Here is a 144179-nt window from a genome sequence, read left to right as displayed (position 1 = left end):
ACTTTCTTCTTAGTTCAAGTAATTGAAATTCATATATATGTGTGTATATATTTATGAATATGTATACAAATATATATAATAAAATTCCCAAAATAATATTTGTGGTAATTGTAAAATCACAAATGTATTTGATTGTTATATAGATGTTAACTGAGTTCTTTTTCCTCTTGAATTGCTTTAAAATAATGAAGATATTTTAAACAATAACAAATATATGTGCAAAGAAGAATTGATCATATTCTGTATCAATGAAACATAAATCATTTTCTTTAAAATATCTGCTAAAAAGATGCAGCACTATGCAATAAACATTGTAACTAAATGACTTTCATCTACAAAGTTTCAAAATATTCAAATTATATTATATATCAAATTACAAGTATAATACAAATAAGAATTATACAGTAGTGCTGAGATAGAAACTTGAAAGGGCCACTTCTTAAATACATAATATTGTTTTACACTTTATAACAAAATAAACATCTGTAATTGACCCATTGTACTGTTACAGGGAGAAGAAGAAAATAAAATCTCTAATACTAAAACGGACAGCAAAGTAAACATGGATTAAATAGTTTGTAATATTTATAAGTTAACTGAGTATAGAATTCACTTCACAAGTGATTGAGTGCAAGTGCTCTAAAAATCTCAGGGAAATATTAAAATAACTGTTATTTGAAGCTTTTCTATCATTAGAGGAAAAAATACACTCAAAAGTAAAAATGAAAATAGATTTATTTTACTTTTCAGTGCATGAGTATGGTAATTGGAGGAGCAGAAGCAAATTCAACAATTTAAGTGAAGCTTGGGGAAAACGAAGTATTATTTAGATATTTCAAAACTCTTTTAGGAATATATATTATTTTCTCCTACAGACATTGTGTAGTCTAAAAGACATAATACTATGGGGTGTTCTCAGTATGAACAGGGCAAAATGGAAACATACTTTTCTCACATTTAAGACGCTCCTCACCTTTCCAAGTAATAAAGATACTTGTATTTATGTCTATATTCCCAATGTAATTATGAGGTTTTGGAGGACACGGAGGATATTTGCCCCCCCCTCAAGGCAAACATCAAGGCTTTCCTTATCAGATAGAATATATATAGTGACCTGATATTATAAACTATATGAACTGTTATCTTTAAAAAGCTGGAGGTTTAAATTTATATTGGGAATACCAGGAATCAAATTGGGAGGTATAAATTTATATTGGGAATACCAGGAATCAAAGCTTGTTTCTATAAGGCCAAATCTTATTACCTGTGCAGCTTCATGTTCTTTCATTATGAGGCACCATTTTTGTGAGATAAATTGGTTGATTAACATAAATGAGCTATCTAAAAATACTCTTTGAAGTATTTATAATGACTTATGGAATTATGATTGATTAAAATTACCTAGTTTACCTGATTCTTTTCACTAAATCCAAGCACAGGAAACCTTTAAAAATGATGAAAATGTGTAATTATGAATGAGGGCATAATTAAAACAATCTCCAGGAAAATCAAAATTGACCGCACAAAGAAAAATATGAAGAATAGGTAGGTAGGTATGTAGACAGGTAAGCAGGTAGATAGATGATTGATAGATAGATAGATAATATGCATATGGATGTATAGATGGGAGGGAGAGACAAAAAGAGAGAGAGAGAAAGACAAAGGGAGGCTGAATAACCTGGGAGCACAGAGATGTTGAATAAATACTGCATGTTTAGAGTCCTATTTAATTAAAGAAATTATCAGTCAGTGCTTTTTCACTGTGCCCTCTAACCCTATGTCCATATAGTCTTTTAGATCACACTTATATCAATCATTTAAAAAGTAAATAAATAAGTGTGTATATGTGTGTGTGCATGTGTTGGCAATTAGGCCATTGATTGGCATGATGACTTGCTTACAGTAGGAGCTCAGAAATATTTTTTGAGAAAAATGATAGGAAAATCCCCAAACATACTTAATAATTATACTAAAATTTCCAGCGTCCGTTTCCTAACAGCCTTACTGGGAATGTGGCTCTTCACTGAGGAAAGAACTTTCTCCCATTTACTAACACCACCTTTCGCTTGATATTTTCAACTCTATGTAAAACTCAAGTCAAGTCCTCTTTGTTACACACAATGATAAGAAATTAGAAAGTCCCACCATGAAACATAGTCCATTGATTGACTATCACCCCCTGACCCTTTCTCCACTGATTAACTCTACACTTAAATCTTTCCTCTACACCAACCCTGTCTCAGACTGCCAGAATGAACACATCCCGGAGTGTTAGTCATTCATAGCCCTGTCATTTCTCCAACTCGTGCCTGCTAACGCCTTGGGTCTCAGCGTGGCCATATTATCACCCATTACTTATCTACCTCTATAATTTTAATCACCAGTATTAAACTCTGATCATGACTTTATTTATTTATTATTATTTTTTTTACTTTTCCAACGTGTTCTTTAATTCCATTTAGATATCTACACTATGGTATTGCTATTTCCTTCCAGTATATCAGACCCACTTGAATGATTGCTGTGTAATTTCATACCACCTTAGATCCCATCCTTGGTCATCAGGTTGTTCTCTCATAAGTATCGTTTACTCTCTTTCACCTCTATCCTTCAACAAATGCATTTTCCAGAATTCCAAGCCAAAAACAATGTTACTACCTCTTCAACAAATATCTTACATTATCCACCTCCAATTTTATCTTTTGTTTGTTTGTTTGTTTGTCTGAGATGGAGTCTCGCTCTGTCACCCAGGCTGGAGTGCAGTGGCACGATCTCAGCTCACTGCAAGCTCCGCCTCCTGGGTTCACACCATCCTCTTGCCTCAGCCTCCTGAGTAGCTAGGACTACAGGTGCCCACCACCACGCCCTTCTATTTTTTTTGTATTTTTACTAGAGACGGGGTTTCACTGTGTTAGCCAGGATGGTCTCGATCTCCTGACCTCGTAATCTGCCCGCCTCGGCCTCCCAAAGTGCTGGGATTACAGACGTGAGCCACCATGCCTGGCCTCCAATTTTATCTTTCTAAAGCTAAGAATTGCTTCTGTTTTTTTTTTTTTTTTTGAAACATCACCAAGGTATGCTTCACTTCTGTCTTTTTTCTCTTTTCATAAAATGAAATCCCTACATCTTTTACCTCAATACGTCCTACTTGTCTCTTTAGACGCAAACCAACATTCACCTTGTGCTATGGACTGAATGTCCCTAGCACATTCCCTTCCAAAATTTGTATGCCAAAGCCCTAACCCACAATTTGAAGACAGGGCCTTTAAGGAAATAATGAAGGTAAGTTAAGGTCATATGGGTGAGGCCCTGATACAGTAAAATTACTGTTCTTCCTTTTTTTTTTTTCTCTTAAAATGGATATACCTTATTGTATATAAAGCATGTTTTTTCAATAAAGTTAAGTAACAAAATTCTGATCTGATGTTTTCTCTTTTTTACAACATGGGTTTATTTGGGCTTAATGATTAATAACAGTTGCATACTTCAAAGATTTCTAGATTGATAGTTATTTTCCCTCAACATTTAAAATACATTATTCTATTATCTACCTATTGTTGCTGAGAAGTCAGTCAGTTTCACTTTTTAAAAGATACCAGAAAGCTTGCTCTTACACTCTCTCTCTCTCTCTCTCCCTTCCTGCACACACAAAGAAGTGGCCTTGTGAGGACACAGTGAAATGGCAGCTGCTACAAGCCAAGAAGGGAATCCTCATGCTAGAAGCCAAGAAGAGAATCCTCATACCAGAAATCAATCATGCTAACACCTTGGCCTCAGACTTACAGCCTTAAGAATTGTGAGAAAATAAATGTCTGTTGTTTAAACAACCCAATCCTTGATATTTTGTTATGACAGCATGAACAAACTAAGATACCTTGTCCAGAAAGTCTCTCATGATCATATCTAAATGCTAAATATCTCTCATCTCTACATCCATAAATATCTTTATTATTACATTATCTTATTTGCATTCTCACAGAAGCAGATAAATAAGGATTCAAGCGTAGGCTTTTTATTTTGAAATTAACGCCCGGAACATGGTCACAGAGTGGGGAAGTGAGACACACAAAAATGGAGGCATTATGGGTTTATGAATTTTTACAGGTTACCACTGCAGGTGACTGAAGCTTAATTCTGCTTGGGTATTCTGAGAGTCAATATAGAAAATACTCATGGAAATCTTCAGCTCGCACTAATTATGAGCAGAGTGCTGCTAGGTGGAAGTTGTTAATTACCCAACACTTCTGACCTGTCCTTTTCCCAGGTGGAACAAACACCAGCAGCCAGAGAGAAACATTAGGTAGAAGCTGGAAGTTACTCCATGGAAGTTACGCAGTCACAGAAAAAAATGATAGACACTAAAGGAGATACGTGTGATGAATTAATGGTATCTGCTCAATGCATTTAGGATGATATATTTTAATTATTGTTGTGTGTGAGCATGTCCCCTAATAGATTATGAAGCTATTTGAAAAAATATATATGTATTAAACATATATATATACACGCACACACATATACATATACACACACATATGTTTTCCATCAGGAGACAAATATTTACTTATAGTGCCTAGTTAGGTAGTCATAAAATAAATATTTGTGAAGCAATTAAAAACAAAATGTCAACTTCTTAGGGCCTTCTAATGATGTTGGTACCAACAGGGCATTGAGTATGATGGGTCATTGTTACAAGAAATATTGTTAATTAGAAATGCTGTTATATAAGAAGCATAAATATACCTAAGTGATTGTACAAAAATAACTCTTGGAGACATTGAAAATTCACTTCTATATTTCAACAGGAAAACATATGTAAGACTTTGACATGTTTATATTTTAAAAAGGAATATTTGTTGCCTTCACATGTCACTTTGCTGCAAAACATACAAAAGTTTATAGTTAAAAGAGATTCATCTTAAGTTATTTTATTTGTGTAAAGTCTGTGGAGAAAGAAGCTTTGAGATTTTTTAATTCAAATAATATGAAGAAAATCTATACTCCAAAATATTGGTTGGTATATTATATATGAGTTAGTATATTGTATATTATAATTAAAATGAAAGGATGACATGTTTAGAATATGTAAATTTGAATTTCTTTATCAGCTTAACAATAAGGAGAACACGGAAAAGTGTTCATGTGGGATTCCAACAGTCAGGAGAAATGAAAATGCCTCTGCTGAATTTGTCATGATCGATCTCTATATCATATCAATCAACAAAGTTTAAAACTTTGTACATGTATATCAATTATCAAAATTGGAGAACAATTATGCTAGTATCGAACATTTCTGACATCCTGTCAGTCAGGCTCACTTTTATGCAGCAAACTCAAGTATCTAATTCAGCCTAATATGTAAATTACAAAACAAAAAAAATGTTTTCAGAGCAAGTGAAGAGATTGAGGACGGTAACCAAATATGCCAATTTGACTGAGTAGTGTTCCAGGCATTAATTTATTTGCACCTAACTATAGAATGTAAATATATATTGATTCATTCTAGGAATAAAAGTACTTTACATTTTGGAATGCTCGCTTATATTGGATCAGTGAATTATTTAAACAAATGAATGAGGTGTCAAAATAAGCTACTAAAGAATGCCAGATGGCCCAGACTTATCTTCTCCCAGTCAGTAACAAGCAAGATGATTTGAATAAAATAAATTACGGCCCTTAAAAGGGAAACTTATTCAACCTGAAAACTAAAGACAGATTCAGTGTTTATTGTATGCAAACAAATTTCCTGGCAAAGAAAAAATATTTTCATTCATGTACATAACCACAGTGGTAAGAGAGGCATATGCTTTTATTTAAATGTGTTGGTGGAAATTTTGTACTAAAATGTCTCATTCATTAGCACCAAATGTTAAAATATCCCAAGGAGGGGTTTTATGTCTTTTTTGATTTTTTATTAAAAATTTTTAAGGTTTCAACTGAAAATCATGTCGCTTTCCTAAAAATTTTAATTGGATCGATTCTTCGAATTTGCTTCAATGATATGAATGTGATCACTAATAAAAAGCAATAAAATCAGAGAGAACTCTATCTTTCCAAAATTGGTTTCAAAGGCTACATATCCACTAATAGCTAAGTGATTTTAAAAGAGGGTATGCCCTGTCAGATATTCCTAGATCACTGTAACAGAAATGAGTATTCAAAAATAGACCTGTGAATAAATACAAACTTTGACATGGTAAAGATGCCCTTATATGTCAGTGGTCCATGGTGCTGGGAAAACAGGCTGACTATATAAAACACGTAAAACTGAATTGCTAGCTAACGAAGATCCCTGATAAATTAAAGACCCAAATGTAAGCGAGAATCTGTAAAATCAGAGAAGGAAATTCACACCTATATCATTGTAAATTAGGGTAGAAAGAGAGTCTTTAATAGGATGCCAAAAGCGCTCAACAGAAGGCAAAATATTATATGTAAATTGCTTAGTAGTAATGGATGCGTAGAGAATACACTCAAATTATCTGACTTCAAAGATAGCCTTTAACTACTACATGATACTTGGTTTTGTGCCATTATATAGCTTGCATTACAGAAGTATAGAGTATAATCAGTTATAAATCAATAATCTTATCCAAGCTGCTAACCCAAGTGGGGAAGCACTTCCTTGGGGGAATTTCCTCTTCCACTGGCAAAGGGCTGTATTCTCAACTTTAATGTCCATTGTTCTTAATATCGATACTTTTTGCCACTATTCTGATAGGTATATACATATATATCTTACTGTTGTTTTTATTTACTTTAATTTGATAGTATAGTTATTTAATTTCAAATAAGGCTCAACAATAATTTGGGCTGTCTCTGCTTTGAAATTTCTAGTCATCATCCTTTGCCATTTTACAGTGATTTCTCAACATGTTCTTATTAATTTTTAGAAGTTTCTGATTTATTCTAGATGATAATGTCTCATTAGTTTTAATATTTTAAGTATCTTCTCCGAGACTGCCATCAGTTTGTTACCTGCATCTGTGGTTATCTTTCATTAAATAAAAAATATAATGTAGTCAATTAAGCAATTTTTTGCTTGTCATCAGACATGACATAGCAAAGTGTTCCTTGAACACTAACCCCTTCATGGGTCTACAGAGAAGTGAAAAAGGTATTTCTCTAAAGTGCTTGTAAAAGTTATTTCCATTAAACTTTGGGCTCAGGAATTTAGTTTTTTAGATTGTGTGAATGCCCCTTTCTATCTCTACAAAAGGTAATTCTACAGAGTGCAATATAAAGATCTCTTACCTAGGATTGATAAGACATGGTTTTTAAGCTTCACTCTGCAAGAGAAGCTATATATCCTTGGGCAGAACCTCAAATGTCCCAGAGTATTTCTTTTAAGTAAATATAAGTTAATAATTTTTGCCATGTCTAATTCATTCATTTGTTTGTATTATTAAATAAAGTGATTGATATAAAAATACTTTGGTTTATAAACAAAGAACACACAATTTTTAATACAGCCATTTTATAAACTCCATTGAAATATATAAAAAGGGAGCTGAATAACATATACCATGTTAATTTTTGCATTGATTAAATATAACAAAGATGTAGTTCTCCAAACACTAATCCATACATTCAAGGAAATCCCAATCAAGTTTAAATTGCTTTTTTTTTCTCATTTTGTCACAAAAGTTCATTAAAAGAAAATTCTATTATACTTTGAGTTCTGGGATACATGTGCAGAACATGCAGGTTTGTTACACAGGTATATATGTACCATGGCGGTTTGTTGCACCCATCAACCTGTCATCTACATTAGGTATTTCTCCTAATGCTATCCCTCTCCTTGCCCTCCAGCCCCCAACAGGCCCAGGTGTGTGATGTTCCCCTCCCTGTGCCCAAATGTTCTCATTATTCAGTTCCCACTCAGTTCCCACTTATGAGAGTAGTATTTACATACATTTTATGTGTCTCAGTTTCCCTTGAAAAATTAGGATAGTAATAAAATTTGCCTCATAAAATAATTTTTTAAATAAAGTGAGTTTATAGATGTAATGTATTTAGGAAAAAACAGATAGCATGTTATAAATAAAAATGAAAGTATAGACTAAGAAATATGAAAGAGTGTATCTATTAGGGTATACATATATCTATCAATGATTGTTAAAGCAGGAAGTTGGAAGTATCCTAGATGTCCATCATTAGGAGAATGAAAAAATAATATGTAGCTAGTGCATATCACAAAATATTAGTTAGTTGGTAGGACTGGTTATTTTGAGGGAAAAGAGTAGATCTTAAATATTTAAAGTAACTTTAGTTTAATCAAAAACAAATGCCAGACTTTTGATTTTAGATTAGACATGTAAAGACCTTCAAAGTTATTACTGTCATCCTTCTATTACCCACACAACAAGTGGGTTCAATTGTTTGACAAGTGACAGTCCAATAACCACAACCAAGGAAGATTTAACAAGGGGGCTTTATTACATGCAACAAATAAAGAGGGCACTGGGGATAACTCCCCAAACATTGGCTCCCTGAATGAGGGTGAAAACAGGGCTTATCTTAGGCTGGTTGGCTGAGTCATTGTGTGTAGAGGTGGATTAAAGGCAGTGCAGATGCAGTTGTTGATCATTCTTCTACATATGTCACATGTATAAAACATGGTGAATAAGCTCCTCCCTGGGTGGGGTTTTTGGTATATAGTCAGGAGAGGTTTCCAAGGCTCATCTCCAACTCAAGTGTTTCTGGATCCAACTGGTTTTTGTTTTGCAGGGATTGGGCTTCTTTCTGGAATCTTTTGGAACAAAACTAAAGGTGCAACATTTATAAGTGGGTACTTTTTCACATTGCATAGCCCCAAACCCAGGGATCCTGAGTTAAACTTACATCAATAATAAAAAACAACCTGAACAAACTACAAATTGAAAACTCTTCTGAGATCCACTAGAGTATTGAGATCACAAGGCATGCCTCTGCCCCCAAAACTTGACAGTGAGGCAGATAGTGAGAATCACAGATTACCAGGAGCACAACCCTCCATTGGAGACACTACTGGTAGACTATTATTTTAAATATGGAAAGAATGTTTAAAACTCAACAATATGGAAATAACCCAATTGAAGAGTGCATAAGAGATCTGAATGGTCATCTTACCAAAGAAGCTATACAAAAGGCAAATAAGCATATTAAAAATGCTCAACATCATATGTCATTAGGGAGTTACAAAGTAAAACAACAATAAGATACCACTAGATGTCTATTAGAATGGCCAAAATCCAAAACATTGACAACATCAAATGCTGGTGAGGAATTGGAACAACAGGAACACATTCATTGCTGGTGAGGGTCGTATAGCCCCTCTGGAAGACAATATGGCAGTTTCTTAAAAACCTAAGTGTACTCATTATTGGATCCAGCAATCATACTTCCTGGTATTTACTCAAATAAGTTAAGAGCTTACGTACACACAAAAATCTGCATGCAGATGTTTATAGCAGTTTTATTCATAATTGCCAAATCTTTGGAGCAATGCAGTTGTCTTTCAATAGATGGATGTATAAATAAATTGTGGTGCATCCATACACTAGAATATTATTCAGCAGTAAAAGCAGAACTACAAAGCCACTGAAATGCATGGAGTAAACTTAAATGCATATTGCTAAGTGAAATAAGCCAGCTTGGAAAGGCTACAATCAGTGTGATATGAAATATATGGCATTCTGGAAAAGACAAAAGTATAAGACAGTGAAAAGATCAGTGGTGGCCAGAGGTTGTGGGAAGAAAAGGGAAGGATACATAAGTAGAACACATGGGATTTTTAGGTTGGTGAAACTGGTTCTGGGTGATATTATGGTGATGTTTACCTGACATTATGTGCACTTGTTAAAACCCATAGAACTTTACAACCCAAGGAGTTAATCCTAATGTAAACTATAAACTTTAGTTAATAATAATGTGTTCATTATTTCTTCATTAATTATAATAAATATACCACATGATTGCAAGATAGTAATAATTAGGGGAAATGGGGTGGGGACCCCTTTCTCTTCTTTCTGTAAAATTTTTCTGTAAAACTAAAACTGCTCTAAAAAATAACTTCTAATAAAGATACTGATATAGTTTGTATCTGTGTCTCTGCCCAAATCTCATGTTGAACTGTGATCCCCAGTGTTGGAGGTGGGGCCTGGTGAGAGGTGATTGGATCATGGTGGTGGATCCCTCATGGCTTGATGCTTTCCTCATGATAATAAGTGAGTTCTCACAAGAGCTGGTTGTTTAAAAGTGTGTGGCACCTCCCCCACTCTTTTGCTCCCTCTCTAGTCATGTGACATGCTTGCTCCCACTTCACCTTCCACTATGAGTGGAAGCTCCCTGATACCTCCCCAGAAGCTGACAGATGCTGGTGCCATGCTTCCCGTACAGCCTGTAGAACTGTGATCCAATTAAATTTCTTTTTTTATTTAACTGCCCAGTCTCAGGTATTTCTTTAGAGTGACACAAGAATGGCCTAACACAAATACCAACAAAGGAACACATGATATATATAAAATATGTACTTTAGGAGGACACATATCAAACTTGTTAAACTGAGGACTATATTAATAGCTTACTCCTCTGCCTAAGAATTCACAAAGAAAAAATCTCCAAGGGTTACTTTTATAATATGGACAACTTGGGCATTAATTTCTTAAAAGCAAATTACATATAGCTTGGAAAGTACGTGGTGATATAAAGCAAAGCAAGAAGGCAGAGATGAGCAGATATGGAGGAAATAGGCCAAAATCTCCTGTCTCTACCTAAGGACTTTATCTTTGGTAAATGTGTTAAATTTACAGTCTTCTGTTAGCCATTGGTGTCATTTGGCTTCTAAGACCCCCTGTACTTCATTCATCTCATTTTTGTCCCAAGGTAAATTTACTGGCTTCTACCAATAGAGCAGTGGTTGCCACTGTTTACAAGCATCCTAGTCACTCAGCTGCCACCTGGATCTAGTTGTTCATAAAAGTAAGCCACTGTGTATGAGGCTATTATCGAGCCTTTGAGTTAGGCCACCCAAAGCCATCTCTTGTTTTTCAGCCACATAGAGGGTGAAAGGTTTTTCTAAGTTAGGGAATCCCAAAGCAGGGGCTGTTCCTAGCTCTTCTTTTGGGATTAAGAATGCCTGATGGCAGGTTGCATCCCAATTTAAAGGATCATGATCACTCCCTTTTAAAGCTTTAAAACTTTAGCAGTCAGCTGAGTAGCATGTGAGATGACACTCCACTGCTGCTAGTGGACATGATGCCTATAATTTTCTTTAAATCACTTCAATATTGATGGCAGGATACAATGCACATATCAATTACTCTCATCTTTGACGTCCAGTGGGAGTCAGTTGAGGTAATCAAAAGTACATAGTCCAGGGACACTCAGTTGTCCTGATATCAATAATGTACCTTCCAGGGAGGTCATCCAATATTGTCCAGGGCAGGATCATACTCCAGAGGTGGCTGATGCTAGCTTTTCTGAAATCCCTATGTTAACTAACAATTGATACTATATGCAAATTAACACATAATATTAAAAGTAACTATCATGATGAATGTTAAAAATTGGTTCCCATTAGTGAAATTAAAGGTATTCAAGATATGTGTATTAGCTTAAATAATGTGGAGATTCTCACCACCTATAACAAACTATGTATAAGTACCCTACAATTCAACTCAGGGTTGGCACCTAAACCTGTATCTCAAAATGCTTGTCTTGGGGTATTGTGTTCCATTGTTTACTGACATTGGCTTTTATTTTTGATTACATGTTTCTGATAATTAGGGTCCAGTATCTTGGCTCTGAAATGTTTGTGTCTACTTCATGAAGGTATAATCAGAGTACTTGAAGAGACAGAGAGCTCATGGTTATCTTTAGACAGTACAGGATATATGAACTGCTTTGTACCCAGTTTTCTTGTAAATGCTTCTTTAATATATATTTGTATGTATGGCAGAATTGGACCTGAGGCTTTGCTCATTACAACCACACATAGCATGGTTGTGAGGAAGTATCACATTGAGAAGGTGTAAGAGGACAATTGTGATAGAATACCCCCAAAATTTCAAGTATAGTGTAAATTTAGTGTTCTTTGGATATAGCCATAGGAGAAGAGAGACATCACAGAAGGAATTTCAGAGTTGTAGGAAACTAAAACCAAAGGCAAGAAAGTGACAACGAAAAGCAGTTATCCTTTTAGAAAGTATGATGCAAGGAGGTTTGCCCTTCCTGGGTGTTGGTGTAGATAAAGAGCTACCTGGGACACAGTAGCTCTCCCAGTGAAAAAGGCTACATCCAATTTCAGCTGCCTATAAAAGCAGAGATTTCCCCACTCAAGCAGAGGAAGTCCCATGTGCCCTTAAGGACTCCTTAAGGAGTGCTGAGCAGATGGCATTCCCACACAATGCCTATTAATAGACCATCATTCAAATCTACATATCTGATGCAATGCAGCTGATTTCTCTGCTGATGAGGTACTTTCTCCCATGTGATAAAGATCAATACAGGCCCATATACACTTCATGCTGGTATGATAGGAGAATGAGAGGCCCATGCTTTCTTTTTTCTTGTGACCTCTATCCATGTACATTTTTGCTTTCAAAATCAAAGCTATTCCTCACCTCAGACCATGCTGTGGAGTGGTTCCTGCAATCTGCTGCTCAACAGGTGACAACAGGGAAGTTTTAAGAGAATGGGTATAAGAGTATAATGTGAGTAGTGTAAGAGGAAACTTGAGTCAAAGGAAGTTTTATAGTTGAGAGTTGTTCGTTAGTAGTTTGAGAGGGTAAAATAGGTTTTAAAATATTTAAATGTTAATGGAAGGTAGCCAAGAAAGTAGAAAATGTTCAAAAGCACCGGAGGTAGAGAATAATCAATAGAGAAAAATCCTTAAGAAAGAAAAAGTTATGTTATCTAGGGCGCAAATGGGAAGAGACTCAGCAATCCTATGGAAATCACTCCTAATGCATCAAGAGGTGAACCTGGTTGCTGATGTCCTTGGTTTGTCTGTTTAATGATAAGAATTTAAGGAAGACCAGTTTTATTTTACATTCTCAACCTATCTCTGATGATTTCTAGTACTCTCTCTGATTGAGTCAAGTGCTTTCTGATTGAGTCGTGTGATTGAGTCATGTGCTTCCCTGAAATCTAATTATGTGGCCAAGGAACCTGCCACTCACTGTTGGTCTCAGGCCTGACTTCTGTAGCTATCTTCAAACCGATATTTCTGGCAAGGAGAATGGATGCACACTTGATGAAAAAACACAAACTTTTAAAAAAATCCTAAAAATACACTTAAAATTATTACTATAATATTATTACATACCACAGCTTTCTAAAAAGTAGAGATAATTTCAGACAAACAGTTGTATCCTAAAAAATTAAAAATAATTAGAAATCAATAATGATTTGTTGAAAACCTATTACATAAAAATGTCTTTGGTGCAATCTAGAGAAAGAAAAAGAAGGTTTATAGATAAATAAGTCTTCAGTAAGCTTTAGCTAAACTTGGGCTTAAAAAACATGTTAAAAAATTTTTTTAAATCACTACAGTGACAAAAACAGTATAAAACATACTTCTAATAAACCAAATATTGAAGCAAAAATGAGAGTGTGAACAGTAATTATACTGATCTAAATAAAGAAAAAAATTCCAGAAAAAAAAAATTGTTCAGTTGATTACCTTCAAAGAGTACTGAAGTGTGGTAAAAAGATATTTAGGTAAGAGTAAATTGATGATTAAATAGAATTTAATGTATTATCTAAGGTACAAATTAGCACTATTTAAAAAATCTTTATCGTATTGTCATTACATGATTATATGAAATTTAGAAATGAAATTAGAATATTTCTGACATTAAGAATTTAAGGGAAGCTGGGTGTGGTGGCTCACGCCTGTAATCCCAGCACTTTGGGAAGTTGAGGTGGGTGGCTCACCTGAGGTCAGGAGTTTGAGACCGCCTGACCAACATGATAAAACCCCATCTCTACTAAAAATACAAAAATTAGCCAGGCATAGTGACATGTGCCTATAATCCCAGCTACTCAGGAGGCTGAGGGAGGAGAATCGTTTGAACCCAGGAGGTGGAGGTTGCAATGAGCGAAGATCACACCACTGCACTCCAGTCTGAGCAACAGAGCGAGACTCTGTCAAAAAAAAAAAAAAAAAAGAAAGAAAAGGAAACAACTTAAATATTACATGATGCTTAATGTGTATATAAACATTAGTTCAACGATGAATAAGAGTAGTTTCAGTATCAATGACATCAGTAGGAATAATGCAAATTATTCCAGTGAGAGGGCACATTGACTTTAACCAGAATGTCATAGAGTAGGAGATATTTGAAACTAAGAAACAAGAAACAGCAGTAATAACAGTAATAATAATAACAATAAAAGAACATTCCCAACTGCCCTCAGCCCAGAAGAAAAGATTCATACTCCCTGAGAATAAAAATTCTACAGGACACCTATTATAGAGAATACCAAGGATTGCCAAAGTATTTTTCAAAAGGTTTCTATAAAGTGCAATCTAATACATAAAATTTACACCTACAATAAACCTTTTATACACAGATTTTTACAAATAAAATCCTTTAATAATGTAGCTAGAGCAGTATAAAAAGCAGCAAAGTATAACCTTTGAGCAATTGCAAACATAAGTTTTGATGATTACAATGAGTATATCAGCCTTGCTGTCACGGAGCTACCAATGCACTATAGGTACCCAAAAATGTATGGCAAGAGCTGGTAATCCAGAACCGAGAAGATAAAAGAGAAGCAGAACATGAGTTAATAAGAAAACACTTTAGCAACTCCTGGCAAATTGTTTGAAAATGTACCAGAAATAGACATCCAAAATATATTCATGCTAAACATTAATTATGGCATATATATTCTCTTCTGTCTTTGTCAAAATTAGTTTAACAATATAGCCTTACAAATTAACTTCTGTACTTGCTGAGAATTTTTTGTATTACACGTCAGTGTTCAATGACATTTTCAATGTGAATTCTCACATCATAAATTCTCTCCAATATTTAATAATTGATGTGGTTTTCCTTTTCTGAGGCATTGAAAAATATTTTTTTCCAGAAAATGCCAGTTTTTTTATCCTGATATCTACAAAATGTTAAGAATCATTTTTAATATATAGTTACTGTATTATCTCTACCATTACATCATCTTTAGCTTTTCCCAATATTCCCACTTTCTAGCCTCAATATTTGATTGCATGTGTATTTTTTTATTTGTTTACCTTCTATTTTTGTAAGCAATGAACAAATGCTCTTTTGCTAAGGTTAATTTGCAATTTGTATATATTTAATTTATAATTATTCAGTATTAAAAAATAAATCCCTTGTTTCTCTTCTAAAATCTTCCACTGGCAATCTTTCTCATTTCAGATCATGAAAACTTCATCCTACCAGCTATTCAAGCCAATAATCCTGTAGTTAACCTAGACTTACCCTTACCTCAGACATTAATCCAACAAATCATCAGTCATATCTTCAAAATATATCTAGCATCAAAATATATCCACCTTTACCAATCTTGACAAACCATTTATCATCTCTTGCTTGGAGCACTACAAAAGTCTTCTAAATTATTTGTTTCAAACCCTTGACCACTATATTTTATTATCAACAGTCTATTCTCACAATGAAAAACAGTAATTCTATTATAAACTCTGGTCATGTTTGTCCTCTGCACAAAACTCTCCAATATCTTCTCACCTCAATCAAAGTAAAGGTCAATATGCTAACAACAACTAGGTTACAATTCCCTGCAATATCTGGTCCTCTTTGAGTTTCCGACTTGATCTACCTTTCTTACCTTTACCATTCTGCCTCTAGACCTAGACTCACTGTATTGCTTGCTGTTTTTTTTTGTTTTTGTTTTTTGTTTTTTGTTTTTTTTTTTGAGACGGAGTCTTGCTCTGTCGCCCAGGCTGGAGTGCAATGGCCCAATCTTGGCTCACTGCAACCTTTGCCTCCCGGGTTCAAGCGATTATCCTGCCTCAGCCTCTCATGTAGCTGGGATTACAGGTGCCCGCCACCATGCCCGGCTAATTTTTGTATTTTTTAGAAGTGACGGGGTTTCACCATGTTGGCCAGGCTGCTCTCGAACTCCTGACCTCAGGTGATTGACCCGTCTAGGCCTCCCAAAGTACTGGGATTACAGGAATTAGCCACCGCCCCTGGCACGTGCTGCTTCTTAAACAAGGCACATCTGTTTATGTCTTAGTGTCCTTATATTTCCTGGCTTTTTTTTTTTTCTTTTTCTTTTTTTTTTTTAGGTGGAGTCTTGCACTGTCGCCTGGGCTGGAGTGCACGATCTCAGCTCATTGCAACCTCTGCCTCCCGGGTTCAAACGATTCTCCTGCCTCAGCCTCCTGAGTAGCTGGATTACAGGCGCCCCCCACCACGCCCAGCTAATTTTTTTGTATTTTTAGTAGAGACGGGGTGTCACCGTGTTGGCCAGGCTGGTCTCGAACTCCTGACCTTGTGATTCATCTACCTCGGCCTCCCAAAGTGCTGGGATTGCAGGCATGAGCCACTGCGCCCGGCCCCTGGCCTTTTCAACAAATGGATATACAATTATCCAAAGGGATTATAAAATTTTGCACTCCCATGGTTATTGTATGAGAGTTTCAGCTCCTCCACATCCTCCCCCACATTTGGTATACCAGTATTTTTTATTTTAGTCATTCTAGTAGGTATGTGGTGGTATATCATTGTGGTTTAATTTGCATTTCTGTTACCACTAGTGATGATGGTCATCTTTTTGTCTTTCGTATTTGCTTCACTGATATCTGTGTATCATCTTCGTGAAGTGTATGTTTAAATATCTTATCAATTTTCAAAAAATTGTATTGTATTTTTAAAGTGCTTTGTATATTAGGGATACAAGTTCTATATTATATATATGATGCACAAATAATTTCATGACAAGTATGAAAAAAGTTTTACTTTGTTCTTTTCAATCTGTATGCCTATTATTTTTATCTTTATTTATTTATTTTTATTTTTTTACCTGATTGCACCTGAGAGTTTTTGAAATAAATGGATATTGGATTTTGTCAAATGATTTTTCTGAGTTGATTGATGTAATCACAGTTCTTTGTCTAATGCCAATTGTCTTGAAAACACAATTGTTTGTTGTGTTGTGTTTGTTCTTTGGCTTTCTTTTTGGTTTATCTCGTTTGTTTGTTTTTTGTTTGTTCAGACAGGAGAGAAAATCTCATTCTTGTTATTCCATCTTTCCCAGAAGCATACATCTGATCTAATCTTTTTAATAATTTAAGAAACATGCCATTTCATTCTTCCGAATAAAACCCTCTAACTTGTCACTGTTTTCAGAATAAATTCAAGCACCTCACAATGGCCTTCAAGGCTCCAAATGGATAGTACACACCTATCTCTTCAACCTCATCTCTACTTACCTTCTAGATTGTTATATCTTATCACTTTTTTTTTCTTTCTGTCCCTGGGAAACACCAAAACTCCTACAGTGTCACAGCTTTTGCATTTATTCCTTCTGTCTTGAAAGACCACTTTTGAGTGGTGGCCCACTAACTTGAATCCTTCGGGTTTAGCTTAAATGTAATCTCATTCGAAGTGGCTCTTCTAAGTCACTATATCACATTACTTTTTTTCCCACCCTAATAGTATTTATCAATATCTGAAGCTAAATTTTTATTTGCTTAACTTTTTTTTTGGCTAAATCTTGTCTTTATTTTCTATGGAATACTTATTTTATAAGTATTTTTTCTGTTCACATTTCAAAGCCTAACATATAGAACTGTGCTGGACACCAGCAAGAAAATTAACAAATATTTATTAAATAAATTAAATAAATGACATGAAACTACTATTTTTACTTATCATCCTGACACTGACTATATCCATATTCTGTCATCACTTTAGTGAGAAACATTTAATTATTCTATTATTTTGTGTATGATTTGCAAGTTGGCGGCCTTCCTGAAAGACTGTAGACTATAGGATCTTCTGAGATTACAGGCCATTTTTGTTCCTGTTATCAGTCCCTTTATGTGCATTTCATATTATGTCATGTCACACTTTTTGCCTTATGCATTATGGATTAACAGAGAGAATATAGATATTGGGCTAGATAGCTTCCCCACTTCCTTAATATGTGTTCGTTTCATAAGTTAGCATTTGGCACCTCAGTTTTTCAATTTACTATGGGGGGTTAAAAATAACACATTACCTCCAGAGTCACTGTAAAAATTATTGCTGATTATATACATAAATAGCCCAGCATATAGCAAGAGTGCAGAATTTGTTCCTACTTCGTCTGTTATTTTAACCTTATTTCTAGATTTACTGTGTTTTATATGTGTGCTGGTATGATAATTTAGACTACTTGGTCTTCATCTCTGTAGAATTAGGCAAATGGGCATAATAAACTATGGTATGGAATAGAGTTGTGGAGAGAAAGCTGCAGTTGACAAAATCACTATCAATTCAATAATTTGGTATAAACAGTGAGTTGAGTCAATGCTTGTATGATACTAATTATTAACACAAAAATTATCTGAGTTTAGAAAAAGATACTTAATTTACAAATATTATTACTCAAGTGCTCCTGGTAAGAAAATATTTATCAAATATTCCCTCATTTTTAGAAAAGTAAGACTATGAATTTATTAAAGAAGTAGCTGTAAATAGATATCTATCCCTATTTTTCTCAGAATTAGGACAATAGGATTGTATTCTAGGATAGAAATCTAGTAAAACATAACTCTCATCTATTAGCATCTGTAATGCCCCACTTCTATTTTGTTAATGCTGATCTTAGTTGGGGGATATTAACTTTTATTAACAGAATAATTAAAATGACAAATTAAGGTGAGATTTTATATGACACCTTTGAACATCCATCCCTTAGATATTTATTAAATATTGCCAGTGACCAATGCACATTCTGGAGTTACCTGTGAAAATCTGGGAGAAAAAAACAACAGCAATGTTTTATTTTTCTGGTATCACCTCTAGTGAATTTATACAAGGTTTTTGCATTACATGATTCGAGAAACAAATACTTGGATGGAAGAAGAGTAATTTATTATTAATTTGTATTTTCAATGTTATCTAATTTATCTAGGTTTTGGAGGAAAATTCACGGTGCTCGGCATTGTGCCTCACACAAAAACAATATGCACTGTATGACAGGGAAAGCATGACATCGTGCTGTATAGACAGCTTCACCTAGAACAGAGGACTTATTTCTAAAATGTAATTTGTGTAATAATTTATGTAATTACTTTTTTCAGTGGTATTTGTAGATCATATTTCTTCTTGAATTTTTAAATTTCATTTTACCTAGTACCTTTCACTCAGTGTTTTGCAGACATACAAAAGAGTTTGTAGTTTAAAGATATAGATAATATATTTTAAAATAAAAAATAAACATTCAATAATTCAAATGACCACAATCTCATTTATTATACAGGTTTGCATTTGTATTTATAGTTTCTCATGTTCATCAATAACTATTTAGTAGGTAAGATTGTTTTGCCTATAGAACAAGTAAATGTTCCCTGTATTACTCACTCACTGAGAAATAACCTTAAAATCAATATTAGTTTCAATTATATAGATGAAATATATAATCTCTATTTTATATATTTAATATACACATTGTCTTTATTGGTATAACCTACTTTAGGAATTAATAATACCTTTACTTCTTTTAATTTTTTTGTTGCTGCTTTCTATATAAATCAAGTCTTTACCAGTAGGAGCAGATGAAGCATTTAAAGTGCTCCAGAGATAAGATATTTAGCATATTGCTAGGAGACCACATTCATATCCTCCATAATAACAGCAGTAATTACGTGCTTCCTGGTGCAGGGCATTAGAAACACTGTCAGTAATGTCTCAGCATGCCACAGAATTAACTCATACAATCTTGATCATCTATTTCAAGCAGCTCATCTGCCAAGCTGACCTATACTGTAATCAAACTAAATTGTATATTTTTGCTACATTTGCATTTTATTTTCAATTTTCATATTCACACTTCTCATTTATTCTCCAAAATAGCCTTGCTGTAAGTTTCAGTAAATGAATTTTCTCCCTTTAATATCCAGTTCAATAAAAAGTATTAAATATCTGAAAGGTAAAAGTCACAGTAAATGTATTTTATTTATTTCAGCAAAATATCATATCTTCATAATCTATGCTTCCTAAAGGCAGTTAATGAATCTTTTCCTTTATCATTTACATTGTTTAAAGGAACTAGTACATTTTCACTAATCAATGTTAAGTCCTCAAAATTTTTGAATAATTTAATATTAGAAAGTTAAACTCAATTTAGAATTTTGAGGCACTTAATGTCTTTTCAGTTTATGGGTAGGACTTTTTTTGCAGACATATTTCCATTTTACTTCATGAAAATATTCAAACCCTCTTTATCTTATTGACCTTATTTGTAAAATTAACATAATAACCACCTCCAAGAGTTATTAAAGGTGATAATTTGATAAATGTGAGAGAAGGACTTGGCATAGTGTTTAAAGAATGAAAACGGTCAATAAATGGTCATTATTACCATTCTATTTTTTTCTATTGAGAAACACCATATACATAAATAATCTCTACAACTCTCATCAGCTAGTGAATTTAAAATGAAATCCTGACTTTTGAAAATTTGTGTATGTGGGTATGTGTGAAAATTATACATGTATGTTGAATTTCAAAAAAGTCTATAGTTTATTCATAGCATATATTTCCTTATAGCTGACATGACATTGAGTTATTTAAGCATATCCTTTAAAATTTGTAAAAGTTTTGTAGAATAGTCCTGACATTCGTGCGTGAGATAAACTTCCTTTTTTGTGGCTGACTTTAATCACTCTAAACAGCATACTAGGCCCTATTGCCAGACAGGCTCGTAAAATGGCAGAAATGTTTCTTTTGTGTAATTTCTGGGACCAGCTCATCTGAGGTGAAAGGCCCTAAGGAAATAGTATGGCTATACTGTATGTGGTGCTTTTTTTTTTACCCTAACCGTGGTATTGCAGAGGCTGCTTGTCTGCTACAATATCTACCCTCCTTTCTGGTATTAGAATATTTGTTTTTTAGTCTATCTTGAAGTAATAACTGAAAATCCCAGCCTTCTATGAAGTTAGTGTGGCCTGGTGAAGTTCTGGCCATTGCCATGTAAATGAATGTACTGCCCTATATGTCAGCTTCTGTGACATTTTACAAAAGGTCATTTCCCTCTTATCCCCCTTCCTCCTACCTCCCTTGTGGAATGAAGAACCAATGAATGGAGCTTCATCCACCTCCTTGGGCATTGAACCATTGTTTTGAAGAGCAGAGCAGAGAGAAAAGAAGAATTAAGAAGACTAAATTTATGAGTCTTGTAGAGGCAGGATATACTCTTAGTCTACTTGATTCCTGACCTGTTTTTTTGTTGTTCCAAAATAAGTTTTTTTTTTTTTTTGCTTAAGCACTCCTTCATTGAGTTTTCTATAACACAGAGGCAAACCTGACACACCTCTTACTTAGAAATATCTTTATTTTTATTAGCATACTTTCCACAGGGAATACCAGTGATTTTTAAAATTTCAATTGCATAATATTCATTTTACTACTAAATAGGCAGGTTTTTAAACTTGATTTCATTATAAATTTTTCATGAGAGGATACAAGTTACTTTTTTAAAAAAATTGTAAAATAAACAATATTTTAAATCAGTATTGAAATAACCGGAAGCCATCTCTTTCCTACCATAATCTGATTATTGATACATAACTATTGATAATTAATTGTATAAAATTAGATTACACTCCTAGCATATTCTCCACAAAAGGAGTGGATTGCTTATCTTATAATATCAAGCTATATAAAGATAGTTTTTGAAAATATTTTAGACATTATTAATTGGTTGCATTTGTTGCATAGCAGAATTTGAGACCCTTGGATTACTTGGCATGTGTCAAATTATAGAAAAAGGCAAATGAATAACATTTATACTTTAGTGCTTTGTTAGTCATGTATTTTTATTCAATTACTTATAGTGTATCTGTGAATGCAGTTAACAACAAATTAAAGACTGAAGAAGTAACTGAAGCCATATCAATTCAAACAATCCAAAATGAAACAGGGATACAAAAAAGATGGCAGCAAATTGAGCATAACTTCAGTGAGCTGTGGGGAAAATTAAAGTAGGCAAGCATATGTGTAATTGGAGTCCCCCAAGGGTAAGAGAGAAAGAAGGAATACAAATGGAAGAAATATTGGTGAACATTTTTCCAAATTTGCTGAAAAATTTGCAACTACAAATTTATGCAGCCCAAGAAACATAAATGTAAACAACATTTTTAAAAAACATTACAATCAAATTACTTAAAACCAATAGTAAATAAAGCATCTTAAAAGAAGCCAGAGGAAAAAACCCCATTATACGTGGAAGAAAATAGGTAAGAATAATAGCAAATTCCTTACAGAAAACAGTGCAATCAAGACCTTGGCTTGATATTTGAAAACTACTAGAAAAACAAAAAATCGAACTCAGTTAACACAATATTCTAAGGAAATTGTGGAAACTCTGTATCTTTTAAAGAACCAAACTTTAACAAAAAACCTCCAGAACCAGATTATTTTAATAGTGATTTTGACAGACTGTTTCCAAAGTTCATTTGTAAATGGAATTCGCCTAACACAACCAAGACAACTCATAAATAGACAGAACATGTTAGAAGACAACCACTGCTGGTTCAAGCCTTATCTATCAAAATAAAATAGACAGATTAATGAAATACAATAGATTAGAAGGAAATCTATACATACATGAACAGCTAATTTTTTATAATTATGCAAAGAAAATTCATTACAGAGAAGAGAGGGTTTTCAATAAATGGTGCTAGAATGTTTGAGTTACCATATACAGAAATAATTAACATTATTGGAAATTTGGCTCACACTACATCACAGTCCTAAATGCAATATCTAAATCACTGAATCTGCTACAATTAAATTTAGGAGAAAATTTTGTGACTTTGTTTTATGCAAAGATGAAATTAATGAAAATGAGTAACGTGAATGAAAAGACGGACTTCAGATGAAGAGAAAATATTTTCAAATCATATATCTGATAAATAATTTACACACTGAATATATAGACATACATCTTATAACTTAACCCTACCACATTAACCACTTCATCACAAGAAATATATAGATAATAAATGAGCACATGAAAAAATGTTCAAAATCATCAGTCGTTACAGAACTGGGAGTTAAACGGCAACAAAACACCACTACGCAACTAACAGATGTCTAAAATTAAAAACACTTACCAATATGTTGGAGAGTATGAGGACCAACTGGAGAGCTTGTGAATTTATTTGGAGAATATAAAATTTTATAGCCATTTTGGAAAATAGTTTGTAACTTTCTTAAAATGGTAGACATACACCTGCCACATGATCCAGCCATGCCATTTGTAGGTATTTACCCCAAACAAATGAGAATGTAAGTCTATACAAAGACTTATATGAGAATTTTCACAGTAGATTTATTTGGAATGACCTAAAACTGGGAACAATCCAAATATTTATCAAGGCATAAATGGAGACACAAAATGTGGTATATCTAGTCTGCAATTGGGATGCAAAATGGGATACTAGTCTGCAATTAAAAGAATGGATTACTGATGCATGCAACATGGATCCTTAGGTTGATAGATCTGAAAATAATTTACTGAATGAAATAAGTCAGAAAATAGGTACGTTGTGTAGCTGTCTATAATTTTATTTACGTTAAGTTCTAGAAAGATGCAAACAAATTTATAATTATGAAGAGATCAGTCTAGGTGTGTGGGGCCTTTAATCCCAGCACTTTAGGAAGCCTAGGTGGGAGGATCACTTGAGGCCAGGAGATCCAGAACAGCCTCGGCAACTTAGGGAGACCCTATTAAAAAAAAAAAAATTAGCCAGCCATAGTGGTGCACGCCTGTGGTTCCAGCAGCTACTTGGAAAGTCAGAGCTGCAGTGAGCCGTGATGGCACCACTGCATTTCAGTATGGACAACAGGGACTTGATCACAAAAAAATAAATAAATAGCAGATTGGTGGTTGCTTCTGGACTGCGGGAATTGATGAGACATGAAAATGAGGATTACAAAGCAACATAAAGAAACTTTTGTGGTAAATGTATTTGTTTTCTTGATTTTATTGATGCTTTCACTAGTGTATATATTTGTTAAGATACATTAAGATGTATAATTTAAATGTGTGCAGTTTCTTAAATTTCAATTATATCTCAATAAAGTATTCTTTAAAAAGATGATTTTATTCACAAACATTATTAATAATAAGGGAAAATGTAAGGTAAGCAAATGAAATTCTACTTACTGATTAGAATGACTAAAATTAAAAAGACTGGCCCTACCAAGAGTTGGTAAGGATCTGGAATAAGCAAAACTCTCACATTTCTGCTGGTGGATGTAAAATATCACAAAACCACCTAGCTCTTGTCAACTTCCTCAAAAGTTAAACATATGCCTGTTATGTTTCAGCTCTTCCATTTCTCAGTTTTACCCCAAATAAATGAAAGAATAAATACACAAAATTAAAAGAATTAGTTCACAAATGTTCATAGCAACTTCATTTGTAGTAATGCTAAATTGGAAACAACCTAAGTATCCATCATCTAATGAATAGATAAATAAACTGTGATATACCCATTAAGTGGAATACTACTCAGTAATGTAAAGAAATGAGCTATTGATGTGAGTAAGAACATTGGTGAGTCTCAAAACGATAACGCTGAGTGAAAGAAAAAGGTAATAGATGCAGAATTATGTAATTCATATGAAATTCTAAAAAATGCAAACTACTGGATATTGGCATACTGCAGATCAGTCTTTTCCTCAGGACAGATAGGAAGGTATGTGAAAGACAGGGATTCCAAAGGGGTATGAGGAAATTTGGGGGGTAGAGATGCTCATCATCTTAATTTTAGTGACGGTTTGATGGTTATACACATATAGAATTGTTCACTTTATATATATATTGTGTGTCAGTTATAGCTCTATTATACTACAAAAAATAAGAATTCATTAGTGTACCCTTCCCTTTCCAGTAACATTAATAGTCACATGAAGACATTTGTTACCTAAAAATAAATACGTTACTTGTAAAAATGATCAAATGTTTTTATCTCTATCTAAAATTGTTTTTCTTCGACATCAGCTTTTTCTAGCTTTGAGAGAGCACTAATTAGGCTTTTGACATAGGGCTATTAACTTCCTGATAGCCAATAATTAACTCTCTGATATTTTTAAAAACTTTCCCATATTTTATATGTAGAGGGAAATGCAACAACGTGAACTCTGGGATCCTGTTAGTTCTCCAGACGTTTAATCTTCCTATCAATGTTTTCACTGATTGAAACATCTGAACATACAGAAGTATTCAATATGTGTGAAACCCAAACTGTTGCGTCCACATGGAATTATCATGTAGAGAGATTGCGGCCAATTTCAGGCCTCTGTTGTGGAAGTAACTACATGCAGCCTTTCAGGTAATAGTTTCATATGTTGCACAAGAGTCATGGGTTAAGAGAAAGCCAACTGCTAGCGATGTAGTTTATACTGACTATCTCATGTAATCTTTATGGCAGTGCTTTGAAATAGTTTTTTTTTTAATTTTAAGATTAGAAACTTTAATTAACTTGCGAGGTTTGAAACCATTCTCCTAAATTATACAGACTTAAAAAAAATACTTCTCTTTGTGGAAGAAACAAGGCCAGGGCATTGGGAAAGCAGCTCATAGCAGAATCATGGCCTCCTACATGCACTCACAACACTGACCAAGATAACAGAAAATGACAAAACTGTAGATTAACTGAATAAACTGTGGAAGATAGCTGTAACTCTTGTAAACCCTCTTACATTATTGAAAAGTGAAAGAATAGGCTCAATGATCCCCAATTTTCTTTTAGTTTCAAAATTATGTAATCCTGTTAGTGATGGACAAAGTGAATGTTAGGTGTGGTTGTGAAATCCACTGAAACAAAGAGTCAGAGACATCTACACAGGGAAGATATGCTGTCTCAGCAAAGGCAAACACTTAAGCCTCCTGAATGAATACATTGATGTGTGTGATCTCTGCTCTACAGTTAGGACTCCATTTGAAGGCATTGATATGTCCTGGACAATGTCTTCCATGGGTCAATGGTTGTGCTGCAGAATTTTTCCCCCAGTCATAGTACATGTTATTAACTTATTCATTTCATGATATAATTTTTCATACAAAAATGAGTACACTTCAGCCAGGCACAGTGGCTCTCGCCTGTAATCCTAGCACTTTAGGAGGCCGAGGCGGGAAGATCACCTGAGGTCAGTAGTTTCAGACCAGCCTGACCAACAAGGTGAAACCCTGTCTCGACTAAAAATACAAAAATTAGCCAGGCGTGGTGGCACATGCCTGTAATTCCAGCTACTCCAGAGGCTGAGGCGGGAGAATCGCTTAAACCCAGGAGGCGGAGGTTGCAGTGAGCAGAGATCATGCCATTGCACTCCAGCCTGGGGGATAGAGTGAGACTCAGTCTCAAAAAGAAAAAAAAAAAAAAGTACACTTCACAGTAGCTTTCGAGCATTTTTACAACAAGAGTTATTTTTAATTCGAGGTCATCTGTTGTAACTTAGGTTATTAATGCATTAGCCTTTGTAGATGGAAATCGGCTACAAATTAGCAGTCTACAAGTATAGAATATTCTTTACCATAGTATAAACTGCTCTAAGTATATTTATCAAAAATTAAAAATAACTGTTGGGTAAAAAGAGCATTTATACTTCTATTTATCAAATTCACAGACCATTATATGAAAACAATTCATATTTTATTTATAAAACAAAAAGAAATTAAAATTCTTTTGACATAAAATTATATTACTAATAGTCTTGCTAAAATTATGTATAAATTAGTTAATTAAAATGACTATTACTGGATTTGATTATGTACATTTATTACATTTAAATTTTATCATAAGGGATTTCCCTTGAAACAAATATTTAAGCTTTATCATGAAATTTGAAGGGTTTTAAGAAAATTGCCAGAGAAATCCTTTAATGCTTTCCAAAACAGAATGGGTTAGTGACACAGGAAGATTAAAATTTGGAACTCTAATCTCAACTTCATTCACCTTCTGGGATGATTCTGGGCAAGGCACTTAACCTCACTCATCCTTTGTAAATGTAGATTGGTGAAAACCAAGCTGTAAAAAACTGTAAATAAATATAAATAGCTATACAGAGAATAAATTTCAACCTTCACTGGGTAAAAATCAAAATAATCTAATTGCTATTGTTTAGCATGAAATAGCAACCCTGAAGCAAGCAGTTAACAGAACTACCATGAGCCATGGATCTCAGTGTGAGTGTTTGAAAGTCATTAATCTGACACAAAGCTGATGAACGAAATAAATATTACATTGATTAAAAACAGATCACAAAGAACAAGTGGAATTCAATATTAATATTGAACATAAATTTCCAAAACATCAAGAACACTGCACTCCATAAACCATATCTGTGCTTATGCTGATGCTCTAAATATGACTTGATGCTTTGTGTGCTTAGCTGGGCTGAGGCAAATTAATTTAGTATATAAAATACACGACACCATTCGCAATACGTGCCAACCTTATAGAAAAAATAAATTTAATCCTACTTCCCTGCAAAATAAACAAATGAAAAATATGTATTACTTTAAGATCACCCTTCATAATGAGTGTTGCACTCCCACCAGAATGGTGGGAATTTGGGGAGTAAAGAGAGATGCAATCCAATCCAATGTGTTTCTAAATAAAATGGCATAGCAGTGTCCACTTATTATAATCTTCTTCCCACTCATCGCAGGTGTTTGTACTGTTTGTGGGGAATCCTGAATCTGAATTAGGTATTTTCTAATAAATTTCAAAAACATGAAAGATTGTCTCAGAAAAAAAATGACTCTGTGTTTTTAGTGGTTTAAGTCATGACTTCAAATTTCAACCTGTTTATTTATTATGATTAGAATGTAACATTCTATGTACACAAACAATATAAAGAAACCACAGAATTTAGTTGTAAGGTAGCTATTAAAAGAAGAATAGGCATAGAAAGTCAATGCAGGCCTTCTTACGGTCTACACTCTTCAAAAAATTTCAGGAAATTATTGTTGTGTATCAGGAGAAAATTATCATTTCCCATAACTAAACATGTCAGAATTTATCCAACATGGTCTCAGTTTCCAAATGGTAAAATGCCTAACTCTCCTTATTTTCATAACATACTTTCTTGATCTGCACATTTATTGGAAAGATTCATTTTAGCCACAATATTGCTAATTATTAGTTAACAAGTGAGAGAGAGAGGTTGCACATGGATTATTAAAATTATATCAGCACTTGAGCCTCTGGAATGAACATTTCAACAGAACCTCTCTATTGCCATCCTTGGCAACGGAAACTGAAGTTCAGCTCTGTGGCATGAGCATTCACATATCACGTTAAAGACATAGTCAGGAGTGTATTGGAAATATGCCATGTTAAGTGTGTCTAAGTCTTCTTTTTTAGAATTATGCTTAATTCCAGACATTTAAAGGAATATAAAATTATTAGCCAAAGTAGGAATATCATTTAAGATGATTTCTTCAATGGAGTAATAAAAGAAACCATACCACAGCAATACAAAATCAACCAGAACAAAATATTATCTCATCTCAAATTCCATATGAGAAAGTTATAAAGCATAGTTGTTGACACAACAGATATTATTTCCTCTTTCTATTGCACTTGAGGTTATGAAAAAAACATGCTCATGCAACTCATCTCTTTGTTTTGGAATTATTTTGATTTATATTTATTGAACATCTATTTTTCTTATAGTTTTTTTTATTACTTTGTAAGTTGAGAAACAATTGTTATTAATCAATGTAGAAATTTAAAATACCATGAACATATAGCCTACTAACACAAATCTTAATGTAAAAATTCCCCACTGAAATTGTAATTACCATATTGATATACTTCAATTTTAAAATCACTTTAAAATCTGAAATATAACTTTTTTGATACATTATGCACTTTAAGGAAAAAAATCTGCATCAACTTTAGGCAAAACTCAATTCTTTTGATTGATTGTAATTACATGCCTGTCTATTATTTTCCAAAATAGCTTAAAATTCAATCTCTTGCCTGGGCGCGGTGGCTCACGCCTGTAATCCCAGCACTATGGGAGGCCGAGACGGACGGATCACGAGGTCAGGAGGTCAAGACCATCCTGGCTAACAGGGCGAAACCCCGTCTCTACTAAAAACGTAAAAAAGTAGCCAGGCACGGTGGCGGGCGCATGTAGTCCCAGCTGCTCGGGAGGCTGAGGCAGGAGAATGGCGTGAACCCGGAAGGCTGAGCTTGCAGTGAGCCGAGATCGCGCCACTGCACTCCAGCCTGGGCGACAGAGCGAGACTCCATCTCAAAAAAAAAAAATAAATAAATAAATAAAAAATAAAAAAAGCTTCAATCTCTTTATGGGGAAGAGGTTAATAATATAATTAGCCTAATGAATTATTTTTAATAAATTTTAAACCCCGTGAACATTAATCTCTATTTATTAGATAATATAGACAGGGGTTCTGGGGTTTGCTTGGAGGAGGGTTCAAATCTTATCCCCTCTCTATATTCTTAACAGTAATGTAGGACATCATGCTCAAACTAAAGGACTTCTGTGAGAATTCAACATAAAATATGAGGCATCTAGCCACGAATTAGTCACACTGAAGACACTGAATAAATATTAACTCATCTTTTTTACAGTTAATACATAACTAGATGCTTATTTAGTGAGTTTTGCTTTGGTCTTGAGTGGGCTTCTAAAGCAGAAGAGGACGTTCATACATGCAGGTGTGTACTTTCTGTGTCTCTAGTCGGTCCAGACACAGGTATTGTGTCTAATTGGAACTGGAAGTTCTTGAGAGACCCTGCAACCAAAGTCCATTTCCAGGAGCACTTTGGGTATTATCGTTTCCTATTATATGGAGAAAGTCTTTGGTAAAAAGATGATAAAGCTACCACAGAGAAAAGCAGATGCCTCTATGTGTGAATGTTTGTGTGTGTCTGAGTGAATAAAGGACAAAACATTGATTATCCTGAATTTTTAATCACTTTATCCCTGTCCTTCCAATAGCTTGATAATTCTTCATTTCTTACCATTTGTGAGACAACAAAAACCCCAATTTTTAACCTAAGTTAGTTCAAGTTGGGTTTCTGCCGCTTGCAAAGAAAACAAGCATATGTTTCCAATATATCTATGACATAGGAACTTGGAGAAGATTGACATAAAAGTAACAATTAAATATTTACCAGGTATCTAATATAGAAAAATCCACACTCTGTATTTCATGCCTGTATCTATAAATTGGAAATAGTTATATCATAATACTGGGATTAGTCACAGTCAGGCACTTTTACTGCCGTGATGTCTACTAATAATATTTTTAAATAACTCTCTTCCCTAGTTAGTTACATGCATATAGCCAGGGAACTATGGTTTACATGCAGGAAAGAAAATGGTAAATACTGAGTTAACAAAGCAAAGGCCGCTGAATGAATTCAAAGTGATGACTCAGGACCTCCTGGATTCAAACTTCGTCTTCATTATGTTTTTGTGAGATCGCAAGTAAATAATTCAATCTTTCTGTTTTCTCACAGAAGAGGAAAGCACATTATGATCAAAACATTGACATAAAATGATTCATGAGTGCCAAAATTGTTTGTTCATATTTATTATTTCTCTTGGCTAACTATAAAATAGTTCAAGAATATTAAATTTACTTTCAATCATTGCTCATGAAAATAATGTAAAACGCGTTCTCAGGTTTATTGTGGGATTTTTTTTCTCCCACATTCTCTCATATTATTGAGCTTTCTTATTTGTATGAATGAATGTCAAAACTTTTCAGCAATTCAAGTTAAAATTAGGTTATTTTAAAACACCATATCACCTTTGCTTGCAAATAACAAGCTACACTCTAGATTCATTTAGGTATTTCTACTGTTTCTCAAAATAACTATGAAGTATTTTCAGCCCTACCTTCCTAATGTAATTTGTATAGCTGGCTGCTACCAGGTAATTAATATGAAACTATTCTATTTAGGGTATCAAAAAAGAAACACATATTTGACAGCTTGCTTTTTCCAGTTCAGCTACTAATTATTTTTTTTTAAATGGAAAAGGAAAGGCTCAGCATTTAATTGAGGATAAATGTCATTTTTATACCTACACAATGTGCAAAATACATATACATATACTACACAACCTCACTATTATCAACTTGTTTCGGGATTAAGATTTTATGATACTATGGCTATTCTAGGGACAGAGCTTGGGAGAGAAAATAGACAATGGGCCATGATACCAAGTCCTGACCATAATATTCTATTTGGCAACTTTTAAAATGTAAGAGCCATCATTTAACTATCTGAACATGGCTTTCCTAATCTTTAAATCAAAAAAATTTCAGGCAAATTATTTTTAGTATCTCTTTAAGCAATATATTTTGAGCATTATTTTTAGGTATCTTTATTACATTATGCAAGATTTACATGTTTCCAAATATTAAATAGACAAAATATAGTAACCAGTACTTAACTTTTCAGAGCATAATCTAATATTTCAAGACTCAGAATTCCCCTAAGTCTTCAATTGTTGCTTTAAAGAACATTCTGAATATAATTGATCATAAAACTATGGAAAAAATATTGTTGGTCAATGAAGACAGTTGTGATTAATAAAAAAAAATTCTAAAGCTTTTATTTTGAATGTAGAGTTGCAGAATTGAAACTTTCTTACATGAACACAAATTTATGTTTTCTTTAATGAATGTTTATTTTCTAACTTTTCTTGACCTACAGCTTAATCTGTGTGCTTGACTAAAAGAAAAAGAATTTATTTATTCCTACTTAACCTTTTGCCGAGAGTCAACTGAAGAATAATCCTCTTATAGATGGTATTTACTCTAAGGGAGGCACAAACCCAAAAACTCCTGATAGGCATTGCGCACCACCTGTTTCTGCTAGCTGAGACCAAGCACTCAGATGAAAATAGTGATCCATTTACTTTTACACCTGTAGAAAAAAATGTGGATGATAAACTGGAAACTTATTGTACTTCACATTTTGCAGCATTTTAGCTTTTCTCCCCTCATCTGTACTAGTTCTGGAAAACACTTTAAAATACTCAGAAAAAAATAGGAGAAAATTTTTATGACATGGAGTTAGGGAATTCTTTCTAATAATAGCCACCAGAAATATAAACCATGAAGAAAATCAATGAAGAGTTATACTATATTAAACAAAACATTTCATATAAAATACATATTATTTTTTAAAAAGAAGTCAATAAATGAGTGACTAAAATAAGTACCTAGAATATATAATGATCTACTCCAAATCAATAAGGAATCAATAATAACTGCATCAATAAAAAGGAGAAAACATATCAATTGACATTTAACCAAACAGGGAAACTGAATGGGAAATAAAAACATAAAAAGATGTTTGGCCGCAACTAATAATTAAAAAAATAAAATAAAAAGTACCATGAGATTCTTTTTTACATTCATAACATTGTCAAAAAGCCAGAACTCTGAGACTATTAAGCATGGTAAACTGTGCCGAGCATCAGTACTTATGCCCTCTCACTCATAGTTAAAATGAATCAGAGATGAAAGAGGCAATAGTAAGGTTGATAACAACAAATGTCTTGGTACACATTGTAGAGAAACCCGATGGGTTTGCAAGGGAGAGGTGTTCAAGACTGTAAATTGCAGCATTATTTGTAAAAAAGAAGAAAGAAAATGGAAAAGGAAGAAATGGAAAAAGAGAAAGGAAGAAATTATAAACAATCAAAACTTTTATCACTTGCTGTATGTATATAAATTCATCTGTATAGTGAAAAACCATAAAAAGTGAACTTAACAAATCACAGAATTATGCAGTTGTGCAACAATGCAAATTGTAGAAAACTTTTTACATTATAATGGAATTTACAAGTAATTTATAAATAGACAAAACAACATTATGTAGCATATTTTATACATGCATATTAAGTAAAATATAACGTATACAGACAGGATAATGACCGGTATAAGGTTTGCTTCTGAGAATAGAGAATGCACAACTAGTGAGGGTGATGCCTCGGTTTCACTTTTATCCAAAATATTTACAATTTTAAGCTTTTTGGTGCCTACAGAGATCTTTGTTATGCTATTGGTGACATACATTACATGCCTGAAATGTATAAAGATGTTGGAAGAACATTTTAATTATATTTGTTAGATATTATATTATTAAGTTGTTAAGATACAAAACATATGTAAATATAAACACATATATACACATACATACTAATAACTAGTAAAAGCATACAATGGGAATTTTTTCACTTTAAAACATATATAATATCTATAAATAAAACATGAAATATGCACATCTACCTGAAGAAAATACTAAACTGAATGCATGAAATAACATAAAATATATCATTAGAGAGATGTGACTTAAATGAGAACATTCAATACTGTAAAGGAATCAATTATCCAAATTGGCTTTGCACATTTAATGCATTTGTAACTCAAACCACAAAGAAATTTTATTCAATTGAAATCATTTGAAATTTATCTCATAGAATAAATAAAACAAGATTTAAGACGTATAGAACAACGAAATAGGTTTCCATTGTATCTATGTATGTGACATTAGCTAGTATTAACAGACTAGAATATAAAACTCAGCACCAAATGTCTATGTATCTATCTCTCTATGAAATTACTACTAATAAGGTGGTCAGGAACAATTTTTTATTTATAATGAAAAGTAAAACAATTTAATCCTCTATTTCTATATCAATTATTATATTGAATGCTTTGAAGCTGTGAACTATTATTTATCCTAGAAATTATAAATATTAAGGGAAAGAAGAACATGGCTGATAATTTTACAACAAAAATTTCATAAAAATTAAAGATCAAAACTACAATGTTTTTGTGCACTTATTAGAAAATACAGTGCTATCAAGAATAAAGAATACAATCAATTTAAAAAGATTTATAAATCACTCAAATGTGAATAATTGTTCAACCAGCCTAATTTTTACAAATATATTAATTTATATAATAATTTTCCCTACATCAAATAGAAAAGAACAAACATTAAAATTTTATGAATGCAGAGCAATTCTCTACTGTGTGTTTTCTGGTGGCAGATTAATCAATACAGTACTGCTTAAGGAATGTTTTACTCAGTAATGTACCACTTATATCCTATAATTACAATCCCAGTATTTTATAATATTTTATATCCTATATAAAATATAAATAAAGATAAAGTATAAGAAAGAAAAATTCAGATTTATCACAACGTTTTATAGACAGCCTTGGTACATTCTGAAATAAGACAAAAATTCACAAGATTATAACTTTGAAGGATGTTTTTTCTCCCAATGCATCCCACTTCTCTCAAGATGCTAGCACTCTTTAAACTTTGTTTGCTTATTGTTATAGAAATTATCTGTTTGCCCATCTATCTTACAGCATATTTTCTGATCTTACAAAAGGGTTATAATGTATACTGTAATGCAATTTTGCATAATCAAATTTACTTCAAAAGTCTAAAGACTTAATAAAATCTCACAGTTGATTTAATAAGTCCCAATTTTTCTCAATGGTAGGCATTTTAAAGTTTCCCTTTGTATAATGTTATAAGCAAGCTACAATTACTTTTGGAGTATATACATCTATATCGACTTATTTATGAATACTTGTTATGTATTAGATTTCACAGTTTACAAGTAAAATTGCAGTTGATAATTTTGAATTATCAGCTGCTTGAAATGTTTTTCCCATTTTTATTACTAAACTCACATCAAAAATAATGTCATTATTACTTAGTAAATGATGTGATGTTTTTTCATAAAAACTTATTTTTAATGAAGTTACCTTAAAGACTGATGAATGAGAAGAGTGCCATGCATTTTATTATAAAAACTGCAATAGCAATAAATAGTAATTAACTAGAAATGAACCCACATGTTATGAGAAATACTGTACCAACATTTCCTTGATTTATTTAATAAGACTAATTTTAATTCAAAAGAAAGGGAAAGAAAAAAATCTCATTGTGGGGTGGTGGGGGGAGGGGGGAGGGATAGCATTGGGAGAGATACCTAATGCTAGATGACGAGTTAGTGGGTGCAGCGCACCAGCATGGCACATGTATACATATGTAACTAACCTGCACAATGTGCACATGTACCCTAAAACTTAAAGTATAATAATAAAAAAAAAGAAAAAAATCTAAACTTAAAACAAAATATTTTCAGAGGTCTTTTCCATGATGGAACTATAGAAAAACAGGATAAAATTCAGATGAAGTCATGTTTGTGATGTTTCTGATGAAAAGTATTAACATTTGAGCAGATTATATATTCCTTAAATTCCTTTGCAGAGGGAAAGTTTGTACATTCAGTAATTGAAAAAATTGATTTCCTTATTTTCTTTTCTTAATAAATGATTTTTGCTCAAAGAGCAGCTAAATGACATTGAAAAATAAACAAGATATTGACAAGCAAGGTATTTCTCTACTTTTATATCAAAGAGCTACTGGCTCAGTCAGGAAAATATTTGAAAATCTTTTGAATCTCTGTCAATATATACTCATTATGTACTGTCCCCATAAACAACTTTGTTTTTAACTGTCATAATTTCATTAAGAAAACAGCCACTCTTGGTGTCTGAGAGTGTGGGCTCTGACACTTGAATCAGAGTTCTAGCTGTTGTTCATGGGCCAATGATTGGCTCTTCAAGCTTTCCTTACTTCATAGGCAAATTATGAGTATTTAAAATGTGTTTAAAAATACATTGCATAGATGATATATGATCATGCATGTATAGCATTTAGCACAGTTCCTGTCATAATAAAATACCTAATAAAACATTATTATAATTGCATTTCTCTATATCATTCAATTCACATAAATGCATTATAAATATAAAGCAAATTATTTCCAAAATAAATATTCACAAAAATGTGCATACAACGTAAGGGTTCCATGTAACTTCCACTATGTGTTCACTTTCCAAGTATTGATTACTTAAGTAATGAGAGGGTGGTAAGAATTGCAGAGTATTTAGAATATATGTCATAGAGAGTAATTCCTATTCACTTTATATTGGAGAGATATAATTTATCAAAGAGCTCAAGATTATGTTCTTTGAAAAGTTCCAAAATGCTGTGTTCTCATTTTTTATTAAAGATGATAAGGTTATGCACTTTATGTGTCAACTAAAACAGAAGTTGTATTGAAATTCTGATGAAATTGAAAATCACATGTACCTGAATAGAAAACCACCTTACCTCTCTTTAGAAATAAGCTGAGGAAATAATCATAGACAGGAACCTTTGCAAACACTCAATAAATCCTTGTTCACTAGCATCAGTAGCATCCACATTCTGGTTGACAACAAGTGTTTAAAGAAAATTGATTGATGCTCAATGTTAGGCTGAATGAAGATGTTTTGGGGCATGCCAAAGAACTCTAATTTGGCCCTGTCTATTTGAATCAAAAATAATTTTGTCACCTTTGCTGAGGGCACAAATATAGTAGAAATAGCCGCTATGTGACTTACTGAATCTGAATTTTTTTTAATCATAGGATGAAAAGTCTTCAAATATGATTATTTGTTAATATTTAAGATACGTAAAAATGAAGTCCTATAACCAGACGTTAAATAATTAACTAGATGCATAAGGAGAACATTTGTCTTTACAGTATTCTTATATGAATTGTGTTTGCCTGCAAATTCATCAGGAGTCATGGATACCGGCTGCTACAAAGTCTAATGCCGTTTTTTGGCTATTGTAACAGAAGTGTAATACAAAGTTCAAGGATACAGTGAGAGTTTATCACTGAGTTCTGCACCATTTTGTTTGATTCAGAACAGCGTATTTTAAGACACACACTGGCAAGTTATCAATGTCTGAAACATATGCAGAGATTGATGAAAGTTCTATAGCTATGTCATCTGAGTAGCACTTGAAGTAATAATGAGATTGACACCACAATCAGAGCTCTTGGAGGAAACTCAGTCCGGTAAGCCAGGAACATTACTTGAGAATGGTAAAACACAGAGTAGAAAATCAGTCAGGTAAGTAGTCTTTATGGCAACAATCCATCATCATAAAAAAGGCAACTGCCTTCAAGCCAAAGACAGTGGGGCTGTCAAGAGAAGACAAAGTCTCATCTCTACAGAGACTGGTTTTCAGAATGGTCAATAGTTTTCTAAGGCAGATGCTCAGGCACAGTGAACAAAACAGACCCTGACAAAGACTGTGGAATAAGCTGAATATTTAAGACTAGGTAGAAGCCTACAATTTAAAACTGAGGTACAAGATAGAGCTAGAGCAATAGATGAGCTACTTATATCATTTTTGCTTAAGCTTAGATAAGGATTTATATCTTTTATGGTAAATATGTGACAACTGAATCACAAATCCACTCTCCTGCATCTTTAGCAGAAATTATCATATACTCATTACACTCACTGAAGAGACTGGTGTCCTCAGAATCATTTTTATTTGCAAATAAAACTTCAAAATGTTTTCACACAGTATGAAACCTGGGTACTGGGTAGATTGGGATCAATGAAGACAACAAAGTTTTGAAACAAGGTAGAAGTGTGAACAGGTGGGGAATCCATACAGCATTTTCTTATTCTGGAAGGGAGCTCGAATACAGCATTCATGAAAATGTTTTCCTTCTCTAAGATGATAGAGTTAGAACTAAAAGTCAGAGTAAATAGGCTGGTGAAGAGCCTCGATTCTGCAACTGAGTAAAATCCTGGCTCAATTACTACCTGTATGAATTTAGTACATTGTGCAGTCTCTCTATTCCATGCATTATCTGTAAAATAATGTAGAGATGCTGTGAGAAGTAAGGGCTCAAACTATTTGAATCACTGTTAACAGTGCCTGGCACAAACTAAAAGCTCTGGAAATATCAGCTGTTATCATTATACATTTTTAAATATATTTTAACACAATTCTATGCAAAGCGGGGTAGTAAAATATCACATGGCTAGCATGAGATTAATCTGGATTTGTGTTCTGGCTCTGACATTTATCAGTGCAGGAATTTTAGCTGATTCAAGCTATAGTCTTTTCATTTATAAAAGGGGAATAATTCTACATACCTCTTAATTTGTCATTCACTTTAAACACAACAATTGCACATACAAACACACATACATATACAGAATTTATAGGAAAAAATGGAAATAATGTAGAATATTGATAATAAAAGCTGTTATAATCATTGATGTTATTATAAGTTAGGAACTTCAGTCAGCTCAGAATTTCATGGTTACGTAGTGAATGCACTATACTCCTGATAAAATAAAAATCAAGTTAATTTCATTTGAAGTTGAATTCCTTGCCATATTTTCAAGGATACAAAACTATTGGCTTTGTCAACAGTAATTTTCATGTACTTTACTCTTCATTCAAGGACCAGAAAATCAAGTCTGAAAAATCGTAGCTCCAAATTCATATATATGTAGTGTCAGTCAACGATAATTGCATTTCAAAATGTCCAGACGGCAGTTTCAAAGAAATAATTACAGAAAGTCTGTTATTATTTAGGAATGTCTCTTCAGATGTATCTAAAACTTTGAGCTTTTTATAAATTTTCTGTTGTAATATCCAAAGCTAAAAGTAAGTGAATAATACATGATCAAAGGAGTACTTTTAATTGCATTGCTTTGACTTTAATAACTTGAAGCACAGAAGTTAATAACCTCAAGCACTGGAGAAGTCTATCAAAATGTCAATGAAATGCCTATTAAAACAGAGATAAACAAAGCACAGATACCATACCAGGTATAGCCTTATTCTGATAAGCAGTGATACAATTTAACTAGGTATATTTATATTGAATTTTACCTAAAAATCTTGGCAACTTTTATAAACATAAGTTTAGCTTCAAGTCATTATTTTGAGGATGTCTTGAAAGAATCAGGGTTTCTTTTTTTCTGAACATATGTGAAGTAAGAATAATCTACTTATACATCAAACATGTTGATTGGAAAGAAATAAAGGCTAGACAAATTCAGAAATTATCAAAGGGAATAATTTTGCCGAAGATAGAATTTTGCCTGAAGATTTTTAGAGAAGATCCTGAATTGTACACCAGTTTTCTCAGAAGGTAAAGATATGCTTTTACTTATAACTGCTATTGAAATGATTACAAAAAATTTGTTGTGGCTTACTTGACATATGGACTTGAGGACTGTAAAGCCACTTTGAGTCCCTTTGGAACAATAGTTGTGTGACATTCATATAAAAATTGCAGGGATTTTCCTCTTTGTGTTGTGAATGTTTGCTCTACCCTCTCCCTCTTCTATAACTCTTCCTCTGCCATCGCAAAATATGCTTTTTATGCATTCTTTAATGCACTGCAAAATGCATTAAACACATCCTTTTCTCTGCAAAGTTCTGCTGCTGCCTCGCGCATGCACAGCTAGATGATAATATAAATGAAACCTGATTTTAGTAATGACCCCTGACTTCATTTTTCAGAAAATTGGTTTTTATCATGCATGTTTTTATTATCATAGGTAACCTTTGGTAAATTTCTTTAATTTCAGTTATTTTTGTGAAATGGAGAGAATGAATTAAATGTTTCTTGGATTCTAGCCTAATTATTGGTCTTTCAATAAGCAGATACTAATGCACAAGAACATGCAAATGTCTGACTTCCTGACTTAATGGTCATCCAAGGGAAAAAAAAAATGAATGATTTTCAGATGATATATAATATTGGTGTAACAAATTTTAACTGGTAAGAAAAGCTTTTTATGAGAAATATTGTCTTATGTTCCTTATATAATACTTATCGAATAATTGTCTAGAAATCCATTTCCATTTTTCTATTTGCATTAGCAGAATAGGCTACATTTTGCTACAATAAGATTCCGGCTCATCTTCAGCAACAAAAGTTTATTTCTTATTTACTCTACAGGCAGTGTGAGTTGACAGGGAAGGCCTCTGCTCATTGTTATAACTTATGAAACAAGGCTGTTCGCAGACCACATTCTGACACACGCTTCACAAATACTTCAGTATGGAAAGAATGGGCCAGATAATTGACTAGCAAAGATAAAATAGCTGACTCAGAAGTGACACATTACAGCCCAGAAAGTATCACATGGCCATGTAGAATCTCAGTGGAGAGGAAAGCATGCTTTTACCCAGAATATCAGCTAAAATTAACAAGTTATTTATACAACATTTATCCAATTCTGCATCAATCTATTCATCTGTCTTTGCATAGTGCATTGCATTGGATATTTTTTTTCCCTTAATATCGCTGGCAACATTGATAGTATTTTCTAAACCTGGGCTTAACCAACACATGAGTGATTGAAACATCAAAATGCATTACAGGGATCATTAAACAAAGGAGAACTTTGAATATCAAAGTGGTGTTTCATTATAGAAACATTAGAAGTTGCCAATGAAGTAAGGACCCTGGAGTGCTATAACTCACAATCCATTCCCTAGAATTTCATGCTTATTGAACCAGAACTTAACAATAAAAGTAGGTCTAATTGCTCACACTAGAGATGTTTTCTAATTCTTAAGATCAGTCATTCATGAGCTGAGGTTTATTTAAACACTCCCTTGGTATGACAGAGTCTACGCTCCTTCCTAAATATAAGATCCTATATCTCAAAAACAAAAATTGAAATGAGACATTCCTCATCTTCTCAAAATTAACACAAAAGCAACAGAAAAAGAAAGTTCATACTTCTACTTTATAATTAAATTTCAAGTTTATAAGATTAAATCTTAACAGGTTATTAAAATTGGGCTTCCTTTTTCATTTAAATATTATTTTAAAGAAGATTGTAATGAATAGACATTAATTTTTTACTGTGTGGCTGAGTCATAGGCTACAAAGCAAACCCATGTCCTTGATATTGCAGTTTTAAACACAGGACATACAGATGTGATTTATTTTGCCACAATAGCAACCCACACTAAACATACTATCCTGAGAGAAGAACTACCTCATAACACTTCAGGGAATCTATCATGCTTCAAAACACAGATGGAAGTATTCCAGAAATGGAAAGAAAATCTTCAAAATAGTCATCTGTTACTTTCAGGAGAAGCAATATTTATTTTAGTTAGGTGCATAAGTCCTAGTTTATAGACAGATATTGTTATAAAAATTTTATTCATAGGTCTGTTAGTTGGGATTCTAAACTTGTTTTCCCAAAGGTGCAATGCAATGTTATGTTTAGTAATTGCTTCCCACAAAATTCCATCTAACCCATATTGTATCTGAACTAAATTACTGACATAGCTCCTGTGAATCCTTGGTCTGATTTTAAATTTACCAAAAGGTTCATCAGGGAGGAAAGAGAAATGGAATCTCTGACTATCAAAATAAGAAATGTTTGTCTTCAGCTTATTCTCACATAATTTCTCCCACTCCTCTCCAAACCCCATGTGTTCCCAGCCATGCTCCAGACACCTGGTATCCCTTGGCCTTCTAGAATAGATCATAATAAGTATATTTAGCAGAAATATGATTTTCTCACCTGTCCATAATCCGAGTAACTTTCCACATTGCCTCTGAACTTAGACTTCATGAAAATAAAGATATATTTAAAATAATCTCCAGTAGCATAAATATAATCCATAGACTTAACATATCTCAATAAAGGACTTTATAGACAGTTCTAAAATAAGAAACAGAGTTCCAAGTTCTGTCTAGAGATATATTTGTGTCGATGTACATAACATTCCCTGCGATTCTCTTGGAAGTTTGTACTTTTCCTCAGTTTGACCCATTCATTGAAGCTCTTAATAACTTTATTATTTCATCTGCATATTAATCTATAAAACCTCCAACATCTATATATATGTGAAAATTATAAATTTATTTTAGGAATTACATTTATAGCCCTCATATTATAAGTTAATAATGTAGAATTGAAATACTGTTTTGATAAACACACCAAAAATTTTAATTGGAGGTTTACGGATGCTTATAAATTTTAACATTAAGTTTATTTTTATCATTTACTTGGTATTGTGACTGGCAAAGAGAATTAAAGCAAATGGCAAAATGTTCCTGTTTTAAGAATTCATTATGGAAAAGAGTATGCCGACGCTTAAAGAAATTAAAAATAGAATTACCTCATGAGCCAAGTAGCCCTCCTTTGAATATATATATTCAAAGGAAGTGAAATCATCACCTTATAAAGATATATGTACCCCCATGCTCCTTGCAGCAATATTTACAATAGTCAAAATATGGAAACAACCTAGAAGTCTATCAATGGATGAATGTATAAATAAACTACAATGTATGTGTACATGTATCTATATCTATGTTTAATAAAATATTATTTGGCCTTACGAAAGGGGAGGGGGAGTTCCTGCCATTTGCCACAAAATGGATAGACCTAGAAGACATTATGCCAAATGAAATAAGCCAGACACAGAAATAAAAATATTGCATGATCTCACTTATATTTGGAATCTGAAAGAAAACAAAAAAGAGGTCAAATATATAGAGATAGACACCAAAACAGTAATTACCAGGGTCTAGGTAGGAGAGAGAAAATGGGGAGATGTAGGGCAAAAGATACAACATAGCAAATACATCGGATGAACTAGTCAAAAAATGTAATGTACAACATAAGGACTGTAGTTAAAAATGATGTATTATATTCAGGAGTTTTGCTAAATGAGTGGATTATAGCTGATCTTGCCACAAAGAGGGAAATGGGTAACTATGTGAGATGATAGATATTTTCATTTACTACAGTAACCATTTTACTATGTATATGTATATTGTAACATCATTGTATATATTATGTATACAACAATATAATTATTTTAATATTTTTAAATTATCTTTTAAACTTGATACATTTACAATTTATTAATAAACTTTAAAAAATAGAAAATCTGAATTTACAAATTGAGCCTTATGCAATTTCTAATATTACCTAAAAGTCCATATCATATTTATAATTTCAAAAAGTACCCTAAATTTAAAAAAAGCACTAAAATTCTAAGTAGTATCATATAATGGTGATGGCATGTATTGCCCTTTTCTGCTGAACCATAAGCCAGGAGGAATATGTACCCAGTACAGACTCCAACACATGCTCCTGACATTAACCAAGCATGAAACCTGTGTGCTATAGAAGTATAATCATATATGCAGTTTACTATGAGTGGAAATGTTCATGCTTGATGTAGTAAATGGATGTATATGCAGAAACATGTGAATAAAGAAAGCAGGAGAAGCATTACAAAGTCTAAAAATATAATTTACCTAGCTCCAGAAGTTAAATTTTAGTCATCGTCTCTTATTATTATGTGCTATTTACATAAAGCATTATTTTGAAATTTTGACACTTTTAAAACTAAAGCATATTAAAAACTAAAATGCAGATCTATCCCATTTTGTAATTTCCCAGGACACATTTAGAAGTCACTGCTTTAACTTATTCCTATTTTAACTTACCTTCCACTTTCTTTCCTGGGTTGGATATTTTTATTACATTCAATTCTTCTATTAGATATACTTAATTTTTTAAAAATGTGAACACCTCTCTTTCTTCTCTTACTTACATACAATACAATATTTGGAATCCACATTAAATAAGATAAAAACACTAGTGCAACTAAATTACTCATCATCTTTTCTTTCTACACCTCCTAAATCTCAGATGATATTTTCAGCTTCATTATTGCTTATACACTTTCATTCAAAATATGGTGCTATAAACCCTTTTGTTTCTTATGCAATTTCTAATTAACATTTCTCCTTGTTGAGAGAAAATAGAATCCCCTTTCAATAATATTTTATTAATAGTGGTTAAATGCATCAACTTGAATTTACTTGTTTTAGATTTAATTTTAATCCTTAGGTGTTTTTCCCATTATACTCAGGTTGCACTATTTGATTTCTCTTGTTTTTTTTTGTTTTTTGTTTTTATGTAGAGAAAGGGTCTTACTGTCACCCTAACTAGTGTACAGTGGTGTGATCATAGCTCACTGTAACTTCCACCCCCTGGGGTCAAGCAATCTTCTCACCTCAGCCTCCTGAGTAGTTAGAACTGCAGGTGTATGCTACCACACTCTGCTAATTTTATTATTTATTTTATTTATTTATTTATTTCTGTATAGACAGGGGTCTCACTTTGTTGACCAGCTGGTCTTGAACTCTTGGCCTTAAGCTATACTCCACCTCAGCCTCCCAAAGTGCTGGGACTACTGATATGAGCCACTGTGGTAGGCCCTTGTTCATTTTTTTACTCATATGTTTTATTCTTTTTTCTTTTCATTATGCTCAAGCGCACCCACCAGCAAATTTTTCAGAAAATGTCATGGTGTTATTCCACATGCCTGACATATATCTGCTTTGCCTTCATACATATTTGATAATTTCATTTGGCATTACAATTAGTTGCAAAATAATTGAGTTCAGAATTCTAAAAGGTTTGCTTATATTCATGATTTGCTATAGAAACACCAGATTGAATTATTTTTGTTATGTAACTTATACATATTGAGAAGCAAAAAGAGAACTTTAATGAAGACATATATTATATTCCTGAATGGAAGATCTAATATTTTTAAAAGCTTATCTTCAAATGAATATATTGTCTTAATGCAATTGTAAACAAAATCTTAAAGGTTTGTGTTGCAGTGGTGGTGGTTTGTTTTTTGTATATTTTTTAAAAATTTGATTAAGATACATATACTAAAGTCCACCTCCAGTTGGTGGGGAAACACTTATCAAGAAGACTCCAAAAGAAAATGGGAATAAAATACAAAATCTCAAAAAAGATATTGACAACACGTGAGTGACAAGGGATGGTATCAAGAATTAATAAAGAACCATTTTAATAAGAAAACTTATAAAGAAATACTACGAATAAATGCAGACAAAATCAAGGACCATAAATAACACAAAATAATTACTTTAGTTTTTAAAATACACTGGGAAACTTCTAAGGCTTTGAACTATAAAAATGAAATCATTTTTTCTATAACTTTAGTCTATTTCGATTTGGCAAGTATGGCCTTTTTTCCCCAAAGGACATTTTCTAGGTAGTTTCCTGATCTATCAGGACTGAGTGTTCTTCACTGCCTAATGCACTAACATAAACAGCAAATGTCTGTAAGATCAAACAAGCAGTAGTCAGGAAGAGCTTTTATACCCTGAGGTCAAAATGTGTAAAAGAAGTAGGGAGGTAAGGAGGCTAGGTTAGTAAGACAGACCATAGCTCAATACTAAGAAAGTATTGGCTAGGCCAATAAAGAGTCCTCTAGTCAAAGCCCTCTGTTACAGGAATCCCACATCCTATAGGAATGGGCCTGCACAGTCATCAGCCAAAAACTACTAAGGAAAGTATGACTTTAGGATAACCATCATGGTAGATCCAGGAAGGGTAGTCGTGGGAGCTGTCAGTGAACTGTGCTGTAGGAAATCTGAAGAGTATATTTTCAAGGCTACCACAACCAGTACTATGAGTTAATATTTACCTATAAGCTCAATATATACCTAAAATAACTAACAGAGCTGTTTATTCAATTAACTACTAACATAATTATTTTATGATGTCTTTGATGAAGGAAAAGATGCATTCATTATATTACTGCTTTTTTCTTGAATGAGCGTAATTGACTAAATAAAACAAATTATAGATCCAAAATATTTGTAGTTTCTGATAGCAGAAATTATATTTAATTTAGTTAAAATTGAAAGAAGTGATATTTTGGGGGATGAAGCAAGAATTTACTATAGAATAGACAATGATTTGACAGAATTTTAAAATACATTTATGATTTGGAATAATTATAGCAAAATCAGGACCATAAAATATTTAAAATTGTATTTAAGGAGGTTTCTATGTAGACATTAATTGGTAAAAATATAGATCACAATGTAATTAGAAATCCCTAATTATAAAAATATGAAGCTTTAAACTGGTCATGGTTTATTCAAGCTGAACTCATAAGATGATATTTAAAATAAGTGAATCTTCACGTGAAAATTACTTTTGAGTTCTTGGAGTTTTGAAGATGTAAAGTGGATTATCAGCTCCCTCAGGCACTACAGGTTTAAGTGGATGCTTCCAAGCCTCTTCACCAATCTATCGTTTCTAAATAAAGTATATTTCAGCAGCAGAAGGGTTTTGAAAATTACCAAAATCCTTTGGAAACAGATTTGGCAATGACTGAATAAATGAACAAAATAAGAAAGTGACAAGAAAATGTTACCATAGAAATACAGGTCAAAATGCATTTTTACTTCCTGAATTTAACTGTCTGAAAACATAGTAAACCTACCTTCAAATATCTAAAGTCCTTGTCCCTTTAATTACATTATTTTCCATAAACAGTGGCATTCCATTAAGGACTGAGACCATGATTCAGCCAACCCTCACAGGTTTGGTTCCTGAAGCAGATTCTGAAACAGATTAAAACACAGGAATTTATGAGGGAATGCCCTTCAATCAACATATATGGAAGGGTAGGAAGACAAAAATATTTGAGCACAGAGAGAAGCTGTCTGAATGGTAGAAAACGATGGTCGAAATGTTTGTGTTCCCTCAAAATGGATATGCTGAAATTCTAGCCCCAAAGATGATAATATTGGAAAGAAGGGGCCTTCGGGAGGCAATTAGGTCAAGAGGGCAGAGCCCTTTTATAAGGGATTCACCCTTTAAAAAGAGACCCTCGAGAGCTAGCTAGCCCACTTCCACCACGTGTGAACCCAGCAAGAGGACCTGCCATCCATGAACCAGAAAATGGGCCCCAGCAGACAATGAATCTGACAGCACCTTGATATTGGATTTGACAGCATCCAGAACTATGATAAATAAATTTCTGTTTTCTATAATCTACTCAGTCTATGGTCTCTCATTACGGCAGCCTAAATTAAAGCACATTTCCATGCCTTCTCAGCAAAAGCCTTAACCATGGCCTCAGGGATCTTTAAGTCATCAGGCCCCTCATCATTATCTTGAGTTGGGCAAAACTGACTGCTTTCTTATTACCACTGTGTTAATCATTCTTTGGATGTGGGTTACCTCAGAAAAAGCTCAGGTCCATGTGCAAAGCTGCTGAGTACAACCCCAAAAAAGGCTGACAGCTGAAGGTTCTCTACCAGCAACACTCCAAGCAGCTTTAAAAATAAATCCTTTCATTCCGAAAAGGTAACTGAAGTCCTGTCACAGCCTTTGTTATATCTGCAAAAGAAATTTTTAACAAAGACTACAAGACTACAAAGAAATACACATCCACATAAACAAAATAAACTGATTTTTGATGAAGAATCAAAGGAAATACAATGGAACAAAAATATTCTTTTCAACAAATGATGCTGGAAAAACTGGACATCCTCATGCAAAAAAAAAAATAAAAATCTACCCATGGACCTTGCACCCTTTACAAAAATGAACTCAAAATAGATTACAGACATAATTATAAAATGCAAAACTGTAAAACTCCTATAAGATAATGTAGGAGAAAATCTAGATGACCTTAGGTTTAGTGATGACCTTTTAGATACATCACTAAAGGCACAAATCATGATGAAATAATTGATAAGCTGCATTTCATTAAAATTAATAACTTTTCTGTGAAAGGCACTAAAATGAGAATGAGAAGACAAGCCACAGACTGGGAGAAACTATTTGCAAAACACATGAAGGCATACTTTGTTTTATTGGATTAGATCTCACTGTGCTTCACATATATTGTACCTTTTACAATTGGAAGATTTGCAGCAACCCTTTGTCCAGCAAGTCTATCAGTGCCATTTTTCCAACAGCATGAGCTCACTTCATGTCTCCATGTCACATTTTGGTAATTCTCACAATATTTCAAACTTGTTCACTATTATTATACCTGTATGGTAATCTGTGATCAGTGATCTTTGATGTTACTGTTGTAATTGTTTTGTTATGTCACAATCCATGTCCATACAAGATGAAGAATTTAATTGACACATGTTGTGTGTGTTCTGACTGTTTCATTGAAAAACATTCTTCCATCTGTATCCCTCTCTTTGGGTTTTCCTATTTCCTGAGACCAGTGATATAGAAATTAGGCCAATTAATAATTCTATAATGGCCTCTAACTATGTCTCTCACTTTTAGTCAAAAGCTGGTCATGATTAAGCTCAATGAGGAAGACATGTCACAAGCTGAGATAAGCCCAAAGCTAGGTTCCTTGCACAAAATATCTAGCCAAGTTGTGAATGCATAGGAAAAGTTCTTAACAAAAATTAAAAGTGCTGTTCTAGTAAATACACAAATGATAAGAAAGCAAAGCAGGCTTATTGCTGATAGGGAAGAAGTTTTAACGGTGTGGATAGAAGATCAAACCAGCCATAATATTCCCTTAAGCCCAAGCCTATTCCGGAGCAAGGCCCTGCCTCTCTTCAATTCTGTGAAAGCTGAGAGAAGTGAGGAAGCTGCAGAAGAAAAATTGATAACTAGAAGTGGCTGGCTCATAAAGTTTAAGAAAACAGCCATCTCCATAACAAAACAAGGCAAAGTGAAGCAGTAAGTGCTGATGGACAAGCTGCAGCAAGTTATCCAGAAAATCTACATGAGATCGTTAATGAAGGCATCTGTCAGGTGGATCAGAGAGATACAATCATGGGGGTCAGGTGTGGTATCAGGAATAATGCGGGAGGCCGGATTGAAGTCCGGGCCAGGAACAATGGTAATTGTGGGACTTAACAAAGAGTGAGTACAGCTGAAGGAGCCAGGGAGCAGAATGTATATGCATCAGGTATGAGGAAGAAAATAGATTTTGGAAGTAATGAGAAATGTAGAGAGTGAGTTGAGCATAGTTTGTGATTTTTAGGGCCTCTAAAAGTATTAAAGCAGCGGTAGCCACTGCACACAGACATGAGGGCTAGGCTAAAACAGTAAGGTCAAGTTGTTTGGACAGAAAGGCTACAGGGTGCGGTCCTGGCTCTTGTGTAAGAATTCTGACCACAGTAACCATGCATAGGAAGGAAAGGAGTTGTTGTTTTGTAAGGGATTGAGGTTTGGGAGATTAATCGGACACGATCAGCAGGGAGAGCATGTGTGTTTTTATGAGAATTATGCCGAGATAGGTAACAGCTGAGGATGAAATTTGGGCTTGACTGAAGTAATGGGAGCTGTCTGTGAAGCTTTGCGGCAGTACAGCCCAGGTAATTTGCTGAGCCTAATGGGTGTCAGGGTCAGTCTAAGTGAAAGCAAAGAGAGGCTGGGATGAAGGGTGCAAAGGAATAGTAAAGAAAGCATGTTTGAGATCCAGAACAGAATAATGGGTTGTGGAGGGAGGTATTGAGGATAGGAGAGTATAGGAGTTTGGCACCACGGGGTGGATAGGCAAAACAATTTGGTTGATAAGGCGCAGATTCTGAACTAACCTGTAAGCCTTGTCTGGTTTTAGGACAGGTAAAATGGGGGAATGGTAAGAAGAGTTTATAGGCTTTAAAAGGCCATGCTGTAACAGGCGAGTGATAACAGGATTTAATCCTTTCAAAGCATGCTGTGGGATGGGATATTGGCATTGATCGGGGTAAGAGTGATTAGGTTTTAATGGGATGGTAAGGGGTGCATGATCGGTCACTAAAGAGGGAGTAGAGGTGTCTTATACTTGTGGGTTAAGGTGGGGAGATACAATGGGAGGATGTGAAGGAGGCTTTGAACTGGGGGAAAAGGCGGCAATGAAGTGTGGCTGTAGCCCAGGAATAGTCAGGGAAGCAGATAATTTAGTTAAAGTGTCGCGGCCTAATAAGGGAACTGGGCAGGTGGGGATAACTAAAAAGGAGTGCTTAAAAGAGTATTGTTTAAGTTGGCACCAGAGTTGGGGAGTTTTAAGAGGTTTAGAAGCCTGGCCGTCAATATGAACAACGGTTATGGAAGCAAGGGAAACAGGCCTTTGAAAAGAAGGTAATGTGGAGTGGGTAGCCTCCATATTGATTAAGAAGGGGACGGACTTACTTTCCACTGTGAGAGTTACTCAAAGCTTGGTTTCCGTGATGGTCTAGGGGGCTTCCCAGGTGATCAGGCAGTGTCAGTCTTCAGCCACTAAGTCGAGAAGATCTGGGAAGGAGTCAGTCAGAGAGCCTTGGGCCAGAGTTCCAGGGGCTCTGGGAGTGGCTACCAGGTGAGTTGAACAGTCTGATTTTCAGTGGGGTCCCACACAGATGGGATAAGGCTTAGGAGGAATCCTGGGCTGTGGGCATTCCTTGGCCCAGTGGCCAGATTTCCGGCACTTGTAGCAAGCTCCTGGGGGAGGAGGTTCTGGAGGAACCACTGGGAGCTGTGGTTCAGGCGTTTGGAGTTCTTCTGTGCTGGAGATGTGGCTGGGGTTTGTCTCACAGTGGAGGCAAGGAATTGCAACTCAGAAATACATTGCTACTTGGCTGCTTCTACTCTATTATTGTACATCTTGAAGGTGAGGTTAATTAAGTCCTGTTGTGGGGTTTGAGGGCTGGAATTTAATTTTTGTAGTTTTGTTTAATGTCAGGAGCAGATTGGGTAATAAAATGGATATTGAGAATAAGATGGCCTTTTGATCTTTTAGGGTCTAGGGCTGTAAAGCGTCTCAGGGTTGCTGCCGAATGAGCCATGAACTGGGCTGGGTTTTTCATATTTGATGAAAGAGCCTAAATGCTCACTGATTTGGGAGAGGTCTGATAAAGAAAAAGGAGCATTAACCTTGACTATGCCTTTAGCTTCAGCCATCTTTTTAAGAGGAAATTGCTGGGCAGGTGGGGAAGGGCTACTCACGGAATGAAACTGTAAACCGGACCAGGTGTAAGGAGGGGAGGTGATAAAAAGATTACCCGGTGGAGGAGCGGAGGCTGAGGAAGAATTCGGCCCTAGCTTGGCCTGGCAAGGAGCAGCCTGGGGAGGAGGGGAGAGGTCAGATGGGTCTGTAGAAAAGGAAGATTAGAAAGACTCAGCGATGCTTGGGGTTGGGACTGAGGGGACAGGCGGGATGGAAAGAAGGAAGATTTGGGATGAGTTGCACTGGGCACAGAGACTAGGGAGGGACCAATGTGTAAAAGAATGCCTGGACATCAGGCACCTCAGACCATTTGCCTATTTTATGACAAGAATTATTTAGATCTTGCAGGATGGAAAAATTGAAAGTGCCATTTTCTGGCTATTTGGAACCACTGTCAATTTTGTATTGAGGTCAAGCAGCATTGCAGAAGAAAATAAGGCATTTAGGTTTTAGGTCAGGTGTGAGTTGAAGAGGTTTTAAGTTCTTGAGACCACAGGCTAAGGGAGACGGAGGAATGGAGGGTGGAAGTTTGCCTATAGTGAAGGAGGCAAGCCCAGAGAAAAGAGAGAGTAGAGACACGGAGGGAAGGGGTTCGGGGGTTCTTACCCTCCAGAAAAGTGGGAAAGGGGTTGGGGCATGGAAATAAGGGGTTGGGGATTCTTGCCCCCTAGAAAAGTGGGACTTGCCGCTAAGGGTGAAGGAGAAGGGGTTGAGGGGTTCTTGTCCCTCCCCCAGAAAAGCAGAGAAGGGGTAGAGACATGGAGAGAAGAGGTTGGGGTACTTCCCCCTCCCCCAGAAAAGCGGGACTTGCCACTAAGGGTGAAGGATCAAGGCAGGCGTCCTTGCATGGTCTGACACCTCTGAAACGTGAGTGAATAATCAGAGAGGCATCCCTGAAATGATTAAACACCAAGGGAAGGCTGCCTTCCCAGTCCGTGACTGGTGCCAGAGTTTTGGGTCCATGGATAAAACGTGTCTCCTTTGTCTCTACCAGAAAATGAAAGGAATTGAAATTAAGAGAAGGGAGAGATTGAAGTGTGGCACCAAGATTGAAAGGAGAAAGAGGTTGAGGGATAATGAGGGAGGTTGGAGAAGAGAGTAAAAGTAGGCCGCTTACTGGATTTGAAATTGGTGAGATATTTCTTGGGCTGGTTGGTCTGAGGACCTGAGGTCATAGGTGGATCTTTCTCACAGAGCAAAGAACAGGAGGACAGGGGATTGATCTCTTAAGGGAGGTCCTCCGATCCGAGTCACGGCACCAAATTTCATGTGTGTCTGTGTGAAGAGACTACCAAACAGGCTTTGTATAAGCAATAAAGCTTTAAATCACCTGGGTGCAGGCGGGCTGAGTCCGAAAAGAGACTCAGCGAAGGGAGATAAGGGTGGGGCTGTTTTATAGAATTTGGGTAGATAAAGGAAAATTACAGTAAGGGGGGTTGTTCTCTGGCAGGCAGAGTGGGGGTCACAAGGTGCTCAGTAGGGGAGCTTTTGAGCCAGGATGAGCCAGGAGAAGGAATTTCACAAGACAATGTCATCCGTTAAGGCTACCATCCTATTAAAACCTAATCACTCTTACCCTGCTCAATGCCAATATCTTATCCTATAGCATGCTTTGAAAGGATTAAAGCCTGTTATCATTCACCTGTTACAGCATGGCCTTTTAAAGCCTCTAAACTCTTCTTGACATTCACCTAATTTCCCCATATTTCCTTCTTTCCTCTTCCTCACCCTGATCATGTTTGATTTATTGATGGCACTTCCACCAGGCCTAATTGCCACACCAGCAAAGGCAAGCTATGCTATAGTACAAGCCACTATCCCACCTCTTAGAACCTCTCATTTCCTTTCCATCGTGGAAATCTATCCTCAAGGAAATAACTTCTCAGTGTTCCATCTGCTATTCTACTACTCCTCAGGGATTTTCCAGGCCCCCTTCCTTCCCTACACATCAAGCTCAAGGATTTGCCCCCACCCAGGACTGGCAAATTAGCTTTACTCAACATGTCCCGAGTCAGATAACTAAAATACCTCTTAGTCTAGGTAGACACTTTCACTGGATAGGTAGAGGCCTTTCCTACAGGGTCTGAGAAGGCCACTGCAGTCATTTCTTCCTTTCTGTCAGACATAATTCCTCAGTTTAGCCTTCCCACCTCTATACAGTCTGATAACAGAATAGCTTTTATTAGTCAAATCAGCCAAGCAGTTTTTCAGGCTCTTAGTATTCAGTGAAACCTTTATATCCCTTACGGTCCTCCATCTTCAAGAAAAGTAGAACGGACTAAAGGTCTTTTAAAAACACACCTCACCAAGCTCAGCCACCAACTTTAAAAGGACTGGACAATACTTTTACCACTTTCCCTTCTCAGAAGTCAGACCTGTCCTCAGAATGCTACAGGGTACAGCCCATTTGAGCTCCTGTATAGATGCTCCTTTTTATTAGGCCCCAGTCTCATTCCAGACACCAGACCAACTTAGACTGTGCCCCAGAAAAACTTGTCATCCCTACTGTCTTCTATCTAGTCATACTCTTATTCACCATTCTCAACTACTCATACATGCCCTACCCTTGTTTACTCTGCCAGTTTACATTATTTCTCCAAGCCATCACAGCTGATATCTCCTGGTGCTATCCCCAAACTGCCACTCTTAACTCCTGAAGTAAATAAATAATCTTTGCTGGCAAGACTATGCTGAATCTCTTTAGGCACTCTCTAATCAGATGTCCTAGGTCCTCCCAATTCTTAAGACCTTTTATACCTGTTTTTCTCCTTCTCTTATTCCATTTAGTTTTTCAATTCATACAAAACCGTATCCAGGCCATCACCAATAATTCTACACCACAAATATTTCTTCTAACAACCCCACAATATCACCCCTTACCACAAAATCTTCCTTCAGCTTAATCTCTCCCACTCTATGTTCCCACGCCGCCCCTAATCCTGCTCGAAGCAGCCCTGAGAAGCATCGTCCATTATCTCTCCATACCACCTCCAAAAATTTTCACCATCCCAACACTTTACCACTATTTCATTTTATTTTTCTTATTAATATAAGAAGACAGGAATGTCAGGCCTCTGAGCCCAAGCTAAGCCATCATACCCCCTGTGACCTGCATGTACACATCCAGAAGGCCAGTTCCTGCCTTAACTGATGACATTGCACCACAAAAGAAGTGAAAATGGCCTGTTCCTGCCTTAACTGATGACATTGTCTTGTGAAATTCCTTCTCCTGGCTCATCCTGGCTCAAAAGCTCCCCTACTGAGCACCTTGTGACCCCCCACTCTGCCCGCCAGAGAACAACCCCCCTTTGACTGTAATTTTCCTTTATCTCCCCAAATCCTATAAAACAGCTCCACCCTTATCTCCCTTCGCTGAGTCTCGGACTCAGCCCGCCTGCACCTGGGTGATTAAAAGCTTCATTGCTCACACAAAGCCTGTTTGGTGGTCTCCTCACATGGAGGTGCATGAAAGCGTCTACAGTAAAAAACAGGTTTTCCATGGAGGTCAAACAACCTTATATTGGAAGAAGATGCCATCTAGGACTAAAGGGAAGCAGCTAAAGAGAAGCAAATGCCCGGCTTTAAAATTTCAAAGGAGACGCAAACTCTCTTGTTAGTAGCTAATGTGGCTGGTGACTTTAAATTGAAACCAAAGCTTATGTGCCATTCCAAAAATTCTAAGACCCTTAAAAGTATACTAAATTGACTCTGCCTGTGCTCTGTAAATAGAATGACAAATCTTTTAATATAGCACATTTGTTTACAGCATAGTTTACTGATTACATTAAGCCCACCATCAAGACCTACTGCTCGGCAAAATAGATTCTTTTCAAAATATTATTGCACATTGACAATGCACCTGGTCATCCCAGAACTCTGATGGAGATGTTTAAAGAAATTAATGTGTTTTCATGTCTGCTAAGAAAATATCCATTCTGATCCATTTGCCCATGGATCATTGATTTTCGCTTCCAAGTATTCTTACTTAAGAAATGCATTTCAGACCAGGCGCCGTGGCTTTCACTCGTAATCCCAGAGTTCGAGACCAGCCTGGCCAACATGATGAAACCTCATCTCTTCTAAAAATACAAAAATTAGCCAGGCATGGTGGTATGCACCTGCAATCCTAGCTACTAGGGAGGCTGAAGCAGGAGAATCACTTGAACCCAGGAGGTGGAGGTTGCAGTGAGCTCTCACACCACTGCACTCTAGCCTGGAAACAGAGCAAGACTCTGTCTCAAAAATAAATAAACTAAATAAATAAATAAATACATTTCAGACGGATAAAACTGCCATAAGGAGTGAGTCCTCTGATTGATCTGGGCAAAGTAAATTGAAAACTTTCTGGGGAAAAAAAAATCAACACTCTAGATGTCATTAAGAACCTTTGTGATTCATGAGAGGAGGTGAAAATATTAACACTTACAGGAGCATGGAAGAAGTTGAGTCCGGCCCTCCTGAATAACTTCAAGGAGTTAAGAACTTCACTGGAAAAAGTCATTGCAGATGTGGTAGAAAGAACAAGAAAATTAGAGCTAGAAGTGAAACCTGAAGGTGTGACTAAATTGTTTCAATTTCATGATAAAACTTGAATAGGTGATGAGTGACTTCTAATGGATGAGCAAAGAAAGTAGTTTGTTGAGATAAAATCTACTCCTAGTGATGATGCTGTGAACATTGTTGAAATGACAATAAAGGATTTAGACTATTACATAAATGTATTTGATAAAGCACTGGTAATGTTTGAGGAGATTGACTCCAATATTGAAAGAAGTTCTACTGTGGGTAAAATCCTATCAAACAGCATTTCATATAGCAGATAAGTCTTTTGTAAAAGGAAGAGTCAACAAAAGCAGCAAACTTTGTTGTTGCCTCATTTTCAGAAATTGCCGCAACCACCCAACCTTCAGCAACAACATCCTGATCAGTCAGCAGCCATCAACATCAAGGTAAGCCCCTCTATCAGCTAAAGGATTATGACATGCTGAAGGCTCAAATGATTGTTAGCATTTTTAATCAATGTAGTATTTTATTTAAAGTAGGTTCATTTTAAGACATAATGCTATTACACACTTAATGGACTACAGTATATTGTAAACATAACTTTTTATGCACTGGGGAACCAAAAAAAAATGTTTGTGACTAGCTTTATTGAGATATTCACTTTATTATGGTAATATGAAACCAAATCAGCAATGTCTTTGAGGTATGCCTGTATCTGAAAAATGACTGTTCTCCAAAATGTTACAAAGAACTCTTAAAAATCAGCTTTAAAATAATGAACAGCCTGATTTTAAGATGGACAAAAAATCTTGCACCAACACCTCATCAAAGATATACAGGTGGCAAAAAAGTAAGAAAAGATGCTTGAAATCAAATATCATTGGGGATTTTTCAATTACTACAACAATGAGATACTACTATACACCTTCTACACACCTATTGGTCAAAACCCAAAATACTGATAACACCAAAGGCTGGTGAGAATATGGAGGAACAGGAACTCTCATTTATTGATGGTAGAAACAAAAAAATGGTACAGCCATTCTTAAAGACTGGCAATTTTTTACAAAACTAGACATACTCTTATCATCTAATACAGCATTCACACTCCTTGGTATTTACTCAAAAGATTTAAAAACATATTTCCATATAAAAACCTACACACAGATATTTATAGCAGCTTTACTCTAATTGCCTAAACTTGGTAGCAGCCAAAATGTCCTTCAATAGGTAAATAGATAAACTATGGCATATCCAGGCAATACAGTATTATTTATCTCTAAAAATAAATGAGCTATTAAACCATAAAAAGCATAGAGAAAACTTAAAATGTGTATTACTAAATGAAAGAAGCAAATAGGAAGATACTAAATATTATACGATTCCAGCTATAAGACATTCTGAAAACAGCAAAAGTATGGAGACAATAAAAGTGTCAGTGATTTCCAAGGGTTAGGTGGTAAGTAGAGATGAACAGATGCAGCTCAGGATTGTTAGGACAGTGAAACTATTCTGCAGGGCACTATCACAGTGGGTGCATGCCATTACATATTTGTCAAAAGTCACAGAACATGTAACCCCAAAGGTGAGCCCTAATGTAAACTATGAACTTTAGCTGATAAAGATGTATCACTCTAGGTTCACAAACTATAACAAATATACTACTTTGCTACGAGGTGTTGACAGTGGGAAAGTCTGTGCATGTGGGGGAAGACAGTATACTGGAAATCTCTGTATCTTCTGCTCAATTTTGCTGTGAACCTAAAAATGCCTTAAAAATAAAGTCTAATTTTTCAAAAGGAAAGAAATCTTCAGAAATAAATGAAGTATTCTTTGGGATGGGGCTTGAATTAGGGGAGGGGTAGTGTTTTAGGAAGTCTAACTGATTTTCTAGTTACATCCATACCAGGGGATATTTTGTGGAAATGATCTTTTTCTGGGATCTGTTTCTCAAAGGTATTGTCTGAAACTCAATCTTATCCATGTCCACAAATTAATGGAGTGCTGTAAATTATTTGCAAGCCTAATAGGTAGATATCTGTAAGTGGATCTTTCATAAAGACCAAAATGTCTCATTGATTTGAAGAGGGCATTGACTACTTGTAGGCAAACTGTCTAAGAAGTCAAATTATCCAAAAACATTCTTGATGAGTATGGAATACAAACCAGAAAAGTCATATGGCATCCATTCTTTTCTTCACAACGTGAAACAGAGGCAGACACGTATTCACATTTTCTATTACATCTACCTATTGTCAGGATAAACATTGCTAAAGCTTTCTCTGGTGATGTCGTGTCTTTTCTTCTGAGAGTGACCTGGTACACTTCTGAATGACTCTTATTCAATTCATACGTTAATATCTCCAATCATTTACAATAAAGAATCTTGTAGAACTAGATTATTCTGTCTCTTGAAGCCAGTTTTATACCTTCTAGTTCTGATCAATTTTATGTTGAGATTTCCCATTTTACTTCTCTAAAGCCAGCAACAGTTCACTTCTGGGAGAATTGCTATTGCTTGCATTTATCACATATGCATATTAACTTCATATATATATACATATGTTTGTAAACACACACACACACATATATGTGTGTGTATAAATATATATATATACACCTTGTGGCTATTAGTAACTCACTTTGTTTATTGTTGAGCATGTTATGTAGTAGAATCTTAAGTATAGATAAAGCAAAATAGTTCTATATGTTTTTTGTTTTGTTTTGTTTTGTTTTTTGAGATAGAGTCTTGCTCTGTCACCCAGGCTGGAGTGCAGTGGCTCGATCTTGGCTCACTGCTCACTGCAACCTCCACCTCCCAGGTTCAAGTGATTCTCCTGCCTCAGTCTCCTGAGTAGCTGGGTTTACAGGCACATACAACCACACCTGGCTAATTTTTGTATTTTTAGTAGAGACTAGGTTTCCCCATGTTGGCCAGGCTGGTCTTGAACTCCCGACCTCAGGTGGTCTGCCCACCTCAGCCTCTCAAAGTGCTGGGATTACAGGCGTGAGCCACTGTGCCCTACCAAGGTAGTTCTATTTGATCAGTTGCTTGATCTACCAGATATGTTCACCAATTCAGTGTGTTTTTACTGAGCAGGTACACAGTTCGAAAAACTGCTAGACTGTAGGGAAATAATATCAAACACAAACTGATGCTATTCTTCATAGAAAGCATTCTTGGTGAGCTATTTATCACTTATTTTGTTATAAAAGGAAATTAAATCTGTACAACAGTTCCTACTTCTTTATAAAAGAAGCTTTATAACATCACAACTAATGATGACTCAGGCTTTATTAACTATTCTAATGAATTTTTTAAAACTAGGTAATTTGCACTGCAGCATCAATGGCAAGATTCATCTCTTTTAACCTCATTTATTTGAAAGATGAATAATTGCATGAGTTAGCTTAATTGTTACTTTAATTTGTGTCATAGTTTTAGTTTGGTTCTTATTTGTGGAATAAATTAATTAGCATTTGTATTAAGAAATCCAGCCTGTTCTTTTTCTAGTTTATTTGTTATAACAAAAAGTATTGTAGTGATACTGATAATTGATTTGAAAGATGATTTTTCTGTCACTCTCTGTATATCGTAACCATTTGATCCAACAAACTTATTACCTGGAAATTTCTAAATTACAAAATTTTACTAAAACAATTTAAAATCCAAAATATACTATTCAAATTGTTGATCTGAGGATGTTATTTAGCCTTTCATAAGTTATATTAGCTTTGCATGCATCATCATCATTACTACATGGTTCAGATTTTAAGCCTGAAACATAAACAAAAGAGTAAAGAGTTATTGCAAAATGTAGATACACACTTAAGTTAGAATTTATCATTCAAAAGTATATCAGTTGGGAAATCACTGATAAACAGTTTTATTCAGTAACAAATAATTTGTCAAATTAATTCAGTTAATCTTCTGTTCATAGTAAGCAGATTTATTTGCTGAACAATTTCTCTGAAAAATTATTATACTGATGTGCAATTCAATTTTCCAGGGAAAATTTTAGTCCACATACATGTTTTCTCAATTATTATTATCTTTGTTGTTTCTTTTCTCCAGGTTGTTAAAAAAAAGCCATTTGATGCATTTTAGAAGCAACATTCTTTAAATACAGTCAACTAATAATGCTATACATTTAATTTGTTCTGGCTTATTTTTAAAACAATTTCAGAATTTAAAATATAACTGTAATTATATTTAAATAATGGAAGATATAGGTATGAAATTTGTTCCTAACTTGCTGTTCTCACTGTTTGGGAAACAAGCAATATAAAACCGGGCATTGCACCAAAAAGAGAACCCATGGCATTTTGTACATAATTAAAGACCATAAAAAATATCTGGGCTGCCTAAGGTTTGAGCGAATAATATAATAAACAAAAACAGGTGTGAATAAATCAGAAAGAGGACAGAAATATACAAATAAACAAGGTTGGGGGAAATGGTTGAAGTCAGTATGTGTGGCAAAGACAATCTGAACGCAGTAAAAGCAGTTAGGAAGTTCTGTGTATAAGTAAAATAAAATAAAATAAATTGATTGGGATATGGACAGACAAGGACCCAAAATTCGTCAAAAGCTGATATGTAAGTTGTACAAGTAAGGCATGTGATCTAATACAAACAACTGAGTTACAAAGTCTTCCTGACCACCCCTATAGGTATTACAGTGATAATGATTGCAGGATATATGAAGGGCTACAGTAAGACTTGTCTCTCTTAACCATCTCTAAATATATAGAAAAAAAATTTTAAATTATAATAACTTGCAATAAGATTGAGTAAGCAATCATTTCCTGATAAATGCTATTCTTGTTATGGAATTACTGAAATATTTATCATGTTGGAAGTTATAGTTATTTGCATATATGAACACTCTTAATTTCATTTGCATATATGTCATAATTATCTAACTTGCATATAAATTGAAAGATTGGATTATATTATTTGAGTGCTTCAGAGGAATTGCAAAATTATGAGAGCATTTCGCAGAAAACTACATTTTAACCTGCAAATGCATAACCAAATGTTCCTTTAAAATTTATTATAAAATAGATCCTATTCAGTAACCCATGTACATAGGGAACATTTCAAATAAAAAAAAATGAATCATAGAATAAAAACCCTTGATGCAGTACACAGATTGACAAACAAAATATTACTGTTATCTTTGATGTCCTCAAAGTAGCTCTATCCAAATGCATCTATATTCCTCCAAACAGTGTCAACCATTAACTTGGATTTTTTATTTAATTTAATTGTGGAATAATACACACTTAGAGAAAAGTAAATAAAACAAAAATCTACATCTCAATAATTTATCAAAAGGCAAACCCTGTGTAATATCCAAATAGGAAAAGAAACAGAACATTATGAGCACAACAGAAGTTTCTTTTGTGTCCCATCTCAGGCATCAAACACTGCCAAAGTGAACAGAGTGCTGACTTTTGTGCTTTCTTTTAGAGTTTTACTATTTCAGCATCATTGGTTTAATTTTGCTATGATTTTAATGCTTTCTTTTGGAGGTTTACTAGTTCCACAGGTATTGGCTTAATTTTGGTAATTTTTGAATTTTATATAAATAGAATCAATGTAATAAGTGCTTTTCTGGATCTGGATCTTTTTGTTCAGTATATGCTTCTTACATTTTTCCATGTTATTATGTGTAGCTGTATTTTGCTTATTGCAGTAAAGGATGTTACTGTATGATGATATCACAATTTATCCATCCTAAGTATACATTTTGAATGTTATGAGTTTTTTATTATTATTAAGTAATTCATCTATGGCTGTTCTTGTACAAATTATTTAAAAGCACATATGTAATAAGTTCTTCTGTCTGTACCTGGGTATGAAGTGGCCAGGTCATACGGCATTTTATGCCCGTACTAGCATAGAAGTTTATTTTCTAAAGTCGTTGTACGATTTATCACCAAACAGATAAAAGAACCCTTAGGAGCATACAATATTTCTTATATCCATCCTTATCAACTCTTCATCTGTGCTTTGAAATTATTTTATTTAATAAATTGTTTGGTTAGATAGTAATATATCATGGTTTTAATTACATTTTTCATCTGCAATTTTTAATTAATTTTTTTTGTTTTTTAAAATGAACTTTTAAAGTGTCTTATGCATAGAAATAAGAATACAGTGCAATGAATTTTGATAAACTAACACACCTGCGAAGCAAAAGTCATATGGACTTTTCGAACAGATTATTATCAACATCTCAGAAGTATTCTGTGCCCCTTCCAGGCACTTCTACTGAAAACCATTATATTAATATCTAACTCCATAGGTTTATTTTACCTGAAGGCATCAATGTGTCACTTCTCCATGTATGCACATTCTTATCTGGTAAATTTTCAGTATCCTCCCACTCTAACTTTGAGCTTGACCATAGGACTTGCTTTGGTCAATAGGATGGTAACAAAAGTAAATTAAGCAGAGACTTGAAAAGGACTTGCCTGATTGGGATTACCTTTGTTTTTGTTCTTAGCTATTGACATGATAAATTATCCACAAATTATATTACACATTATATTATATTATCCACAAATCCACAAATATACATTATATTATCCACAAATTATATTATTACATTATAAATAAAAACACAAATTATCCTGCTAGAGGATCAGAGATACCTGAGGAAGAGCAGAGCCACCTAGGTATTCCAGCTGAGATCATCCTAGTTCAGCTCACAATCAACTTTCCATTAGATATTCAGAGATCAAAAGAATAAGATAGGTAAAGTTAGTCTTACTGCCTATCCAATGACTAAAGAAATAAATAAAGCATTATTGTTTTAAGACACTAATATCTGTGTGTGTTTTTCCTTTTCCTTTTTCTATTTTCTTCAGCACAGCATTATGTTATTAGTAGCATTGTATAACTGATAACATCATCTTTATTTTGTTATCAATGTCTAGAGAAAGTTTTCAAAATATCACCAAGTCTGATGTTTACTGCAAGATTTGTTTTAACATCCTTAGTCATATTAAGGAAATTCTTTTCTATTGCTAGTTAGCTGTTTTTCTCTCGTAAATGGCTACTAAATTTTGTCAAATGCATTTTCTGCATGTGTAAAGATAATGATGATTATCATTAGATTTTCTTATACAGGTTGGAAATTGTGCCCTCTTTTTGTATTCTTTGAAAAGTTTATGGAAAACTCTTATTTGTTGTTTTAATGTTGGAGAAATTCACCAATGAAGCAATCATGTCTCTGAGATTTTTTATTGAGAGGTTTTCAGTAATAGATTCAATTATTTTTTAAGATACAGGAATATTCAGTGCTTTTTGAAAATCTATTGGTGTCAGTGTTGATAAATTGTTGTTTTTGCATAACTCAAGTCATCTCAATTGTAATTTACTGTCATAATGTTGTTAGTAATTCTTTACAATGTCTCTCGATCTATAGTGATGTTCTCATTTAAGTTATTGATATCAGCAATTTGCTACATCTTTCTTTCCTCCTTCCCTTTATCTCTGCCTTTCTGTCTGTACTCTGACTAGGGTTTTATTATTTTATCAAGTTTTTATTATAGTAAACTTTCATCTAGTTGGTATTCTTTATTGTATATTTGTTTTGTATTTCACTGATATCTGATTGTTTTGTTACTCACTTTTTCTACATTTTTTGTGTTTAATTTGTCTTCTTTTTCTTGGTTCTTGAGATGGATGCTTAGATCAATCTTTTTCACTTCTTCTTTAGTAGTGTGTGCACTTTAGAAACCAAGTATTCATCTAATTAATACTGAGGTGCACCCTTCAGGTGTTGATATGTCATCACTTAATATTAATTAATTTCATTTCTTTAAATTTCCCTTGTTACATTTTTACTTAACTCATAAACTATTCAGAAATGCATACCTTAATTTCCCAGTAGTTAAGGGCTTTCCATTTCTCATTATTTTTTTATTGGTTTCTACTTAATTTCACTCTAAGAAAATTCTTGGGATAATTTAAATTTATTGGAATTGAGGTAAGGTTTATTTTATGATCCACCATAAGGAAGTCATTTGTTTTTCGTTTTGCGCTTATCTGAAAAAATACGTATATTCTATTATTGTCCAATATAATGTTGTATAATTTCTCATAGGTTTTCTCCTTAAATGTTGTTTTTCATTAAGTCTGTCTATTTCACTTAATTTTTCCTGTCAGCTATGTAGTGAAATATATTACTGTTTTTTTCTACAATTGTGGATTTTTTATTTCATTCTTTAGTCCAGTAAGTTTTTATTTATTTTGAATGTATGTTATTGGATGCATATAAATTTAAAACTGTGATATTATGCTAGTATATTTACAAGTTCATTGACATTATTAGTACAATTATCCTTTATATTTTCCTATTATTTTTATCTTAAAAATTATACTATTATTAACTGAGTTGCACCAAATTTCTTTTATAGTTTGTATGATGTTTTTACATTATTTAAACTTTAATCATACGTTTAAAATTGGACTTGTATTTAAGATGTGTTTCATGTTGGTAGCATGTAGTTGGGTTTATCTACATTTAAAAAAATTTTTTTGTATCCATTTTGTGTCTACTTTTAACTTTTAAAGTTAAGGAATTCACTCAACTTACATTTAATGGAATTACAGGCATGAGATAAAATTAAACATTTCTGAACCCATGTATTATGGTATGGACATCTATCTTGCTTTGATCAATGAAATGAGTGGAAATTGAATGTGTTGTTTTCAGGCAGAGACACTAAATTACCAGTTGAGATATCATATAACTCTTTTCCCCTTGCCACACCAATCTTGGAAGCACAGAAATAGAATTTTCATAAGCCTTGATCCCTATGACAGGATGATGTAGAGAAAAACCACAATTCCAACAAGCCATGATGGAAAGGTGCCATGAGCATAAAGTGAATATTTGATCTGTTAAAGCTCTGAAATTTTGAGTAATTTGGGCCTAGCCTATTTACGGTAGTATATGAAGTTTTAAAATACGGATTCAATTTAATATACAATTATTGAAGTTTTCTATTTTATCTTAACTTATTGTTGTTTTATTTTTCTAACAGTCTTTCCATTTTACTTATTTATCTAACTGGCACAAAATTATGTAGTACATACTCTCATGATCTTTGTAATATTTACAGACTCTGTAGTGATGATCCTTTTGTATTCATAATTCATTTTGTGCCTACTCTTTTTCATTAACTGATTAGTCTTTCAAAGTGTTCATCAATTATTAATCTAAAAGAACTAACAATTGTCTGGGTTTTTTTTTCTGTTGTTTGTATTATACAACATTAATTTCTGCTGTTGTATTTTTTTTTCATCTACATTCTCTGGGTTTAGATTGCTTCTTTTAAAATTTCTTGAAATAGCCTTAGTTTTATAGACTTTTAATTTTTATATTACATAACTTTATATATATATATATATATATATATATATATATATATTTATTTATTTATTTCTTGAGACTGAGTCTCACACTGTTGCCTGGGCTGGCGTTCAGCGACACAATCTCGGCTCACTGCAACCTACGTCTCCCAGGTTCAAGCGATTCTCCTGCCTCAGCCTCCCAAGCAGCTGGGATTACAGGCATCTGCCACCACGCCCAGCTAATTTTTTGTATTTTCAGTAGAGGCGGGGTTTCACAATGTTGACCAGGCTGGTCGCAAACTCCTGACCTTGAGATCTGCCACCTCGTCCTCCCAAAGTGCTGGGATTACAGGCGTGAGCCACCGGGCCTTGTCGCTATATTTTCTTTAAGCAGAAACTTGTTAGTCTTCTGGCTCTGGATATTTTCATCATGCTTCGGTACAATGTATTTTCTAATTTCACTATAAATTGACTTTCTGATGAGTCGTATTTATAGAAATATTTATGATAATTCCTGCATTGGTTCCTATTCTTGTTGTTTATTTCTTACTAGATTTTACTGTGGTAAATATACATAATCTACATGATTCAATTATTTGAAACTTGGAGTCTTCCATGAAAAATTGTAACTAAAAGTATGACCTCATGTGATTGATTTCAAGCTTAAACCTGTGCTACCTTTGTGGCCTAAGACATTCCAAATGGAGAATTTGATTTCAACTGGTTCTTTGTTGTTAATGCCCCTTCACGTCTGGTAGAAAAAGATGTTAATCCTCTATGACCAGAAAGAATTTTCAATAAATTCTTTTCAAGAAAAATAAGCAGTCAATAGGCAACCACACACATTATTTTATGGAACTAGGTGCTTGGGTTTAGAAACAGCAAAAACAGCAACACAATAGAAAGCATGAAGAAGCCCTTTAAGACTTTACACACTGTAATTTTTAGATAGGAAATGTTAAATAACTGAGTTAATGTATTTAAAACAATGAACAAAAACTTTCTTTTTGCTTTTTGAAAACACATTTAATTTTAGTATGATCTCATATAAAAGCAATGAAACAAAAAAGAAAAAAGTGTACTTATAGAGAACTCTTAAATGACAAAAACGTCTATGAATCTTAAACATTTGTGGTATGCAAATACAGTTGATACAGCAAGATATAGTAACCATATAGGTGTCACCAACATGTCATGTTGATATGCTTTTTATATTTATAATATTTTATATTTATATTTATTTATAAATAAATATAAATTTTTATTTTATATTGATAATATATATAAATATAAACATTTTCTGCTTCCTATCTTAATAGCATATAAAAGTTAAATATGTTTAAAATGTTTATTTCAAAGCATTTTAGTAAATCTTATATCTCAATTTGAAGGGCAAATTTAATCCTATAGCATCTATGTGTTAGAAAATGCTTATTCACATATACAGACACATTAATAAATGTTCAGTTAGAAAATAAGAAAGTATAAATAATTGCCAGGATACCTTTCAATTTTCAGAATAACTATAGCTAAAAAAACTTAATAATAGACCTCAATACTTTTATCCATAATCCAGTTCAGACAGACAAATAAAAGGAGAGTATAGAAGACATGGAAAACACTGTGGGAGGTCACAAGTATATCTACTTACATCTAGAGAAATAAAACAGAATAGAAAAGAGACAACATGTGAAGAGAATAAAACCAATAGTCATCAAATCTAATTTTGGAAAAAGGTCTCGAGTTAAAATACTGGACAATATGAACACAGGTTGGTTAGAATTCTTCATTTTGAACAAGAGAAGGATAAATAATGCCTGTAAAACAGCTAGGGTTCCACTAAATACTTAGACAGTATGTTATATTCAAATAATTGGAAGTATACAAAGCCACTTTATATAACACAAATCAAGAAAAAACTTGGCTAGATCTGCAGCCATTAAAAAATGTAATCAAATTATAAAAAGAAAAGTAAGTCTAGGTACAAGATCTGTTCACTAGTGTTGTCTAACAAATAGTCTGTAAGTTCTTTTCAATAATAAACTTAAAATCAGAGAGACAGATTGAGAGAACATTCCCAGATTCATTAGATGAGACTTATATAACCATGGTATCAAACCCTGAGAAACCAAATGACACAATTTAGTATGGATTCAAAAATCAATTATTAGTGAATCAGACTCAAAGTTATTTCTTTATCGATATGCTATTATTAACTTAGGTCCTAAACTTGGAAGTGTGTTTAAGTTTAGAAAATGTAATTATGCAATTCAATAAATTAATTGAAGGAGAAATATCACATAAGTATCTCAATATCTGAAAGAGAGTTTTTTACAAAGACATTTTGATTATAGTAATTGTTTAAATGATTATATTAAAATCTTTGATTATGTTAAAACTTTTGATTGTAGTAATTAAGAAAACAATTCTAAGAGAATAACGAAAGAAAACTTCTTAACTTGGTAATGATTATATGTCAACATCCTAAAGCAAATGTAGTATCATACTTAATGTTGAAACTTAAGATGATTGCCTTTTGAAATCAGCAAGAAATTTGCCTACTAGATATTTCCACTATTTAACATAGTCCTGGCATGCCTGGTAGATGGAATCAAGTAATGCAAAAATAAAAAGATGTAACAATTATAATTAAATAAATTAAGTTATTGTTAAATTACCAAGGAAAAAGCATAGTTTATCAGAACTTATACAAAGTTGTCAATTACAAGTGTTTTCTATACATCAGTGATTACTAGGTAATGCAACTGAACTTAAGATACCATTCACGTACTAAAACACATTACAGACAAATGAGTCTAGACATAAACTAAGATCACATAAGTCAACTCTGCTTGAAAAGAGGAATTTTAGAGACCAATTAAGACAAAGTACTTTATCTAAATTAAAAGAATAATATTCTAAGGTGCAGAGTAGGAGATTCTCACCTTCATTCCCCAAGAAAAACTGACAATTTGAATCTATCCACACACACAGTAGCCCTCACAGTACTCCAGAGTCCAAATAAGAACCTGGAGCAACACAGTGGAGTATTACTGGAGAGATTCCCATACCTGAGATGTCTGGAGACAGCTAGGAGCAAAGGCGAGGGGCAGGGCTGTCAGTATCAGCCACGCAACAGATGTCACCACAGTCCCCAGTGGCTAACTTTGTACTCCAGCAGCCTTTGCCAATGAGCTATTCAATAGGTCCTGTAGTAGGCAAGAACTCCCAAACATTTTCACACTAGAGGTCCCCTTATTGTTCATTAGCATAGACCCTCACTTCCTGCTATATAGAGGAGAACTGCAGCTTTCACCATTAAGGTAACCAACAGCCATCACTGCTATGGACCCAATGGAAAAGAAAAGGCTGCTGGGCACTTTCACCCAAGGAGGAGCCTTTGTTATGCCACCCAGGACTGGGATTGTTACCCTCCCAAGCCTGCACATGTTCTAGACCTCAGAACCTTGGCTGCTCAGCGTTTACCTCTGCTCCAGACCATGGCTCCACAGTCGCATGAATGTCCATGCCTCAGACATCACATACACCATCACTGTGGGCTAGCCAGAGCCCTGAATTTGGAGCCATGGTTGCTCTTCATGCACCTGCACTTTCGACCCTGGCTCCAGGCATACTATGAGGGCCCATTTCTTAGACATCAGGTCTACTTCACAAAGGAAGCTCCTGAACCCCAGACCCTGGAGCTGTTGTAGCTCTGCAGGTGTCTATACTCTGAACCTCAGCTGCTTCGATGCTCCACAGCACCGAAAAGTTGCACACTGTTGCCCACACTGAAAGAAGAATAAGAATTGTAGTATTCTCACCACACACACACAAAAGGTAACCATGAGAGATGATAGGCATGTTAATTAGCTTGACTGTGGTAATCATTCCATAGATGTATAGTATATCAAAACCCATGTTTTACCCCCTCAATTATATAGAATGCTTGTCAATAATAGCTCAATAAAGCTAAATAAGGAAATAATATTTTATAATCTTTCATAGGGTATTTTAAAGTTTAAAGATATAAAACATCCCCAAGTTAACCAATAAACTATTTATTTTATAAGCCCATTTTATATACATTAGAATGACTAAAATAAAGGGAAAAAAGACTAGCAGTGTTAAGTCTTGCTAAGGATGTAAAACAAATGGAATACTTATAAAATCTTATAAAGTTATATATATTTACCCTATGACCCAGAAATTTTACTCCTATTTAACCAGGAAAGACTTGCTCAAGAATGTTTTTAATATTATATTTTCCTAATAGCCCCAACCAAACAATTCAAATGTCCTTTGACAGAAAATTGGATTAAGAAAAGTGTTTGTTTAGTTATACATTAAACTCTTTAGAATGGTTTGCTGTGGACATTCAGTGTAAAGCAAATGGAGAATAGAGAGAAAAGAATGGGAGGGAGGGAGGAAGAAAACAAAGAAGATAAGGTGCAGGTTAGGAACAGTGATAATAGGTTATTAATAAATATCATTCTGAAATCCCAAATACCTAATGTGCAAAAAGTATACATGAATGAAAAAGTAAGTTTTGTGGGAATAAATGATCTATAAAGTTTTTCATATTTCTCTAAGGCCAAGGCTTTCTAAGCTTAAATTACTGGCAATGTTGTTATAAATAAATGTTAGAGGTGGCAAATTTATTAGGAGAGATTTACAGAAATATGGCCTCTAAACCCATTCATTAATATTCTAAAAAATAATGAGCCTAGAAAACTAGAGATTTGTTTTGTTTTTATTAAAGGATAAATTTCTGTTTCTCCAGAAAGGAGGCACAGCTGTGCATGCTGCTATATATAAGCTCTGGGAGTTATAATTTCAGGTTTCCTCTCCTATAGTACAGATGTCCCTGGATCTGTAGGGTGACATTTGCTTTTATCATTTTGCCCCAAGGGGGAAATTAGACAGAGGGAACCAGTGTTAAAAGAGTCTGAAAGTGAATAATTGGTGTATCTCTGACCCCCAAACTCGATCCCTTATCATGTTTATTACCTTTAATAAATGTTTAAAATTGCTTATGCCTTGAATGATTTTATACTAAGGTAAAATATTTGCCAGATATTTCAATGAACAGAGTATGGTGCTCAGGAAACAGTATTACACGATTAAAAATGTTGGAAAGTGTAGGAAATAAGGAGAAGAACAAAATTCAAAGGTGGATGAATTTTATCTCTAAACAAAATATTGCTGTGCATCAGCAGCATCTTCATCACATGGGAGCTTGTTAGAAATGCACAATCACAGGCTACACCTCAAATAATGGATCCATATATGTTATTTGTATGTATACTAAAGTCTGAGAGGCATACAAAATAGAGAACAAATTAAACCCAAATGAAAAATATTACAGTTAAATAAAAATAAAGAGATACAACCCCAAAACTAAACTGGAGGAAACTTGGGTTCCATTGATATTTAATTGAATATAAAAGATCTCAGAGAGCAAGCTGGAATTATTACCCTAACAGAAGTTCAGATCAAGGATCCTACTTGAGATCCAAGAAAAGCATGCTCTGAAAGATGCAGATAAAATGTCAATGAGACTAACATGGAATCCTTTTCTTGATGGACAGAACTACAAAGTGACTACAGGTACCAGAGACTCCGATGAGAAAGAGCTGATAAAAATCTATCAGAAACTAATAATTTTCAAGTAGACCCAGTGATTATAGGTGGGAAAACGGATCAATGGTTTCTTTGAGGGAGCAAATATATGAAGTTTCATAGTATTTGTAATTAAGAAAACTACTTCAGAGATGAAACACGCTAATATAATACCAGGTGGGATGTTAATTAATTAATTTCTGTCAACATAAAAAACAGAGACAAATCTCTAAGTAAAAAGGTTTTCTTTCAGAATAGTATTAAAGAACTAGGATTGCAATCTGGGACATACATCTAGACCAGGGTGGCCTTCAGAATGTCAGGGGAACAAAGGAAAAGTTAGGTTTATTGAGGAAGGAGGAGGTTACACAAATTGTTTTGAAAGAAAGCTTATTGGTGCTGGCAGCATCTTAGAAATGCTGGTGAGTCTAACTGGGAAGTGTCAGCAGTTGCTAGGTAGGATTTGTAATCTTAGAATTACAGTTAGGCCCTTGTAGTTTTCAGCTGGGCTCTTGAGATAGATTTTGAACAGGCAAATATTCTTATACATTCGGCTAGTTGTTCCTGAGCTGTTAGCTGCCCTTGTGTGACTCATGTAGTAAGCTGTGGTATGGAAAAATTTCTTGTTATAGTTCCCATTATCAGGCAAGCTATGCATAACAGCCTTCTGTTCGTGGCCTTCTCTAGTTTCACTTGCCAGGATTCAGCCCAAGTGACTCTATTTTGAATCTTACAACTTTCACACTTCAGATTTCCTTAGTTACCAGACTGATGTTTGGAAGACATGCTATCAATGGAAGTGAAGGTGGGTTATATTTGTTTGGAAAAAAAAAGATGCTTTGTAGAGCCATAGATAACTTAGTTCTTATCTCTCACTGCAGTGCACTTCACCAAGAAAAATATATAGTAATACATTAAACTACATGCATATGAAGAATAAAAGCATTCGGAAAGTGAAGTTTCTTGACCAAAATTTCCAACAATAAACTATTTTACAATAAAAATGGAAACATAGAAGATATCATAATCATGATCATCATCATCATTGTTGTTGTCATATTTAACCAAAGCTGCACATTTTCCGGAATTCTCCCTGACGTGTACTTGTCTACTATCACATCAGTGCCCTACTCATGTGTGCTGCTTTCTGCTACCCCCTTATCCTCACCTCTGTCACTTTTCTGTGGCTGTTGTAACACACTACCACAAATTGGGTGGCTTAAAACAGCAGAATTTTTTCCCTCACACAGTTCTGCAGTCTAGAATTCCAAAAGCAGGGTATCAGCAAGGCCACATTCCTTTTGGAGGTTCTAGGGAATAATCTTTCCTTGCCTTTTTTAGCTCCTGGTATCTGCCAGCATTCCTTGATTTTCTTGATTTGTAGCCACATTACTCCACTCTCTGCCTTCATCTTCACATTGCCTTTTCCTCTCTGCATCTTCTCCTCTTCTGTCTCACATAAAGACACATGTCATTAGAGTTAGGGCCCACCTAGGTAACCCAGAATTATTTCATCTTAAGATCCTTGATAGTTACATCTATAAATACCTATTTGTTTCTAAAAAGGTTAATATTCATAGGTCCCGGGAATGAGAACACAAACATATATATTTGGGGATTGTCATTCGACTCACTACATCACCTTTCTTCTGTGAACTCCATGGGGATGGAAAAAGGAGTTTAAAAAGTTAAGAAAACCTTAAAGTGAACATAAAATACCTTCTTGTCATCTATTAATTTGGTATCTGTAGAGATACAATGAAGGATGAATCAACATACTATCCCAAAATATTGTTATAATGTACCAGAGGCATTTCCAATTAATCTCTGTTCTTCTATGCATCCCTGATCCCAGTCAGTTTATTTATCTCCTAAACTTGAAGGGCTTCTCTGACCCGTAAGAGAGAGTATCAGTAAAGTATGACTTTAAAAATATTAACTGTCAACTATACATCATAAAAATTACTCCCAAATTCTAAGAGGCATTGTCAATCACGCTGAGTTTTCAGTGCTGAGAGATTTTATGTTTGATATTTTATTCACCAGTACTTTGGTGGGAAATGAGAGGCCACACCAGGAGCTATTCACTAGAAGCTACTTTAAATGAGATCACTGACTCTAACCTTCATAACTAGAAGGATGGGGCATTTTTGTTTATTATTTATGCTTTCTACTGTATCTTCAATAATTTTAGATAACAAAAACATCATTCAGAAAACGTAATAGTTAACAATAAAAAAGAAACAGTTAAAAATTTAAGTTACTCTTCAAGGTTAGTTTTATGTCTTTTAAAAAATATAAATTCAAAATTTAAATTATTCTAGATTCTTTTACAGATTCTCCTATAATTATAAATATTCAGTAATGTCCTCATTTGATTAAGCAATTTTCCTGGAAACCATGGATTATATCTAAGTATGAATGCATCAACAGTGTAACAGTTTACTTCAATTATCATTAAGCATTTTTCTTCCCCCCAGTACAGCGTGTATAATTTCTTTGCCGTGAGTATAATGCTTAGTAAAGTAAGATAAAATATATTTTTCTTTTATTGTCTAATTTTTGAAATAAACATGGCTGATGTCCCTGGGTTTTGAATACATTCTTTTTTTCTAATACTTTCCCTAGGTCATAAAGTTGATTAAGATATATCATATGATCAAAAGAGAGCAGGCATAAAGTCATGCAGAGCTGAATACTGCCCATCTTTAGTGCTTTGATGCCATTTTATGACAACATCTTTATTAATATTTTAGATGTATTATATTGAGAATGTAACTGCATATTCTAATACATCAAGTTTATGATCAGCTTAGCTCTATCAAAATGTTTCTATGCTTGCTGGCATTAGATATTCATTCTTTATTTTTAAACTGCTTAAGAATGGATCATTAAGTAAATAATAGAGTTTTCCAAAATTATTTTTTGTGCACATTTAGGACATAATCTGAAATTGTTCTTTGAGACTTTGCTTTTTATAGTGCTCACGGCTGCCATGGGAGTGTTTCTGATAGCTATAATGCTACCATAAAAATACAAAGAGAATTTGACTAAAACTGCATTCAAATGAGTTAAGCTATCTGATTTATTTCCATAGACATAAAGAAAAAAATTCAGGTTATAGTGTTTCACAACATTGAGTGATACATACCAACAATCTCTCAATACGGTGACTGAATAAGTAAAGAAAATCACATTTCCACAAAACACGTGGTTCCAGAGGTGTTAAAAGCAGCTCCAAACACACAAGGAAATTCCTGGGAAAATGCAGACAGTGCTATAAATTTGATTCTTATTGTTCCCATAGCAAACATCATGGCAGTCTGACATTCCCAGTTCTGCTGCCTCATCACTGCTGCATGAAAAGCCAGGGATCCCCAGTTATCATTTTGTCCCTGGTAACAAGTTAGGTACTTTGAGTTTCTGATATTATGCAGTTCAAGAAATAGAACTCTAGGGTCATGAAAGAGCCAATGTATCTCCAAGCAGTCTGTAACTTACTCCCCAAAGTGTATTTGGTGTTCTGGAAAAGTCTACCTCAATATTCATCAAATGCCATGGACCATATTAACTTTTGCTATATGTCATAAAGATTTCATTAAAGGATGCTAATACTTTGCTAACACCAAGCTGGAAGTAATAAAATGGCTTTATGAATATAAAATTTTCTATTCAAATTTCTCATTCCCTTTTCTGCCCCTCCCTGATTATATCTCCTCTAATTCAAAGTTGTCCAAGTCACCATATAAGGTTGAGGAGGCTGTGCCTTGCGCCAGAACAACCAGTAGAGAGGCCTATGAGAGCTAAAATCCACCGGAGACACTTGGCATGGGGCCGCATCAGCTTGGAAGAAATCCATGTGTTATATATCCTAAAACATATCAAAAAAGAATTTCTGCCAATAGAAGTCCGTTATTTAAAAAGTTTGCATTTATATTATGAAAACATGTTTACAGTTTTACTTACATGCTTGACTTGGAATATGATCTCATGCCACTCCATAATATCAACTAAGTTTTGATAAATAAAAGAAAGCTCCATACTAGGTATATGTATAGGCCTGTGCTAAGCTCTAAAAGAAATATCAAGGAAGCAATGCACATTTTTCTCCCCTTAAGAAGCTGGAGAATATAGCTTTAAAATGGTCTTGTTCTTCTGTTTTAATAGGACTCGTTTAAAATGTCCTCGGATTTCCTTTTTAGTCAACTAATTTAAGATTAATTATTACATTTAAAAGAGAAGGCACTGACTTCACTGCTACATGAAAAGCAAGGTCTCCCCCACATCAAGGTGTCCCTGATAGCAACTTAGGTACTTTGAGTTTCTAATATTATCCAGTTCGAGGTCATGTAAGAGTCATGAAAGAGTCATGTAGGGTCATGAAAGAGCCAATGTATCTGTTGGTGGAGGGAACATCTCAAAATCTCAGTGGTTTAACAGCACATAATTTGATGTGATTGATGGCAGATTCTGCCTAATAATCTCTGAGAATACTTCCATCTTGAGCTTTGACCCTCCTCTAACTTTTTGGATTCCTTTGCCTCTTTTCTCAAGGTGATGCAGGCTCAAGTTTTATAAATGTTCTTAACACTTCTCTTTATTCTTCTTAAGTGACCCATTCAATTAAAATTTGCATGTTTTGATTCTCATTGGCCTTTTCATCTCATTTTATAGTAATTGTAAAATTTTCTTGCATTTTAATTGTGAAATTAAATTTGTGTTAAATTTTCTTGCATTTTTAATGAAATTATATGTTTATAACAAATTATTTTAAAAATTTGAGTACAATGTTCTTACAAATCTTATTAATTGTTAAATATTTTTATTTTATTTTTTGGATCTACATTATAACCAGCATTTTGTAAGTAGATTTTTTGTAGGTTCTACTTTTTAAAAAATCAAAAATATTTTTTAGTGATTTTTCATTTGATTAGGTTATATAGTTCAAGAAAAAAATGCATAGGAGTGCACAGTTAAAAGTTTTTTCTCTTATTTTTGTCTCTTCTGTTTTTATTTCCAGCCTCAACCATTCACTAAAAACGTAAGAATTACTGGTATTTTCTTATCTGGATTTGCTCATTTTTTTAAAAGCACAAACAAGAAAATACTAATGTAGGTGCATGTTTCCTTCAATTTTATACAACATTTGGTATATTATGTACATTGCACTTTATGTTTGCTAACTATCTCATGTATCATAGATACAGATCTGTATGTAGATACAGAGACATATATCATACTAAACATTATCTCATATATCATAGAGAGCTACCTCATTCTTTTGACAGCTATATAATATTCTTTTGAAAAATATACCAAAATTCAGGACCAAAGTAGCCCCAATTGATGAACATTTGAAAATATAGAAATCTATACTTTCTCCAGGAATTTAGGAGTTCCTGCGTTCTGTCAATCTCATAAACCAAGAGTGTTATTAAAATTTTGGTTGTGGCTAGGTGGAAAATACTATCTCAGTATGCATTTGTTGCCAAACACAAGGAGTTCAACCTAGGTCTGGTTGCTCATCCCACAGAAAGCCGGTCACTGAGAAAATGAGTATTGCCAGGGAAGAAAGGCTTTATTGCAAGTGACGTCATCTGGGAGATAGGAGACAAGTGTCAAATCTATCTTCCTAACTTACTAAAGGTAGGGGTTTATATAGGAGTTGGTCAACAGACAGCAGATGGTGAGATGAGGGATCTGGTGTCTCATTGTCTGGATGTGATGATCTGGAAAGTTTCAGTTCCTTGATACTATCTGGGAGGAATATGGGCAGATGTCACTTTGTTCATTATGATTGTAGTGGCTCATCTTTTCCTGGGTATAGAGTATTGTATTTTATTTTCTGAGAATTATGCATATATATCTTTGTCCATCTTTTTTCTGTTATATTATTGGTCTTTACCACTTGTTATAAACCAAATGTTTGTCTACCCTCAAAATCTATGTGTTGAAGCCAAACCCCCAGTGTGATGCTGGAAATAAGGCCGTGGGAGGTAATTAGGGTGAGATGAGGTTATGCGGGTGGGACCTTCAATGGGATATATGTCCTGCTGAAAAGGAGAAGTGAGAGCTTGCTCTCTCTCTATGTGCACTCACCAAGAAAATGTCATTGAGTACATAGCAAGAAAGTAGCCATCTGCAAGGCAGGAAGAGAACCAGAAACCAAGCCTTGTCAGATCTTGATCTTAAACTTTCTGGCCTCCAGAACTATGAGAAAATAAGTTTATGTTGTTTGAGCCATCCATTCTATGGTATTTCGTTATGTCAGCCTGAGCTGACACCACTCTTGAGAAGTTCTGTACCTCAGGGATATTAGTCCTTTGTCTATGAAATAAATATTTCTCACCAGTACAGCACTTACATTTTGTTCTTCTCATGGTACTTTTTAAATTTTTTATTTAATTTTTGTATGCACAGAGTGCTGATGCTTATGTAGTTGAATTGTTAATATTTATTTAGGTTTTAGGATTTTGAATTATAGTTACAAAGGCCTTTCCTTAAATGTTCCTCTTTTAGGGCAGGGTTTCTCTTATGAAGCGAGTGCCTCCTAATTTTTCAGGACTTCCTCAGTTCAGAGTTCAGTTACTTGTGTGCAGTGTAACATTTCTTTTTGTGACAGTATAAAAATACTACTTACCAATAGCATAACTTCAACTTTTAATTTATTTTGTCCAGCTTGATTGAAGATAAGTCAACAAAAAATTGTGTGTATTTAAGGTGTGCAATGTGATGTTTTGATATACATGTACATTATGAAATATTTACCACTATTAAGCTCATTGACATATCCACCACCTCACATACACCACTTTTATTTTTCTGGGATAAGAACATTTAGAGTCTAAACTCATCAAATTTCAAGTATACAATAGATTATTATTAACTATAGTCACCATGCTATAAATTAGTTCCCAGAACTTATTCATTTATCCTGCATAATTAAAATTTTGTATCCTTTGACTAATATCTCCCTATTTCCTTCATACTCCAGACCCTGGCAACTACCATTCTCTCTCCTTCTATAAGATTGAGTAACTACAATTTTATATGGTTTAATTTTGAGCCACACATTTTGTTTTATGTGGGTTTACTGGATTAACTAAATCTTGTCTCTACGTTCCCCTAACAACCAAGCAAAACACCACTTGTGAGGTTAGATAGAGTACTGCTCTGTGAGTTGCTTTTTTTGGTGAAATAATCATGATAGAAAAACTTTCATGTCCACGGAAATGTGATATGGAAGGAAAGCAGACATTGCAAGACAACTGAGGGCTGATTATTGGGTGGAACTAGTGCTTGAGAGTTTTTGTGTGGAAGTAGCACAGCCAAATCAAGGGCCAGGAGCAGGAATTACTACATCATCCATTGTTAACCATATCCATCCTGAGTGGAACCCTGAGGGCACCCTCCTCTGGGATGACATGTGAAGGGTAGGAATTCAAGACTCTGCTTCACATCCCTATGCAAGTATCATGCTCACTTTCACCATGTCAACCTCTTCCACAATTTTATCATATTGCTTCTGTCTCTGAAAGTAATGGCAAAATTGCAATAACTTTTGCATGAACATAATAACATAGCCTTTCTTTACCATTCCTTTTTTTTAAGTTCCTGGTTATGAGTTCTTAATTTTAATTGTCTTATATGTATAAGTTAGGACACTGTAAGTTTTTTCTCTAATTCTGGATCTTCTTTTTATAATAATTTATTCGAGTCATATATTTGCTTCTCTTACTTGACTGAAACTCCACAGAGTGGGTAGTGGCTTACTACCATCCCACCCTTCCATCTTACTTAGTGGTATGGTTTAAATGTGTCCCCTCCAAATTTCCGGTGTTGAAACTTAATGGCTAATTGTGTTAGTATTTAGAGGTGAGACCTTTAAAAGGTGATTAGGCTTGAAAGCTCATCCGTTGTGAATGGAATTAAGGCTCTTATAAAAGAGGCCTCACACAGTGTTTGGTAGCTTGCCCTTCCACTTTCTGTCATGTGAGGGCACAGTGTTCCTCCCCTCTGGAAGATGCAGCTATTACCAGACAACTGAACTTGTTGGCACCATGATCTTAAACTTCCCATCTTCCAGAACTGTGATAAATGCATTTCTTTTATTATAAACTATCAAGTCTGTTGTATTCCAACTGCACAAAATGGGGTAGGACAGTTACTGAGCCCCCAGTATAATCCCTCTCTTAGACATTTCATAACTTCTGTCTTTTCTCAAGCTTTGTTTTTTTCTTTACAAAATAAAACTAAAAGCAATCAGGAAGCTGAGGTCGCAGGGAAGTCATTCATTGGAAATCTATGTAGAGACAAAGATAAAAGAACTTGACTACTTACCTGCCTGAGGAAGACACTGGATGATGCCATTCACACTGGTAAGAATAATTCCACTAAACTTTTTAACAAATTGTTAACAGCTACATATGGCCTAGCTTGAGTATATGAAACACTTAGGAACCACTAATACAAGGGAATCTATAACTGTTCACAGGCTCTTCTCCAAACAACCCACCAAATACTCATAAGAAGAATGGAGGGAAAGTAAAATATAGGAGAAAGCTTCCCTGGGAGTGTAGCATTGTCCAGGGGAACAGCAGCCACTGTGAAAAAGGCAGAAAGCCTTATTTGGATCTTTCCCTGCTATCTCTCCTACAGCGAGAAAGCCTTAAGCCACTGGGGAAACGACAGAAAACTGTAGCACTCTCAGGGCGTAGGTGAGAATACATTGCATGTAGAGGAAGAAAAAAGGTAAAATAAAAAGATTTGCCTGAGAGTTTTTTTAAGGAAAATGTCCCAGGACCATTATAGTACCCCTAGCATGGGGTAGAAGGGATATAAGATCTCTGAGAAGGCCCTTCCCTTGAGACCCAGCAGCATAGCATCTTTCTAAGATATTAATAGAACAGAACAGGAACAGAAGATAACACTTGTTTCCTGCCTTCTTCCCCACACCAACGGGTTGACAAGTCTTAAGAAACAACAACAATCTACTGATGTGGATAGACAAGAGTGTAAAGTAAGAACCTCTCTGAGATGAAGTCACAAAGGAAAGATCTAAAACAGGATGAAGCAGGCATTGAGTAAAATCTCTTCAGCAAACTAGCTCATACACTAATGCTAGACTTGAACCATATGGTCCAGGGAGATTAAACACAGCAACAACAAAACACAAAGCCAAAGCAAATCCTAAAAGATTTAGTCAACCTCCCACATTACAGGCAAACAAAAGATATGCCCATTTCAAGGTATAAATAATTTATACCTTAGTCTGCACTGTACTACACAATATGTTTAGGTTTTAACCAAAAATTATGAGATACAAAAAAGAACCATTGTCAAGAGATATTTTATAAAATTAGATTTAGATGTAAATCAGAGACTGTAACTATCAAATAGGGAACCTAAAATTAATATAATATGTGTTAAACGTGCAAGAGGGAAAGGTCAACAGCATGCATAAACACATAGGGAATGTCAGCAGAAAAATGTAACATCTAAGAAAGAATCAAACTAGAATTCTAGAGATGAAAACATGGCAACAGAGGTAAAGGATATTTCTGATGGTCCCCAAAGTGTACTTGATAATAACCAAAAAAAGAATAGGGCCTTAAAACGTAGATCAATAGAAATTTCCCATATTAAAAGGAAAGAGAAAAAATTAAAACAAAAACAAACAAAAAACCAGCGCATCTAGAGGCTGTGGGAAAATATCAAACAATCTAACATATGTATATTTGGAATGCCAGAAAGGATGAAAATGATAGAGGAAAATTCTAAGAAATAATAGTGGATAATTTTCTAAAATTAATGTAATATATCAAATTAAAGATCCAAGAAGCTTAGAGAACATCTAGTAGGATAAATACAAAACACAAAACAGACACACACAAATAAACTTGGACGCATAATGTCAGAGTCGCCAAAATCTAAATACAAAAACAAAATTTTTGAAGGCAACCAGAAAAAAGACACGGACCATAAGAAGTAACAAAGCTAAGAATTACTTATAGAAAACTTCTCAGCAGAAATTATATTAGCCAGAAGACAATGGAGTGACATCTTTCTAATGCAAAAAGAGTAACAAAAAAGAAAAACAAACAACCGAGAATTCTGAATAGAGCAAAAATATATTTCAAAATGAACAAAAAAAGACTTTTCAAGTTAATATATAACTGAAATAATTATTACTAGACTAGTACTTAAAGAAATGTTAAAAAAGAAAAGATCTTAAGCTAGAAGAAATTGACACCAGATATTAAATAAAAAATTGTGTCATCTCAAAGAAATGTCATAATTAAAGGTGATTATAAATTTCATTTTATTATTTTTAATTTATCAAAATATTAATTCACCTTATAAAGCAACTATTAGCAAAGTAGTACATGTTTACAGATGTAAAAATGTATAAAAACAATGTGAAGTATGAAGAGGGGGAATTAGGAGTATAATGTTGTAAGGTCTTTACACTGTGTGAAGTAATATATTATCATTTGAAGGTGGACTACGATTAATGAAAGGTGTATATTGTAAAGCCTGGGGCAGTTACCAAAAAACATAATAAAAAATATAGATAATAAGCCAATAGTAGAGAGAAAATGACGTGTGAAAGTGATACAAAATTAAACTTTTTAAAAATTAAGAACTTCTTTCCAAAAGTAGCTATTTACAGTAAAAGATAAAAAGCCATAAAATGGGAAAAAACTTTTCTAATCAAATATTTAATAAAAGATTGTATCAAGAAGATAAAAGAATGATAAAACGCCTTAATAACTAATCCAATAAAAACATGCAAAAATCTGAAATATTTCAACAAAGAAAAACAATTGGCAAATAAGCACATGAAACAATGCCCTATATCATTATTCATTAGAGAAATGCAAATTAAAAACCAAATGAGGTCACTATTTAAATGGCTAACAACAACTACAACGAATCTTACAAGGCCAAGTACTGGTGAGCATTCAAAATGTATACATTGCTCATGAGATGCAAAATGTTAACATTTTTGCAAATATTTTGACCATTTCTTAAAGTTCATTAATATCTGGCTCAGCAATTCGACCCATGGGTATTTATTCAAGAGAAACAAAAACATGTTCACACCAAAACTTGTACCTGAATATGTAGAGAGATTTATACTGACCTCAAACTAGAAACAATTCAAATATCCCTACCTGAGGAATGGACAAACAAATTAAGGTCTATCAAAGAGGAGAATACTAGTGAACAATAATAAGGTACATATGGGATAGCATGGTAAGTTTCAAATGCATTATACTAAGCGGAAGAAGCTAGACTCAACAGCTTACAGTCTTAACAATTCCATTTATACGACATTCTGGGAAGAGGAAAATCTGCAGGAACAGAAAACAGATCCATTGTGGCCAGGAACTAGGCTGGCAAGAGTGATTGATTATGAAGGGGAGCAAAGTAACTATGCAGGGTAATAGGATTGTTCTGCATCTTGATTATGGTGATAGTTATGCTGCTAGAGAAATATGCCAAAACTTGCAGAGCTGCTTATAACAAAGGATACATTTTACTGTATATAAATTACACCTTCTTAAAAAAATGATACTCCCTAAAATAAACTTCACTTATCAAATACAGTAATTTTTATTGTTCCAGCCTAACTAATAGTGGTATCTTATCAATATTAATTAGACTATACTAACTAGTTGATGTCAGGCAAAATAAGGGCATAAAAACATAATAAAAAGAATAGCAAGAAGATTTATAAAATTCAAAGCATTCTACTCAATGCTAATGCAATGCATATTTGATTTTCCTTGTTTTCATTCTCCTGAAAACTTAAAAAAGAATCTCAATAAAAATTAACACTGCAGATCTAAAACATGTTATTCTTGCCCTCCAATATGGTTCATATGGGCTTGTGAAAAATACATTCAATTAGTAATTCTGGTCTTCAAATGCAATTATCATGCCAAATCTATTTCCCCACTATTACTTTCAACAAAGTATTTCTAAATTATCTTGAATATTGCATTAATTTTAAACTTTCAAAGTGAGAATTTTTAAAACTGATCTCATCTTCATATATATATTTAAAGATATTCTCTCAGATTTCATGATAAAATTTATGGTTCAACTTCAGATTTTTACAAAGCCAATTTGGAATCTATAGAAAATAATTCTGACTAAGTTAAAGATAAAAGAAATCTACTGAAAGTAGATTGCTTAATTTACAAAACAAAAAAAAAAGTGGAGAACTAGTATGAGACTTTGGAATTTGGATCAACAATAGCACTCATGGGTACTGTAAAAAATAGATCAGTTAGGGTGTCCTTGCTGCCTTAATTATTCTATTGACACTATACCCAAGGTAGCTCTGAGATTTCTGCCAATAGGTAATGGATGCCTCCACTGCTGGATTTAACTCTAAAGCATTGTGGGTTTCTTTGCAACACTTCTTTAAAATCCCATGTTCTAAATGAGTATTTGATTAAATTATGTGCCTGCAACTCATATTCTAAAGTCTTTTTTCAATCCACCAGATCCAAAGGGATCTCTCTTAAGTAAAACTGATTGCAAGAGTCCTATCATTAGAATATTTTATTAGTTTTGAACTTTCTACTAAATACAGTACAAATTCTTTTGCATATCATTCAAGCACTTTCATGATCTGGTCAAAGCCTAGGTCTTGTCTACTAAATGGTCCCTCACATCTCAAGTTATGCTGAACTCCTTGCAATTACTTTAATGTGCTTTGATATTTCACATCATCATACTTTCACCTATAATGTATTTTCTACAGGAAATGTCATCCTTTGACTCTCCAATGTGCTTTGATATTTCACATCATCATACTTTCACCTATAATGTATTTTCTACAGGAAATGTCATCCTTTGACTCTCCAACTCCACCCTTTTTTATATCGAAGTGTCAGGTCAAGATGCATCTTGAAATTTCCTTCAATTCACAACCAGAAAAATTAATCACCATTGTCTTCCTTTCTCTGTATCTTATAAATATTACTGTTATTCTACTCATTTCACACTGTTTATCACCTCTGACTAGTCTTGAATTTCTTGAGAGTGAGTTTTCTGTTTTATTTAAATCCACATTCTTAGTACCTAATAAAATAGTTGGCCCATAATAGTGTTGCAAAAAGACCCTGTTCTAATTTAAAAGTAGGATCGAAGAGAAAAACATATAAACATAGATAAGTTTAGGTCTGATTGGAAACTTTACATTATTTGAGAGTTACAGATAAAATTTTATGGGATTTCAGAGGCAGAAGAGATTAGTTCTGGCTTGGGGGAGAGGTCTTCAAACAGATGTTCAAACTAGTAAACACAGCATCAAGGACATGCTCAGATACTTTGAAAGAAGATGTATTAAAAAAAAAACACCAAGTTATAGTTGTGTCTGATGGATTAAGCTGAATAAAATATATCTACAGGGGAGAATAAAATCGTTCATCATAACTTTGCAAAGGTGAAAAACAGAAATTCTTGGCGTCAAAACTAAATAAATATTGATTTGGAATAAAGAAAGAGTGACTGGGAAAACCATGAGGTAATTGGAAAATGATAATGACAGATAAAAGTTATTGTTTTTTTAAAAATGGCAAATGTTAAAATTCTAGAGCTTAAAATTCTAAGTAAGCTGAAAACAATTTTTGGGATAATCTAATAGGTTGTTTATTACATAAGGCATAAGCATCTTTAGACTAAGTTAAAGTTTTGATAGAACTTAGGGAGCATATTATGATCAAGTTTAAATTTAGCTAGATTTTTTATGTAAATCTGTCTTGTTTTGTTTTAAAGACTTAAAGACTTCTAATCAAGTGGAATTTCACAGACATTTAGCTTTTTTTTATATATATTCCCACCCATAGTCCCCAAAATATTACATAATGAGCTGGTTATAAAGCAAACTATATTTATCTTTCTTTAACTGGCATCTTGTCAGCTTCTGACACTATAGGGCATGTGAGGAAGAAGTAGTTACTCTTTCCTGTTTAGTCATTTTTTCTGTCAGCATCTCACCTGCAACAGGCAGTCACCTTAACAAAGACAATTGATTTCAGTTTCCAGTTTGTTTCTGCTCCCTGAACCATCTCCACTTACCTCCTCAAAGATACCAGTACGACAACCCCTTCTGAGATCTCCATTCTTCCCCGCTAAGCTTCCAGGTTTAAAGAACCCAAACTTCTTTCATTTTTGTCCTACAGCTCAAGCATTGGTTTGTGCTTTCTGCAGTTACTATGTTATTTTTCTATTTTTGCCATTTTAACCCTCTAATATGTCTTTAACCAACTCATTTCATTATCATATTCTCTGTTAGAATAACTGGTGTGGTTTCTCTTTTCCTGAATGGCTCCAAACCAAATAAGATATCTTGGACCTTGACTTAATCAATAAAATTTATGAAATGATTCAGGGTTTTAATTAAATAAAATGAGATGTGATGAGTTTGGTCACTTACAAGTAGGCTGAAAAGCTCCACTAAGAGATAGAAATTAATGAGTATTTAGAGAATTGAAATGGTATCTTTAGGGTCATGACCTATAAGTTTATGCCTAGCTTTTTTATTTTTTAAACTTCCAATCTCACATTATCATTGGTTATTTTTAGTATTACTACTAGAAATCAATAAGTAAAATTGGCACTGATTTCATAATTACTGTTCATGTTAAACAGAAGCTCAATAACCATTGATCCAAGGTATTTCAAAAGATTTTCTTTCTAGAGTGGGTAGATAGTCTGGATCTTTCACAAATTCCAGTTAAGCCCATACATTCCAAGAACAATATAAATCTGAATTTGCTTTTTTCTTTTAGAGACCACATAATTAGCTTTTAAATTTATGTTAAATATGCAGCTTAAATAATAAAATAAGTAGCTCACTGGTCTTATATAATCTTGGAAAATAGTTGATATAAATATTAATATTATGACTTTATGAGAAATATGTACAGTATACAATAGTTGATAAGTAATATATTAAGATTAGTGTTACAGTGGTGTGATTCTGTGTATTTTTTTCTCCATTTTCCTAAACACAAACCTGGATAGAGTTCCCCATTAAATTATCTAAAACATTAGCCTGCTACTGTTTCTGGAACTGCAGTCTACAGAAGAGAAATAAGACATCTGTCTGTGTTCCTATTAATACTTTCAACTTGAATATATTCCTACCATCCATATGAGTCAACTTATTTCATGATGAAAGTGTCTAAATTTGTAAATATTTCAGAAATATTGTAACTGTTATAAACCTTTTATTTGTTTATATATTTTTCTTTCTTAATCTCAACATACTGCAATGGAACACTCGCAATCTCCATCTAATTTTGATCTTGTTGTATGGATCTTATTCTGGAACTTGAAATCCCTGAATAGATATAGAAAGAAAGGAAGTGATGAATGGCAGGTGTGAGAGTGATTTTATATTTTTTCCTTGATTAAGGCAGCTTGTACATTCCAGAATTATAGGGAGAGTTGGAATGTTTTACTTTTACAATCAACCACAGTGTCCTTACTTGCAGGGCAGTGTATGAATAAGCATCATTGATGTTGCATTTTTGCGAAATTATCTCAGTTCTAGAATGTGTGACAAATACAGCAAACTGTTCAATTAAATTCATTATCCCCCATCATAATGAAAGATTTGGCAAGGAGCTGAGCAGTCTGCATATTTCAGCCTCCCTGGCATCAGGATGGAGCCACATGACTAGATTTTGCCAAGAGGATATGAGACAAAGTGGTATCTGTTATTTCCTAAGGTGAGAGAAAAGAGTAAGCGCATTTTCCATCTTTTTTATTTTTTTCTTCTTTCTGCTCAATTTATATAAAGTAGCATAGTTGCCTTGAATCTATTCTATTGAACATGGCCTAGGCACAGGATGGAGGAAATCTGGTAGTCAGAGACACTACTGCTTGAAGAAGAGTAAGCCTGCCAATCAGAAACACCTGTCTGGGCCCTATATAAGTGAAATGTAACTTTTGTTGTTTATGAGACCTTAGACAATTTTTAGACTTGGGTGTCTTTGTTAGTGTTATGCCAGCAGTATTGACCTTATGGCCTTACCTCACAACAGTATTTTTTTCAGATTTCATCTAATATTATTTTTTAAATATACCTTCATTATTTAATGCATCTTTAGACACATGGAAATAGGAAATTTAGACAGGCCATGTGGAGTCTCTCTTAAATTAATCTGGACCTAGTCTAAGTACAAGCCCAGAATCCCATAGTCACATTTCTGAGATCCAAGCCCTATGAAAATTATGCTTTTGTTTGTTTTATGTTGTCTTATATTCTTTGAAACTGCTTTAGTGGAGAAACTTGACTTGACATGAACTGAATTGTAACTAACCTTAGCTGGTATGAAGTTATATCCCCTGTGAATGCTCATAAGATTTTGTCATAGTAAGTTAATGTGTCACATTGCAGGGTGCATCTCTTGTCCATGCTGACAGTGTTATGTAATAAAGTACCTTATTTTTTAATAAACATTTTGAATTCCAAAGCAATGCTAGGCCCAAGTATTTCACATAAGATTTTGTGGACATTCATTTTCTTGTTGCCTCATGACAATTTCAGAAGGACATGTATCCCAACACAGAAATAATGCTGGATGGATGGATGGATAGATAGATAGATAGATAGATAGATAGATAGATAGATAGATAGACAGACAGACAGATAGACAAATGATAGATAGATATCCATTCCTAATCTCTGGAACCTGTGAATGCTGTGAATGTAACGTTTATTTAAAAAAAGAAAAGTCTCTGCGGATGTGATTAAAAATCTTCCAAGATCTTGAGGAATTATTTGAGTGAGCCCTAAATCTAGTGACAAATATCCTTATAAGAGACTTGGAGAAAAGAAGACAGACACAGAGAAAGTGGTGGAAAGACAGAGGGAGAGATTGTAGTAAGGTGTCTACAAGTCAGAGAATGCCAACAAGTGCTAAGAGCCACCAGAAGCTGAAGGAACAAGGAACAGTTTCTCCCTAGAACTTTCAGAGGGAGCATGGTCCTGCTGACAACTTAAATCCAATTTGCTGGTTTTATAGATGGATGAAATTAAGCATTATTTTATAGACTGGTACAGACAAAAGTCTGTAATTTCCTCATGTGTTTTCTATACTTGCTTTATAGCACACAATATTAGCAAAATCTGTCTTCTGAAATAATTTCTGAAGGTAAGATGCTGTTTCCTGTTTGAAGATTTATGACAAGTTTACTTAGAAGGCAGCTTTTTGGCTTTTCTTAGAAATGTCTGCTATTATTCTAAGGCTTCTAGCTCTACTACTAAAGTGATGATTGCTTAAAAGTTCTTTTTAACCTGGCAAAGGTAGAGCAACGTTTTCAAAAAACCATCTCCAGAGCTTTCACCTAATAATTAGGGAGCAATTTTAATGTGGACTGAAACTTTAAGACAAATGCTCTGGTGTCACCATTTTTCAAAACAAGGGATCTGAGCGTCCTTTGGATATTTTCCAGCTGTGTGTAGACCTTATAATTTTATATAAAATACTCTCTCCTGTTTATTTTAAATTTCAATGGGGATCCAAGTTTACATGGTTGCATATAATTCATATTATAAATTAATTATATCCTAAATAAACGTGACCATGTTACATTAAAGTGGGTTTCTATTTCTGTTTGGTTCTTATGAATGTTTGCAAAACAATAATGTCTTATAGTTATCATTTTTAAGTCACATATGCAGAATGATATAAATAGTTGACGTTTAATAGAACAGTGCTAATTTTAGGAAGAGAATGTTAATACATACATATGAAACATATTTAGCATATAGTAATTTATGGTAACATAATCTACTCTTAAAATATTATTCAAGTTCCTCTGTTCACTAAAGTTCTGACTGACTTCCTACACATTCTTAAGAAAGTCAAATTTTGGCTGGGCACGGTGGCTCACGCCTGTAATCCCAGCACTTTGGGAGGCCGAGGCGGGTGGATCACCTGAGATCAGGAGTTTTAGACCAGCCTGGCCAACATAGTGAAACCCAGTCTCCACTAAAAATACAAAAAATTAACTAGGCGTGGTGGCAGGTGCCTGTAATCACAGCTACTTGGGAGGCTGAGGCAGGAGAATCACTTCAACCCAAGAGGTGGAGGTTGCAGCAAGCCGAGATCGTGCCGTTGGACCCCAGCCTGCTCAATAAGAGTGATACTCTGTCTCAAAAAATAAATTAACAAATAAATAAAAGAAAGTCAAATAGAAAGTCAAATTTCTAATTTCAGCTTGAGCTTAAATAATTCATCGAGTTTCTCTGAATAAAAAATTGATGGTTCCAAGTACATTTCCTTTCTACATAGCTACCAGACAAGTCTAGATTGCATAGAAGTTTCAGTTGAAGAAAGTTGTGAAGTATCTTCAATCTTAACAAAAACAATGGCCTTAATTACCCAGCTCCTGAGTTATGTAGGAATGACAGTTGATCCAATAAGTAGTATTCAATTAAATTTTATATTTATTCTGAAGGGCATTCTGGTTTTTAGTTGCTAAATGTTATTCAAACAAACTCCTAAGAAGCACTCAATTGGGATTAGTACAATCATATTTAAATGTATAATTGATCCTTGAACTGTATATCTGTAGCAATAAAACCAAATCCAGGTTGGCAAACAAAATACCTAATGGAAATACCGATTATATTTTGCGTACTTAGTAATGGCATATAATGCTCAGGGAACTTAAACACAAGAAGAGCCATCTAAGATATTATTTTTCAAGATGTTTGAAGCACATTTTAGAACTAATAATGTTTATTTTTTCTTTCTTTTTTTTTTTTTTTTTTTTTTTTTTTGAGACGGAGTATCACTCTGTTGCCAGGCTGGAGTGCAGTGGCGCGACATCGGCTCACTGCAACCTCCACCTCCCGGGTTCAAGCAATTCTCCTGCCACAGCCTCCCAAGTAGCTGGGACTACAGGCACTTGCCAAGATGCCCTGCTAATTTTTGTATTTTTAGTAGAGATGGGGTTTCACCATGTTGGCCAAGATGTTCTCCATCTCTTGCCCTCGTGATCTCCCTGCCTCGGCCTCCCAAAATGCTGGGATTACAGGCATGACCCACCTCTCCCGGCCCTAATAATTATTCTTAATAGGAATGTCTCTAGTTTACTGTGCATTCCTCATTCCTGTCTTCTCTTCAATAAAGTAGAAGGGAGGGTTTCTATATGAACAAAATTGAATCACCTAGAGGACCAACAGCATCAGCACCATCTGGTAACTTATTAGAAGTTAAAGTTCTCAGGCTTTGGCCAAACCTACTGTATCTGAAATTCTAGAGGCACAGCCCAGCAATCTATGTTTTAGCAAGCTCTCCAAGTGATTCTGATGCATGCTAAGGTTTGAGAAGAACTAGAGTAATGAAACTAAACTAAATCTCCGAGAAAACTATGTCTACTGAAGACAGTAATGGGTCAATCTCTGGCAAGTGCTCTAGCCTCTACAGTGCTCACAGGGGTAGCTAGTAAATATAGTTCAGTTTTTGGGGGGGTTGTATGAATAAAGATACAAAATTATACTTCTCTTCAGAAATAAAATGAGAAATGGACTCTGGTGAGACAGATACATTAGTCCCCTTTTATCCGTGAGGGATATTATTCCACGACCCCCAGTTCTTGAAATCACAGATAGTACTGAGCCTAATTATCATTAATTGGAACATGCTTCTTTTCAGGTCTTTCGCCACAAATGTAGTGTTTTCCCATCTCAGTTAAGCACTTGTCATGCACTGTGACCATGACTTTTGTAGTTTCAGGTACAACAGTAAACCTAGCACATTTTTTCCTTCACAATTTCACAGATAGAAGATTCATTCTTACAAAGAATGAGTTAGCAACCTCAGCATATATTTTTCTTTTCTCATTAAGGCAAGAACTTTCACCTCATCACTTAAAGGAAGCACTTTTCTTTCTGATATACCCAAATTACCAGCATCATGACTCTTGTGCTTTGGGGCCGTTATTAAGTAAAATTAGGGTTACTTGAACACAGCACTGCAATACAGAAAAAGTTGCTCTGAACTGAGCCCAGTCCTAAGTGACAAATGTGTGGGTGATGCCTACATTTTGGATATGCTGAGCAGAGCTTAGCAGGACAGAACAAGATTTCATCACGCTCCTCAGAGTGGTGTGTAGTTTAAAATGTATGAATTGTTTATTTATTTATGAAATTTCAAAATTTAATGTATTTGGACTATGGTCAACCCATGGTTACTAAAACCTTGAAAAGCAAAAGGGAAGAATGCTATAAGTGATTGGAGTGCTGAAGGGAAGTATGAATATATGACAACAATGTCTGGATGTGTTATATGCAAAACCCAAGTTTCACCACTAAGATTAACTATCTATAGAACATCATTTTTGCATAAAGATCATTTTGTACATCAATGTGTATATTCTTTATACTTAGAAACAACAGACTTACGAAATTTTCATGTTGTGTAGATTTAGCAATCTAGCATCATTTCTGTTTGTGCCTGGCAAAATTGTACATTTGAAAAGATGGGTCTTATATCTTCTGAGCTTGTTTCCAAATATCTCCAACATATTATTAAAATGTTATTGATGTATTTAAATTAATTATCGCATTCAAAAAATTGGCTTGTAAAATGGTCCTCTTAGTTGAGAAAACACACACACAGTATACTTAAAGATGAGGAACTTGTATTAATTGAAAACTATCACAAGAATATGCATTGTGTTGCATCATTCAAAGTTTATCATATGATATGGTTTGGCTGTGCCCCCAGCAAAATTTCAACTTGAATTGTACTCCCCAGAATTCCCACATGTTGTGGGAGGGACCCAAGGGCAGGTAATTGAATCATGGGAGCAGGTCTTTCCCATGCTATTCTCTTGACAGTGAATAAGTCTCACAAGATCTGATGAGTTTACCAGGGGTTTCCATTTTTGCTTCTCCCTCATTTTCTCTTGTTGCCGCCATGCTTTTTGCCTCCTGCCATGATTCTGAGGCTTCCAGAGCCATGTGGAACTGTAAGTCCAATTAAACCTGTTTTAATTCCCAGTCTCAGGTATCTTTGTCAGCAGCATGAAAACAGAGTAATACAGTAAATTGGTACCAGTAGAGTGGGGCATTGCTGAAAAGATACCCAAAAATGTGGAAGTGACTTAGGAACTGGGTAACAGGCAGAGGTTGGAACAGTTTGGAGGCCTCAGAAGGATACAGGAAAATGTGGGAAAGTTTGGAACTTCCTAGAGACTTGTTGAATGGCTTTGATGAAAATGGTGATAATGATATGAACAATAAGGTCCATCTGAGGTCTATCTCAGATGAAGATGAGGAACTTGTTGGGAACTGGAGCAAACGTGACTCTTGTTATGTTTTAGCAAAGAGATTGGAAGCATTTTTGCCCCTGCCATAGAGATTTGTGGAACTTTGAACTTGAGAGAGATGATTTAGGGTATCTGGTGGAAAAAATTTCTAAGTAGCAAAGCATTCAACACATGACAGCAGTGCTATTAAAAGCACTCAGTTTTAAAAGGGAAACAGAACATAAAAGTTTGGGAAATTTGTAGCCTGAAAATATAATAGAAAAGAAAAACCCATTTTCTAGAGAGAAATTCAAGCAGGCTGCAGAAATTTGCATAAGTAGCAAGGAGCCTAATGTTAATCCCCAAGACCATGGGGAAAATGTCTCCAGGCCATGTCAGAGAACTTCACAGCAGCCCCTCCCATCACAGGCCTGAAGGCCCAGGAGGAAAAAGTGGTTTCATGGGTCAGGCCCAGCATCCCCAGGCTGTGTGCAGCCTAGGGAGTTGGTGCCCTATACCCCAGCCATTCCAGTCAGGACTGAAAGGGTCCAACGTATATCTCAGGCTGTGGCTTCAGAGGGTGGAAGCCCCCAGCCTTGGCAGCTTCCATGTGGTATTGAGCCTGTGGGTGCACAGAAGTCAAGAATTTAGGTTTGGGAACCTCCACCTAGATTACAAAAGATGCACGGAAATGCCTGGATGCCCAAGCAAAAGATTGCTGCAGGGGTGGGGCCCTCATGGAGAACCTCTTCTAGGACTGTGTGGAAGGGAAATGTGGGGTTGGAGCCCCCACACAGTGTCCCTACTGGGGCACTGCCTGGTGGAGGTGTGAGAAGAGGGCCACCATCCTCCAGACCCCAGAATGGTAGATCTACTGAGAGCTTGCACTGTGAAGAGCCACAGGCTCTCAACACCAGCCCGTGAAAGCAGCCAGGAGAGAGACTGTACCTTGCAAAGCCACAGGGGCAGAGCTGCCCAAGACCACAGGAACCCACCTCTTGCATCTACATGACCTGGATGTGAGACCTGAAGTCAAAGGAGATCCTTTTGGAGCTTTAAAATTTGACTGCCCTGCTGGATTTTGGACTTGCATAGGCCCTGTAAGCGCTTTGTTTTGGCCAATTTATCCCATTTGGGACAGCTATATTTACCCAATACTTGTACTCCCATTGTATCTAGAAAGTAACTAGCTTGCCTTTGATTTTATAGGCTCATAGGTGGAAGGGACTTGACTTGTCTCAGATGAGACTTTGGACTGTGGACTTTTGGGTTAATGATGAAATGAATTAAAACTTTGGGGGACTGTTGGGAAGGCATGATTAGTTTTGAAATGTGAGGACATGGAGGGGCCAGGGGCAGAATGATATGTTTTGGCTGTGTTCTCACCCAAATCTCAACTTGAATTGTATCTCCCAAAATTCCCACATCTTGTGGGAGGGGCCCGGGGGAGGTCATTGAATCATGGGGGCAGGCATTTCTTATGCTATTCTTATGATAGTGAATAAGTCTCACAAGATCTGATGAGTTTATCAGGGGTTTCTGCTTTTGCTTCTTCCTCATTTTCTCTGCTGCCATGTAAGAAGTGCCTTTTGCCTCCTGCCATGATTCTGAGGCCTCCCCAGCCATGTGGAACTGTAAGTCCAATTAAACCTCTTTTTTCCTCCCAGTGTCGGGTATGTCTTTGTCAGCGACATGAAAACACAAAGTGAAATGAAGAATATAAGTGTCTTATATACTCTACATGGATTTTTTTTCTTTCTCCATTTATCTGGGAAGAATATTTCCATGGGTAAGTGTTAAATATTGAAAATTAATAGCTGAAAGCATGAACATAAAATACACCTTATTTAAAATGCATTCTATTTCCAATGCCCTGTGAGTGTTTAAGAAATATGTAGTGCAAGAAGGGAAAAGTAAAAGAAAAATCAATCATCCCTACTCCTTACTCATTTTACCATATAAAGAAATCCACCTGATAAATCTTCATCTTCTATTGATTTTTCATATATTATCCCCTCATAGGCAAATGAACCTGAGTTTATGAGCTCATCATTTGTGGATTGCACCACTACTTCAAATTACTTGCATATTTACATATCCACATTCACATAAACACAATGGATCTTGCAAACCCCTACAACAAATAGAACTTAGCTTTAATACTTTTATCTCTGCAAAGACAAGATTTTTCTGTTTGAAAAAACATTACTAAAATTGATTTCCATGTAAAAACATTTCCAACATTCCATAAAATTGCTAAGTTAAATTGATTATTTAATAAAACTACGTGAAAGATTCTGAGACGATTATTTCAAAGCATTTAGCTGTATGTGAGCAATTAAATTTGTGATGATAATCAGTAGGAAACTGAAGTGATCATAACAGGAGTTGTGGGATTGCTTCAGTGACCAATTACTATTTGCTGGCAGGCACTGTGTTTCTTGGACTGGCAAAGATATTACTAAGCATTTTCATGAATGCACGATATTTGATTAAAAATAGATATTTCCAAATACTAAATATAACTTAAAGGGCTCTAGGAGCTTGTCCAATTTACTCATAAAGTTATCAAAAACCTTTTTCTTTAAACAAATGTTTATTATCATTTTTGGTTGTTCTATCATTTTCACAGAGGTAATACATGGAAAAATATATGTTTCTCTTGGTCGACACTTTTTAATGGTAAATAATTTATCAGTCAGAACTGGAATACCTATAGATTTATAACGCAAAACATAAAAGAACCATATTAGTGAATCGATTTTCACAGAAAACCATCATTTTAGAGCCAAAAAGAAATGGCAGTTTCATGGTGCCAACCTAAATAACAAAGAGGCAGTGACTCTTTAAAAGGGAAAGTGATGTTTATTGGAAAATAGACATTGCAATGGGAAGGCACATATCATAGTAAACTATGTGCATATTCAGGGAGCTAGAGGAAAACAAAAGTTTTAAACAGAAAGTGGAGAGGATTACATCATTGTTTTCAGATAATTATCTTTAGCTACAGGGATCAATAACAAGGGTGGCACCAGTCCAAATCTGAACAGGCAGTTACTGGCTAGATGTTCTTGCAGAAGTATTTTTCTGTGTCAGATTGCAATGGCCTTTGTGCAAGTTTGTGATTTTGTAGTTTTTTGTAATATTTCTTGTTATCAGGCGTTTGCACATGAGAATCCTTCCTTAATGGCTTCCCCTGACTCAGTTTGTCTGGGCTTTTATTACAAATAAATTCATTTTAATTTCAATAACTTTTACAATGCCCAGAATGTTGTCCCCTTTGCTCTACCAAGACCCACGTGAATAATGCCAGTAGCCAATGACCCACTGTCATGATTATACTCTGATTTAGTCAAAAACTAAACATTCAAACTGAACAAAAGATTATAAATTAATTATAAGATTAATTTATAAACTTGACAGCAATCAATAGGATACTATACTGTGTTCATGATGGAGTAAGACTGGAGTAAGTTAAGCAGGGCTTTAACTTTATGTCTTTATCATGCAAAAAAACACAAAAAACAAAAATACTTGAATTTTAGTATTGTAGGAATAAACTCATTGAATAGGAATAGACTTTTCAATGAAATTCATAAATATGAGCTAGTCAGTTTATTCTTAAATGTTGGTATCTATATAAGATATATTGTGACATATCACTATATTATCAAGATATTGCAGAGAGCCACTGATACACTCTAACTAGGTATATAGCTCAAAAATTTTTGAATATGTAATTTGGTTTAGGTATCTCACATGTGTTAAGACACTTCATTTTTACAAGAAACCCTTGAAGGGACTGTCTAGGATTCACTCCCCCACATTCATCACATTCATTTCTTTTCTTTTTTCTTTCTTTTTTGTTTTTGTTTGTTTGTTTGTTTGTTTTTTGAGATGGAGTCTTGCTCTGTCACCCAGGCTGGAGTGCAGTGGTGCAATCTTGGCTCACTGCAACCTCTGCCTCCTGGGTTCAAGTGATTCTCCTGCCTCAGCCTCCTGAGTAGCTGGGACTACAGGTGCACACCAGAACGCCCGGCTAATTTTGTATGTTTTTAGTAGAGATGGGGTTTCACCATGTTGGCCAGGATGGTCTCGATCTCCTGACCTCGTGATCCACCCGCCTTGGCCTCCCAAAGTGCTGGGATTACATGTGTGGGCCACCATGCCCCGCCCATTCATTTCTTTTCTGTCAGATGACCACACAGAATTTTATTTGAGAAACCGTTGTCTACTATTATTAACCATGTGGTTTGTGTAGGATTGATCTTATCTCCCATTTTAAGAATAAGTCTAAAGGCAGTTTAACCCAATCAGCTTGCACCATTTTCTGGACATGAGGGTTTTTTTTTTTTTTTCAGAGGGATGATCAAAATTAATTAGATGTAAAAAGATGTAAGATTATTAATACTGTGACTCAAAAAAGGGTGAAGATTGCTCTATTCCTCATAACTTACTATCAAAACTATGTAAAGCGTGATGCTATCATAAGGGGAGGTAGTTTGAGGATAAAGTTGAAAAAGTCAAGAGTGTAGATTAAACAGAGCCTGAATTAATATCATTTGAATCTATTGGATCAAAGCACATTTGAAGGCAAGTCTGCATAAGGACTATCAGTTTCATAAACCAATAAACTGTTTTTCCTTCCTACCTCCCTTGTTTCCTTCCTTTTCTTCCTTCCTTTCTTCCTTTCTTCCTTCCACCCTCCCTCCCTCCCTCCCTTCCTTCCTTTCTTCAGTGTTTTCTAAAAATTAAATGTAGTTTGAATTAAGTACTTTGTCTCTTGCAAATAAAAGATTCCTAAAAATTACAAAATATTTAATGTACATCTTTACCTCCATACTGAAGTTCAAAAAGTTTATTTAACTTGCCAAAGGTTAGGTAGACAATGGTAGAACTGATTTCAAAATCCTCTAAAAATGGCTCCAAAATGTAGGTTCATTCCTTTATACCACATGGACTTTTTGCTATTAATTAAGCCTCATTAGGGCTGATCAGGGGCAGAAACTTGTCTTCTGACAAATAATCCACCTATTTTCACCATACCAAACATTATAAACAGACGCCATAAAGATTAATAAATATGAGCCACATATGTAGCCAGTCTAACAGATGTTTATCTTTTATCTCTTCTTCTCCTAATATTTACATCTTTACCCTTTTATTTATGTGCATGTCCTGAAGCTATCTCAGGGTTCCTTGATATAATATAGTTTTTAAAAATAAAAATATGTCCACATTTAGGACATTAAAATATCAAAGTAGATGTTTGGAAAAATTTACCCCCTATTACCTTTTATATAAAGCATTCCATTAAAAAATCAATCCCATTTCCCTTTTCTAATTATATAGAATTGAAATAAGACATAGTGGTGACATTTGGCAGAATATAATACCCCAAATCATAAACATCCATGATAACAATAAAGTTTAAGATACTGAAGAAGCAATTTTCCAACGTCTATAATAATTAAGCTAGTTCGACTTATTAAAATGTAGATTAGCTTTGTAATCACACTCTGAGATTAAACTTCTGCTACCTTTAAGGCACCATTGCTTTAAAAAAGTAGTGTGTTATTTTTATTTATTTATTTTATATAGAGATGGGGACTCACTTTGCCTAGGCCGAAGTGCACTAGCATGATCATGGCTCACTGCAGTCTTAAACTGTTGAGCTCAAGTGATCTTTCTAGGCTCAGCACCCCCAGTAGCTGGGACTATATGTGTGAGCCACCATGACTAACGTTTATGTATTTTTAATATAGCCAGTATAGAATAAACACAGTGTTTCAGAAAAACTTGGCCTGTTTCCTTGTGCCAGGATTGATACTTCAAAATTCACCTGGAGATATTTTATTTTATTTTGTTAATTAGTAACATATAAATGGTAAATTGTACAACTTATCTTGCAAAGGACAACTAAAACCAACTAGGAATAAATACATAAATAAAAAGAAGGAATAGCAAAACAATCTAGAGGAGAGATATATTTTCAGTTTAACTAATGTTATAAACCCATTCATGTACAGAAATACAATCAACTTGAGATTTGAGCCAAATAAGGAAACAATAAATTTTACATTTATAGCCAGAATTATTTTTAAAAATCTTTAAAAACAAATAGTAGCAACAAAAAGACTATCTCTTCAGTTATTTTGTGATTGACAAAATATTCTTTCTCCCTAAATCCCAAAAGTTTCTTAAAATACCTTGACATGTGATACATATATGACATCAAGAATTCTTTGCCCCTTATCCTCTAAAACACCAAAAATGGAATTAAAGAAGAATGTAAATAAACTAAATATATATTTTTATATGAAAGTTTATTTTTATTATTAAAACATTTGACTTATGCTTCTTGAATCTAAGTCATTAGCTACATGAAGAAAATGTCTAAAAATTATTTTAAATGTGTATATTTAATTTTTGAATTATTATCTTTAACCATGTTCTATATGAGGCCTGGATACAAATATAACTTTTTACAGAAAAATAGAAAATACAATATTATTATACACATGATTATTTTCTTCTGACTTCTAGTTTACTTTTATAATACTGACTAATTTAAAAATTTTATCCCCATTAAAAGTTGAAATATTGTATCTCTGTAAATAAAAGAATCAAAACATTTGAGGATTTGAATTTGAAAATAACAACAGCAATAACAAAAATAATTGACATTGTTTATTTTTCTAAAATTTTGAAAAGTATTTCCTATGATGTTACAGTAGCATAGGGAATTCTCAACAGCTTAAATTTTTAAACAGTTGGAATGATGTCCATGATTCAAATAAATATAGAAAGTTACAGGTAGATCATAGTAATTCCATACAATGTATATGTGAAAACATGGAAAAGTAATTATTCAACCTTGATTCCTTAACAACTAGTTTAAATTGTACTGCAGTTAGACTAGGTCCAATATTTTATCAACCTGAGTAACTTTTGCTTAGGAGAGGCCAGATTTCAAACCAGCATTTTCACTTAAATCTGAACTAGTATACTCATAATTCACAACTTCCCAATATTACATATTAAAGGTTTATACCAAGATAATATGTAACACCTTTTCAAATTTTTAGTTTTTCTTTACTACATAACTGTTTTTACTTTTTTGTTACAGTAAGTAGCTAGTATACTCTTTATGAGCAATTAGTCTAGGCATCTATATTAAGAAGAAAAAAATGACTAAAGTAAGCCTGAAAATTTTGCTTCCATGAAGACCTGACATTAAGAAAAATATATATTTCTTTTTCACAAAGATGCTTCCATTTCTTCAGTCTAAGTTAAAGACCAACGCTTTTGGCTAAGAAATTGAGCCAAGACACAATTCAAATTGACCCAGACTAACACTGTACCTTTATTTTTATTTTTTTTAATTATACTTTAAGTTCTAGGGTACATGTGCACAACATGCAGGTTTGTTACATATGTATACCTGTGCCATGTTGGAGTGCTGCACATATTAACTCATCATTTACATTAGGTATATCTCCTAATGCTATCCCTACCCCCTACCCCCACTCCACGACAGGCCCCAGTGTGTGATGTTCCCCTTTCTGTGTCCAAGTGTTCTCATGGTTCATTTCCCACCTATGAGTGAGAACATGTGGTGTTTGGTTTTTGGTGCTTGTGATAGTTTGCTGAGAAATATGGTTTCCGGCTTCATCCATGTCCCTACAAAGGACATGAACTCATCCTTTTTTATGGCTGCATAGTATTCTGTGGTGTATATGTGCCACATTTTCTTAATCCAGTCTATCATTGATGGACATTTGGATTGGTTCCAAGTCTTTGCTATTGTGAGTAGTGCCTCAATAAACATATGTGTGCATGTGTCTTTAGAGCAGCATGATTTATAATCCTTTGGGTATATACCCAATAATGGGATGGCTGGGTCAGATGGTATTTCTAGTTCTAGATGCTTGAGGAATCACCACACTGTCTTCCACAATGGTTGAACTAGTTTACAGTCCCACCAACAGTGTAAAAGTGTTCCTATTTCTCCACATCCTCTCCAGCACCTGTTGTTTCCTGACTTTTTAATGATTGCCATTCTAACTGGCATGAGATGGTATCTCATTGTGGTTTTGATTTGCGTTTCTCTGATGGCCAGTGATGGTGAGCATTTTTTCATGTGTTTTCTGGCTGCATAAATGTCTTCTTTTGACAAGTGTCTGTTCATGTCCTTCGCCCACTTTTTGATGGGGTTGTTTTTTTCTTGTAAACTTGTTTGAGTTCTTTGTAGAATCTGGATATTAGCCCTTTGTCAGATGAGTAGGTTGTGAAAATTTTCTCCCATTTTGTAGGTTGCCTGTTCACTCTAATGGTAGTTTCTTTTGCTGTGCAGAAGCTCTTTAGTTTAGTTAGATCCCATTTGTCAATTTTGGCTTTGGTTGCCATTGCTTTTGGTATTTTAGACATGAAGTCCTTGCCCATGCCTATGTCCTGAATGGTAATACCTAGGTTTTCTTCTAGGGTTTTTACGGTTTTAGGTCTAACATTTAAGTCTTTAATCCATCTTGAATTAATTTTTGTATAAGCTGTAAGGAAGGGATCCATTTTCAGCTTTCTACATATGGCCAGCCAGTTTTCCCAGCACCATTTATTAAATAGGGAATCCTTTCCCCATTGCTTGTTTTTCTCAGGTTTGTCAAAGATCAGATAATTGTAGATATGTGGAGTTATTTCTGAGGGCTCTGTTCTGTTCCATTGATCTATATCTCTGTTTTGGTACCAGTACCATGCTGTTTTGGTTACTGTAGCCTTGTAGTATAGTTTGAAGTCAGGTAGCGTGATGCCTCCAGCTTTGTTCTTTTGGCTTAGGATTATCTTGTCAATGCGGGCTTTTTTTGTTCCATATGAACTCGAGTTTTTTCCAATTCTGTGAAGAAAGTCATTGGTAGCTTGATGGGGATGACATTGAATCTATAAATTACCTTGGGCAGTATGGCCATTTTCACGATATTGATTCTTCCTATCCATGAGCATGGAATGTTCTTCCATTTGTTTGTGTCCTCTTTTATTTCCTTGAGCAGTGGTTTGTAGTTCTCCTTGAAGAGGTCCTTCACATCCCTTGTAAGTTGGATTCCTAGGTATTTTATTCTCTTTGAAGCAATTGTGAATGGGAGTTCACTCATGATTTGGCTCTCTGTTTGTCTGTTATTAGTGTATAAGAATACTTGTGATTTTTCCACATTAATTTTGTATCCTGAGACTTTGCTGAAGTTGCTTATCAGCTTAAGGAGATTTGGGGCTGAGACGATGGGGTTTTCTAAATATACGATCATGTCATCTGCAAACAGGGGCAATTTGACTTCCTCTTTTCCTAATTGAATACCCTTTATTTCTTTCTCCTGCCTGATTGCCCTGGCCAGAATTTCCCTGGGATGCAAGGCTGGTTCAACATATGCATATCAATAAACGTAATCCAGCATATAAACAGAACCAAAGACAAAAACCACATGATTATCTCAATAGATGCGGAAAAGGCCTCTGACAAAATTCAACAGCCTTCATGCTAAAAACTCAATAAATTAGGTATTGATGGGACATATCTCAAAATAATAAGAGCTATTTATGACAAACCCACAGCCAATATCATACTGAATGGGCAAAAACTGGAAGCATTTCCTTTGAAAACTGGCACAAGACAGGGATGCCCTCCCTCACCACTCCTATTCAACATAGTGTTGGAAGTTCTGGCCATCACCATATTTTTCTTGCCCTCGAAACCTCTGCCACCGACAGACTTCTCAGTTTATGACAACTCCATCTCTTCTAGTTGTTTTAAATTCAGATGTTTTTGTTACAATCCAACTGCAATTATTTAGAAAACCCTGCTTCTCCTATCAAAGACACATCCAGATTCTGATAACTGTGCACATTACTTCCATGGACTATCCCCTATTGGTCCAAGCCCCAAACCTGGAGTATTGCACTAACCACCTGTGGGTTTCCTTGCTCCCACCAAACCGCTATATGTATTCTCAATACAAAGGACAGAGGGAGCTTTCTAAGTTAAATATCAGATGATGCCTTTGCTCTGCTCAGTTTTTTTTTCCAGTGGCTCTCTATTTTATTCAATCTAAAACTCAAATTCCTTAAAGGTCTTACAAAGTCTTATTTCACCTCACTTACTTTCTTCCAGTCACAGGAGATTACTTGTATATTACAGAACTGTCCAGAAAAACTACGGCTTAAAGGCTTTGGTGGTTTCTTCTGACTCAAAGCGGTGTCCAAAAATATCCACATGGCTTACCTTCTTAGGAAAAGCTATCTAAAACGTAGAATAAGGAAAAACAAAGTACAATATATATATACTTTCAATGTTATCTGGGGGCAATGTATAACAAGTGGACCCAATGATTATTCAGAGGAATGCAATTTGTTTGAGTCAATGTGTGTTATTGATTATTGACTACGGGCTAATAAAGGTGACAGATTTAGCAGTGTTACATATTGACTTGCATATTTTGACCACTAATTGGTGCACATAATTTCTTTTCAATAGAAAAGAAAGCCTTGCAGATTATGGTTTATAGTGGAGAGAATATTAAACAGTTTTGTATCTAACCTTGCAAACTTATTCTAACATTATTTACTACATCGTATATGTAATTTTAAGCTCCTAAAATGATCTTTCATGCACTCACCTTATTGATTATTCTAGTAATGATTAAAATAAAATTATTGGTACAGGCACATTTTGTATTTGTATGAAGTCATGTTTAAATTTTGAAAAAGCATACTTTTGTAAAATCTTATCTTTTTCAAATTTTTTATGTGAGTATTACCTGCTCAGTGAGTCCAAGACTTATCATCCTATGTTTAAATTGCTGCAAATTTCACCTCTAGTGATTTCTTTCTCCCTTACTATTTTACTTTCTCCTTTGTTATTGTCCTTCAGAGCATTTCTCAGCTTTTGAGATACTATATAATTTACAGTTATATAGTCTTTATTTTCTCTCTCCCTCCTGTTAGAATATAAGTTCCATAAGGGCAAATTTTTTTTTTTTTTTGCTTACTAATGTACAGCCATTTCTGCTATAATATGGCATATTTATTCTTAAAAGTTACCCCACTATGCTAAATTGTACAATAAAAATCACAGAGTGTGTGGGGAAAATGGGGTTAGGGACATAACACTCAAAATCTGTGTCAGTGATGTGTTTTTTAAAACCTACATATTTATACATGTTAAATGGCTAAGAAATATATAAACAACAACAAATATGGCACATTACCTTGAAGAGAACTAATGTTTGCTTGTGTAAGTCAGCTTTAGAAGAATTGCAGGAGATGCATTATTGTGATGGCAAGTTGTAACATCAGATGTAGATAAGTGTGGCTCATAACACACTTGGTGACTGATATGGTTTGGCTGTGTCCTCACCCAAATCTCATTTAGAATTCCTATGTGTTTGGGAGGGACCCAGTGGTAAGTAATGAAATCATAGGGGCAGGTCTTTCCCATCGTGTTCCTGTGATAGTGAATGGGTCTCATGAGATCTGATGGTTCTAAAAGTGAGAGTTTCTCTGCACAATTTCTCTCTCTTTGCATACATGTAAGACACGACTTGCTCCTCCTTGCCTTCCACAATGATTGTGAGGCCTCTCCAGCCATGTGGAACTGTAAGTCCATTAAACTTTTTTTTTTTTTTTGTAAATTGCCCAGTCTCAGGTATGTCTTTGTCAGCAACAGAAAATAAACTAATACAGTAAATTTGTACCACGAGTGGGGTGCTGCTGAAAAGGTACACAAAAATGTGGAAGCAACTTTGGAACTGGGTAACAGGCAAAGGTTGGAACAGCTGGGGGCTCAGAAGAAGACAGGAAAATGTGGGAAAGTTTGGAACTTCCTAGAGACATGTTGAATGGCTTTGACAAAAATGATGATAGTTATATAAACAGTAAGTTCTAGGCTGAGGTGATCTCAGATGGAGATGAGAAACTTTTTGGGAACTGGAGCAAAGTTGACTCTTGTTATGTCTTAGCAAAGATATTGGTGGCATTTTGCCCCTGCCATAGAGATTTGTAAAATTTTGAACTTGAGAGATATGATTTAGGGTATCTGGTAGAAGAAATTTCTAAGCAGCGAAGTATTCAAGAGGTGACTTGGGTGTGGTAATGCCATTCAGTTTTAAAAGGGAACCAGCATAAAAGTTTGGAAAATTTGCACCCTGACAATGCAATAGAAAAGAAAACTCCATTTTCTGAGGAGAAATTCAATCTGGCTGCAGAAATTTGCATAAGTAAAAAGCAGACCAATTTTAATCCCCAAGGCAATGGGAAAAATATCTGCAGGGCATGTCAGAGGTATTCATGGCAGTCCCTCCCTTAATAGGCCCAGAGGTCTAGGAGGAAAAAATGGTTTTGAGGGGTGGTCCCAGGGTCCCCATGCTGTGTGCAGTCTAGGAACTTGGTGCCCTGTGCCCAGCTGCTCCAGCCTTGACTAAAAGGGGCCAAGGTATAGCTCAGCTCATGGCTTCAGAAGGTGGAAGCCCTAGGCCTTGGCAGCTTCCATGTGGTGTTGAGCCTATGGGTGCACAGAAGTCAAGAATTGAGGTTTGGGAATCTCTGCCTAGATTTCACAGGATGTGTGGAAATTCCTGGATGTCCAGGCAGAAGTTTGCTGCAGGGGTGGGGCTCTCATGGAGAACCTCTGCTAGGGCAGTGTGGAAGGGAAACGTGGGGTTGGAAGCCCCACACAGAGTCCCTACTGGGGTACTGCCTGGTGGAGTTGTGAGAAGAGGGCCACCGTCCTCCAGAACTCAGAATTGTAGGTCCCCTGACAGCTTGCACCATGCACCTGGAAAAGCCACAGACACAATGCTAGCCCATGAAAGCAGCTTGGAAGGAGGCTGTACCCTCCAAAGCCACTGGGGCAGAGCTGCCCCAAGACCATGGGAACCCATCTGTTCCATCAGAGTGACCTGGATGTGAGACCTGGAGTCAAAGGAGATCACATTGGAGCTTTAAGATTTGACTGCCCTGTTGGACTTCAGACTTGCATGGGGCCTGTGGCCCCTTCATTTTGGCCAATTTCTCTCCTTTGGAACAACTGTATTTACCCAATACCTTTACTCCCATTGCATCTAGGAAATAACTAACTTGCTTTTGATTTTACAAGCTCATAGGCAGGAGGGACTTGGCTTCTCTCAGATGAGACTTTGGTTTGTGGACTTTTGAGTTAATGCTGAAATGAGTTAGGACTTTGGGGGACTGTTGGGAAGGCATGATTAGTTTTGAAATGTGAGGACATGAGATTTGTGAAGGGCCAGAGGCGGAATGATATGTTTTGGCTGTGTCTTTACTCAAATCTCATTTTGTGTTCCCATGTGTTGTGGGAGGGACCCAGTGAGAGGTAATTCAATCATGGGGCAGGTTTTTCTTGTGCTGTTTTCATGATAGTAACTGGGTCTCATAAGATCTGATGGTTTTAAAAATGGGAGTTTTTCTGTACAAGCACTCTCTCTTTGCCTGCTGCCATCCATGTAAGATGTGACTTGATCCTCCTTGCCTTCTGCCATCATTGTGAGGCCACTCCAGCCACGTGGAACTCTAAGTCCATTAAACCTCTTTCTTTTGTAAATTGCCCTAGTCTTTTGTATGTCTCTATCAACAGCATGAAAACAGACTAATACATGACCTGAGGTAGCTGGTATATGTTTGAGGTATGCATGAACATTTGTGAAGGAATGTATGTTTAATGCCTACTTGCATATTTTTCTACAAAGCTTAGTTTAGCTGAGAGCAGTTTTTGTATTTACCAAATATTTCTCACCAGCAAAACCATGCATAAGCAAGTACAAAGTTGACATAATGCTCAAATTGTTCTCTAATACAGAAAAAGAAATTCAGTTTCAAAATGAGCATAATAGAAGAACTGACTATGTCCCCACATCTAGAACAATGCCTAGTACATACTGTGCACTCTATGCATGTGTATTAAAGAAATGCCCCAATAAATGATTTGGTACAATATATTTTCTTGTATCATGGCATACACTCCCCAGAAAAGGATAGAAAAACAGAAATTTCTCACAGAAAATTTGGTTTCCTCTCAGGTAATTGTGGGTATTATGAGCACACAAAATAAAATGAAGATAAATTGGAAGTATTTAACTTCAGTGAATGCCTGTATTACATCTGTTGAGATATTCTACCCCAGTGATTAGCATTTGGTGAGTGACATGGGAGACCTGGAAGCCCAGATAGGACATATTTGCTTCAAAGAGCATATTCAATGTTGTACTGATTTTTTATATTTTGAAAACAGCAACCAAAACCAACTATAGTTATTTTTAAATCAACTACAAACAGTTAAATGGAAAAAATGTTTGCAATTTGTGGTGATATTTAGATATAACGTTCTTAGTTTCCCTCAAGGCTGCTTATCAGTACAGATAAAAATGAGATTTTTTTTTTAATTTAACAGAAATGACACACAGTTTTAAAACATGAAAATAACTCTTCTTAGCGTAGGCATATGAAATACCACATTAATTAGAGCTAATTTCCTGTACATGAATGACAGCAGCCAAAATAATGAACAAGTATAAAAATAAATTATTCTGAAATAGATGTAACTAAAACAGTCACATATATGAAAGCCAGACGCTTATTCACTACACTGATCAGGTACTAATTTATTAGTCAAAGTTTTCCAGAGAAACAAAACTAATAAGATACATAAGTGTACACACACACACACACACACACATACACACACATATGTGTGACAGAGAGAGACAGAGAAAGACTGAGATATATTATAAGGAATTTGCTCATACAATTATACAGGCTGAACATTCTCATGATCTTCAGTTGGCAAGCTGGAAATGCAGGAGAGGAGATATGTAGTTTTTATGAGTCCAAGGGCCTGAGAATCTGGACACCCAATAGTGTATGTTCAAGCTTGAGGGCAGGAGAAGAATCATATCCTACTTCTAACAGTTAGGCTAAAGAAATTCCCTCTTCCTCAGTCTTTTAATAACATTCAGGTCTTGAACTGATTAGATGAGGCCCACCTACATTAGGGAGGGCAATCTGCTTTACTATATCCACCAATTCAAATATTAATCTCATGCAGAATACCCTCTCAGATGTATTGAGAATAGTGTTTGACTAAATGTTTGAATACCACATAGCACAGTCAGATTGATAAATAAAATTGATAATCACAAGTTAATAATCACCATGTTAATTTGGCACTCATACACATCTCCTTCAACCATAGTTAGTCTACAAGTAAAGACAATAGCGAGGTCATAATTTCACTGAGTATTATGCAACTATTCTGTGTACGACCCAAAGCACACTCACCCTTTCCCCAGAAGAGGAAGTAAAGTCCTGAATGATGTTTACTTTTCTGTTCTTCTCTTTGATAACCCATAACTTAAATATTATAATGTAAAGTAATTATGCTATAAAGCAAATACACATTATATGGTAAGAAAAGAGAGAAAAGATCCCAAAGATTATACACACACACACACACACACACACACACACACACAAATCCATCACAAAACAATTACGAAACATTCTTGGTAGTTATCATTCATGTTTCTGTAAGTGGCTACATGGTCACAGCTAGTATTTATAATGACATTTTCCCACTGTTCATTCTGTATTCCCTTTGCCTTTACCAAGAATGTTAGTTGGTTGTGTGTGTGTGTATGTGTGTGTGTGTGTGTGTGTGTGTGTTTTATCTGTTTGGCTGACCCAAATCTTCAGACATGAAGGGTCTGAGCTATTAGTGCCACTACCTGTTACTGGTATTGGATTGGGTTGTTGTCATTTGCCATTGACCTTAATCACAAGTCTTTGTAATACTGAGAGATGCCCTAAAGGATCTCTTGTATTCTAGACATTGTTGTATTTCCTTCCACTGCAGAATAGTAGTCCAATTTTCCCGTGGTAGTCAAGATCAATCACTGCAGCCAGCACAGTTACTCCTTGCTTTACTTGTTGATTTTGAGTCATGAGGACTCCAAAGTGGCCAGGAGTAGTCTTAATGTCCAGTTGAAATGAATCATTATTGTTTCTCCAGGTGGTAACAGTTCTTCCTTTAGAACTTCCTAAGACCTCTATGCCAGTAGAACCTAAGTTCATGAAAACCAGAAGTAAAAATTTTGATAGTAGGTCACTAGGGATAATAGTCAGTGTTGCCACTCCCATTTTCACCCCTTGATTCCTGAACCCATGAATCCTGGCTATTGGACAAACAGTACTATATATTAGTACTGATTAGAACATATGCAGCTTTCTGAAGAACGTTGTTCCAGCTCTGAAAGGTATTTCCACGTAGCTTGCAATGTAACTGAGCATTCAAGAGGATATTCCACTATACTATCAAGCCAACTTTTCATGAATGGTGAGAAACATGGTAAGATCAGTGAATTATCTGTACATTAGTCTACTGCTACACTTCATTTCCAGTGAAGTGAGTTCCATTGATCAGAAGAAACTCTGTGTGGAATATTATGATGGTGGATGATGCATTCTGTAAGTATATGGGTATTTTTGACAGCAGCACTGCATATATAGAGGGTAATCTTGTATTCAGAGTGTCTATTCCAGTAAAAATAAAGCACTGCCCCTTCCATGATAGAAGCAGTCCAATGTAATTAAATAAGCCAAGTAGTTGGCTTATTACCCCAAGTAACAGGAACTCAGTGCTGCATGTCTCTGCTCCTGACAGAATGAACACTCAGCTGTTGCTATAGCTAGGTATACCTTAGTAAATAGAGGTCCATGTTACTGAGCTTATAAATAACCTTCATCTGTGCCACCATGTCCACTTTTTTTATGAGCCCATTGGGTGATAATAGGGGTGGCTAGGGAAAGAGGCTAACTGGTATCCACACAATGGTTCATTCTATCCACTTGATTATTAAAATACTAGTCTGGAGAATTTTGGTGAGCATTCACATGAGATGCATATATCTTCACATTGTTTTGCCCATTTAGAAAGGCCTGTCCACATATCTTTTCCTCCAGGAATTGAGTAAATTATCATAAATTTTCCAATAATGTTCCTTTCAAACCTCTGGCCATCAAGCCAAACTATCAACCACAGCCCATGAATCACTATATAATTGCATGTCTGGCTAATGCTCATTTCAAGCAAAGTGAACAACCAGGTGCTCTGATCATGGTTATGCCCACTAGGAGGATTTCTTATCTCCACTGTCCTTTAGGGATGTCCCAGAAGGAAGCTATAGTACAGCAGATGTCCACTTTTGGGTAATGTCTGTCTGTAATACTGACCCATGTGTAAACCAGGCCTGAGTCTTCTCTTCCTCTTTCAGCTGATCATAAAGAACTTCTCACGAGCCCATAGGTTCATGCTGGGAGAGAGAAGACAATGTAGCAGAAGTGGGAACCATGGACATTTGGGCAACTTCCTGTAACTTATTTGAGCCTTCAGGATTTCTTTGGGCCTGATCATGTATATATGCCTTCTATTTCATGATGGAGTCCTGACATGCACGCTCAACTTTATGGCTTAGGTCTTAGGGCTCTCCAGTGAGACAGAACCAATAAGATAGATAGCTGGAGAGATATGTATATAGATGATAGATAGATGATAGATACACACATACATACATATATACATACATACATACAAATATACGTGAAAGATGATTTATTAGTGCAATTGGCTCATGCAATTATGCTGGCTAACAGAAGTCCCATGCTGCTAGAAGGCTGGCAGAGAAGTCCCACCATGACAGGCTTTCTATAAGCTGGAGACCCTGGGATGCTAGTAGTGTGGCTCAGTTTAAGTATAAAAGCCTCAAAGGATGAAAGTTAATGATGTAATTCTCAGTTTGAAGCCAGATATCTGATAATCCAGGGGGAGAGAACTGGTGTAAGTCCAGAAGTTCCAAGATGGGAGAGCCTAAATTTTTAATTTCCAAGGACAGTGGATGGGGAGAGTGCCCAGCTCCAGAATTGACAGAGAGGAAATCCTTTTCTCTCCTTTCTTTTTGTTCTAACTGGGCCCCCAGCTGTTTGGATGGTACCTGCCTGAATTGAAGGCAGATCTTCTCCTTTCAGTCTACTGACACATGCCAATCTTCTCTGGAAAGTCCCTCATAGACACAATGAAAGTAATGCTTTACCAGTTCTCTAGATATTCTTTAATCCAGTCAAGTTAGCACCTAAAATTAACCATCACAGTGGGTCAGATATCACCTAGTTTATAATGGGAAACTCAGGTCTCATAGTAACTTGGTGACCCATCTTTAAGCATTTACTTTTTACCAAACCTTACTAGCAGGTAATAAGCTGTTTCTCAAAAGAGTAGTTTTCTGCAGAGAATGGTGAGGCTTGGCTCCAAATAGCATCCATATCTGTGACTGGAACTTCAAGCAGCATTGGATCTACAGGGTCACATGGCCCAAGTGGCAGGGCAGCTTGCACAGCAGCCTGGAATTGTTGTAAAGCTTTATCTTGCTCAAAACCTCACTCAAAATTAGCACCTTTTGAGTCACTCAGTAAATGAGCTGAAGTAAAGTACCAAGATATTGCCACCAAAATCCAAATAGGGCCACGTGGCATTGTGACTCATTTTTTATCATGGGATGGGCCAGATACAGATACATTCTTCACCATGGAAGGGTATCTTAGCATTCTCTATACCAATGGAACCTTAGAAATGTCAGTGAGGTAAAAGACCCTAAATACTTTTCCGATTTATTTTCCACCCAATGATATGTTAATGTCTTACCAATAAGTTTAATCATTGCCACTTCTTGCTAAGACAAATCAGCATAATGCCATTAATATAATGGGCCAGTATAATATCTTGTGGAAAGGTAAGGTGATCAAGGTCCTTGCAAACTAAGTGATGACACAGGACTGGAAAATTGATATATCCCTGAGGCAAAGAAACGAAAATGTATTGCTGGCTCTGACAGCTGAAAGCAAACTGCTTCTGGTGTTGCTTATGCACAGAGAAAGAAAAAAATAATATTTGTCAGATCAATAGCTGTATATCAGGTACCAGAGAATGTTTTAATTTGTTCAAGCAATAAAACCACATATAGTACACCAGTTACAATTAAAGTCACCAGGAATGGGTTAAGCTTACAATGATTCACTATCATTCTCCAAGATCCACCTATCTTCTGCGTAGGCTAAATACGTTAGTTGAGTGAAATTATGCTGGGAACCACCATCCCTGCATCTGTCAAGTCTTTGATGATGACACTAATCTCTGTAATCTCTCCAGCAATGTGGTATTGTTTTTGCTTACTTTTTTTTTTTTAATACAGATAATTCTAGTGGCTTCCACTTTGTCTTTCCCACCATAGTTGCCCTCATTCTACATTTGTCCTTTCCAAAACTCATTGAAATTTAATTTCCAGTGTGACACTACTGAGAGTTGGAACTCTCAAAAAGTGATTGGGATGGCCAGGCACAGTGACTTATGCCTGTAATCCCAGCACATTGGGAGGCAGAGGCGGGTGGATCACCTGAGGTCAGGAGTTCAAGACCAGCCTGACCAACATGGAGACACCCCATCTCTACTAAAAATACAAAATTAACTCTTCACAGTGGCACATGCTTGTAATCCCAGCTACTCAGGAGGCTGAGGCAGGAGAATCACTGAAACCAGGAGGCGGAGGTTGCGGTGAGCCAAGATCATGCCATTGCACTCCAGCCTAGGCAACAAGAGCGAGACTGCATCTCAAAAAATAAATAAATAAATTAATTAATTAAATAAATAAAATTAAAAAGTGATTGGGTCATGAGGGCTTTGCTCTCATGAATGAATTGATCTATCCATAGGTTAACGAACTATTGGGTTAATGGATTAGTGAGTTATCTTGGAAGTGAAACTAGTGGTTTTATTAAAAGAAAAAGAGAAAACTGAGCTAACACACTCAGCCCCCTCACCATGTGATGCCCTGTGACACCTTGGGACTCTGCCGAGGGTCTCCACCAGCAAGAAGATCCTCACCAAATATGACCATGTGAAGGTTAATACTGAGTGTTAACTTGATTGTATTGTAGGATACAAAGCATTAATCCTGAGTGTGTTTGTGAGGGTGTTGCCAAAAGAGATTAACATTTGAGTCAGTGGGCTGGGGAAGGCAGATCCACCCTTAATCTTGTGGGCACAATCTAATCAACTGCCAGTGAATAGAAAGCAGGCAGAAAAACATGAAAAGGAGAGACGAGCCTAGTCTCCCAGCCTACATCTTTCTCTTATGCTGCATGCTTCCTGCCCTCGAACACTGGACTCCAAGTTTTTCAGTTTTGGAACTCGGACTGGCTCTCCTTGCTTCTCAGCTTGCAGAAAGCCTATTGCGGGACCTTGTGATCATGTAAGTTAATACATAATAAACTCCCCTTTATATATATAGGTATCTATCCTATTAGTTCTGTCCCTTTAAGGGAACCCTGACTAATATGGGCCCCTTGACTTTAGACTTCTCAGCATCTATAATTTTAAAAATAAATGCATTTCCTTTATAAATTAACTAGTTTTAGGTATTCTGTTATAAGCAACAGACAATGGACATAAATGCCTGTTAAAAGACCATAGGTCCCTTTGGATAAAGCTGAAAGAAAGATTACCAGTATACTTTTTTGGCAGTGTACTTGGGTCCTTCCTCAAGGGGAACTGGCCACCCCTTCATTCAAAATGTTCTGAGGTCTGTAAACTATTTCAAGTCTAGGAATTGATTGAGGGGTCTTGACTCTTGTTTTGCTTTTTGTTGTTGTTGTTTTTATTGAGGTTAGACTGTTGTTCACTTGACTTACAACTATTCTGCTTATATAGGCCAAGTAATTATCTGGTAGGCTTCTTATCTATTTTATTTCCAGAAACCCTGATCCAGGAGTCAGTTCCATAAGTCTGCACAAGTCAGAGTATTCTGATTGCTGCTTCGACTCTTTTGCTCATTACAGTAATTACAGCCACCTTGCTTTTGGTAGTTGAGTGTCACAACTTGACCCAGGCCATCCCAAGATCCAATTATTCCCATTGAACTCAAGTTTATGCATTCAGTAAATGCAGTTGCAGCTGTATGATCTGGCCTAAAAAAAGGGCCATTATTGAGCTCTTCAAGGATGCCAGACCTCCCTGTGTAAATATATTTCTCACAGTATTGATGAAAGATATATCTTGACGGCTCTTTCAGTATAAGTAAATATGCATTAAATGAAAAATCCACTCTGACTTTTCAACATCCCTAAGCCTTGAATCCTTTCCTCTACATTACACTAAGGCAGGGCTGACATTTCCAATATGCTCCCTATAGTCTTCCTTGTTGGTCCATATTTCAGCCAACCAAACAACCAAACGGTTAGAGCTCTTTTTAACTCCCTGTGATGGAACATTAAATTCAGAATCTCTGCTTGGTGGGCCCAAATTAATACACTTACCTGATCCAATTTTATGTTCCTCCCACTATTATCCCACATCCTTAATCTTTATTTGCACACATATTCCCTGGATTTCTATTTGTATAAATTAGAAAACAAAGTAGTTTTTTTTGGAGTGTAGCAAAATTCCTTATGGGTCACACTTTGTGCCTCACCTTTAGGAGCCTAATTAGATTTGAATCTAGATAGGTGTATAGAAGCAAAGAAAGGTAGTGGGAGTGGATCCAGAGAAGACTCAGCATTGTCTTTCATGGCAACTATCTCAATGGAAATAATTACACAGTTTCTTCAGGCACAGTTAATTCCACAGTTAGGGATGGAAAGACTGCTGTCATTGGGAGTGGAGAATCTGCTCCTCTGGGGTTGTAGAAGTCACTCACACTGGGAATAGGGGCGTCTCTACCACTAACAAAAAAGACCCATCAGAATTTAGGGGTTCAAGATCTCCAGCTTCATCACAGTCTTCACACACATCTCTTTTCCCACTTTCAGGACCCCATTGCTTCCCAATCAACACCCTCACTTTAACCTCTAGAACTGCTCTTGATACCAAAATTTATACTAATTAAAGTTCTCCAAAGAAACAAAATTAATAGAATATATATATATATATGCTCTATATGCTCTGTTAAAATATTCTAAGATAACATTAATATTCTATTATTTTTTATTGATATTATATTTATACACACACACACACGCACACACACACAGAGATTATAAGAAATTGGCTCATGCGGTTATAGAGTCTGAGACATCCCAAATCCTGTAATTGTCAAGCTGTAGGCCCTGGAGAGCTGATGACATGGTCCCAGCCTGGGATCAAAGGCCTGAAAACCAGGAAAGCTGATGGTGTAAGTTCCAGTCTGAGGGCAGAAGACTTGTGTCCTAGCTCAAGTAGTCAGGCTGGGGAAGTTCCCTCTTACTCAGCGTTTTCGTTTTATTAATGTCTACAATTGATTAGATGAGACCTGTCCACATAAAGAGACCATCCCATCTCCTTTACACAGTCTTCTGATTCAAATGTTAATCTCATTCAGAAACACCCTCAAAGACATATTCAGAATAATCTTTCACCAAAAGTCCGGGTACCTCATGCCCCAGTAGAATTGAAATGGAAAATTAATGTAAAATTAACCATCAATTCCTTAATTCTCTAAATTAGGATTCATGCAATCTTTCATTTTAGACCTCTTTGTTCTCAAGGAGCATGAAGGTATTAAGATTTTATCCTCATTCATTTGTCAAATGTTGCCAGCCAATAATTCAGACTTCTTCTTTTTTTTTTAAATTATACTTTAAGTTTTAGGGTACATGTGCACAACGTGCAGGTTAGTTACATATATACCTAATGTTAAATGACAAGTTAATGGGCGCAGCACACCAACATGGCACATGTATACATAATTCAGTCTTTTTCAATAAAAATTCTCATTAACATTGTCCAACCTCCTGAATCTCCTAACTCCACTGCTTCTCTGCATCATAAAACACATGATTCACACATTCAGATATTCTACATTTTTCTCTTCCCATTAGTAGAGTTGTAGAATAAAATGTTTGAACAATAATCCAAGACACAAATCAGAGAAAACAAAATGTGCACAGAGTATCCAAATTCTTTGTTTTACTCCAGATGGTTAAAATGTAACAATTTGTGATCAGAAGATAGCTTTTGGAATTTACAATAATGCCAACCACCCGCCTTCATTAAAAAAAACACACATAAAAATAATTGCTATTTCCAAAACCTATAAAAATTGCCATTTCTATCAGCCATATAAAATTAACATAAAATCTAAACAAGAATAGAATATTCATTTATAAATGCAACTTAAGCCCCTCCTTTTATCAGAATCCTAATTTTAAAACCTTCTGTATTAGGAGTACTGGAGCATCCACTGAACACAATGTATGGTAGTATCAATCTGACAGATTTACCTTTTATAATCAGTTGGTAGATATACTTAAATTTATGTAATTAGAAGTAAAATATAAAATGTCAACTCATCATGAAATTTATGTTATATAGTTATTTCTAATTGCATTCCTTTTAAAGAATCTTTTTAGTTTAGAATTTTCTAAACTTAAGTGTAATTCTTTCTGTAATAAGTACACAGTGGTTGTGTTGCTGCTGATTGTATGAAGGCTTCTTGAAAGTTGAACAGGAAACCTCATATGCACAAGGAAAATGTTCAATTTTAGCATCAGTTGCCTAGTAGAGATAAAAGTGATGGTTTGTTTTATTATAATTGGCTTGAAGAAGCTCAAGCTAATAAAGATTCATGAAATTTTGGTGATCTTGACATCCTCAACTTAATGAAATGAAAACCCTATTCTGACCAATGAATAATGGAACATATTTCACCAACTATGGACAGACATATAGACTCATCTCATTCTATTAAGAAAGTTAGTTTTTGGCCAGGTATAGTGGCTCACGCCTGTAATCCCAACCTTTCTGGGAGGCTGAGGTGGGCGGATGACCTGAGGTCAGGAGTTCAAGACCAGCCTAACCAACATGGTGAAACTCCATCCCTACTAAAAATACAAAAATTGGCTGGGTGTGAGGTCCACCTGTAATCCAAGCTACTCTGGAGGCTGAGGCATGAGAATCCCTTGAACTCAGGAGGTAGAGGTTGCAGTGAGCTGAGACAGGGCCACTGCACTCCAGCCTGGATGACAGAGTGAGACTCTGTCAAAAAAAAAGAAAAAAAAAAGTTAGCTTTTAATTCTCAATCAGCATTACCACCATGAAGCCTACTGCATTTTTAGTAATTAAAATTCCTCTTTTTTCATACAAACTACATAGCAAATTTCTTTACTGATCAGTATTCTTTTGCCTGAAAAATTTATACATTAATTATGAAGTTGTTTTTAGTTCTAGTGATTATTATTTTATGGTTGATATATGCAAACTATAAATTCCATTATAAATTAATCACTTTACAAATTATTTTGCTTTTACATTGAGAATTATTTTTCTTGAATTTTAAAGCACTGTATTCCCATCAAACTATTAAAGAAAATTCAATGCACTATGTACTTCTGCCAGCATCTGATATTGTACTGATTTCTACCATTTTGTAGAGTGCTACATAATTTATATGCCCTGTATAATTAACTAGAGATAGTCTTAAATTTACTAATTGAAACACTGTAAAATTAGTGACACATTATTCTTGGTTTTAATTATTTGACAGATATTCCTAACTGTGAATTTCAAGCCTCTCAAACCAGTTTGAAGAAAAACAAAAAACAAAAAAACTGAGAGAGCAAATATTGAAAACCAAAATAGAATATTTTCCTAAAAGGGAAACAGTTTTCTTCTTTTCTTTCTCTTTCTAAAGTGCTATTATTAATAATTCTTCCTTTGATTTTAATATCTCAAAGAAATCTGAGGAATGAATATTAAGGTTTGTATTTTTGTCTCCATTACTCATATAGGAAAATCAAAGAGATGAGATGATTTTTAAATATAAAAGTACTAGAAATGTATTCCATGTTATTTAGCATTCTAGAAAAATTATTGTATTTATCTATTTTTCCTATTGCTAAAATAATATGCATTGTTCACAGAATTTTAGAAAATAGTATGTGTGTGTCTGTGTATGTGTGTTTCTCTGTGTGTTTATATATAAACAGAGAGTTGGGTTTTTCCCTTGAATGTAGAAAGCTTGAAAAAACATCATGTTCATGCTAACAATGAGAATAAATAAACCTGAGAATCACAAATTTTCTGAAAGCTCTCTGAGATTTAAGGTTTACAAGAAACCAAGTATCCAAAATATTCAAAAATGTAGCTCCTCAAAGACAGACTATGTATTAGCATTGGCTCACCTGTGACAGAGCACTGACAGAAGAGCAGCTGAGACTATAAAGGCAGGTGAGAATTCAAACCAATTTGGTAACAAATTAATATTAATCAAGTCTGGGCTCCCATCAGAGAATAGATCTCCAGAAATTACAGGCAAAATAGGAGAATGTACCCTCTATGGTCTCTTCTTCATGGTCCTTCACTGGGTTTTAAGGAGCAGGATGGTGAAGAGTAAGAGATTGATTAAAGATAGCTCTCCCTGTTGCTGTACCCTTGGAGGAGAGAAGTGGCCACCACTGCAAAAAGGGAAAGAAGCCTTGCTGCTCCTTCTTCCCTGTAGAACAGGAGTTCCTGATTTTCTGAGAAGTAGAAAATTCCATTACCCCCAGGAGCAGGTAAAGATCCATTTTGACTGTGGGAAGAGTGTTAAAAAAAAAAATCTTCAACACTGGGGGAGGAATATTAAACAGTTTAAGGTCCAGGATTCTATTCCAATTGCAGCAGAGGTCTCTTAAGGCTAGGGAAGAGGTAGAAAATATTTTCCCACATAAGTCCTGCCTAAATTGCGGAAAGAGTTTGGTTGTCATGAGACGAAGGACCAGGATAACTAGAAAATCTCAATCATAAGAGCAGGCACATAAGTTTTGACTAAGACTGAGGCTGGATCAGGACAAGAGAAATCTCTTTCCCTTCCACCACCAGGTTAACAAGAATCAAATAACAAGCAACAGCTCTCTACTCCTGGGGGAAAGGCAAAATTTGGTGAAAGAACTTCTAAGTGTTGCAGGCACACAGAGAAGGCCAAATGTTGAGAATAAAACAAGGGCATTGAGAAAATCTGTCACCATCCTAAGCACAAGGTAACATTACAGGAATAACAAGGAATATTAGGTACATTTGAAGTCCCTGGGCACTGAAAGTAACCAGAGCAACAGTGAGATTCAAACTCAAGCCAATTCCTGACTAAATGGATTCAAATCTATACACTAACCAACTAAAATTGGAAGATATATACCAATTCCAGGAAAACACATTATTTATCTCATTCTGTACTACTCCAGACACAGCACCTGGCATTCAAACAAATAATATGTGACAAACAGGAGAAAAGAGCACTCTGAAGAGACAAGGCCATCAACAGAACTATACTTAGAGATGATAAAAATGTTGGGCTTATCACAAAGTGAATTTAAGATAACTTTGATTAGTATCTAAAAGTCTCTTGTGGAAAAGGTAGAAAAGATAAATGAACAGATGTTATGCTCTTGAAAAGAAATTTAGGGAGAAGGTAGAAACTATTAGAAAGAGTATAGCATAAATTTTAGCAGGGGGGAAATGACCAATGAAGAATGCTTTGACAGTCTCATTAGCAGTCAACACAGAAAAGAATCACAGAATGTGAAGCCAGATCAATAGAAACTATCCAAGTTGAATCAAAAGGAGAAAAAAGCATACAAAAGAGAACATCAATGATCTTTAGGACAATAGCAAATAGTCAAACACACATGTAATTTGAATTCCAGAGTAGAACATAAAGAGAGAATGCAGAGAAGAAATATTTCAGAAGATAATGGTCATGAATTTTTTAAAAAAATAATCAAAGATATAAAACAAATCCAAAAATCTCAGATAATCCTGAGAAGAATAAATATCTGATTCAATATATACACACACAGACATAGTTGAAAAAATTGAACTGGACAATTGTAAAAAAGGTCAAGACAGATTTTATTTTGACTACTGCAGTAGGGCAGAGAGACTTCAGTGTGGGACTCATCTCAACTACAAATAAAGCAGGGTCCACTGGGGATTTCTAGCCAACAGGTAGAATGAGGGACTCAACAGACAGAAAATTAATAAGGGGGAAGTGTTTAGTTATCAAGTGTGAGAGGAATTCTTGCTAAAGGGTATTGGCAGGATCTTTGTTACACTGGACTCAGAGGAATTATTACTACTGCTGAGCACAGCAGGCCAAGAATAAGGCCTAGTCAAAAAGAGAGCTCAGAGGAGCCTGACTAAAGTTTGGTCTATGAGAGACTTCTTGTCGACATACACATGCAACCTTTGACAAATCATAATCAAACTGTTGAAAATCAAAGAGAAAGAGAAATACTAAATATACACTACATACAAGAGAACAAACATAAGAATAACAATAAGGTAACATAGATTCTCATCAGAAATGATGCAAGTCAGATGACAATAGAGAGATTTTGAAAAAGAAAATAAAAATAAAATACATAGCTATCTAGAGTTTCATAGCCAGCAAAAATATTTTTGTAAAGGATAAGTAACATTTTTTGAAAAGTGAAGACTAATACAGGATGAGAGACTAGTTTTTTTTTTTTGTTTATTTTTTATACTTTAAGTTTTAGGGTACATGTGCACATTGTGCAGGTTAGTTACATATGTATACATGTGCAATGCTGGTGCGCTGCACCCACTAACTCCTCATCTAGCCTTAAGTATATCTCCCAATGCTATCCCTCCCCCCTCCCCCCTCCCCACCACAGTCCCCAGAGTGTGATATTCCCCTTCCTGTGTCCATGTGATCTCATTGTTCAATTCCCACCTATGAGTGGGAATATACGGTGTTTGGTTTTTTGTTCTTGCGACAGTTTACTGAGAATGATGATTTCCAATTTCATCCATGTCCCTACAAAGGATATGAACTCATCCTTTTTTATGGCTGCATAGTATTCCATGGTGTATATGTGCCACATTTTCTTAGTCCAGTCTATCATTGTTGGACATTTGGGTTGGTTCCAAGTCTTTGCTATTGTGAATAATGCCGCAATAAACATACGTGTGCATGTGTCTTTATAGCAGCATGATTTATAGTCCTTTGGGTATATACCCAGTAATGGGATGGCTGGGTCAAATGGTATTTCTAGTTCTAGATCCCTGAGGAATCGCCACACTGACTTCCACAATGGTTGAACTAGTTTACAGTCCCACCAACAGTGTAAAAGTGTTCCTATTTCTCCACATCCTCTCCAGCACCTGTTGTTTCCTGACTTTTTAAGGATTGCCATTCTAACTGGTGTGAGATGATATCTCATAGTGGTTTTGATTTGCATTTCTCTGATGGCCAGTGATGATGAGCATTTTTTCATGAGTTTTTTGGCTGCATAAATGTCTTCTTTTGAGAAGTGTCTGTTCATGTCCTTCGCCCACTTTTTGATGGGGTTGTTTGTTTTTTTCTTGTAAATTTGTTTGAGTTCTTTGTAGATTCTGGATATTAGCCCTTTGTCAGATGAGTAGGTTGCGAAAATTTTCTTCCATGTTATAGGTTGCCTGTTCACTCTGATGGTAGTTTCTTTTGCTGTGCAGAAGCTCTTTAGTTTAATTAGATCCCATTTGTCAATTTTGGCTTTGGTTGCCATTGCTTTTGGTATTTTGGACATGAAGTCCTTGCCCATGCCTATGTCCTGAATGGTAATGCCTAGGTTTTCTTCTAGGGTTTTTATGGTTTTAGGTCTAACGTTTAAATCTTTAATCCATCTTGAATTGATTTTTGTATAAGGTGTAAGGAAGGGATCCAGTCTCAGCTTTCTACATATGGCTAGCCAGTTTTCCCAGCACCATTTATTAAATAGGGAATCCTTTCCCCATTGCTTGTTTTCCTCAGGTTTGTCAAAGATCAGATAATTGTAGATATGCCGTGTTATTTCTGAGAGCTCTGTTCTGTTCCATTGATCTATATCTCTGTTTTGGTACCAGTACCATGCTGTTTTGGTTACTGTAGCCTTGTAGTATAGTTTGAAGTCAGGTAGTGTGATGCCTCTAGCTTTGTTCTTTTGGCTTAGGATTGACTTGGCGATGCGGGCTCTTTTTTCGTTCCATATGAACTTTAAAGTAGTTTTTTCCAATTCTGTGAAGAAAGTCATTGGTAGCTTGATGGGGATGGCATTGAATCTGTAAATTACCTTGGGCAGTATGGCCATTTTCACGATATTGATTCTTCCTACCCATGAGCATGGAATGTTCTTCCATTTGTTTGTATCCTCTTTTATTTCCTTGAGCAGTGGTTTGTAGTTCTCCTTGAAGAGGTCCTTCACATCCCTTGTAAGTTGGATTCCTAGGTATTTTATTCTCTTTGAAGCAATTGTGAATGGGAGTTCACTCATGATTTGGCTCTCTGTTTGTCTGTTGTCGGTGTATAAGAATGCTTGTGATTTTTGTACATTGATTTTGTATCCTGAGACTTTGCTGAAGTTGCTTATCAGCTTAAGGAGATTTTGGGCTGAGACAATGGGGTTTTCTAGATATACAATCATGTCGTCTGCAAACAGGGACAATTTGACTTCCTCTTTTCCTAATTGAATACCCTTTATTTCCTTCTCCTGTCTGATTGCCCTGGCCAGAACTTCCAACACTATGTTGAATAGAAGCGGTGAGAGAGGGCATCCCTGTCTTGTGCCAGTTTTCAAAGGGAATGCTTCCAGTTTTTGCCCATTCAGTATGATATTGGCTGTGGGTTTGTCATAGATAGCTCTTATTATTTTGAAATACGTCCCATCAATACCTAATTTATTGAGAGTTTTTAGGATGAAGGGTTGTTGAATTTTGTCAGAGGCTTTTTCTGCATCTATTGAGATAATCATGTGGTTTTTGTCTTTGGCTCTGTTTATATGCTGGATTACATTTATTGATTTGCATATATTGAACCAGCCTTGCATCCCAGGGATGAAGCCCACTTGATCATGGTGGATAAGCTTTTTCATGTGCTGCTGGATTCGTTTTGCCAGTATTTTATTGAGGATTTTTGCATCAATGTTCATCAAGGATATTGGTCTAAAATTCTCTTTTTTGGTTGTGTCTCTGCCCGGCTTTGGTATCAGAATGATGCTGGCCTCATAAAATGAGTTAGGGAGGATTCCCTCTTTTTCTATTGATTGGAATAGTTTCAGAAGGAATGGTACCAGTTCCTCCTTGTACCTCTGGTAGAATTCAGCTGTGAATCCATCTGGTCCTGGACTCTTTTTGGTTGGTAAACTATTGATTATTGCCACAATTTCAGCTCCTGTTATTGGTCTATTCAGAGATTCAACTTCTTCCTGGTTTAGTCTTGGGAGAGTGTATGTGTTGAGGAATGTATCCATTTCTTCTAGATTTTCTAGTTTATTTGCATAGAGATGTTTGTAGTATTCTCTGATGGTAGTTTGTATTTCTGTGGGATCAGTGGTGATATCCCCTTTATCATTTTTTATTGTGTCTATTTGATTCTTCTCTCTTTTTTTCTTTATTAGTCTTGCTAGCAGTCTATCAATTTTGTTGATCCTTTCAAAAAACCAGCTCCTGGATTCATTGATTTTTTGAAGGGTTTTTTGTGTCTCTATTTCCTTCAGTTCTGCTCTGATTTTAGTTATTTCTTGCCTTCTGCTAGCTTTTGAATGTGTTTGCTCTTGCTTTTCTAGTTCTTTTAATTGTGATGTTAGAGTGTCAATTTTGGATGTTTCCTGCTTTCTCTTGTGGGCATTTAGTGCTATAAATTTCCCTCTACACACTGCTTTGAATGCGTCCCAGAGATTCTGGTATGTTGTGTCTTTGTTCTCGTTGGTTTCAAAGAACATCTTTATTTCTGCCTTCATTTCGTTATGTACCCAATAGTCATTCAGGAGCAGGTTGTTCAGTTTCCATGTAGTTGAGCGGCTTTGAGTGAGATTCTTAATCCTGAGTTCTAGTTTGATTGCACTGTGGTCTGAGAGATAGTTTGTTATAATTTCTGTTCTTTTACATTTGCTGAGGAGAGCTTTACTTCCAACTATGTGGTCAATTTTGGAATAGGTGTGGTGTGGTGCTGAAAAAAATGTATATTCTGTTGATTTGGGGTGGAGAGTTCTGTAGATGTCTATTAGGTCCGCTTGGTGCAGAGCTGAGTTCAATTCCTGGGTATCCTTGTTGACTTTCTGTCTCGTTGATCTGTCTAATGTTGACAGTGGGGTGTTAAAGTCTCCCATTATTAATGTTTGGGAGTCTAAGTGTCTTTGTAGGTCACTCAGGACTTGCTTTATGAATCTGGGTGCTCCTGTATTGGGTGCATATATATTTAGGATAGTTAGCTCCTCTTGTTGAATTGATCCCTTTACCATTATGTAATGGCCTTCTTTGTTTCTTTTGATCTTTGTTGGTTTAAAGTGTGTTTTATCAGAGACTAGGATTGCAACCCCTGCCTTTTTTAGTTTTCCATTTGCTTGGTAGATCTTCCTCCATCCTTTTATTTTGAGCCTATGTGTGTCTCTGCACATGAGATGGGTTTCCTGAATACAGCACACTGATGGGTCTTGACTCTTTATCCAACTTGCCAGTCTGTGTCTTTTAATTGGAGAATTTAGTCCATTTACATTTACAGTTAATATTGTTATGTGTGAATTTGATCCTGTCATTATGATGTTAGCTGGTGATTTTGCTCATTAGTTGATGCAGTTTCTTCCTAGTCTCGATGGTCTTTACATTTTGGCATGATTTTGCAGCGGCTGGTACCGGTTGTTCCTTTCCATGTTTAGCGCTTCCTTCAGGAGCTCTTTTAGGGCAGGCTTGGTGGTGACAAAATCTCTCAGCATTTGCTTGTCTGTAAAGTATTTTATTTCTCCTTCACTTATGAAGCTTAGTTTGGCTGGATATGAAATTCTGGGTTGAAAATTCTTTTCTTTAAGAATGTTGAATATTGGCCCCCATTCTCTTCTGGCTTGTAGGGTTTCTGCAGAGAGATCCGCTGTTAGTCTGATGGGCTTCCCCTTGAGGGTAACCCGACCTTTCCCTCTGGCTGCCCTTAACATTTTTTCCTTCATTTCAACTTTGGTGAATCTGACAATTATGTGTCTTGGAGTTGCTCTTCTCGAGGAGTATCTTTGTGGCGTTCTCTGTATTTCCTGAATCTGAATGTTGGCCTGCCTTGCTAGATTGGGGAAGTTCTCCTGGATAATATCCTGCAGAGTGTTTTCCAACTTGGTTCCATTCTCCGCATCACTTTCAGGTACACCAATTAGATGTAGATTTGGTCTTTTCACATAGTCCCATATTTCTTGGAGGCTTTGCTCATTTCTTTTTATTCTTTTTTCTCTAAACTTCCCTTCTCGCTTCATTTCATTCATTTCATCTTCCATTGCTGATACCCTTTCTTCCAGTTGATCGCATCGGCTCCTGAGGCTTCTGCATTCTTCACGTAGTTCTCGAGCCTTGGTTTTCAGCTCCATCAGCTCCTTTAAGCACTTCTCTGTATTGGTTATTCTAGTTACACATTCTTCTAAATTTTTTTCAAGTTTTCAACTTCTTTGCCTTTGGTTTGAATGTCCTCCCGTAGCTCAGAGTAATTTGATCGTCTGAAGCCTTCTTCTCTCAGCTCGTCAAAGTCATTCTGCATCCAGCTTTGTTCCGTTGCTGGTGAGGAACTGCGTTACTTTGGAGGAGGAGAGGTGCTCTGCGTTTTAGAGTTTCCAGTTTTTATGCTCTGTTTTTTCCCCATCTTTGTGGTTTTATCTACTTTTGGTCTTTGATGATGGTGATGTACAGATGGGTTTTCGGTGTGGATGTCCTTTCTGTTTGTTAGTTTTCCTTCTAACAGACAGGACCCTCAGCTGCAGGTCTGTTGGAATACCCTGCCGTGTGAGGTGTCAGTGTGCCCCTGCTGGGGGGTGCCTCCGAGTTAGGCTGCTCGGGGGTCAGGGGTCAGGGACCCACTTGAGGAGGCAGTCTGCCGGTTCTCAGATCTCCAGCTGCGTGCTGGGAGAACCACTGCTCTCTTCAAAGCCGTCAGACAGGGACATTTAAGTCTGCAGAGGTTACTGCTGTCTTTTTGTTTGTTTGTGCCCTGTCCCCAGAGGTGGAGCCTACAGAGGCAGGCAGGCCTCCTTGAGCTGTGGTGGGCTCCACCCAGTTCGAGCTTCCCGGCTGCTTCGTTTACCTAAGCAAGCCTGGGCAATGGCGGGCGCCCCTCCCCCAGCCTCGCTGCCGCCTTGCAGTTTGATCTCAGACTGCTGTGCTAGCAATCAGCGAGATTCTGTGGGCGTAGGACCCTCCAAGCCAGGTGTGGGATATAGTCCCGTGGTGCGCCGTTTTTTAAGCCGGTCTGAAAAGCGCAATATTCGGGTGGGAGTGACCCGATCTTCCAGGTGCGTCCATCACCCCTTTCTTTGACTTGGGAAGGGAACTCCCTGACCCCTTGCGCTTCCCAGGTGAGGCAATGCCTCGCCCTGCTTCGGCTCGGGCACAGTGCGTGCACCCACTGGCCTGCGCCCACTGTCTGGCACTCCCTAGTGAGATGAACCCGGTACCTCAGATGGAAATGCAGAAATCACCCGTCTTCTGCGTCGCTCATGCTGGGAGCTGTAGACCGGAGCTGTTCCTATTCGGCCATCTTGGCTCCTCCGAGACTAGTTGTTAAGAGATGTGTGTTTATTTTTTGTTTTTCATTTTTTATTTGGGAAACATGAATCATTTACTTGAGATATGTCTTATTTTATAACACAAGCTTTTAATGCTAAATGTTTTCCTTTAAGCACAACTTTAGTTGTAGCCAACATATTTTGATAAGTTGTACTTTCATTTCCATTAAATTGAAAAATATATTTTTTTAAATTTTTCCTGTAATTTTTTCTTGATACATGGGTTACCTAGAAGTGTGTTGTTAAATTTCCAATTATTCGAGAATTAGGAACTTCATCAAAAATATATATGAGTGGGAAGTAAACCCATGAAAAGATGCTCAATATCAATATCTATTGTGAAAATGCAAATCAATCAATGTGAAAATACCACTGTACAGTTTTTAGTTTGGAAAAGTAAAAATAACAAAAAGCCAATAATACTAACATCTGACAAAGTTCAGAATAACTAGAGCTCTCATACTTTGCTTGTGGAAAATGCTTCATAATATAACCATTTAGGAAATAAGTTTGGCAGTTTCTTATAAAGTTGAAAATTCCCATTTCGCATGACAAAAATTTCCAAAAAAAGTCCAGGACCAGATAGATTCACAGCTGAAGTCTACCAGACATTCAAAGAAAAATTGGTACCAATGCTGTTGACACCATTCCACAAGATTGAGAAAGAGGGAATCCTCCCTAAATCATTCTATGAAGCCAGTATCACCCTAATACCAAAACTAGGAAAAGACATAACAAAAAAAAAAAAACTACAGACCAATAACCCTGATGAATATAGATGTAAAAATCTTTTACAAAATACTAGCTAACTGAATCCAACAGCATATGAGAAAGATAATCAACAATGATCAAGTGGTTTTCATACAAGGGATGTAGGGATGGTTTAACATATGCAAGTCAATAAATGTGATACACCACACAAACAGAATTTAAAACAAAAATCACATGATCATTTCAATAGACACAGAAAAATGATTAGACAAAATCCAGCATCCCTTTATGATTCAATCCCTCAGCAAATCGGCATACAAGAGACATACCTCAGTGTAATAAAAGCTATAACATTGTAATAAAATAAAATATATGACAAACCACAGCCAACATCATACTGAACAGGGAAAAGTTGAAAGCATTCCATCTGAGAACTGGAAGAAGACAAGGATGCCCACTGTCACTACTTCTAGTCAACATAGTACTGGAAGTCTTAGCCACAGCAATGAGACTAGAGAAAGAAAGAAAGGGCATCCAAATCAGTAAAGAGAAAGCCAAACTGTCACTGTTTGCTGATTATATGATTGTATACCTAGAAAACCCTAAAGGCTGTTCCAAAAAGCTCCTAGTACTGATAAATGAATTCAGAAAAAGTTTCAAGACACAAAGTCAATGTACACAAATCAGTAGCTCTGCTATACACCAATAGCAACCAAGCTGAGAATCAAGTCAAAAACCACTCCTAGATATTTTCCCAAGACAAATGAAAAGTTGTGTTAGCACAAAAACTTGTATGCTAATTCTTATAGCTGTTTTATTCAAATATCAAAAACACTATATACAACCTCAATGTCTTTCCAATGATGATATATAGATACACTGTGAAGCATCTGTAAAATTGATTAATACTCAGAAATAAAGGAAATAATTGATACAGATGAAAATGTTGATGAATCTCTAATTTATTACAGTAAGTAGAACACATAATCAAAAGGCTACATACTTTTAATTCATTTAAGTGACAAATAATTTTATGTATACGATATTCTGGAAAAGACAGAACTACAGGGACAGAAAATAAGTTAAGTGTCATTGGCAGGGAGTGTGGAAGAGGCTAAAACAGAAAATGAGGGAACTTTTTCGGTTATAAATTGTTTTATATCATTAATGTCGTGATAGTTACACAATGATATGACTTTGTCCAAACTCACAGATGTCTACACTAAAAAGGATGAGTTTTAATGAATGTAAATTATATCTTCATAAGCCTGACTTCAAAAGTAGTTGGCTGGCGCTGTGGCTCATGCCTGTAATCCCAGCACTTTGGGAGGCCGAGGCAGGTGGATCAGGAGATCATGAGTTTAAGACCAGCCTGGCCAAGATGGTGAAACCCCGTCTCTACCAAAAATACAAAAAAAATTAGCCAGGCGTAGTGGCGGGTGCCTGTAATCCCAGCTACTTGGGAGGCTGAGACAGAGAATTGCTTGAACTCGGGAGGGGGAGTCTGCAGTGATCTGAGATCGTGCCACTGCCCCCAGCCTGGGTGTCAGAGCGAGACTCCATCTCAAAAACAAAAAATAAAAATAAAAAAATAAAAATAGTTATCACTTATCAATTCATAGCAGCTTGACAGCCAATATGATTTTATATACATGTAAATGTCACCTAATAGCTACAAATTTATTTGAGCCTTATGTACAATATATTCTCCAAATTAATATGCAAGCAATAATTTATTTTATTTTAAAAACAACCTTACAAGGAATGTACTACTGTTATTGTCATTTTATAGTTGAACAAACTGAGGCCTCAGGAGGTCTCACTCAAGATCCCTGAATCTGTCTATGTCAATGCAAACGTTTAAACACACACAATATATATTATATAAACACAGTTGATTCTTATTATCTGTAGTAAATGTTTTATAAAGTTGCTACAAACATCAAACTGTCAATACTGAATCGTTACCCCTAGGAGAAATACAGGGTTAGGTTTCTGTAAGTCTCTTGTCATAGCATTTTCATCAACTGATAAATACTTTAGTTTATCTGTGTTCCTATTTAAAAATTCCATATGTAAAATGTGGTATGTATACACATACAATTGAATATTATTCATCCTTATACAATAAGGAAAGCCTGTCATTTGCAGCAACAAGGATGAACTTGGAGGACATTGTATTAAGTGAAATATACCAGGAATAGAAAGACAATAATGCATGATCTCACATATATGTGGAATCTAAACTGGTCAAACTCTTAGAAGCAGAGTTGATGGGTGGTTGCTAGAAGCTGGGGAATGGAGGAAATAGGCAGATGTTGGTCAAAGTGTACAAAGTTTAAGATGAGTAAGTTCTAGAACATGGTGACTATACTTAATGATGCTGCATTGTAGACTTGAAATTTGCTAAGAGCACAATGATCTTAAATGTTTTCACCATGGAAAAGAAAATAATAGCTGTGAGGTGATGGGTGTAATTAGTTTGATTACAGTAATTATTTCATAGTGTATACATATATCAAAATATCACATTGTACACCTTAAATGTATACATTTTTCATTTATCAATTATACCTCAATAAAGCTAGAAACAACCCTTTATTTAATATATTTTATTGATTCATTAATATTGAACTCAGCCCACAGCACTGTAATTCATGCCTGAATGAAACTTACCTAACACATTTATTTTGTCTTTAAGTCACATTACAGCCTCCTTGCATTTAGAAACACTATACAATATTTTCACACTATATTTGGGGGACATTTTAAACATCGAAATCTCCAACCAAAAGCACAAAAATGAGAAAAATATGGCACAGGATTTTCAGAGAAAAGGACACTTGCTTGTAATATGATATGGTTTCACTGTGTGTCCCCAGCCAAATCTCATGTTGAATAGTAATTTCCAATGTTGAGGGAGGAACCTAGGGATCATGGGGGCATATTTCCTTCATGCTGTTCTGTAATGGTGAATGAGTTTTCATGAGATCTGATGGTTTAAAAGTGTGCCACTTTGCCCCTCAGTCTCTCTCTGTCTCCTCCCATCATGTGAAGAAGGTGCTTGCTTCCTTTGCCTTCCGTCATGATTATAAGTCTCCTGAGGCCTCCCAGTCATGAGTCCTGTTAAGCCTGCAGAACTGTGAGTTAATTAAACCTCTTTTTTTCATAAACTACCTAGTCTCAGCTACTTCTTTATAGCAGTGTGAGAATGAACTAATACACAGTATAAGAGCTATAATAGGAAGTTAGAGCTTCACTTTGATCAAATTCTGCTGGGACAGTTAGGCAATTGAGTTAGGCAATTGAGTTGCCTAACTGTCCCAGCAGAATTTGATCAAGGTGAAGCTCTGAAGTCAGGCAACTCAAATTTTTTCACTGTCCTGCACATATGCATGTTGATGAAATATCAAGAAAGCACTGAGAATATTCATTTTAGGATTATGAATAAATTTTAGCAAGCAGCCAAATTTGCATATAAGTAATCTAGTAATAATGAAAATAGACAGTGTGTGTTTGTGTATAGGGGAGAGGTGATATGTGAATGTATGTTGATATATAAATAAATATACACATATGCATATGTGTATCTATTGCATATATATAATGTTTATGCAAGGTTATATTTTAACTTAACTCATTATCATGAGCATTTTCATTTCCAAAATTATTTAAAAGCATGCTTTGAAATTCCTGTATTTAGAATATGACACTAGTATATTTTATATCAATTCATTAATCAGATATTTTCAAATACTAAGAACATTTTAAATGTTTTGATATTTTAATTATTTCAATAAACAATTCCCACTTTTTTTCTTAACTATTCTAGCCTAGCCATGGATATTTTTCTGTTGTGTTTACTGTTATACTCTTTACTAGAACCATTCCTAGAACATAGTAGATACTCAACCAATATTTGAATGGAAAAATGCACACAGCTAAACCCCTTTTGGGGTGAGGTAATCTGAATCCAGACTCGTACTCTCAGAAAAAAAAGTTATTCAATACTTGCAGGACATGTACTAGTCTTGAGTTTTAAATAAAAGAGAATTCCACAGTTAAAATAAATATTTAAGTTTATCATCTATCTCAAAGCATATTCACCTGTATTAGAGCAAAGTTTGTCACAAAAGTACATTTTCAAAAACAAATATTTTGTGTGTGCCCGTATGTCTTAACACATCTGCATTGATATTAAAAATTTAACGCCCTACTTAACTGCTTTTTACTGTTTTCCAGAAAAATATGGTCTCACCTCAAGGCCAGTTAGCAATTAGTAGAAAACAAAAATGAAGCTTATAGCCTATATATGAGAAACTTTTTGTTTTCCTTCCTTTTATTCTTTTTAAACAAAATACAAATAAGATGTAAAGGAGGCTGAGGAAGGGCCTGAAACGTAATTGCTAATTCCCTGAAAGAAGGCAACTCTGGATTGTGAGTAAACAGCAGACATCACAAATGATTATTCCTGAATTCAGAGACTTAAATAGGTTTCCCAAATGGTTCCAGATTAGGGTTGCTTGTTTACAGTTTTTAAATTATTTTATTAATTTGATTCTTGATTTGGCAAGTAAAGCAAAATAAATATTATTAGTCCCAGCAGCCTCACCTTCTTCTCAAGGAAGTGCTCCTTTATTTATATCTGAAGTGACACCTGCCCACCTTCCCAGTTTGTCAGACTCCTATATTTAGTAATGATTTCTACTTAGTATTTTAGATAATTATTTGTTGGCATTGTTTCTGTCTAAAAGTTACTTTTAATGTTTCTAGTTTGCACCCTTCTTTTCTATCATGTTAGGTAATTTACAGAGGGAAACCATCAAACTTTTGCTAGATAAATAAATTGTATATTATTCCTTGTATTTATGTATCTATAAACACAAAGATAAAAAACACACATACATATGTATGTGATATGATTAGGCTTTGTGTCGCCACCCAAATCTCATCTTGAATTGTAATTCCCAGGTGTTGAGGGAGCGACCGGTTGGGAGGTGATTAGATCATGGGGGCAGTTTCACCTATGCTGTTCTTGTGATAGTGAGTGAGATCTCACAAGATATGATAGTTTTATAAGGCACTTTTCCCTGCCCTTGCTTACTCTCTCTCACCTGCCACCATGTAAATAAATGTGCCTGCTTCCCCTTCCACCGTGATTGTAAGTTTCCTGAGGCCTCCACAGCCATGCAGAACGGTGAGTGAATTAAACCTCTTTCTTGATAAATTACCCAGTCTTGGGTAGTACCTTTATAGCAGTGTGAGAATGGACCAATACAGCATGCATATATTCTGAATGATACAAATATCTTCCCAATCCTTGTCTTCAACCATGATATTTCAAAATTATCAATGTCATTTCTCTGTTAGGACAGAACCAGTAGTAAAGCCATGAAAATATATGAGCATTAGCAGTATAGATATATGATAATGTCAATATCCCCAAAACCACATACCAAACATATCCGAGCATTATGTTAATAGGTAAAATGAATAAATATAGAGTATAGGAATACCTTGTTTTCATTATATCACATGGACAAATATAGAGGGATTTTGTTTATTATGTATATTTTTCTCAGGGTAATAGTTTTCTCTGCAAGATTATGCAAGTAATTTTAATGCTTGAAATGAAACCATTAGAATAACAAAGTCAATATGGTTTATGTTATTTGTAAGCTACTTGAAATTGTAATTTACCATAATTTTCTAACAATACATTGCATTCAGTATACATCAAATTCTGCTCTGAGAATATGGATTGCAAAGTAACATTTTTTGTATTTATATACTTGAAAGAGGAATAAATATATTTTTCTATGAAAATATTTCTTTCTGAAACAATTGAAAATAATATCTAACATATATGAAGTTATATAGAGTTTAATGTCAATATCACAACATAATCTATTTCTTATCTAGAAACTGTTTTAGCCAGATATACAAGAATATATTGTTATATAAATACTACATATTCTTGTACTGTACATGGCAGTATAAATATAATTACTTGAACTTCAGATTAAAAAAAATAAATCTGACGAGGTGAACCAGAAAGAATTATTAAATGCATTTTTCAAGTAAGAAAAATGTCCCTAATGAGCAAGCCAGCTTGCACTCAACAACCCATTAGAAAGGGAAGTTTTCACATGGGTGGAACCTGCTATTACTGTTCCCTCTCAAAGGCTTTATTCTATGAATGCCAAATTACTAAGGAAGTAGGTCAATATGGTCAAGAATATTTGACTGAAACAATCGAATACAGTGTTTCATATTGATAGGACGAATGGTCTGTGTTTTGCTCTTGGAAAAATACAAATCTTTGCTGCTGCCTTAAACAATTTTCTGAGTTCCAACCCATATATCTCAACCTCTAGAAACACAACAGAAAGGATTACTTATCAGACTCAAAGAGTCCACATCGAACTGACTGCAATTCAGCTTGGAATTTGTTTAAATATTTTGAGTATTTTCCTTCCCCTTCCATAATTATTATTATGAGAAAAATTGTTCAGCCATTCAGTTGGACTCTCTGCTCTGCATAGAAAATAGTGAAAGAAACATCATGCTTACAGCCGTCTACTATATTGAGCACAATAATGTGCTTTGTGACCTTGACTCAAAGTAGTTTTCCATGGTTAGTGAGGTAGAGTGAAACCAAAAGGGAATGGAAGGTGAAGAAATGGATTTAACATGTGCAGAAAACTTCAGTGAGTTTATTTATGAGTATAAAGAATAGATAAAAGAGGATAACGGCTGAAGATTTTTTGTTTTGTTTTGTTTTGTTTTAAGCTTTCAGGACATCAGAGCAGGTCTGTGTGCTTATGGGGATGACATGAAAGAAAGAGAAAAGGAAACATAAGAATTCATCTGGCTGGTAGCTCACGCCTGTAATCCCAGCACGCTGGGAGGCCAAGGTGGGTGAATCACCTGAGGTCAGGTGTTGAAGGCCAGCCTGGCCAACATGGCAAAACCCCATCTCTACTAAAAATAACAACATTAGTGAGGCGTGGTGGCATGCACCATAATCCCAGCTACTCGGGAGGCTGACACACGAGAATCACTTGAACCCAGGAGGCAGAGGTTGCAGTGAGCCAAGATTGAGCACTCCAGCCTGAGCAAGAGAGTGAGACTCTAAGGAAAAAAAAAAAAAAAAAAAAGAATTCAACCAAACAAATTGCAGAAGAAAGTGGTCACTGTTTATTCTATTCCATTAAATAGTATAAAAAAAGTGTTAATAGGGCATACACATTTCAGATGACATTTTGTTAAAAACCAAAGAAAAGTAATGTAAACCATTTATAATTTGAAGAAACACTGCCATATAGCTATACCAGTATTAAACTAAGAACCAAAAAGATTGTGATTTTATCTTGACATTTTAAATTATATTTTCATAGTTTCAAAATGAAAATAATGCAATGACTAAAATATTAATTTTAATATATTTAATAAATATTCTCACCAAATAAATAGATTTAATTAATTTATTATATTATATTTAGTATGTATATATTCCGCTAAATAAAAATTAGACAGAGAGTTAACATTATTAGTACTTGAAGGGCTCTAACATTATACTGTTGACGCTTTGGTAGGATAAACATTCCGGTGAAAAGCAGAATTTCAGGTAGATGCCTATAGACACAAAGAGATTAGAAAGCTATTAAAATGTATGTACAATTCAAAATTTCTTCCTGAAGTACCTTCTGCCAATGGTAGTATGAATCTAATTGACCAAACTATTATGCCTCTTTAGATTGCAATATTAGCATGGGTGATGAGTGCATCCAATTAGCAAAGGACATTTTGAAAAGAAAGTTGGTCTTGTCTTGAACACTGGTGATTTAGGACGTTTCAATTGAAAGGATGAATAAGAAATTTTACATCTTAGATTTGCTCTAGAAGTATGCTGGACAAAAATTATCATGTTTATTTTCATGAATTACTGTATACAATCCAGGCTTTTTGAGCAAAGAGCAAAAGCTAAGGCATGATTGAATGGCAAATATGCCTTGGAAGTTAGTGATAGTGAATTATTCTGGAAAGTTTTGGTGACTTTTCTCCCTCAGAGCAATTTATTCACGTTCCAGAATTGTGAAGCTTAAAGAGATTCTCCTCCCCATCCTTTTCCCATCTCTGATCAATAGTTTCTGTTCCAGAGAAAAGATCTCCCAGTCTCTCTCATTCGTTCATTCATTCACTCACTCATTCATTCTCTCTCTCTCTCTCCCCGCCTCGCCCCCCACCCCTTTCTCCATCTCTCCTCAAAAAGGAAAAGGGGCAGATACCAATACAGTATCTGACTTTGAGTCTCTTCATTTCAGTATTGCTTTATTTAGTGTGTTGCAACTTCATTGCACATGCAAGGTAACATGAGACCCTCATACTCTATGAGGATTGGGGTTCAGGGAACTGACACTAAGATGCTCTGTGAATAATAAACCATCTGTCCTCTGATCCAGAGACCTGGTGTTTCCTGTTGGAATATGAATTGCAATGAACAATTAGTGGTTAGTTGGAAAAAGACGTCAGAGAAAGGGGCTCAAAACTGTGGCCATCTACTTTTGCTTAATGAGGATCTTTTCTCCAAAAGAAAACATCATTACATAAACATTCCACCAATATTTTTATATTTTTAACTGATTTCCCATTTTTTGTATGATTATATGAAATATTTTTCCACCATTGAGCTAACACCCATCACCTAATACTCATCTGGCTTAAATGCTATTATGTACTCTATTAATTTATTTCCAGGGCTGGAAATTATGTGAATGTATAGTCTCGTGTGATTTTGGTCTGAAACTGAAAAAAGTAAATGCCTCTGATAGCTTTCTTTGGGTTTTGCATAGATTATTATATATTGTATTTCCTTATCTATTTAGAATTTTCTTTCTCTAAATGTTTCTTTTACTTTTTTGTTTCTAGGTTGGAAAACACTTACTGAGTCCTATGTCGTTTTTTATATCTTTATGTTTTACTAAGCAAATTTATTTCTACAGTCCCCAATTTTGCCACATTTTTGACAACAGTATTGACAAAACTCTCTTTAATACAGTTATAACTGCTTAGATGAAATTAGTATTTAGGTAGTGAACATCTGTATATATATATATATATAGCCTATATATACATATATATATATATATATATGTATATATGGGCTATATATATATATATGTATATATGGGCTATATATATATATATACACATACACACACACATAGCACAGAATTTGGTATTTCAACTTATTATGTTTTAAGATAAATTAATAATATTAGGCTTGTACCAAACTATAATAATGTATATTTCACAATTACAAGAAAATTGAACTATTTAATTATTTCAAGTAGGTAAAATTATCTTTACAGCAGCAATATTCATTTCAAATATTTATATTTATAAATGAACCACTTGCTATTTCACTTTTTAAAATCAATTACAAGATTTTAAACCTTGTTAGCACAGTCCCCTCATATTACTGGTTTCTTAAATCTTGGAAGAATTTTAAAAATTGAAGATACTATTTGCAGTATTATATTTACAAATTCTGTTACTATCTGTGTCAGCAAAATTTTTTTAAAAATCTAAAGAAATCTGATTGTTTCTAAATATGCCATCTGTCTTAATATTATCTATAGCCATTTAATAAGAAATATGATACTTCTGCCACAAATGAGTAGATACATTTCATATTATGTTTTCTGAGTTATTTGGTCTTACCACCTTGCATTCATCATATGAGTCCACACTTGGGGCAAAAAAGCTTAGAATGTCACTAAAAGTACAAATAATGAATTTGCAAATCTAACCGCTGGACTCAACACTACAAATACAATAGAGGTAAATTACGTAATTATATTCATGAAATACAGGAAGGAAGACAAAGAAAACAAGTAAGATAGAATATTGTATTGTAAACAGGGCAGACCATGTTGTATTAGTCTGTTCTCACACTGCTATAAAGAACTGCCCAAGACTGGGTAATTCGTAAATAAAAGAGGTTTAATTGAATCAGTTCTGCATGGCTGAGGAGGCCTCAGGAAACTTAAAATCATGGTGGAAGGGGAAGCAGGCATGTCTTACATGGCAGCAGGCAAAAGAGAGCATGTGAAGGGGGAACTGTCAAATACTTATAAAACCAACAGATCTTCTGAGAACTCCCTCACCATTATGAGAACAGCATGGGGGAAACCACTCCCATGATCCAATCACCTCCCACCAGGGAGCTCCCTTGACATGTGGGCATTATGGGGATTACAGTTTGAGATGAGATTTGGGTGGGGACACAGAGCCAAACAACATCACATGTGTTGGGATTTAGGTTTCCATGGATGTAAACATTAATCTCACCCATAAAGAAAACAGTTTATTTTCATCCCAAAATATCACACTTCATTGTACTTTGGCATCCATATGTCACAATATGAAAGATATTGTATTTTAATGAAAAAAAGTAAGATAACAGCCACCTCAGTTACAGGCTTTGAGAAGCAGCAGGCTACTTTGTGCCGAGTTTGAGATCCAAGCTCTGGTCATTCTGATCAAAGTACAATCATTATTTATGGACTCAAGTAATTAGTGTGAAAGACAATTAAATAACTATTATAATTCAAATCTCCTTCAAAACGTTTATTATTAAAAGAGAAAAAGTTTGCCTTTGTCATTAAAAAAACTATTTAAGAACATTTACACATATTAACTCATTTTATTCTTCTTTTCCCTTATTGTTTTGTAGAACTGAGACCATTACTTGTGTTATACGAACCAAGATTGGTGAGAATATTTCAGAATCATTAGTGATGGGACTGGAGCCATCACTATATCTCTTCTAGTATCTTTAAATTACTAAACCAGCCTGAGCATTTAGAGACAGAGTCTGTTAAAACCTTACATTCAAGCCAAGTCCTACATTCAAGCTAAGAGTCTGCTTGAAAAGAATTTGTACAGGTTTATTGCAGGGTATCAGGTTTGTTCCAGGATATTGGTTTTCCCTTTTCCATGATATATAGCTCTATGATGATGCTTCCTACTCCTGCCTCGTCTACTTCCTCTTTTTTAACCCTCCTTTCAGATACCACATTCACTTTTACCTTAAAACTTCTAATAACAGCAAACTAGAAGTAATGCAAAAGTCTTGATGCATTAAGTAGCAAGGGAACAAATAAGGTTGTTGTGCTATGTTGTAAAGAACAAGGAATAAAGACGAAGACAGGATGAATCAGGATACTTACATATGGACTTATGTCCTGCAGTTAAGCAGTGCTTTTATTGTGCATTATGGTTAAAGGTTAAAAGTATAAGCATTAAAGCAAGTGAGGCATGAGGCTGCTCAGGATGATCATATCAGTATACATCAAAAGAGCTTACCTAGAGGTGAGAAGGACGAACTAATCATTAAATGGAAACTCCAAATCAGAATTTAAGTTTATCCTCTTTCTTTAATGTCGCATAAGGGCAATGGGCCAGATACTAATGTTGGCAATTCAAATATTTTTAAATAAACTTTCTTCGGTTGATTTTCTTCTCTATTAGGATGGACTGTTGTATCTACAGTGCCAACTGAAGACAACATTTTACATTCTTGGCCCTTCTGTACTAATACATCTGCTTTAAATGATACCTGCGATCCAGTTTGCTTTCTTTTTTTAGGGAAATCATATTATTCAGTCATTTCAAACTGTGAATTTATTTTCTCCAGAGATACAGTATTCAGGCTGTTACTTTATATTGGAAGAGGGCTAAAGGACTTATTCTCTGACTTTAAGTAGAGGAGAAGTTATGAGTTGGAGTGATGAGAGCCCCAGGCATCATGGAATCACTAGATAGCACTCCAGTTTGCTGATTCTTCTCTGGTCAGGATCTCAGCCTTAAAAACAGTATGTAGCAGCTTCATAAATGTTAAACCGTATCTGGCAATTAACAAGTCCTGGTAGGAAGGGCGATTTGAGAAAGGGGAATTACTACTGAAGGACTTCGGCTCCTCTCACATGAGGATATTGAGCTACCCTGAGGTTTGTTTATGGACTTCAGTATCAAGAAATGGCCAGGGCTGTTGACGTGATATTGTAATCTGAAGGTACAAGTGACAATGGTCTCAAGGCAACAGAGTAAAAGAAAATGTTCCTTTAAAGAAAGATTCCTTCAGTCTATCAAGCTTAGCCTGTTGAGAGATCAAGGCAGTCCTCAGTCACTTTAAGGTTTTCTAGTATTTGTATCTTCTTATTGTTGTTAATTTGGGGAACATGAGCTAACAGCAATTTCAAGGGCAATATCTTGGACCTTGACATTTCCCAGGGGTTTATGATTTTTTTTCAATGACTTGCCTGAAGCCATGGCAGTGGATAAAGATTTGTGATTGCCTCAGAAACTAAAATCAACTTAATCTTCTTAAAAATTCTTTATGAGCAAAGATTACTCACCGAATTCCAAAATTGTAAACCTGGAAAGGAAGCAATGATACAGTCCCTTAAACCTCCCATTTTCAGAATGAGGAAACTGAAGGTTGAAAAGGTCACATTACTGATTTATTAGTAGAAGAAGAACCATAACCTAATTTTTGAGCCATAGTCAAGTATTTTATTTTCAAATCTGCTCTGTAACTTAACTTCCTCATGGAATCAACTTTCTGATAAGTGTTTATGAAATTAAGGAGTAGTTTATAATCAAAATGTATGTTCTTATACCAAGAACATAATCATGTCACCTTCTTCTCTGTAGGAAGACAACATAATCTCTTACATTTCTCAAAGCTTGGTACAATTTGGTAATATGGATGGATAAGCAAAGGATAACACCAAGTATTCTAATGCCAAATCAATAAGGGAATCATTTTCAGAAAAAACCTTTTGTTTAATTTTTAATGTTTGTGTGATTTTTCTTTCTTAACTCTGTAAAAAGTACTTGTCATTACAAAAAGATAAATAATGAGTAATATGAGGAAAATACCTTGAATTTAATATCAATAGACATATGCACACTTTTTAGAGAAAATACAACTACCTTTATAAGTGTCAGGCTCAAAATCTTATGGTTCTAAAGAGAATGTGTTATTTCTAATTTTGCAATTTCTCAATTCCTAATTTCTGGAATCATCTTGGAACTTAAATAGCTATAGAATTTCAGACTCTTCGAGAATTTAGATTCATACTCATGTAACCATATGTGACAAAATCTGCTAGTTGCATAATAATTATCCATTCATTCCTTTTCCTTTGGAAAGACCCTATTAATCAGCATGGCCCATTACTGCTTAGAATAAAAGTTTCATTTTCTGCTCCCATTGCAGCCAAGTGTCCATTTTAGATAGGTCAATGAAAATGAGATTAAGAGAGATTATTTCTTCATTCATCAAATATGTGAGCCACCCAGTCCTAGAATCCAATTTTGACGCTTGTCGTCTGGGTCCAAGATGATACTAATTACCAAAATACTTCTTGTAGGAAGAAGCAGATGGCGCACTCAAGGGGATAATTTTTTTAATGTAACGAATGGAACAAAAGAATTATTGCAGAGGTGAGGTCAAGGTGAAAGAAACCAAAGAGGACATGATGAAGCACCCAGATCAGCAAGAATAGAAAGTCATTACCTCTCCTTTGCTTGACATGACAAATAAAAAAAAAAAAAGATATATAATACCGGAACCTGATAAGAAGTAAGAGCTATGATCACAGCAGAAGGGTCACTCAACAACATGTGAAATTATAAGTAGAAGGATATAGCTACTGCCAAGACCTAGCAGGAAGATAAAAGGGGAGAATACTTGGGTTACTTTTTCTATTCAAACAACAATTTCATAGCTACTGCCAAGGCCTAGCAGGAAGATAAAAGGGGAAAATACTCGGGCTACTTTTTCCATTCAAATAGCAATCTCCCTCCTCCTGTCCCTCCTCTGTCTAGAAATCCCCAGTGTCTCTTGTTTCCATCTTTATATTTATGTGTGTGCATGTTTAGCTCCCGCTTGCAAGTAAGGAAAAACATCCATTGGGTATTATGCTCACTACCTGGGGGATAGGATCATTTGTATCCCAAACTTCAGTGTCACACAATATACCTACAAACCTGCACGTATACCTTTTAATCTATAATAAAAGTTGAAATTATTAAAAAATGAAGTAAGTCACACATTTTTTGGGTTCCCCAGTGCATGTAAAAGTTACACTATATTTTAGTCCATTAAGCATGTAATAACACTGTCTAAAATACAATGCACTTAACTTTAATTAAAAATACTGTATTGCTAAAAAAAAAAGAGAGAACAATTTCCTGCCAGCATCTCCAATTAACTGGACCCACCTAAAATCAAGAGGGGGAAGGAGCTGGTTTGAAGCAGTGTGTAGAGATATACCTTCCTGGGCAAGGAGCAGGAAAAAAATGGAAGAAAAGATCTAATGAACAAGCAAAATAATCAAGAGAGTCACTATTATTAATGGATTCTTTTCAGGCAGCTGAATGCAATTCGAACTGACATATCCTAACTGGCACAGTGGGATAATCACAATGCTAAAGGTATGGTCAAATTGTTGAGAGGGCAAAGGAATCAGTTACTCACTCTGCCAATTTGTGTTGGAGAATGTTCTAGAGAGAAACAATATATAAAAACTTGATACTGAAAGGAAAAAAATAACCTGAACAGAAAGACAATCAGGTGATTATTAATAAATAACTTAGTTTGCCTTGAACATAGAATTATTATAATAAAGGACTATTTAGAAAGGGGCAGCATCACAGGCTTTGTGGCCGAAAAGGTATGTTGAAATTAGAGTTTAATGAATTTTCTATTTTTTTGTTAGTATTAAGGGGAATGAATAAGAGGGTAGAGAGACCAGACACTATGAGATATTGTGATAATGTAGGATGTAGTAAGCATGATCTCCAGCAAATGGAGCATTCTGATTCCTGAAAATATGTAAAATTAAACTTATTTTATTTATTTTTATATTCATGCATATAGTGTCGTTTCTGTCACATGGTAGGTACCTAAATTATAATTGGAACAGGTATGAGTCCACGTTTTGTGGGGTATGTATATAAGTTAGGAAAATATGTTTAGAAAAACAGAATACAAATTATGAAAACATTAGATATCTGGCTTTAGAGGAGGTTATGCAATTAAGTGGCCTGAAGTTTAAGCCTCATTAGCTTCACAGTAAATCTGCCTCTGCTCCGGATTAAATAAATGGACACTGTCACATGCATAGGCAAGTAGAATAGAAGTAAATTATATAATAGATAAAAAATACTGTTTAAGCAAAAGAGGCATCTGATACTTTCATTATTAGGGTAGAGGGAGGGGTAAGAAATAATTTTTGAAATGTTAGGTAAATGGTAGGCTGTTACATACTTCAATTATTCCAAAAATATTTATGAGTGTATGTAATGTACCAGGCATTAAGCTAGAGCATACAGAGGGAAAAGATATAGTCAATAATTTATGAATATCACATAAGAATGAGAGAAACAAGTAACTATAGGTTACATGCTGTGGTTGATAAATGAAAATGGTGCTAGAATGATACAGAGAAGGATTATCTACATTGGTATTGGTTCTTTATGGTTGAAAGCATGACATAATATTAAATGGGAGATGTAAGCCAGAGCACTATCATTAGGGAACTTATGTGCTCACATTTTTGTTTTGAAAAAATCTCTAGCTGCACAAGAGAGGATAGATCAATGATAATATAAATGGGGAAACTACTGCAGCAAATGGTTATGGGTGGTGTAGGTAAAGATTAATATACATAACTAAAATATGAAAAATGGGTATTGCCGAAAGGGAGAAAATTTTAGTGGAATCAACAGATCTTAATGTAGTTTTGTTGTGTTTTGTTTTTAAATATATTTTTTAAATTTTAAATTTTTAATTTTTGTGGGTCCATAGTAGATATATATATTTATGGTGTACAAGAGATATTTTGATACAGGCATATAATGCATAATAATCACATTAGGGTAAATGGGATATCTGTAACCTCAAACATTTATTCTTTATTTGTATTGCAAGCAATCCTCTTAGTTATTTTAAAATGTATAATAAACCATAGTTGACTGTAGTTACTCTGTTGTGCTATCAAATACTAGATCTTATTCTATCTAACTACATTTTTGTACTCATTACTACCCTCTTCCTCCCCACTATCTACTACTCTTCCTAGCCTCTAGTAATCATCATTCTACTCTCTATACCCATGAGTTCAATTTTTAAAAATTTTCCAACCTTAAATAAGTAAGAACCTGCAAAATTTGTCTTTCTGTGCCTGGTTTACTTCCCTTAACATAATGACTTTCGGTTCCATCCATGTTGTGGCAAATGACAGGAGCTCATTATTTGTTATGGCTGACTAATACTCCACTGTGTATAGGCACCACATTTTTTTATCCTCTGTTGATGGACACAGATTGCTTCCAAATCTTTGCTATTGTGAATAGTGCTACCAAAAAAAAAAAAAACATGAAAATGCAGATATGTCTTCAATATACTGATTTCCTTTTTTGGGGGGGAGTTGTATACCCAGCAGTAGAATTGCTGGACTATATGGTATCTCTATTTTTAGTCTTTTGAGGAACCTCCAAACTATTCTCCCTAGTGGCTGTACTAATTTACATTCACAGCAAAAGTGTACTAGGCTTCTCATTTGACAGAATTTAATTTTGGATTAAACAATTATATGACTGGAAGAGAAACATGAAGGAATACTGTATTAGTCCATTTTCACACTGCTGATAAAGACATAACCAAGACTGGGTAATTTATACTAGAAAAAAGATTTATTGGACTTACAGTTCCACATGGCTGGGGAGGCCTCACAATCATGGTGGAAGGCAAGTAGGAGCAAGTCACATCTTACATGGATGGCAGCAGGCAAAGAGGGAGCTTGTGCAGAAAAACTCCCATTTTTAAAACCATCAGATCTCACGAGACTTACGCATCATCAAGAGAACAGCATGGGAAAGACCTGCCCATGATTCAATCACCTTCCACCAGCTCCCTTTCACAGCATTAGGGAATTATAGGAGCTACAAGATGAGATTTAGGTGGGGACACAGAGCCAAACAATATCATTCTGCCCTTGGTCCCTCCCATATTTCATACCTTCACATTTCAAAACTGATCATGCCTTCCCAACAGCGCCCCCAAAGTCTTAACTCATTTCAGCATTAACTCAAAAGTCCAAAGTCGAAAGTCTCATCCAAGACAAGGCAAGTCCCTCCTGCCTATGAGCCTGTAAAATCAAAAGCAAGTTAATTACTCCCTAGATACAATGAGGGTAGAGTCATTGGGTAAATGCAGCCATTCCAAATGGGAAATTGGCCAAAAAAAGGGGGCTGCAGACCCCATGCAAGTCCAAAATTCAGTGGGGCAGTCAAATCTTAAAGCTCCAAAATGATCTCCTTTGACTCCATGTCTCAAATCCAGGTCACACTGATGCAAGAGGTGGGTTCCTATGGTCTTGGGCAGATCCACCCCCGTGGCTTTGCAGGGTACAGCTTCTCTCCAGGCTGCTTTCATGGGCTGGCATTGAGTGTTTGCAGCTGTTCCAGGTACACAGTGCAAGCTGTCAGTGGATCTACCATTCAGGAGTCTGGAGGACAGTGGCCCTCTTCTCACTGTTCCACTAGTTGGTGCCCCAGTAAGGACTCTGTATGGGGGCTCCCGCCCCACATTTTCCTTCTGCACTGTCCTAGCAGAGGTTCTCCATGAGGACCCCACCCCTACAGCAAACTTCTGCATGGACATCCAGGCATTTCCATACATCCTCTGGAATCTAGCTGGAGTTTCCCAAATCTCAGTTCTTGATTTCTGTGCACTTGCAGGCTCAACACCATGTTTATGCTGCCAAGATTGAGGCTTACACCCTCTGAATCCATGGCCAGAGCTTGACATTGGCCCCTTTCAGCGATGACTGGAGTGGCTGGGACACAGGGCACCAAGTCCCTACGCTGCACACACAACGGGATCCCTGAGCCCAGCCCATGAAACCACTTTTTCTTCCTAGGCCTCTGGGCCTGTGATGGGAGGGGCTGCCATGAAGACCTCTAACATTCCCTGGGGACATTTTCCTCATTGTCTTGGGATTAACATTTGGCTCCTCATAACTTATGCAATTTCTGCAGCTGGCTTGAATTTCTCCTCAGAAAATTAGATTTTCTTTTCTA

The 144179-nt window shown here is 35.2% G+C and overlaps 1 long non-coding RNA gene across 1 annotated transcript; it reads left to right on the top strand.

Annotated features, from left to right (window-relative positions):
* Positions 1-37116: 37116 nt before the first annotated feature.
* LOC134809528 (uncharacterized) lies at positions 37117-142458 on the top strand. Its single transcript, XR_010155461.1, has 3 exons — positions 37117-37209; positions 55783-55848; positions 140464-142458. It is a non-coding gene; the product is annotated as an uncharacterized LOC134809528 (long non-coding RNA).
* The last annotated feature ends 1721 nt before the right edge of the window (positions 142459-144179 follow it).

Source organism: Pan troglodytes, chromosome 2 (assembly GCF_028858775.2).
Source record: "Pan troglodytes isolate AG18354 chromosome 2, NHGRI_mPanTro3-v2.0_pri, whole genome shotgun sequence".
Classification (NCBI taxonomy): domain Eukaryota; kingdom Metazoa; phylum Chordata; class Mammalia; order Primates; family Hominidae; genus Pan; species Pan troglodytes.
This window is presented reverse-complemented; position numbering and strand designations above follow the sequence as displayed.